We start from the raw sequence: 144,179 nt of genomic DNA, 5'->3' as shown, positions 1-144,179 counted from the left end.
CAACCAATTAAGTAGAGCTCTTACCTGTTCCCAGTGCGTGCTTCCAGGGACCCGAAGAGCTGCTGTCTCCTTCATCCAGGGTTGTAAGGGAAGGAGGAGGTGCACAATAGCCAAACTGCTAGGGTGGAGATCGACACAGGAACCAACAACAAACAGACCAAACCGCTAGGTGGGACAGAAATTTCTTTCAATCTCCCAGCCCCTAAACTCATCTGTTGATCGCTCCTGTTTCACGGGGCTGGAGCACACAACCCTCTGAATGGCCGGGGCCGAGTGAGCTTTGTCACCGGGGGATTTCTAGCCGCTAGACCCTAATCAAGTGTTCATTCCCCCATGGTGTTTATCAGGAGGCCTTGTTTACCCACAGTATTCTGTCTGTTATGCCATCTTGCCCAGACTTTGCGAGACAACTCTAGTTTTACCTCTAAAAGCTGTGCCATGGACCTGGCATAATTTAAACCAACAGAAATCCTCTGAGTTTCAGAGGTAGAGTTTAGTGATTCATCTGGTGCATGTAACACCTAGGCCTCATTACATCAAGTGCCCTCCTTAACGCCCATCACCTGGTTACCCATCTCCCCACCTACCTGGGTTGCCAAATTTGTAACGGAACCAACCTGAGTTGGTGAGTCACGGAGATGGCACCAGGTGAGATGTCACACAAAGAAAACTTTATTTGGAAGCTGTGACTCCTTATTTGCTGCCGTTTCTGTGACTCACCAAGGAGCGAACTGGCGTTGGTTTGCTTATAGTTTTAATTACTTTTCTTGTTCATCTTCAATACTTCAACCCTCTCTTACTTACCTCCAGCCGCATTGCTGAACGGCAGGCTATTGTGTGATTATTATGCAAGTTATTTTATACATTTTCCGGTGGATAGACACTTAAATTGCTTCCCCCTTTTTTTTTCTTTCTCATTTCAGTATTTCCAAAAAACCTGCTAAGGATGTTCTTGTGTATGTCTACAACTGCATATAAGTAAGAATCTTTAGGGTCTATTTCCCAGGTGGAATTCCTGAGGTTACCCACTACACATGTTCAACTTTACAAGATAATATCAAATTGTTTTTTAAAGCCATGTGATAGAGTAGGCGCTTAGTTAGGTTCTAACAGGATACCTGGAGGCCAGCAAGGTGGAAGTCAAGGCCAGCTATCAGAAACAGCCTCCGGCAGTGCTCCACAAGAAGCCAGATCTAAGGAGCTAGGCCCAAGATGGCGGATGCCATGACAGGAACCCCGGCACCAAATTAGGAAGAAAAAGTGAAACCCTACTTCCCACCCCAAGTAATAAACATTCCACCCCCTGCTTAACAACTACCCCAGGGCTATCCCTCTTACTGTCTTTCTGTCCTTCTGTCTCTCTTTGTCTGTCTCTTGCTTGCCGGCTCTCATATCTCGGGAGTATACTTTTTGCTTTAATAAACTTTCCTACGTGTGTCACTCACCTGTTGTGCTGCATGTCTGTCCTTGAATTCATTCTCTTGACGACCAAGAATCATCAATGACTCCTTCTGTCAGTGTTGAGGCCCCAGGGCCTGGAAGTCTCCCCAGTTCACCCCGCAACAATTATATGTTTATATTCTCATCATCATTAATAGCCAATAAATAACTAATATCTACTGAGCATTATCATATGCCAGGTAGTCACTCACTGATTGCTTAATGTTGCCCTGTTTTTGCAGTCTTAGGATAAACACTACTTGGTCATGATGTTTCTTATTTGTAATATACTGTTGGGCTCAGTTGGTTAATAGTCTATTCAGAATTTTGCATCCATGCTCAGAAGTGAAAAGGGCTCATAATTTCTTTTTCTTGTCCTGACACGGTTCTGGATTTGAAATAAAAGTTATAGCAGTCTCAGGAAATGAGGTTATCCCTCTTTTTCTATTTTCTGGAATGATTTGTATAAATAGTTATTTTCTGTTTTCTTAAAAACTGTCTAAACTCAACGGTAAAATCATTAGGAGCAAGGCCTTTTTTGGGGGGCAAGTTTGGGGATATCCTTGATAATCATGTCAATTTCTTTAACTATTAGTCTTTCCATGTTTCTTTTCCCTCTTGTATCAATTTTGGCATTTTACATTGTTGTTTTTTTCAGAATGTATCTCTTATCCAGGTTGCCAAATAGTTACTCATTTTATTTTTTATTATTATTTTAAACTCTGTTATGTTTGTGGTTATTTTTTATTTTATTTTATTTATTTGAGAGAGAGAGAGAGCATGAGCAGGGGGAGGGGCAGAGGGAGAAGCAGACTCCCCACTGAGCAGGGAGCCCAATGTGGGGTGGGGATGGGGGTCTAGATCCCAGGACTCAGGGATCATGACCTGAGTTGAACGCAGAAACTTAACTGACTGAGCCACCCAGGCACCCCTCTGTAATTGTTTCTTGTCTGGTGTTTTCTTTCTCAGTTTTTCCAGTTCTTTTTTGAAAACTGCTTTTAGCTTCATTGATATTCTCTACTGTGTAATTTGTTGATGTTCTCTCCTTAGCATTTATTTTTATTGTTTTCTTCTGGTTTCCTTGGTTATGACCTGTTGCTTGTTTTCTGATTTCTTAGGCTCATTTGCTTTTAGTATTTTGGTTTTTGCTTGTTGGGTTGTTTTCTTTTTTTTTTTTTTCTTGTTTGGAATAATCTTCCCTCAGCTCCACAAAGCTACCTCCCTTCTTCCAACCATCCTTTAAATGGTGCCTTCTCAGCCCGGCCTTCCCTACTCACTCTATTGAAACATGTAGCTCCTCCTTCCTCTCCATTCCCTTTCCCTGCTTTGGTTTCCTCTAAGCATTTATTACCATCAAACATATCCTTTATTATTCTTTATTATTTATTGTCTATTTCCCACATTAGGATGTGAGTTCTTTTAATTTTAGTAAACTTATGGAATTGTTCACTCATCATCATATCTAGAATATTTTATTATTTATTTATATTTTAAGTAGTCTCCATGCCCAGCACGGAGCCAAACGCAGGACTAGAACACATGACCCTGAGATCAAGACCCCAGCCAAGACCGAGTTGGATGCCCATCAGACTGAGCCACCTTAGGTGCCCCTAGAATATTTTCTTCTTTATTATCTATTATTATTCTGCCCATTTTAAAATTGTTTGGTTTTTTTCCTATTGAGTTGTATCACTTTCTTACCTGAATTAGATCTTTATCTTCTCCCCACAAAAGACAAGTATAATAGTATATCCTTACTGTCCTTGGGTTGGTGTCCAGCCAGCCCTGCTTCCCCTCCCCAGCACGCTAGGTATCATCTTGCTTTAGTTCTAGATTGCAATCACCGGAAGAAAGAAAAGAGCCCTCCCGAGGTCTGCCCCCAGCCTCCCATCGTGATCCCTTTCTCTCTCCAAACGAGATGAGGGAAAGTGTTCTCTCCCATAGTCTGTGTCGTTTCCAGGCCCATGCACTTTATAGCATTTTTACCATTAAACATTCTCTATATTTTACTTATTTCTTATTTATTATCTGTCTCTCCCTATTAGCATGAAAGGTTTTACGTTTTAGCAAATTTGCGGAATCGTTCAGTCCCGATCGTGATGCCGGCTGTATCAGAGCAGGCAGGGCTGGGGAGGGGAGGGAGCCAGCCGCTTCTGCTAGTTCGCTACTTGAGAAGTCCGTCTTTTTGTGTAGGCCTGCGTGGGTTTGTTCTTATTTGCAGCCACAGAGTCCTAAAACAACATGTTAACAATTGAATATGAGAATTAAGCTGTATATTTTACAGGGTAAACTACATTTTTAAAAAAATCCTCTTTAGGAATATGTAAAATACTAAAATGGCGATGCAATAACCAAAATCTATAATGTGGGAAAACTTTTTAGGATAAATTGTCCAGGGGCGCCCGGGTGGCTCAGTCGGTTCATGTCTGCCTTCGGCTTAGGTTTTATGATCCCAGGGTCCTGGGATCAAGCCGCATCGGGGCTCCCTGCTCAGCGGGGAGTCTGCTTCTCCCTCTCCCTCTGGCCCTCCCTCCTAATTTGTGTTCTCTCACTAGCTCTGTTCTCTCTCTCAAATAAATAAATAAATAATATTTTTTTTAAGAAAAAGGATCAATTGGTCAGTTTTTTCAAAAGATAAATTGCATGGAGAAATAAGGAGAAGGAGAGGGAACTTTTTTTTATGGCGTTAACTAGACTTTATTTATCTGAAGGTTAAATGAAATGAAAGTCGATTAATCTTTATTTTAGGGAGAATATGATTCTTCCAAAGGCAGTGCAAGGATTACATGATATAATTTATCCTCTTACCATCCTGATTCATTCCTTGGTTTTTATTATACCTCTGATCCAGTCAATATAATATGTATGAAATGGCCTCAACATTTTAATAGAAAGGTATTGGATTTTTTTTTTTTTATTTTACTTACTTAACATATAGTGCAATATTGGTTTCTGGAGTAGAATTCAGTGATTCATCACTTACATACAATACCCAGTGCTCATGACAAGTGCCCTCTTTAATACCCATAACCCATCTAGCCCATCCCCCCCACCTCCTTCCATCAGCCCTCAGTTTGCTCTCTATAGTTAAGAGCCTCTTGTGGTTTGTTTCCCTCTCTCCTTTTCCGCCTACCCCTTCCCATATGTTCATCTGTTTTCTTTCTTAAATTCCATATATGAGTGAGATCATATGGTATTCGTCTTTCTCTGTGACTTATTCCACTCAGCATAATACACTCTAGCTCTATCCACATCCTTGCAAATGGCAAGATTTCATTTTTTGATGGCTAATATTCCATTGCACATACATACCATATCTTCTTTATCCACTCATCAGTCAATGGACATTTGGGCTCTCTCCACAGCTTGGCTATTGTGGGTAGTGCTGCTATAGTCATCAGGGTGCATGTACACATTGAATCTGTGTTTTTGTATTTGTTGGGTAAATACCTAGTATTGCAATTGCTGGATCGGAGGGTAGCACCATTTTTAACTTTTTGAGGAATCTTCATACTGTTCTCCAGAGTGGCTGCACCAGCTGGCATTCCCACCAACAGTGCAAGACTTCCCCTTTCTCTGCATCCTTGTCAACACCTGTTGTTAATTTTAGCTGTTTTGACAAGTGCGAGATGGTATCTCATTGATTTGTGTTTCCCTGATGATGAGTGATGTTGAGCATCTTTTCATGTGTCTGTTGGCCACCTGGATGTCTTCTTTGGAAAATTGTCTATTCATGTCTTCTGCCCATTTCTTAACTGTATTATTTGTTTTTTGGGGGGTGTTGAGTTTGATAAGTTCCTTATAGATTTTGGATATTAGCCCTTTATCAGATATGTCATTGCAAATATATTCTCCCGTTCCGTAGGATGTCTTTTAGTTTTATTGATTGTTTCCTTCACTGTGCAGAAGTTTTCATATCTTGATGCGGTCCCATTAGTTCATTTTTGCTTTTGTTTCCCTTTGCCTCTGGCGATGAGTCTAGTAAGAAGTTGCTCCAGCCGAGGTCAAAAAGGTTTCTGCCTGTGTTCTCCTCCAGGATTTTGATGGTTTTCTGTCTCACATTTAGGTCTTTCATTCATTTTGAATTTATTTTTGTATATTGTGTAAGAAAGTGGTCCAGTTTCATTTTTCTGTATGTGGCTGTCCAGTTTTCCCAGCACCATTTTTTGAAGAGACTGTCTTTTTTCCGTTGGGTATTCTTCCCTGCTTTGTTGAAAATTAGTTGACCATGGAGTTATGGATCTGGTTCTGGGTTCTTCATTCTGTTCCATTGATCTATGTGTCTGTTTTTGTGCCAGTCCCATACTGGCTTGATGATTACAGCTTTGTAATAGAGCCTGAAGTCTGGAATTGTGGTGCCTCCAGCTTTGGTTTTCTGTTTTAAGGTTGCTTTGGTTATTTGGGGGTCTTTTGTGGTTCCACACAAATTTTAGGATTGTTTGTTCTAACTCTGTGAAAAGTGCTGGTGGCATTTTGATAGGGATTGGTTGCTTTGGGTAGTATAGACATTTTTTAAATGTTTGTTCTTCTAATCCATGAGCCTGGAATGCTTTTTCATTTCTTATGTCCTCTTCAATTTCTTTCATTAAGTGTTCTGTAGTTTTCAGAGCACAGGTCTTTTACCTCTTTAGTTAGGTTTATTCCTAAGTATCTTATTGTTTTTGATGCAATTGCTAATAAGGCTGATTCCTTAATTTCTTTTTCCGCTGCTTCGTTATTGGTGTATAGAAATGCAACAGATTTTAGCACATTTATTTTATATCCTGCAACTTTGCTAAATTGGTGTATTAGTTCTAGCAATTTTTTGGTGGAGTCCTTTGGGTTTTCTACATAGAGTATCAGGGAGAGAGAACTTCTTTATTAAGAAGAGACTTAAAAGCTGTATCAACCAATTGCAGTGATTTAAAAAAAAAAGTACACACATTTTTATGAGCCAAATGAGGAAATTTGAACATTGACTTGGTATTTGATGATGTTAAGAACTTGTTAACTTTTAAATATACATAATAATAACATGTGGTTATGTTTTTTTTAAAAGAGAATTAACTTTTAGAAACATACACTAAAACATTTTAGCTAGGGGCGCCTGGGTGGTTCAGTCAGTTAAATGTGTGCCTTAGGCTCGGGTCATGATCCCAGCATCCTGGGATTGAGCCCCAAATCAGGCTCCCCGCTCAGTGGAGAGTCCGCTTCTCCCTCTCCTTCTCCCTGCCACTCCCCCTGCTGTGAGCTCTCTCTCTCTCTCTCTGTCAAATAAATACGATCTCAAAAAAAATTTTTTTATGTGAACTATGATGTCTCTGACATGCTTCAAAAGAATCATGGGAGAGGAGGGGCGCTTGGGTGACTCAACTGATTAAGTGTCTGACTTGATTTTGGCTCAGGTCATGATTTTCGGGTCTTGAGATCAAGCCCCACATTGGGCTCTGAGCTCAGCAGGAGTCTGCTTGAGATTCTTTCCCTCTGCCCCTCCCTATCTACCCCCTACCCCACCACCCCCACTGGCAAAAACACATGCATACTCTCTCTCTCTCAAATAAAGAAATACATCTTTAAAAAAGAGAGAGAGAGAATCAGAGTAGGGGAGGGGGTGGGACCATGAATGAAGAAAGAACGGTTATGAATGGATAATTGTTGAATCTGCACGATGAAGAGGGTCATTTTACTATTCCCTATACCTCTGTATATATTTAAAATTTTCTATTATAAAAGATTTTTTAAAAATTCCTCTTTATAATTACTGACTTGGAGGTCTAAAAACATAAGTAAGAGAAGAAAACTACAAAACTGTTATGTAAAGATTATACTAATTACTGTCATGGTCTAGTAGGGGAGATAAGCAAGTAAACATGCAATTATGATACAATGCAATTAACTTCTATAATAGAAGTACCACAGGGTAGTATGAGTGTAGGCGAGGGTCACTCCACCTAGTCTGGCGTAGCGGGGAAGAGAAAGATTTGGAGAATAGTACTCTGCCCAGGGTTGAAATGCAACATAGCTCTGTTTGGCTTCTATGATGACAGACCCAAGTATACCTCCACCTGCTATTACCACCGGCCTCTGTTTTAATCATTCTCTTTATGAGCTCTGAGGCATCTATTTGAAAATACAGTCTCGGCCTCTACCCTCTGTACCTTCTTGTCTTAACAGAATCCTGACTCTCCCTGTGGACCTTCCAGATAGAGGCCATTTATCTTCCCATGGCGTGGTCCCTGTGGCTGAGGGCAGGCATGGCACTGACTTCCTCCTTCTGGATAACATCCCATCTCCTGACACCCCCTGTTCTTCTCTCTCCTCTTATGTCCTCAACCTCTCATCTCCATTGGTCCCTTATTGTTCAACTGTGGTCAAGTTTTTGCATCTTAGGGCGCCTGGCTGGCTCAGTCAGTAGAGTATGTGACTCTTGAGCTCTGGGTCGTGAGTTCAAGTCCCACATTGGGCGTGGAGCCTGCTTTAAAAAAAAAAAGGAAAAAGAAAGTCTCTGTATCCTGAAAACAGAACCAGGAAAAAAAGAAAAGAGAAAAGAGGAGAAAAGAAAAGAAAAGAAAAAAGAAAAGAAAAGAAAAGAAACCTTAACCACACCCTCACTAGTAACCACATCTCTCTCTTTCCCTTCATAGCCAGCCAGACTTCTTCAAAGAATAGTCTGGGCACAGCTGCCCTTCCTCACTGCCCAGGGACCCCTCAGGCTTTTAGCCTCACTGCTAGTTCTTCTTGAGTCTTTGATAGTTTCTGTGTTTCTAGGAATTTGTCCATCTCTTCTAAGTTATCTAATTTGTTGACATATAGCCACTCATAGTATTCTCCTCCAATCCTTTCATCTTTTTCTTCTTCTTTTTTTAAATTTTAAACATGTCAATCTTTATTTTTATTTATTTATTTTAAGTAAATTCTACACCCAACGTGGGGCTTGAACTCACAATCCCGAGATCAAGAGGCACATGTTCTACAGACTGAGCCAGCCAGGCACTCCATAATATCCCCCTTTCATTTCCAATTCTAGTACTTTGAATCTCTTTTCTTGTCCCTTGGCCACCCTCGCTAAAGATTTGAAACTATGTTGATCTTTGCAAAGAACCAATTTTTGAGTTCATTGGTTTTCTCTATTGTTTTTTTCTTCTCTATTTAATTAATTTTTGTTCTACTTCTGATTACTTCCTTTCTCTGCTTGTGTTGGGTTTAATTTGCCTTTCTTTTTCCAATGTTATAAGGTGAAAGCTTAGCTTAATAAGTTTCTTAATAAGGTTTCTTCTTTCTGAAAGGCGTTTAGAGCTATTAATTTCCCTCGCAGCAAATATGCAAGCTCGAATTTGTTTTCCTTTTCATTCATCTCAAAGTAGTTTCTAATTTCCTTGTGATTTCTTCTTACTGAAAGTAGTGCTGCAATTCAAACGCAATGGACACATTAGGTGTACTGAGCGCAGCATCAGACACTGTCATTGCTCCCTCTTAAAATTCTCTCTTTTTCCAAAGTTAAACAAAAAAAAATTTTTTACTACTTTTCCTCTACCTGTTTATTTCTAGTCAGGTACTATCACGGACTCCACTTCTTCCACTAAACCACTAAATATTAACGTTCTTTGTCATTTCTCAGCAGGACAAAAGTAGACCTGCGTCCCCAAGAATCGGAATGAAACCGAAGATGTCCACCTTGCTTCCATCTGTTGCACTTTCTATGGGTTTAGACAAAGGTATAATGACATATATCTATCATTATAAGACACAGGGCAGAGTAGTTTAATTGCCATAAAAATCCCCTCTGCTGTGTATGTTCCTCACTCCCCTCGCTCTCGACTCTGGCAACCACTGAGCTTTTTACTGTCTCCACAATGTTGCCTTTTCCAGAGTGTCGTATGGCTGGGATCCTACAGTCTGCAGCCTTTTCAGATTGCCTTCTTTCACTGAGTGGTATGTATTTAAGGTTCCTCCATGTCTTTTCATGGCTTGATAGCCCAGGTATTTTTAGGGCTGACCAGTATTCCATTATCTGGACGCACCACAATTTATTTGCCCGTTCACCTACCGAAGGACGTCTTGGTTGCTTCTCAGTCTTGGCAATATAAATAAAGTTGTTATAAATATCCATGCACAAGTTTTCGTGTGGACATAAGTTTTCAACTGCTTTGGGTAGATACCAGGAAATGCAATTTCTGGATTTGTATGGTGACATATGTTTAGTTCTGTAAGAAGCCTCCAAACTGTCTTCCAAAGTGGCTGTACCATTTTGTGTTTCCTCCAGCAGTGAACGAGAGTTCTTGTGGCTGCAAATCCTTGCCAGCGCTTGGTGTTGTCCGTGTTCCAGATTTTGGCCATTCGACCAGGTGTGTACATTTCATTTACTTTTCTCAATATCCCTAGATGTTATCTAATTTATGGAATATCAAACAACTTAGAAGAGGTGAAATCATGATTTAAATCTGGTTACTTAGATTTCAAAACCTGAGCTCTTTACTATGCAATAATGCAGACTCTTGCAGAATCTTCCACATTATCTGCACATACAATAGTTTTTTAAAAAAAGATTTTATTTATTTATTTATTTGAGAGAGAGAAAGAGAGTGAGTGAGTGTGTGAACGAGGGCGAGGGGCAGAGAGTGAGGGAGAGAGCATCCCAAGCCGACTCCAAGCTCCCTAGCTGGGCGTAGAGCCGACACGGGGCTTGATATCACGATCCTGATATTGTGAGGTCATGACCTGAGCTGAAACCAAGAGCTGGACACTCAGCTGAATGTGCCACCCAGGCGCCCTTTATCTGCACATAGAGCATCTTGACGTGGAGACAGATGTGGCTCCACATGGGATTCAGCAGCATTTCTGGCATGAAAACCTTCTTGTGTTATTATTAGTCCCTTTAAATGCACGTAGTAGGGCGCCTGGGTGGCTCAGTCAGTTAAGTGTCTGCCTTGGGCTCAGGTCATGATCCCGGGGTTCTGGGATCAAGTCCTGCATCAGGCTCCCTGCTCAGTGGGGAGTCTGCTTCTCCCTCTCCTTCTGCCCCTCCCCCCACTCATGCTCTCTCTCTCTCTCTTTCAAATAAATAAATAAATAAATAAAATCTTTTAAAAAATTAAATAAAAAGAATTAAAAAAACAAATGCATGTAGTAGTTTTCTTATTGCTGTGTAACAAATTACCACAAACTTAGCAACTTAAAACAAACTTCATTTATGAGCTTAGAGTTCTATGCTTTTAAAAAAGAATATTTGTTAAGTTAAATTACTGTTTGCTAGATTTTCCCCTGATACGGTCCAGAGAACACTCATCTTGAAAGACAGTTTGTGAAATAAGGGTTCTACAATTTAAGTTGTGAGAGAAACCTCATACTCATTTCCCCTCTGAAGTACTATATTCGGAGTGTTGCATAGCAAATTGTAGGCTCTGAGAAATCCTGCAGTACGGAAACCTGCTGACCTTTTTTTTTTTTTTTTTTTTAGATTTTATTTATTTATTGGAGAGAGAGTGCAGAGAGAGAGAGAGAGAGAGAGCAGGAGCTCAAGGGAAGGGGAGAGAGAGGAGAAGCAGACTCCCCCCTGAGCAGGGAGCCCAGTGTGGGGGCTTGATCACAAGACCCCGAGATCATGACCTGAGCTGAAGGCAGACGCTTAACTGACTGAGCCACCCAGGTGCCCTGAAACCTGCTTACCTTTAACTCAGTTATTTATCAAACGTATTTGACTGCACAACCATTCCGTGAGGAAACATATGTTATCATCTAGGAGAACAATTTCTGGGGAGTTTACTTTAAAAAACACAGAGACAATTCGCTCATTTCTCCAACGAACACGGGGTGGCCACTGGGCAGCAGACACTGTGTCAGGCACTCATAGGAAGAGTCGGGATCGTAGTTTTTTCTTTCTTTTTTTAAAATTTGTGCATCTTTTTATTTTTAGAAGTAATTTTCTTTTTCTTTTTTTAAAATATTTTATTTATTTGAGAGAAAGAGAGAGAATGAGAAGGCACAGGGGCAGAGGGAGAGGGAACAAGCAGACTCCCTGCTGGAAGCCAGATGCCGGGCTCCATCACAGGACCCTGGGATCGTGACCTGAGACAAAGGCAGATGCTTAACCGACTGAGCCACCCAGGCGCCTCTAGAAGAAATTTTCTTATTACAAAATGATCATTATTGTCAAAATTTTATAAACTGTGCACCCTAAAAAAGAGATTAAAGTCATCCTCAGTCCCAATACATCAAGATTATTAATGATATGCGTGTCCTTGTGGACATTTTTCTATGCATATATTGATTACTAAAAATTAGGATGGCACGGGGCACCTGGGTGGCACAGCGGTTAAGCGTCTGCCTTCGGCTCAGGGCGTGATCCCGGTGTTATGGGATCGAGCCCCACATCAGGCTCTTCCGCTATGAGCCTGCTTCCTCCTCTCCCACTCCCCCTGCTTGTGTTCCCTCTCTCGCTGGCTGTCTCTATCTCTGTTGAATAAATAAAATCTTAAAAAAAAAATAAAATAAAATAAAAATTAGGATGGCATTCTATTTTTTTTTTAAAGATTTTATTTATTTATTTGACAGAGATAGAGACAGCCAGTGAGAGAGGGAACACAAGCAGGGGGAGTGGGAGAGGGAGAAGCAGGCTCATAGCAGAGGAGCCTGATGTGGGGCTCGATCCCAGAACGCCAGGATCACGCCCTGAGCCGAAGGCAGACGCTTAACCGCTGTGCCACCCAGGCGCCCCGGCATTCTATTTTTTTGAATGACTTACTTAATGTACCATGAACTATAACAACGTACTATATTTGTGTTTGTGATTACATGCCTATGCCATCATTTACTTAACCGCTATCTTATTGAAGGAGATAGGCCTCTTTTTCCTTTAAGATTTTCGGTCCCCTTTAGCTCTCTGAATTCGCCCCCACATCCCCACATTTCATGTTTGTAAACCTTGGCCACCGTTCTGCTAGCCTTCGTGGGAGAGCAGAGGCTGTGGACCTGAGAGTTCTCGTCCCCGGCAGCAGGAGCAGCTGCAGAAGGACAGAGATGCCCACAGTCCTGTGCTGTCTGTGGCTGCACGGACTGTAGTTTCTTGACACCTTCACACTAGCTAGGGAGCCAGACAGGACACCAGCCATCATCAAACATGAATAAAAACTGTGATACGCACTATCAAGAAGTGTAGGGCACAGGAGAGAATATCATTTAGACTGGGAAAGGGTCAGGGAAGACTTCTTGGACACGGTGACATTTGAGCTGAAGTCTGAAGGATTGAGTAGGAGCCAATCCGGGATTGAGTAGGGAGAAGCTTTCTAGGCGAGGAGGACAGCAGGTGTAAATGCCTCCCAGAGTCCGCAAGATATTGGGTGGGTGGGTGGATATTGACAATATTTATTAATTTGGGGAGAAAGTAAGAATCTTCAGTTTTGGGCTGGCTCAGTTGGTAGAATGTGTGACTTTTGATCTTAGGGTCGTGAATGCAAGCCCCATGTTGGGCATGGAGACTACGTAAAAACATAATAACAATAACAGAAAAAAAGAATCTTCAGTTTTGGACATGATTACTTTGAGATGTTGTGACATAAAAAGAAATATGTGTTTGGCGTCTGCTCCCATTTCCTGGGACAGAGCTTCTAAAACCCTTGTAACTTCCTGAGTGATAGGGTACAAGGAGGTTATTATTCATAAGAAGCCCCTTTCAACCACACCTGATTTTATGCTGATGAGGTAACTCTTAGAGGATGGAGGCTGGTTGCCAGAGGGTTGGAACTTTTAAGTCTCCCTTTACCCCAAGAAGAAGGAGAAGGGCTGGAGATTGACTTAATCCCCAATGGCCAATGAATTCATCAGTCATGCCGATGTAACGAAGGCTCCATAAAAACCTAACAACAGGATTTGGAGAACTTCTGAGTTGGCGAATACACGGAGATGCTGAGGGGGTGGCATTCCCAGAGAGGACACGGAAACTCTCACACACCCACTCCTGCCCCAATCTGTGTCCTATGCCTCTCTTCCGGGTGGCTGTTCCTGAGTGTATCCCTCCATAACGAACCAGTACTGGGGAGTAACATGTTTCCCAGTCCTGTGAGTCATTCTAGCAAGTCATCGAGCCAGAGAAGAGGGTCATGAGAATCTCCCCATCAGAAATACAGGTGGCATGGGGCTCCTGGGTGGCACAGTCAGTTGAGCATCTGACTTTTAGTTTCACCTCAGGTCATGATCTCAGGGTCCTAGGATCGAGCCCTGCATCAGGCTCTGTGCTCAGTGGGGAGTCTGCTTCAGGATTCTCTCTGGCTCTGCCCCTTCCCCTGCTCTCTCGCTCTCTCTCTAAAATAAATAAATAAATAAATCTTTTTAAAAAATTTCTTGGTGTGGGGGGCGCCTGGGTGGCACAGCGGTTAAGCGCCTGCCTTCGGTTCAGGGCGTGATCCCGGCGTTATGGGATCGAGCCCCACATCAGGCTCCTCCGCTATGAGCCTGCTTCTTCCTCTCCCACTCCCCCTGCTTGTGTTCCCTCTCTCACTGGCTGTCTCTATCTCTGTCAAATAAATAAATAAAATCTTAAAAAAAAAAAAAAAATTTCTTGGTGTGGAAAAAACCCCACACATTTGGTGTCAGAATCCTGAGTCGAGATGAAATTTTTTTTTCCTTTTAGATGCCCATGAGATATTTAAGGGGAGATGTAGTAAATAATTGGATATGAGTTTGGAGCTAGAAAATAGATTTAGACTAAATAGTTCAATCATAATTTGCCTATATTTCAATAGAAATTTACTGAAATTATAGTAACTGGAAAAAAATTGCTGGTGAATATATGAGAAATTAGTCACCAAATTTTGTGCCTTTTCTAACCAGGGGGAAAATATCTGAGTGTGCCTTTCATTTAGTCTTAAAAGAACAAAGCTTTCGCATGGTGATTAACGCTCTTAAAGCCTCCGGGAGTCCCAGCTGGCAGCCATAGTAGCTGTTTCAAATCCAAGGAGGAAACGTGTTTGTGTCTGCTTAAAAATGGAGTAATTAATGCTGTGGGAAGAAATTTTTCCTTTATTTGTTTCTCAACACGATGGCTTTGTATGATAAGGGATAGAATGTTAGGGTTGAATATGAATACTGCTAGGGAAAACGCACGTGAGCTGATTATGTCTGTGTTACATGAAGAATGCTCAGATGTTCGGAAGATAAGCTGCAAAGATCAAGATGGCATCTTAAAATGTCTAGAGAATTCTAAATATAAAACTCCTAGAAAACGATAACATCCACATGGAGTTTTGGACACCGCAGCAATATTTTTTTTAAAAAAGACTTTCTTATTTACTTATTTGAGAGAGAGTGAGGGAGAGGGAGCAAGAAGGAGCAGGGGGAGGTGCAGAGGGAGAGGGAGAAGCAGGATCCCCACTGAGCAGGGAGCCTGATATGGAACTCGATCTCAGGACCCCGGGATCATGACCTGAGCCGAAGGCAGACGCCTAACCTACTGAACCACCCAGGCATCCCTTTTTTTTTTTTTAATTTTAAAGATTTTTATTTATTTTGGTTAATATTTTTAAAATAGTAGTTCAAACACATATTTACTCTGTCTGGGAATGCATAGTGAAAGTTATGTGGGAGAAATAATTTGCCAGTCTTTACCAGCTTCAACAGTGTTAAAAGAAAAGAAAATAAAAAGTTTAAAAATATCCAAAGGTGGAGGCAGCCCAGCGTCCACTAATGACTAGGTAAACACAGTATGGTCTGCACATATGATAAGCCTTAAAAAGAAAGGAAATTCTGTCACCTTCTCCAACATGGATGAACCTTGACAACACTATGATAAGGGAAAGAAGCCAGTCATGAAAAGACATACTGTATGATCCACTTACATGACTGTCGTCCAATACATAGAGACAAAAAGCAGATTGGTGGTTGCCAGGGGCTGGGGGAGAATGGGGAGTTCGTGGTTAATGGGTACAGAGTTACAGTTTTGCAAGATGGAAAGAGTTATGGAGATGGAAGGTGTTGATGGTTGCACACCCATGTGGGTGTACTTACTGCCACTGAACTGTACACTTGAAAATGTTTAAATCTGCGTTCATTGGATATAGGCAACTTTAATAAGACACACAACATAGTGGCTTAACTAATTTTTATGTTCTATATATTTGATCACAATAAAAATATTATCCGGGGGGTGGCACCTGGCTGGTCCAGTTGGAAGAGCATGTGACTCTTGATCTTGGGGTTGTGAGTTTGAGCCCTACGCTGGGTGTAGAGATTACTTAAATGAATAAATAAAAACTTAAAAAAATATTATGCAAACGCATATGTAATTAATTGTTTAATACCTTTCTCTTTAGCTAGAAGAGAAGCTCTGTAAGAGTGGGATCTTGTCCATCTTATTCACTGCTCTATGCCCATCATTCAGCACAGTGCCTAGCATGTAGCAGTAATTCCATAAATATTTGTCGAATAAATAAATCGTCCTGGGAGTGGGATTTGGGGGACAAGGTATGCCTCAGGAAAGCAATACCACATATAATGAATATCCTAAGAAACACTGGCAGGATATTGCATAATTTGCTACTGATAATATTTAGTTGCCATAGTGCTTGGGCATTTGTGAACATGTATCTTGATTAAATATAGAAAGAGGAAAAATAAGTATCACATTACATACCTTTAGCTACACTCTTTTTTTTTTTTTTAACTTTTAAAAGCCCCATTTATTTGAGAGAGAGAGAAAGCATGAGCAGGGGGACGGGCAGAGAGTGAGGGACAAGCAGACTTTCCACTGAGCAGGGAGCCCTATGTGGGGCTTGATTCCAGGACCTTAGATCATGACCTGAGATGAAGTCAGATCCTTAACTGGCTAAGCCACCCAGGTGCTTTTTTAAAAAAAAGATTTTATTTATGTATTTGAGAGAGAGACAGAGACAGAGACAGAGAGAGAGGACGTGTTGGGGGAGGAGCAGAGGGAGAGTATAAGCACTTTCTTAATCACTTAGTCCCTTGCCGAAGAGGGCTTCTTCCTGTTGAGATTTTTAATATGATGATGATTCTTAAAATAATATTTATTGTATTTTCATAGATTAGCACAAATAGCTTACATCTTAGCCTATTAGATTAGACCTAAAATAAACATGCCAACTTTCTAATTACGGAAAATAAAAGACAGGGAGGATATAACGGGGAAGTGGGGAAAGAGGAGAACTGTAGGGAGTGGAGGAGGAAAAAGACTGGCTCGAGGGAAGCAAGCAATTGAAACTGAAAATAATATTTATTAAAATTAAAAATTCGTCTATCTTTTGAAAGCCTGTACCTGGGAATATCCCGCAGAGACAAAACCACTCGTTCAAGAAGACACATGTGCATGGATGCCATTGCAACATTACTTGTTGTGACAAAAAGCTGGAAAGAGAGCCCATGGCTGAATAATTTATAGTACACAACACCATAAGTTATTACTCAGGCATTAAAGAGACTGAATTAAATCTAAACCAGTTGAGTTGGAGAGATTTCCATGAGGTACTGTTGAGTGAGAAGAGAAAGATGCAGAAAACGTATATAATGTGATCCCACTTTTGTAAAGCAAAAAAAGAGACAAAAAGCCCTCCAAATCTCTATACCCAAGTTTGTGAGCACGGAGGAGAAAATCTGGAGAATGCACAGTTGGTAGGTGATCCGGCTTGTGTGTGGGTTGGTGGGGGAATGTCTGGTGTCGGAGGGGAGGACGAAGAAGAGGAAAGGAAGAGGAAATCAAGTAGAAAAGAAAAAGCATTGCACCAAAATAATAAAAGCACATACGATTTGCATTTATGTAAAATTATACGTGGCATGGAAAAAAATTAAGTTAAAAATTATGTAGAAAAAGCTAAATCGTTTCCTTTTCAGGTAAGGGTTCAGAGCCGTTCTGCAGCTCTGAGCCATCATCTCTGAAAGGCTTGGTTAATGGCAGGACAAGATGGCTCTGTGGTGATGGACACTCAAGTTCTTTTCATCCCTTCATCCCTGCAAAGGCGAAGGCCATTCACCATTGTATTTGCCTTCCAGCCTGCTAGAGGAAGAAAAAGGAAACAGGAGGGTGTGCTCCTTTCCTTCAAAAGGCTACACTCAGAAGGTGAACTCTTCCCATTGACTAACTGCTAGTCCTATAGCCACACCTAGCTGCAAGGGACGCTGGGAAATATGGGTCTGGCTGGTTTGTGTCCCGCTAAAACTTTCATTACTCAGGGAGATAGGGAGATAAGACATTAACTCCAAAATTTCAGAACTGTATCCTAATAAACTGTGATAAAAGGGTAGAGTGACCTCTGAAAGTATAAAGAGGGGTCCTGATCCTGTCTGGGGGAGTCAGAGAATTGACTTTTTCCTGAGGCAATGATTTTGAACAGAGGTCCAAGGGAGTTCACTAGATGAAACAAGGAAGAGAGTTCTAGGAGGAGGGAACTGTGTGCACTGAGGCCCTGAAATGGGAGGGACGAGCATGTTCAAGGAATTGAAAGAAGGTTTAATTTAAGCAAATACATAAATCAGTTCTCCTCCCGAGGGCCCGAGGCTGGCTAGTGAAATATATTCTAGCATGCACATCAGCTCTCAGAGACACCATTTATTTTCCGTGGCTTGGAACCATCCCACTGTGATCCAGCTGGCAGCCCTGAGAAAGCTGACATTGGTTTGAGAAAGTCTAGCTATTCCTTATGTAAGACCTGAGCAAATGAGTAAAGTCTTTGTGTGTGTTTCCTTAGAAGAGTTCAACAAAGTGTGCCTTGTTTGTGTTATTTACGATTTTAAGTAACTTTACAAAATAGTCCTATAATTTTCTATAATACATTGAAATGGGGTGGCTTTGAAAATCATTTGCCTTTTCACATCAAAGGAACACATTGGCAGTTGGGTAATGGGTCCACCTTGCCACGTGGGAGGTGAGAGCTACAGTAATCGTTGACTCAGAGACTCATTTCCATACACAGCACATGAAAATCCGTTTCATTACTTTATAGTTTCACCCCAATTAAAGCCCTGTTAAGTGTGAGTCATAGTAAACTCGAGGTCCTAGAATTCGAGAGAGCCCAGTATAAAAAATTCATGAAATCTTTCTGCTCTGCTTACTCTACTTTTCCTCGTTGCCACTGGGTAATTGTTTTTAGAATATTAATGTGCTTCTCTCCTTCGCTTTCCCAAGGACATAATCTTCCCCTTAGTTGGTTCTAGGCATCTATCTGATTTGGAGGAGATGAAATCCTGTTATGGGAGGAAAGCAAAGAGGAAGACTGGGTAATTTCCAATTTGGGGCATTTAGAGCCAGAATTCGGCAGTGAGGCTCTTGTCTTGAATATGGATTTTGCATGTGAGTATCTTTAGTGAGTCCAGGACCCAGGCCCTGGTATAGTGTAGGAAAGTGTGGTGTCATATAGAAAAGATAGCCCTAAGGAGGGTTGCTAGATAAAATGCGGGATGCCCTGTTACGTTTGAATTGTAGATAAATGATGAAAACTTTTTAAATATAAGTATGTTTGGTAGAAATACAAGTATGTTCCCAATATTGCATGGGACATACTTACACTAAGAAATTATTTGCTGTTTATCCGAAATTCAAATTTATCTGGGCATCTTTTTAGTTGCTAAGCCTGGCCTAACCCTATCCCTAATTTCCAGGACAGCCAGGCAAATAATACCACGTAGCAGGAAAATAAGACGTGAGGGGAAGTCTAGAGCATGCTAGTCAGACTGACCATACCAGCTTTGAAGCCCTTTTCTCTATTTGAGCAGAGCCTATGCTTACTATAGAACTAGAAAATACCAGGAGCGCCTGGGTGGCTCAGTCAGTTAAGCGTCTGCCTTCAACTTAGGCCATGACCCCAGGGTCCTGGGATCATCAGGGTCGTCGGGCTCCTTGCTCACGGGGAGCCTGCTTCTCCCTCTCCTCCCTGCTCGTGCTCTCCCTCTCTCTCAAAAAAAAAAAAAAAAAAAAAAAAGAATAAAAAAAATACCAGATACTTGCTGTCCTAGCTTCCCTTGAAAATAAGCGAGGTACAAGCCAGTCAGATACATCTACCCTGACTTTGATTTGAAAGCTGGTATTTGGAAGAAGCAGGTGTAGCCCAGAACCTATTCTGGTGTTGGTTGATGACAGTGACCTTGGCTGTGCCCAGTGTCCAGTGTTGTCAGTGGAGGAACTTGTGGGGTCCAGTGTCCATAGCAACAACAGTGTTTCTAAGGCCTTATTGTGAGCAGTGTTCCTGGCTGCAGAGCCTCGGTGCCTGGTTCTGGCCCTCCTGGGGCTCCTGCAGGGTATCCGTTGCCTTTTCATGAGCTCCTTTGTCCCTTGGCTGTGCCAGAGTCGGTTCCATTCCTTGCACCTAAAATCTATGAGTGGTGGGAGCCTGGGTGGCTCAGTTGGTTAAGCATCTGCCTTCAGGTCAGGTTATGATCTCAGGGTCCTGGAATCAAGTCCCACATCAGGCTCCTTGCTCAGCGGGGAGCCTGCTTCTCCCTCTGCCTGCTGCTCCCCTCACTTGTGTGCGCGCTCTCTCTCTCTCTGTGTCAAATAAGTAAGTAAGTAAATAAATAAGTAAATAAGTAAGTAAGTAAATAAATAAATAAATAAATAAATAAATAAATAAATAAATAAAATCTATGAGTGGTAAATGAAATAAAAGCCTTCTTAGGCATGAGAAGTTGTGGAGAGAAGAACAGAGGAGCAAGAGATAGGAGAACACAGTGGGCGATTATGTGCTTGGACAGGGGACAGAATGTAGGTAAGTTGGGGGGACGGAGGCCTTCTTCGTGGGTGCTCCTGTGCCAGTCTGCACTACTCGAGCCATTCTGGGGGTTCGCAGCCTGTTCTGGTTGTCTGACCGGGTTCGTAAGGACCAGGGTCCATGTGGATGGTGCTATGCTTATGTTCTACGGGCTTTTAAAATATTTTGGGTTTATTTATTTTTTGTTTTTTTAAAATTGTGGTTAAAAAAACCCCATGTAACATAAATTGAGCATCTTAACATTTTTAAGTGCAGTTCAGTATTATGTACTCACATTGTTGTAAGGCAGATCTCCAGAACTTGCTAGTCCTGCAAATCTGAAACTCCCTATTTATTTAACGAAACTCCTCCTTTCCTCCCTCCCTGTAGCCCCTTTCTAGTTCTATGATTCTGACTACTCTAGATTCCTCATATAAGTAGAATCATATAGTATTTGTGCTTTTGCACTTGGCTTGTTTCACTCAGCGTGATACCCTAAAGGTTCATTCATTTTGAAGCACGTGGCAGGATTTCCTTCCTTTTAAAGGCTGAATAACATGCCATTGTATGTATAGGTTACATTTTCTTTTTTCATTCATCCAGCCATGGACGCTTGGGTCACTTCCACGTCTTGGCTAGAGTGAAAAATGCCGCTATGAACAAGGGTGTGCTGGTATCTCTTCGAGGGCTTTTAAATATTTCGAATTGCTCCTGGGAGCAACCATCTCATCTCGGTTAGGCAGAGGGAGTCTCTGAGGTGTCATGGCCAGACGCGTCCTTGATTCCAGGATGGCGCAGGTAAAATGGAGGGTTCCGCTGAGGGACTCAAGATGTGGTGAAGGTGTTCTACTATAAAGTCCTGTGCAGGGAAGAGTGCCCAAGCGAGGGGCGACAGGGAGTCGCGGACCTCAGCGTGTGGCGGGCCCCATGAGGGCTCGGGGTCCAGAAGTGCTGCTGGCTGTCTGGGTCCAGCGAAGTTAGCCCCAAGTAACCACGGACGTTCAGCCTCCAATGCCAGGTTAGTAGACAGCACCCCAGGGGAAGCGGGTGCTGTCATAGCTTCTTAGCGCCCCTCCTCTTTCTGGACATCATGAGGTTGTAAAACCCATAACCCTCAGCACTCTCTGGAAGAGAAGCAGAGGGCAAGGTGAGCTCTCCGAGACACACGTGTGACCTACACGGATTGTGAAACGACTGTATTCACTGTCTAGTTACTTCTGTTCTTGGCAAAGGTGTGGGTAGGGCAGAGAAGGAACACTTGATCAGTGATAGATTACATTAAAAATTATTTTTCCTTCTGCATATCCGAGAAATGTGTGTTAGCTTTTTGTGACCGTGCTGTATTTCCCCACTTCCCAACCAGCACCGTGTGCCCCAGCCACCCCGGACTACATGTCACTGCGCTCGGGCCCCGGAGGAGCCTGTGCAGCTCCGAGCAAGTGGCTCGGCGGCGGCTGTGCGCGTCTGGCGAAAATCAATGGTTTCCAAGGTGCCTCCGCTGCGAACTCGGTGTGCTTCTTCTGTTCGTTCTGTTCTCTCGCTGTGGAACTCTCCCTTCCCCACTTGAAAAAAAATCATTAGCCCTTCAAGAGCCATACCAAATGCCACGACTGGGAAATTTATTGAGGTCTGCGCTCCGTCCTGTGTTCTCCCCACAGGCAGAATTGATCACAGCATTTCCCCTCCTGCCTTTTGCATTTGATGGTTGTCTGTCTGTCTGCCTCGCCAGGCCATGACACACTAAGGACAGTGAGTGCATGGTTTCATGGTTATGCCCCAGCGCCTGACGCAGAGCTGGGCCCTAACAAGGGTTAGCTGAACCAATTGAATGAGCTCTCTCCTTTGTCTTTCCCGATTTAACCACCCCAATCTCACATCCAAATGGCTTTTAATTATATTTATCTTTGATCTAAATACTGGTATCTATTCTTACCCATTTATTATAGCATTGAGTGAACTAGCTTGCACATAATAGGCACTCAGATGGCGGTTGGTTTGAGTGGATGTCTTGGTTTCATGCCTTTGCTCACAGAATGTCAGTATTTGAGGAGACCCTACAAACCACCTAGAACAGCCCGTCACGTGGTGTTGGTGATGTCTGCGTGCCGCTGCGTTTATGTCATATGTGTGGGTATCTGTACTAATACATCCCCGTGGCTCTATGCTGCCGGCTGGTCAACTCTTTTTGTTCAGTTATTGGTAGCATTTGGTATGTGTTTTCTGATGTCGATGGTGGTGATGAACAAGTTGAGACAGCAGTTCTAGAAAGAAGGGATGGAATGTGCCAAGCTAAGGAAGTGTGCACGAAATGCTTGGGGCCATTATCACATTTGGAGTTCGGTATTGTAGCCGTGGAGCTAGAGAGGCAGTGGTTAGGGAGGTAGAGAGGCAGCTGAGGAGGCCAGAGAGAGGCCAGGGTCAGGTGGTGAAGGGCCCCTCTTGTTATTCAAAGGAATTTGTTTTCTTTAGTTGGCATTGAGGATCTTTGAGCACTTTTGAGCGGTGGATTGGTATGTATTTTAGAAAGACCTTGCTGATAGAGGTTGAGGCATAAAGTAAGGAGGTGATTTTAATATTGCAGGAAAGGACGAGGATGAGGGCCTGGCCCAAGGCAGTGGTGCAAGGGATGGGATGAGGAGCAGGAAGAAGAGATATTTAAGATATACATGTAAGGGGTCCCGGTGAGCTGGGTGAGAGGCAAAGACTGGAGGATGACTTCCGGTTTGGTGATGGGCTTCTGGGTGGAGGGCGGTGGTGAGCTGATGGGGAGGAGGAGTCTGCGGACCCTCTAGGTCATAACAGTTAATTTTCATTTTCATCTACTGCTCTGACCCGCAGGAGAAAGTTGTGACTAAACATACAGACACGACACTGACTGTCCCTAGAGAGAGGAGACCCAGGTTAAGGACCTCCAGGGACACGCAGATGTAAGGAACAGGCAGCGAGGGAGGGGCCAGCGGAGGACACGGAGGAGGAAAAGCCAGAGAGCGGGAGACCAGGCGGTCAGGCTAAGGTGAACGTAGTAAAGGGGAGAGTGTGATCAGTGGAGTTAAATGCTACAAAGAGGGGCAGGACCGGTACCTTAACAAGGCCTTTAATTTAATTTAATTTTATTTTATTATTTATTTATTTAGGGACAGATGGGGAGACAAGGAAGAAGGAGTGGAGATGGGAGGAGAAGTTGAGAGAGGGAGAGAGAGAGGGAGAATGAGTAAGAGGGAAAGAGAGAGGAGGAGGAGGAAGAGGAGGAGGGGGAGGAGAAAGGTATTGGGAGGGAGGGAGGGAGGAAGGAAGGAAGGAAGGAAGGACGGATAGAAGAGAGGAAGGCACGAGGTCATTTATTTTAGAATTTGGAGGGGCCATGGGGACAACAGTTGAAGTAGAGCGTTGAGTCAGGAAGCCTAAAGGTAGAGGTGGAAAATTCTCTAGGAGTCTGGCTGTGAAAAGAAGAGAGCGGATGACAAGCAGAGAGTCCCCCCCCCCTTTTTTTTAATAAAATAGGAGAGACTTGTACCTACTGACGTGCTGAGAGGAAAGTCCAAATGAGAGGAAGGACTGAAGATCAGAAAAAAGGGAAGAGTTGGGGGAGCAAGGAACCTGACATGGGGGTGGGGGGAGGATTGGAGGAAAGTTGATCCTTTCCTCAGAAACCCCGAGGAAGGCTTCGGGGCAGGTGCCGAGCAAGGTGTTGGTTAGTGTGGCAAGTGCAGGGGTTGAACAGGAGCCATTTGAGGGGGTCCGGGCCCGTGGACTCTCTTCCCAGGGAGCCGGGACAGGACACAGTTGTTCGAGGGAGGCCGACTGCCGCATGATGGCCGACAGGCCAGACCCGGAAGGCGCGGCTGGGGCTCACTTTCTCTTCCTGCCCTTCCCTAGCTTATGACCCTGAGAAATTCACCCCAGCCCCATGTGCCTCAGTTTCCTCATCGGTACAACGGAGAGGATGAGAATCCGCCATGGATTGTGGTAAGAATGAGATGAGTTACAGGACGGGGAGGGCTCGGAGCAGTGCCCGGCTTACCGCAGGCCGCGTGGAACACCTGTCCTCGCTGGTGTCCTCTCCACCGTCACTCTCCGCTGCGCCGATCGGTCTCCGGTGCGCGATTGGAGGTTGTAAAGATTTGGACCAGCTGTTGAGTAAAAGAGAAGGGACTGAAGAACAGGAAAGTTTGAGAGTTTGCTGAGTGTTGGGGGGGTGCTGCAGGTAAGAGCAGGAGACGAAACTGGAGCAGCGTGGATGTGCCCGGCCTGTGTGAAGTGAGCCGCAAATAACCTAAAGGGTTAGGCTTTGTTTCCCTTTTACACAGGAGGAAACTTGAGCTTTCGAGAATGCCAGGGACTTGCTAGGGGCTCATGCTGGTCACAGCAGGAACAAGTGATTCGACTCCGTCGCTCCATCTTTCAACCACAACGGGGTACAAACACCCCCGGAAGCAGCTCACAACCCAGACTGTCACCCGGCTTTTGAAGTCGTGGTTGCGGGGCAGTGATGGGGTTACAGCGCGAGCAGGGAAAAGAACAAAACCCGTGGATAAACAACAATCTGGCTCTGTGAAGCGCTTCTAGGACATCGACTAGGGGAAGTTTCCTTCAAAATGACAAAAGACTAGTTCACATCTCGCTTACTGGAAACACAAAGCCAAATTCTGATGAATTCTGGTAAAGAAGCCTTTTGATAAATAGCCCTTTTATTCGAGGACTTGGCTCAGCATTAAAGCTAATGGAACAGATAATGTATATTATCTGGAAAACATGTATGGTGGGATCCAGCAGAGTGCCCAGCACACTACAGTGATTAGCATGTGTTTACCGAATGAATGTCTGATTAAGTGAGGCTCTGCAGGTGTGATAAGAGGGTGGGGAAGAGATTTGGAGGATCCTTTAGAAATTAGTCTAACAGAGGAAGTCCTTTTAAAAGGCTTTTTCTTTAACATTTTCAAGTGTTAGCGGTACCTAGAAATTGCTTAAAATGGCTGTAAAATTCTCACCTAAACAATTGAAATCACTCGACCTTATTAACTATCCTAACAGCCAAGCCCCGTAAGCTTCTAGGCGGTAAAGGCCCAGCTGGTTTAAATGGGTCTCCATGGTTACAGGCATGCTCTGGTTTCCATGGTTACATTTCCCAGTCCCTCGCAGGAGTTAGATATATGTATTTGAAATTTCAAAGGATTTTCGTCCTCTCTTTCCAGCCTACACAGAAATCCAGGGTTCGAAGGTCTGAGGTGAAAGTTTCAGTGACCTTTTGGGAAGGGAAGGGGGAGGTGGTAATAATATTCATGACAATTGTCATCGATCTTTGAATGAGGAAGAAAGGATTCCGTGGGGACCTACTGTGGCAGTGGAAAGATCTCCCCATATTACGAGCCTCGGTGTTTTGCTTAATTAGCAGAGGAGGAAAACGGGTCGGGGAGCAATATATGGTCTGGATCTCGTTCCCAGGGGCAGGGGGGATGTCGTCCCGAGGTGGGGGGAATTCTTCCATGTTCCATGTTAGTCCCTTTAGGGGGACCATCTATCTCTTTGCCATAGCGGCGCTGTAGCCTCCTTGTGTTAATTCCCCCCACAGTCCTCGTTTCGAATCATGTCTCTTGGCCCTTTTGGCTCCACCAGGCGTCTGTGACAAGGCACCAGCCCAGGTGAAGACATTTTCCTTGGATCTGGCTTTTCTTGGCAGAGGGAGCCCAGGTGGAATTCTAGTGCCTCCTTGTGGCATCTCCTACATTTCCAGCTCTACCTCACCCTCCAGGAAAACAAACCCCACACCGAGGTTTTCCTGCTAGAATTTGGAAGCAAAACTAGTCTTTCTTCATGGATTAATGTATCCATCCTTCTTTCCTGCCCTCCCACAAACTGTACTGGGGTATCCATCACATTTCAGTGAGGCTCTAGAAATAGTACTCATAAAGAAGAGGGTATTGCCTTCACAGAGTTCACGGTCCGGGTGTGGGGAAGGGACGAAACAAGTGCTAATAGTCATAGGAGCCAATGGGACGATGACAGAGGGTGGGACCCACCCGCCGGGGAAGCCGTGTAAGCTTTGAAAGGAGAAGGCTTTTTTGAGCTGGATGTTCAAAGAACCAGTCCCTCAAAGTTGAAAGATGAAATCAAGACAATTATTTCATCAAGCAGGGGATTCCGTTACAACAAAACCAGAGTATACTACTCAGGAATACCCATCTTTACCTGGGTCCGTCTGCTTGCTTCTCTGCATCAGAAGCAGGAACAGAGACGGTGCTGGTGGGAACACCTGAGAAGAGGGTGTCAGTGGCAGACTGAATCCAACACAGCCCAGCTGGCTGACATTTATGGGCACAGATGGTAGGCACCTCTCGGAAGGACCAGGTTGCTCACGGGGCAGAAGGTGGGGTGCGCGTGTGAGCCGAGAGGTACACACAGAGGCTGGGAGGGAGGCACCCCCCCGCCCCCCGCCGCTGCAGCAGGCAAGGCTTTGGAGCGAGTCAGAAGAGAAGGCCCTTTAATCTGAACGCCATGGAGTCATTGAAAGATGTTAAGGAGGGAAGCAACACAATCAAATGTACGGATTACAAGGATTGTTATTATGCCGTTGTGTTCACAACTAAGTTCGAGAATGACTCTGGTGCTCTGGATCGGGTGACTTCGCTGACGGTGGGCCTGCTCACAGAAAGAGGCAGTCTAGGAGCGGTCAGAGCCCAGCAGCCACACCCACAGGTCTCGCGTTTTCTCCCACGGACAGTCTTTGCTTCTACAGGCATATTTCGATTTAAAGCCAATAATGCATGCTGCTTGGTCCTGTGTTTGAAGGGCCTACGGAGCATCAAGCGGAGGTGTCCAGCAAGCAGAGGCTTTGGAATTAAAAAAAGCAGTCTGCCTGGGGATGTAAACTTTTTTTTTGGAAAGAACTTAAAAAAAAAAAAGATTTATTGATTTATTTATTTTAGAGAGAGAGTGCGCGTGCCTGCACATGCACGAGGCCGAGGGACGGAGGGAGAAGGAGAGGGAGAGAAGCAGACGCCCCGCTGAGCATGGGGCTCTACATGCGGCTCCACGGAGTGGGGGGAGCCTCCACCCGGGGCTCAATCTCAAGACCCTGAGATCATGACCTGAGCAGAAATCAAGAGTCAGACGCTTAACTGACTGAGCCCCCCAGGTGCCCCCTTCACTTAATGTGTCTTGAGGATGGTCCCATGTCAGGGTATATACCACTGACTCATTCTTTTAAATAGCAGTGTTGCCATTTCCTCATAACCAGTCCCCTAAGATGGGCATTAATCTCTTGCTATGACAATGCTCAATTTTAAATGACATGTCATTTCATACTTGTGCGAGTATACTTGTAAGCTAAATTCTTAGCAGTGAAATTTGTTGTATGGAATTTTTATGAATATTCATAAATCACCAAAAAGGCCACACCAGTTAATAGTCCTACCAATGTGAAGAACACATTTCCTACCACCCTTGCCAACAGTGTTTTAACATTTGTTACTTTTCCTAACCTATTAATTGATTTCTTATTGTAGTTTTAATTTGCATGTTCTTTTTATGAGCAAGGTTGAGTTTCTTTTTCTTTTCTTTTCTTTTTTTTTTAAAGATTTTACTTATTTGACAGAGAGAGACAGCGAGAGAGGGAACACAAGTAGGGGGAGCTAGGGAGAGGGGGAAGCAGGCTCCCCGCTGAGCAGGGAGCCCGCCCTGGGGCTCGATTTCAGGCTGCCCGGATCATGACCTGAGCTGAAGGCAGGCACTTAACAACTGAGCTACCCAGGTGCCCCTGAATTTCTCTTCATATATTTACTCTTTTTTCTTTTTTTAAAGATTTTATTTATTTATTCGACAGAGATAGAGACAGCCAGCGAGAGAGGGAACACAAGCAGGGGGAGTGGGAGAGGAAGAAGCAGGCTCATAGCGGAGGGGCCTGATGTGGGGCTCGATCCCATAATGCCGGGATCACGCCCTGAGCCGAAGGCAGACGCTTAACCGCTGTGCCACCCAGGCGCCCCCATATATTTACTCTTATACTATTTTGCTTCTATGAATTGTGCTCATACTCTTTGCCCATTTATCTGTTGGGTTGTTGATTTTTTTGTTCTTGAATTTTTTTTTTTTTTTTTAAGTGGGCTCCATACGCCACATAGAGCCCAACTCGGGCTTGAACTCACAAACCTGAGATCAAGATCTGAGCTGAGATCAAGAATCGGGTGCTTAACCAACTGAGCCACCCAGGTACCCCTTGTTGTTGAATTTCTTATTGACTTTTATCAGTTATTCAAATGCTAAGGAAATTACACTTTTGCCTATGATGTGAGTTGCAAATATTCATTTGTTTTTTGATGGCTTTCTATGCAGAATATTTTTTAATATCATCCAGTTTTTCAATGCTTTATTTTAGGACTTCTAGATGTTACATTATCTTTTGGCAATCCTTGCCCGTTCTGAGATTATGAAATAAAGTTCTCTCACATTTTCTTCCAGTACGTTTATGGTTTCATTTTATTACATTTATTTATTTTTTAAGATTTTGTTTAGTTGTCAGAAAGAGAGAGAGCCCACGCACAAGCAGGGGGAGCGACACGCAGAGGGAAAAAGCAGGCTCCCTGCTGAGCAAGGAGCCTGATGTAGGACTCATCCCAGGACCCTGAGATCATGATCTGAGCCAAAGGCAGATGCTTAACCAACTGAGCCACCCAGGCACCCCTCCTGTTATGTCTTTTCTTGAGGTATAGAAATTAATACAAGAAACAGTTTTCTAGGTAGACACATCATAGGCTTGTCCAAACGTAGCACCACTTTTTTCCCCTTGTATTTCTTTTCTCTCTAATGTAATAATCTATTAGCTTTATAAAGATTATTATTATTATTATTATTTGGCTATAGCTACACACTGCGTTGGTCTGAATGACTCCTGAACCCTTTTTTTGCATTATAACTAAGAATTCAAAGCTCATGCTCTAGTAAGTATAATTTGTATTATTAATGCCTAAATTAATGTGATTACTGCTCACATGGAAGTGCAATTGCTTGGGGCAGCACAAACAAAGCTCATTAAAAAAGTTACCTATGTAAGAAAAAAAACGCACCTTATTTTTTTTTTTTAGGATTTTAGTTTTTGGAGAGAGAGAGTGCAGAGAGAAAGAGAGAGCATAAGTGGGGGGGAGGGGCAGAGGGAGAAACAGACTCCCCACTGAGCAGGGGCCTGAAGTGGGGCTCAATCCTAGGATCCCGGGATCGTGACCTGAGCCAAAGGCAGACGCTTGACCGACTGAACCACCCAGGCGCCCCTAAAGCCCTCGCCTTACTATCTTTAGGAAGACACATTCACAAATTGTCTAATTGCAGTGTATAGAAGGCCGGTGGCACTATGGGAACATATTTGATGGCTAATTTTAAAGAACCATTTATTAAAGAACTCCTTCCACTTGGCAACACTTCAAAACATCCATTTCTCACTACTTCCTGTCAGGCTTTTTACCGACAGTAGTGTTCATTTTCAAGTTTTTACCTGCCAAGAATATATTCCTTTCTTGAGGCAAAAATACCTCGTTTCTTTGAGAGAAACATTATGGCACAGGCACTAGGAACCAGCAGAGTACCTGACGAATCTAGTGGCCCATCAGTGCCCTAAGTCAATGCCAATGGCCAGCTAGAAGTAGCTAACACGAGGCCTCCATCTTGGGCTTGAAAAAGCGAAGGTGAATATAGTTGCTCTCTTGGTATTAGTTTCTGAGGGCTGCTGCAAAAAAACCGCCACAACTTGGCAACTTAAAACAACAGAATTTATCTTTCACAGCTGTGGAGGTCACAAGTCCAAAATCAAGGTGTCAGCAGAGCCATGCTTCCTCTGAAGGCTCCAGGGGGAGAATCGTCCCTCCCCTCTTCCAGCTTCTGGTAGCTTATGGCAAATAGAACTTTCTCTATTAAGGGTACCAGTTGTTGGATGTAAGGCCCACCCTCAATCCAGGATGATCTCCTCTTGAGATCCTGAGTTTAGTTACATCTGCAAAGACCCTTACTCCAAACAAGTTACATTGTGATGCTCTGGGTGGACACGGCTTTGAGGGCTACTATGCAGCCTACTGCCCTTGGCACTTCTCCAGACCTAGACCTCCAGGTGCTCAGGACAGAATTTGAGACTCTCCCAACTCTCTTCTTGCTGCCACCTAGTTTTACGACCTGGGGTTTGTGGCTCCCTCTGGCTCTCCCCTCTCAAGAGCTGCCTCAGACATCGAACACCTGCTATCCAAGACACATGATTAATTGGCAAGGTCAGGCAAGCTTCCTTGCTATTGATTGGATTGAAGCTGGCAATTTTTTATCATTTGTCATTTCCCTTTCCTTTTTCTTGTCTTGTTTGTAAAAAGAAAGGCTAAATAAATCATTTTGAATTGTATTGTGATTCATACATTGCAGCAGATTGTATTGTGATTTGAACGTTGCAGCAGAATGTGCTGAATACACTGTGATGGCTTCATTTCTCATCTGCTTTGTGCTCAGCATGCTTCTTGATGTCGAAGATTTGATGGAAGCCAAGAAGGAGGAGACAAGCAGGACTGTCTTACTGGGAGGATCCTGACCCGGCTCGGGTATCTGTAAAGCACTTCAGTGTATGCACGTTCCCTCCCTACACCTCCCCACATGCAGACTCGTCTTCCCGAGACCTGGACCAGAAGGTACCTAAGGGAAAGGAGACTCACAGTGCCCAGGTAGTAATAGTGATAACCTGGGGAGAACTGACAGGCAGGTGGGTGATATCCCATTTTGGTAAACAGAATACTGGTATTCTCATTAGAAAATTGGTGAGAATGAAAACTGGGGTGGGGGCTAACGCAAGCATCAGCTGTTTTTGCCTTTGTAGCATGTTACTTTGTTTCCAGGTACAGCACTTTCATTTTCTTTTAGGAAACTACCCTCCCAACTTTGAAGTCCATGTGGTTGGGTAGGGTTTAGCTCCACAGGAAGGGGATGTGAACCAGCCTGGGTTACCAGGTGCTGTGTCTCCTGACCATGATGGATTCAGGGATGAACAGATGACCAAAACTTGTCCTTGGAGTTAATTAGCATTTGCCCTTGGGTTTTGGCTGGATTTAATGGGAAGAAGCTTTCTTTTCATTGGGTTGCTAAGGGGGTAGGATGTCGCTTTAGAGGGGCTGCTATCCACACTTGTCACCAACTAGGAAGCCCACCTAACCATGAAGTCCAGACAAAGGACAGCAGACTGAGGGACAGGGACAGAATCCTGATGGCATAGTTGGGGCATTCAGATCCAGCTGTACCTAAAACCAGAGCTACCTTCTGGACTTTTCATTACATGAGGGGATAAATTTTATTTTTTTTTGCTTAAGCCAGTTTGAGTTAGGTTTCTATCACTTGCTGCCCAGAGCCCTCACAAATATAGAACTACTCTGAGATTATAAGAAATGAGTGGACATGTCTACAAAAGTCTGAATGGGCTTATCATCCAGGGGTCTACAATGATAACAATTTATTGTTGATTTTGTGCTAATTGTTTACATGTGTCATCTCTGTAATCCTCGTAACGGCCCGTGAGGTATTACTGGTCTCATTTTAAGACAAATTATGGGTGAAATAGATTAAGGAAATTTCTCAAGTCTACGTGGCTAGTGGCAGGGCCTGGATTCCATTCCAGCCTGCTCCTTCCAATGTGTATACTCTTAATTAGCATAGTGTAACTAACTCCTCTATGTTAGTGAGGGCTATTGTGCCAAGGGATAAGAGGAGCACACCTGTTTTTATCTCAGAGCATTGACTATATGAAGAGAAAACTTTAGGACTAAATACTTTATCATATGGCCTGTTTGGCCAATATCACCCCATCCTAAGGAAACCAAATGGAAGGGTTGGACAGCAGAAAGATGGTTATCAGAGAGACTTGGAATGAGCTTTGCAGTTCTTTTTAATATTTTAGCATAGGTCTTGAATTTTTTTAAATTTTTCAGCCTTAACACAATCATGCCCGTTTGTTTCTTTTTGACATTCTTTTATCTGTTGTCATCTTTCTTTCATTAGCAAATGCAGAAAATGATATCTAAAAGTAAACTCACTTGCTTTCAAAGTTCTTTAGTTAAAATAATTAGCTGTCAAGGCACAGTTAAGACCTCAAAGCATTTTGGTAACACTGATGAATTTTGCTAAGGGAAAGTCATAAGGCAGAGACCACCTCTGGAGCTCATCATTAGTGTTCATTGCGCCCCTGGCCCTTTCAGTGTTCTGCATTTCCAGGGTATTCAGTGATCTCATGGAACCCACCAGCCAGGGACAAGGATCTTATAACCTAACTACTCCTCCTAAAGACTCTTCCACTTTATTTTTTTAAAAGATTTTATTTATTTATTCATCAGAGAGAGCGAGCGAGCGCACAAGCATGGGGAGTGAAAGGCAGAGGGAGAAGCAGCCTCCCTGCTAAGCAAGGAGCCCGACGTGGGACTCGATTCCAGGACCCAGGGATCATGACCTGAGCTTAACCGACTGAGCCACCCAGGCATCCCAAGACTCTTCTATTTTAAAAGGAGCCTGAGAGAAGACAGTCTAATGAAAGCAAATTATCATTGACAGTAGAATCTTGAGCCCTGTAGTAGCTGGCTGGTAAGAATGTCTGAAGAATAAAGCCTTTTAGGCATCAATTCACTCAAGAGAAATGACAATCTACTCTTCATAATGCAAGTTATTGCTGGCACTGGTGATTGTGGCTAGACAACATCAGATCATCGGATACTAAGTGCAGTGATTCTCAAACTTGAGTTTACAAAGAATGACCTGGGAAATTGTTAAAAACAGAGATTCCTTGACTCTCACTTCAAAGATTCCCATTCAAGAGGGGTGGGCCTGGAAATCTGCATTTAATCAATCTCAGGTGATTCTGATGGTGGTTTAAAGATCACGAATTAAGAAAAAGATAGATGAAAATATTCTTCCATATCCTGGAATTCTAAAGATTAATTACTTCAATTGATATCTGTTGCATTCATCTGGTGCTATTTAGCTCTTAAAAATAATGTATATAATCTTTAATAATTAGGCCTATGAGGAGGAAATGAACAATATAACAAATTTTGAAAAATAGGAAAACGACCCCAGCTCTACTTAAAATAATTAGTTTTGGTGACAGGTACGGGCAGAAGTTCAATTTTCTGCTGATGACATTAGTGGAGTACATGCTGTATTCACAGCAAGGGCCTAAAGGGTGAATTCAGACATGGTTGGGAAATTCTAGAAGGCTAGTGGGGTAGATCTTTGGTAGTAGGACCCATCTAGCTAACTCCTGTGTGACGTTTATGACTTGGCTAAAGTATACTCTCCTCTGAGAGGCTTCCTTTCACCTTCTAAAACTGGATCAGATGCCCTTATATGGGGTTCCTAGCATCAGGAACAAGGACCAACCCTGAGCCCCCATATTTCTTATAAACCACTCACACTGGTGCAGCTCTTCAAACACTTCAGAACTAATGCTTCAAGGCCTTTGCATGTGTGGTCAGTCACTGTTCACACCGCTAACATCTTTTTCATTTTTTTAGGTTTCAGCTTAAATGACATCTCTTCAAAAGACTTTCCTTATCATTTTACCTAAAAAGTTTCTCATCCTCAACTAACCGTATATAATAAAAAATTAGGACTTTATTAAAAGGGGGGATAACCTCCCCACATCAAATTATAAAAGAATACATGATTTCTGAAAGAATTTGGGAAGTAGAGAAAGGAAAAAAAAAAGCTGATAATCAAACACCCCTGAAAACACCCACCAACTGTTATAAAACCTTATGATACGTAGAACAATGGAATCTTGGTTATAAACCAGTTCTAGCCTCTCCTGGGCCATGGTGCTCTTAATAGCATTTCCAATTTGTCTTGCGTATCTAAAGAAGCAGTTACTGTTTGTAGTTATATTGGGATAATGAAAACCGGGCAAGTGAGTTTTCTTCCTAAAATAATCCGGTTGGCTAGAATATATTTTAGTAGAATATTCTCTTTGCCAATATTGCCTGCTTCAGAGGAGTTAATTATATTAAAACAGAAGAAAAATAAAAGACCACAACTTCTCAGATAGAGATGAAACTTTATTTACACATAAAAAATTATACATCAGGAATTCTTTTCTAAAAACAGTCTTTTCCTGTAAAGTTCAAAATGAAAAGTTTTAAAGGGGCAGTGTATAGCTCTTCATAATATTTTACAAACTAGAGTCACAGTTAAACAATTTTTTAAGCTGCAAAAAAATATACCTCTCCTATAATAGGAAATGTATGACCTCTGTAACTGCAGACTTAAATCTCATGAGAGCATCAAAAGCCAAAGTAAAATGAATTAATATCATGAAATAGAAAGAATTGGCACTGATGTTACATAGGCACTATCTCTAACCACTTCCCTCCATGTTAATTCTTCCTCTTAGGTACATAACTCAACAGAGAATTGTTTTTTCTAACAATACTTATCACTACCATGGAAGAAGTACAAAAGAGACATGACAGGGCTCTTGTAGAGAGTTTAACAACCTATCTCCCATGATCATATGTTTCTGAGTAATAATATTAACATTATCCACCCTATATAAGAAATAAATGTGCCACTATGTTTGGGGACCAAATAATTTATAGAATAACTATTCATCTATTCTGGAGCATGTAAGCTTTGGTACCACGTCAATCTCAACCTCACTTCTAAAAAAAGTCATTAATTCGAAGAACTATTTTAAAAGCTCAAGCGATAAATTAAATGTCACATGGTTGCTATATCCAAATACGATTAAAAGCTCTTAGTAAGACCATGGCTTTTTTTTTTTTTTTCTTTTTAAGAGCAGGGCTTAATTTACAATATTTTGCCCAACATAAAAAGGCTTTAATTTATCTGATAATGAATGGGTGAAGCCATCATCTCTCACCTCTGTCCCCACTCCCAATTCCCTTACTTGCAAAAACCACCATTTTTTTTTTTATCAGTAATGTGGTTACTTGTGGAAGTAACTCGATCAATCTGAGATGACAATTTATAGAGGTGGGAAAAGTCATGTAATTTCAGGTACAACGAACTTAGATGTCACCTTCGATAGAAAAGAAAGTTAAAGTACTGGCTGCACCTTTTGAACTGAGTGTTGCTCTGTTTTCTTCATTTTTAAGTTTCGAAGGAGGTCACAGTTCTATAAAACTTAGCCAAGAAGTATAGGAAGTTACAAAGTTCTTATTAGAAAATGTCAACGATGCCAATTTTCTGCCAGATGGATGGAGACCTGATTTAAGTAGGTTTTTTACCATTTTGGAAAAGGGGAGGGGCTGACATTAGCACCTTTCCATTCTGTGGAAACAGCAGCTCTGTTCTTTTATTATCAATGGTGTTATATTGGGCGTAGTCTCTCTGGGGAGAATAAAAACTTCTGGTCTGGCCTGACATTTGATTAACACTGGCCTGGGGTGGCATGAAGCGGTAAGGTGGTAACTCATGGAAAGCAGAAAGAAGAGGTGTTTCTCGCTTTTGCTGGGACAAAGACGTTTCAAGGCGAGGGAAAACACAGTAAATACGTGATACGGAAGTATCCTATCCCCTTAAGATGAAGAAAACAAAGAAAAATAAGTAACCAAAGGTGACATTTTTACTTCAAAAAAAATCAAGTTTCCCAAAAATATATGTTAGGAATTTATGCAAGGATGATTTTTCACTGGGGAAAAATTACAACAAAATTAAATAAGAGCAATGGATGCTTTTGCACAAAGTTTTGTGTACAGAAAATATTACTCACTAAAAATGACATCTTAGGCAAACGGCAGCTCTGTTCAATTCTGCTTAGACAAGCTTTTTCAGTTTGCTTAGAAGAATTCATCTTTTTAAGAGCTACGCTCCTTGACTAGGCTACTGTTTATGCTGATCTCATAAAAGCAAAGAATAATTTGTGCCATAATCTGAACAGTTCACTCAATTGTCATAAAGCCTAAATGAAGTAGGAATCAGAATGTTTTTCCATTAAAAGCTCACACTTCCCGCCTAGTCTCTCATTTTGTGTTCTTTTTTTCCCACAGAAAACAAAAAACAAAACCTCTCATGCTTTGTCGAAACTAGAACACAGAAGTAGTGAACAATTAGGATGGCTCTGTAAGAAAACATAACTTAGAGAATTTGAATTTAGGCTTTAACTATTTAGAATATTCTATTTAACATCTTAACAGATGGTGCTTCAAGCGTTACAAACTTACATACTCTCATTAGGGTGGTTATGATTAGAGTTTCCATTTAGATTTTTGTACTCAGGGATTATGAACTTGATTTTTTAAAAAGGCGTTTCATGATTGATGTAAAGGATCAGTCCCCAATAACTTAGCTAAAATCTATTAAATATAAATGGGTAAGATAAGATCATCGCAAAGCCAAGTTTAAAGACTTAGAAAGCTTAGGTGGGACCATGGAGACCAAGTCTTAGACTTCACACTGCCAATGCTTAATGGCAGATTTTGTCCCTCAGATTGCCTCCCCTAGAAATCCTTATGAAAGTTGGAAAAATCAAAATAGTTTTTCCTTAGCACATGAGATAATGCAGAGGCCCTTCTTTCTGATTTAAAAACCAACCACCAACCCTTAAAAATCAAAAACAAAAGCCCAAACAACAAATAAAAAGCCCCAATTGCCCAAACAAGCAAAATGTGAACAAAACAGACGAAACCTCCGAGCCCCCTCTTTGTAAATGTGTATTCACGGGCTGCAGTTTGGAGGGAAAACCCAAACAATTTCAAATCCGTGGATTTACTGCAAGGACCCGACTCGCTTACTGCAGGGCAGGTGAGTAACATTTGATGAGGAGGTCTAAGCTCTGGTGGAGACTCGGTGGCTAGTCCTGACCAGATCTTTCAGGATGCTTGTGAGACACCACAAAAATTAGGGAATAGATAGGAGATCCTCAAAATAATTATCTGAAGAAAAGCCCACACTTCCTCAGAAGCCAAAGACACATAAAATTCTATTCCACATAAGAAATACTGACTTCAGGTTTCCACAGGACTTACAGGACATACAGCACAAGGTAAGTTTGTATGGTTTTTAACACTAAAGTCATCTCTAATCTTAAGAAACTCAAAACAAAGGGATAAAGGTGGACAGACAGATAAAAGAGTATTCTTCAACTTTTCTTCATTGCACAGGGTAATCCCCCTGAGGAATAAGAAAGTTCAGTAAGTTGGAAAATATTTGACTTTAACTATATTTTCCTTTATTTTTTTATTTTTAATTATTTTAGATTTTATTTTTAAGTAATCTCTACACCCCAACGTGGGGCTCGAACTCACAACCCCGAGAACAAAAGTCGCATGCTCCAATGACTGAGCCAGCCAGGCACCCCTGTATTTTCCTTTAAAGCCACATTTTAATATTGATGTAGGTTTCACACAATTAAAAATGATAAAGATTTTAAGAAGCAACCTCATCTTTTACGTAATTCCTTACTCACCTTTAGGAACCCTTGTCAGACTGGGCTGTGGATGAAGGATATAATGATTCTGAACCTTAACTTACAGAGAAGCTTTCAAAGCAAAGGACGTCTTCTAACTGTGATCTTGTTTAACACAGAGATTATAAACACATCTCCTTTCTCCATTCTTTTCAAAAAAGCACGCATATTTAACCAAGCTTCAAACCACTCTTCCCTCTGCCATTTCTTATAAACTAAACTTTAACTTTAGTGTCTTTAATAGGAAATGCCTGAAGACAAGGCTACTTTTCCAGTAAACTACATTTTTTATCCCACAGGGCTGAATATTCAAAAAATCATGACTGACTTATCAAAAAAGATTTTCAGGTTTATAATCTACTTTATTATAAAAACAAAGAGGTTTTTACACACAATTATTTATGGATAACAGAGTACTTAGAGAAGTTCAAATTTATCAGTTTGAAAATATACCTCACTGAAATACTTACTTATAAAAACATACTGCCTTTGCCGTGGGAAAATCTGGTGTTTAGTTCTCTAGACTTCTTTATCAGAGCTTTTTTCTGAGCTTCGTCAAACCGATTAACCTTGAGATCTTTATCACGGTCAAATGGTATTCTTTCTTGGGGCTTATTTTTCTCCTCAGCAGCCTTATTCTTTAATTTTTTATGATGAATGTCCATAAGAGATTCCGATCTTTTTGATTCCTGGGGGAGAGCAAGAGAGTAGAAATGAAAATCTTTGTTTGTACAGATTATGGACAGAATATGATCATGAAGCAAAATGATTAAGTGGTAATGATCAACATTAAGGAAATGATGAACACTTTACAAACCCTATCAGGTTTTGCCAAATCCAAGACACGATCTATGAAGAAAATGTATACTGGAGGCAAACTCAATGAAACCAAAATGAAGATATCTATAACTACCATTACATAATAGTAATGAAAAGAAAGCAAGACAGAGAGGAAATAAATTTTGAAATAACCATGTGCGGTGTGTCACAATTAGAGTCCAAGCCAAGAACATGAGTGAGAAAGGAAGAGCAATTATATCGTCACTGAGAAGCCTGGGTAAAGTGTCATGGCTGCGCTAGTCTGTGAAGCCTGAATGGGTGGAGAGGAAGGGAAGGGCACGGCCAGGCTGAAGCAGAAACAAGCGCAAACCCGAAAAATAATGGCACAGGAGTGACAAAATTCAAGGCCCGTTCAGGATATACTGGCATATTCCATTTGCTGAGAGATTCTTGTTCCTTTCAGTTTTCTATTCTTTCTCCTACATCCCTCATTTTCTTTCTTAGCTGGGACACGTGCTCACAGTTTCAAATATACCTAGTAGGATGAGGTCTGAGCAAAGGCCATTGGTTTCATCAACTAGAGATTCATTCTAGACCTTTCAGTATTGATTGAAGTATAAGAAAGAATGGCCCTGGACTGAAGAAACAGGGAGTGGAATGCTGCAGTCGTTGCAGGCAAGACAGACCGGCAGCCTTCAAAAGGGGGCAGATGTGGGCCTGCGGGCTACGGAGAGTGGGGTCCATGTGGTATGAAGGCATGGATAATTTTAAGGTTATCCACCCACAAGGCTCAACTTCTTTACGTACCCTCACTTAAAACTGGTTTGCTCCATAACGCATCTTGTTATCTTGATCTCTCGCTTTTTATTATAGCCCTTTGCCACATAACAAAGGAGAGGCCTCTCAGAATCTTACTGTAAGAATATCGGCTAGGAGAGCAAGTCTCCATGGTTTGAAACAAAAAATGTGGAATACTGGGATGAGGAAACTTCCTCTAACTGAGGTACTGTAAACCTAGGAAGGCTTTGTGTTCTTCTGTGTCTTTTTTTTTGGGGGGGGTGGGAAGACTTTTATTTATTTATTTAGAGAGTAGGAGTGGGAGGGCAAGGGGGAGGATATTTTTTAAAAAAATATTTATTTGAGAGAGAAAGAGAGAGCGAGTGAGAGCAGGGGGAGGGGTAGAGGGAGAGAATCTCAAGCAGACTCCCCACCTACTGGGGAGCCTGAAGTGGGGCTCGATCTCATGACCCAGAGATTGTGAACTCAGTGAAAATCAAGAGTCGGATGCTTAATGGACTGAAGCACCCAGGCGCCCTCTTCTTCTGTGTCTTAAACATATTTCTTGTAAGTGTGTGGGGTGTCCCTCAGAAATTGGTGTTTTGGTTTTTGTTCGAATGTTCTGTGCTCAGACAGACTGGCAGTGGAAGAAGGGGTAATTTTTGCTTAGCAACCACCTCTCTTGAAGGCCCTACCCTGTTAAAGAATGTGTTTGCAAGCAAAGAAGTAGAGCTTAGTGAAAGTGACGTAACAAGGCACTGGTAAGAAACGCTGAAAATGGGAGCATCCTCTTTCATCCAGGAGACGAACTACCATGCCTACCTATCTGCGTTAGAATTCAGAACTGTCACTGGAATAATTATTAACACATCTACTTGAATGGAAAAATGAAGCGAGATTTTCTGACAGAAAGTAAGTCTTACTTGGTGGATCTGACTTTATCAATTAGGTTATGTGGTAGTTACTCCCCATCAACTGAATAAGCTCAATCTGGAGCTCCATGTTTTAGCAGAAGGTACAAAAGATATTATGTTAAGTATTTATTTGAATTGCCATTATTTCCATTTTCCAAATCCCTCTCACTCATTTCATAAATCTTGGTAAAATCTTTTAGAAACAAATTGATTTGCAAGTCAAGAGCTTTCCAATTCTTTTTTTTTTTTTTTTTTAAGATTTACTTATTTATTTGAGAGAGAGAGAGAGAGAGCAAGAGTGCACGCGAGGGGGGCGCCTAGGCGGCTTAGCCATTAAGCATCTGCCTTCGGCTCAGGTCATGATCCCAGGGTTCTGGGATCGAGCCCCGCATCGGGCTTCCTGCTCAGCGGGAAGCCTGCTTCTCCCTCTCCCACCCCCCCTGCTTGTGTTCCCTCTTTCGATGTCTCTCTCTGTCAAATAAATAAATAAAATCTTAAAAAAAAAAGAGTGAGTGTGAGGTGGGGAAGGGCAGAGGGAGAGACACTTGTCAATATAATCGTAAAAGATTTTCAAGTGTAAAAGAGACTTCTATTATGATAAAATTCTGTGGCAGAAGAGAGATAAAATTATGAATTCAAGGAGACAATGGGATGAAATAAAATTTCCAAATGTTAAGGAAGTGCTTGTTTAGGTATATTTTTTAATGGATAATAACTGATACTGAATTGCTAGGGCACTTGGATTCCATTTGAAACATTTAACAGAGTAATACCCTATAAAATACATTTTTGATAACTACTGAAACTTACGATAAAATTTTTAGATGTCAAGGATAAAGGTTTCTTTTATGGGATACCAAACAAAAACACTGAAAGACTGCTGGTCTCCACTCCTGACGGACTGACAAGAAATACAGACTCCTGAGCCCCATCGTAGATTTCGTGAATCCAAATTGCCAACTGTGAGTCTCAGAAACCTGTGCTTTTAAAAATCACCCACCAGCTGTGGAACCTGCTATGGAGATGATGCTTTCCGGTGACTGGGTATTAGCAGAGAGGAGAGAGAAGGCGGCACAAAGGACATGAGGAGCAGGGGTAACTGCAGGGTGAGGAGCTATAATGTGACAGAATTATGTATGAATGTATAAATGTAAGAACGCCATACTAGAAAACCTTAATCTTTCAGCATCATTTCTCTACAGTTTCCCTCCCTTTCTCATGAATGAGGAAATACCTCACTAATGGGGTCATAAGGATGAAGGCAGACAGGCTATCAAGAGTTGGAAGGGGGAAGTCCTGAAGATCTAAGGAGGCGCTGGAGAAAACAGAGCACAAGGTTTGGAGGAGATGCGTGGAGAGGTGAGAAAGAAGAAGCCGCTGAGGAACAGGACTGATACAGATGATCAAAACTGCGCAAAAGGATGGGCGCCTGGGTGGCTCAGTGGCTAAGTGTCTGACTCTTCATTTCGGCTCAGGTCATGATCTCAGGGTCATGAGACTGAGCACCGTGTCAACTTGCTCTTTCTCTCCCTCTGTTCCCCCATCTCTCTCTTTGAAAAAAATCCAAAAAACAAAAAAACCGCACAAAAGGTAACAAAAGCAAACAATAATGGAGAAATAAAGATGGCAGGTTTCAATTTACTGATCCCCTATATTAGTGAATTAAACATCAGTAAAGAGAGGAATACATCAAACCACTGCACTACTACAAGCAATTCAAATGATTCAAGAGCTCAAATCTGTTATGATAAATGAACTGTTTTATCTGCGGCTTCAGGGATACTGTCTGTCTCCGCATAACTTGCACATTGTGGCACCCATGAGCAAACCAATGCTGCAGCTATAAAAAAAAAGAAAAATGAAAACAACCAGAAACAGTTCACTAAAAATCACCCTGAGGACAATTCATGTACAGAGCAATTTGCTAAATGACCAATTTGTTGATTTACCAAATTTAATCATTTAACAAAATTTTGTTTTGTAACAATTTATAAAAGCCAGTGCAATTTATTTTGAATGAAGTAATTTTTTGGCTGCTTTTGAAAATTCATGCTAAGGATCTAGTTCTTTGGTTTTTATTTTGTCTTCATGGTAATACTTTAAAGAGTGTTTGATTTTATCAAAACCAAGAGTTAGAGGGTGGTCTTAAGACTATTACTATTTTGAAAAGTATATATTGTGAATAACTAAAATTTCAGCTTAAGATTACAACCCTAGGGGTGCCTGGGTGGTGCAGTTGTTAAGCGTCTGCCTTTGGCTCAGGGCTTGATCCCAGCATTCTGGGATCGAGCCCCACATCAGGCTCCTCCGCTAGGGGCCTGCTTCTCCCTCTTCCACTCCCCCTGCTTGTGTTCCCTCTCTCGCTGGCTGTCTCTGTCAAATAAATAAATATAATCTTAAAAAAAAAATTATAACCCTAATCTTTTTGGTACATTTTTAAATTTTATTTTTTTTTATTTGAGAGAGAGAGAGAGAGAGCGTGCAAGGGGAGCTGGGGGAGGGGCACAGAGAGAATCTTAAGCAGGCTCCATGCCGAGCATGGAACCCAACTTGGGGCTTCATCTCAGGACCTTGAGATCACGACCTGAGCCGAAATCAAGAGTTGGATGCTTACCCAACTGCGCCACCCAGATGCCCTTTGATGCATTAAAGTAAACGCAGACGTCATTACACATATCCCTAAAGCACTTCAGCATTCACTTCATTAGCTAGAATTCAATATTTACCCACAATTTTTTCCTTTAAGGTAAATTCACATACAATGAAATGTACAAATCTTAAGTGTACATTCACTGAGTTTTCCAGTCCAAAATCTTATCAAAATGTGGAACATTTCTGGGGCGCCTGAGTGGCACAGCGGTTAAGCGTCTGCCTTCGGCTCAGGGCGTGATCCCGGCGTTGTGGGATCCAGCCCCACATCAGGCTCCTCCACTATGAGCCTGCTTCTTCCTCTCCCACTTCCCCTGCTTGTGTTCCCTCTCTCGCTGGCTGTCTCTACCTCTGTCGGATAAATAAATAAAATCTTTAAAAAAAAAAAAAAAGTGGAACATTTCTATCACCGAGAACACTTTGCCCCTTCCTAGTCAATGCCCATGCCCCACTTCAACAACCAGTATTCTGATTTTTTTCAACCACAGATTCATTCTGCTTAATGTAGAGCATCACATAAACGGAATGTGCAGTATGTACTTCCTTGTACTCAGCGTAATGACTTCGAGACTCATCCAAGTTGTTCCACTGATTTGTAATTTGTTCCTTTCTATTGCTGAGTAGTATTTCACTGTATAGTTTTTCTTTCTCTTATTGATGAACACCTGAGCTGTCCACAGAATGTTGCTATTATGAATAAAGCTTCTATGACCATGCTTGTAGAAGTCTTTTTTTCTATGTGCAAACCATTTCTTAAATTTAAATTCAATTAATTAACATATAGTGTATTACTAGTTTCAGAGGTAGAGTTTCTTGTAGAAGTCTTTCTGAGGACATTAAGAATAAAGCATATTCAAGTCTTTGTGTCGAGAGGTTTTCATTTGCCGTAAGTAGATGCCCCAGGGTGAAACTGTAGGGTCACGGGGTAGGTGTATGTTTACTACAGCAAATGCCTATTTGGAAAGAGGCCCAGCTTATTGATGTTCAGCTAGTCTTCTTTCGAACAGAACTCGCTATGGCTGTAATTTTGCCTGTAAGTACCGCCTGATAGTGTACTGCCCACATTTTTGATATGTCATATTTTTGTGTTATTCACATCTTTTTTTTTTTTTTTTTTTTTTTTTAAGATTTTATTTATTTATTTGACAGAGATAGAGACAGCCAGCAAGAGAGGGAACACAAGCAGGGGGAGTGGGAGAGGAAGAAGCAGGCTCATAGCGGAGGAGCCTGATGTGGGGCTCGATCCCATAATGCCAGGATCACGCCCTGAGCTGAAGGCAGACGCTTAACCGCTGTGCCACCCAGGCGCCCCTATATTTTTGTGTTATTCACATCTTATCATGTTGTCCTTCATGTAAAATTTAAATTCTGAATTTTTCTCATTTCCAGTTATACGAGGCTTTTAAATTATTCTGAATTCAACTTAAATTCCTTGAGGTCAGAGAATATGGTTTTAATGATAGTAATTCTTTCAATTTTGTTGAGATTTGACTCTTAAGCTGCTCAGTTTTCATGAATGTTCCATGTGGGTTGAGTTTTTGATCAGTTTCCAAAAATGTTTCCTGTATGCTTCACTGTTTGTGTACTGGTCTACATATGTTCAATTATCATGCTAACTATATTTTTAATGTTTACAGAACTTTTCATTAACTAATACATTGGGAACAGAGGTAATTTTCCTTAAACACCTGAACACTGCAGGGGTCAAAGGGTTTAATGATTTACATTTAGCTGGACCACTCACCAGTTTGTTTTTTGTTTTCAAAGTAAGAGAATATAATGAAATAACAAAATGTCAAATGAGTACTGTTTAAGTTTATAAATTTAGATTGAACTGTATCTTAAAAACCATGTTTTCTCCCATATTTAAATCTTCACATCGAACATTCCAAATCTGCTTATAATTTAAAATATAAACTGAGGATCTCTAGGAGTTAGTAGGGCTCTTGCTTTCTTTTGCTGTTGTTTAGTTTTTATGTCATAATCATAAACTTAACTCTGCAATCCAGCTGGACTTGGGAGGGGAGCCAGGAAAATATGGAACCCACGGCACTGCAGCGAGAGCACAAAGATTATCGGATGTTTTGAGCAGATGGGGTGAAGGGGTGCTCTCCTGAGCTACAGAAGGACTGGTCTGGTAGTTAAGGTAAAATACAAGTCAAATTTATTAGCTTTGTCTACAGTCAGCAATGATGATCTTGCTGGTCTTGCCACTCCTGGACCCAAACTGCTCCATAGCTTGCACAATATTCCTGCCCTCTCTCACCTTGCCACAGACTACCTGCCTGCCATCCAACCACTCAGTCTTGGAGGTGCCCATGAAAACTTGGGAAGCGTCTGTGCTGGGTCCAGCATTTGCCATGGGCAAGATGGCAAGACCCAGGTACTTCAGAATGAAATTCTCATCAGCAAATTTCTCCTCATGGATGGACTTGCTGCCAGTGCCAGTACGACATGTGAAGTCCCCACCCTGGCACTTGTGCCAGAATGATCCTGTAAATGAGGGAACCTTTATCACCAAATTCTTTCTTCCCAGGGCTCAGAGCATGAAAGTTCTCTGCTGTCTTTGGAACCTGGTCTGCAAACAGTTCCAAGGTAATGCGGCCCGAGGGCTCCCAGTCCATGGTGACATCAAAGAAGGAGGTATGACTGACCATGGCTGGGTGGTGCAGGTGGCTCTGGGTGGGTGGGGGAGGGCAGGGGCTGCAAGGTCAGAGGCCAGGGCTCTTGCTTTCTGTTCATCTGTTACTAAGCTCTACAAATTAAATTTCTGATATATGACTTAAGTAAAACACAAATTGAAAATATTACAGGGATACATTAAAAAATCCTATAAAAAGGAAATTTACGTAAATATATATAACACAACAGAGTGGAGTATTTCTCAGGGCAGATGTACAGAAAAGGACCGAGGTAAAAAGGAAGACATACAAAAAGAAAGAGAAACAAGAAAGGAAAAAATATGAGAAGAACATTGAAGGATTAAAAAAAAAAAGATTAGGGTGCCTGGGTGGCACAGTCGGTTAAACGTCTGACTCTTGGTTTCAGCTCAGGTTGTGATCTCAGAGTCGTAGGATGGAGCCCCAAGTCAGGTTCGGTGCTCAGTGGGGGGTCTGCTTGGGATTTTCTCTCTCCCTCTCTTTCTGCCCCTCCCCCACTCATGCATGCTCTCTGTCTCTCAAATAAATAAATCTTTAAAAAACAACAACAAAACTTATGACCATTCTGTTTAAAAAAAAAAAAAGAAAAAAGAAAAGCTTATATATTTTATTCTTACTTACATTGTATGAGGATACCTGCTCAGCCAATCTCTTTTCCCTTCCTGACAATACATGTTCTTCCTCCTTCTTACTGAACGACTTTCTTGCTTCTTGTGTTTCCTGAAGAATGAACACAGGTACACATTACTGAACCATTAGTTAAGAAATACTGAAAAAGAGATACTATTATTTTGACTCAGATTGAGTAATAAGAGACTAAACTAAGATTGTTGAATCTTTTCCCACTAGGATTATACATAGAATTGATAAGGGATCAGTTCGTGTTCTACTCTATGATTTTCTTGAGAACAAGGAAAAACCTATCCAATCAACTAACTGGAAGAAATCACTTATTTATCAAACTCCTTTTTTTATCAAACTCACAAAGGAGTTTGACAAACGATGAGATGTAGGAGAGAAAATTAGGCTTTAAAAGAAATCCTACAGGGGTGGCTGGCTGGCTCAGTTGGTAAAGCATGCGACTCTTGATCTCGGGGTTGTAAGTTCGAGCCCCGCATTGGGTATAGAGAATACGTAAAAATAAAATCTTAAAAAAAAAAAAAAGAAATTCTAAATTATTTGTTTTTAAAACCAGTAAGATCAATCTTGAGAGAAAAAAAATTAAGACACAGAAAAGGTTTAAAATGTTTGACAAAGAAATAATAAAGCTATCTTTATTCACAGATGGCATGATTGTTTATATAGAAAATTCCAAAGCATCTACAAAAATACTCCTGGAACTAATAAGCAAGTACACTACAGCAAAGCCGCAGGATACAAGGTTAACACACAAAATATACTGACGACGGAATTTGAACTTAAAAAAAAAAATTAACAATAGTGCGTACACAAGATGAAGTACTGAGGTAAATTTCCAATAAATTTTAATTAGAAAAAAAAAAAGATTCTAGAGAACATAGTTCCAACCAGGAATGATGAAATCCCACATAAAGACGATCAAAAACCACTGTTCTCAAAGCATATTTTTATATTGTTGTTGTTATCTGCTTAAGAAAACCAAGGAGGTCATCTACAATTTTTATCTTAATAATGTACAAAACAGGGGCGCCTGGCTGGCTCAGTCGGCAGAGCATGTGACTCTCAATCTTAGGGCTGTGAGTTCAAGCCCCACACTGGGCGTGCAGCCTACTTAAAAAAAATTGTACAAAACTCTGTATTTAATAAAGTACTGTTAAAAACATAGGAATAGCTCAGCTTATTTTCTCATAAAAATCTTCCTAGAAAACAGAAGCTTCATTTATAAGTATTAGGGGAAAAATGATGTGATGGTAAGAGAGAGATAAAAGCATGAGCATTTCATACGAAGAGTTAATAGATCTAGCGAAGACTGGGAGGCGAGGACATAACAGATGTCAGTCAATTTGTACTGACCACTTGCTCCTTCCAAAGAGCAATCTTACTTATTTCAGGCCATGTTGGCTAAGTGAATGTGAGAACTTAGTAGCATGGGAGATTGTGCTGGGAAATCAAATATTAAAAAAGAAAGATGAGTAGAAGAAATAAAAAATACACAGAAACAAATGAAAATGAAAACACAATGGTCCCAAACCTTTGGAATGCAGCAAAAGCAGTCCTCATAGGGAAGTGTATGGCAATACAGGTCTTCCTTAAGAAGCAAGAAAAGTCTCAAATAAACCACCTAATCTTACACCTAAAGGAGCTAGAAAAAGAACAAAAAGTGAAGCCTAAAGCCAGCAGGAATAGTGAAGATTAGAGCAGAAATTAATGATAGAAACTAAAAAACAGTAGAACAGATCAATGAAACCAGGAGCTGGTTCTTCAAAAAAAAAAAAAAAATTAATAAACCTCTAGCCACACTTATCAAAAAGAAAACAGAAAGGACCTAAATAAATAAAATCATGAGAGAGGAGAAATAACAACCAACACCCCAGAAATACAAACAATCATAAGAGAATATTATGAAATGGATAAACTCCTAGAAACATATAAATTACTAAAACTGAAACAGGAAGAAATAGAAAAGTTGAACAGACTGATAACCAGCAAAGAAATTCGATCAGTAATCAGAAACTCCCAACAAACAAAAGTTCAGGACCAGATGGCTTCACAGAGAATTCTTTTTTTTTTTTAAGATTTTATTTATTTATTTGACAGAGAGAGAGAGAGAGCCAGCGAGAGAGGGAACACAAGCAGGGGGAGTGTGAGAGGAAGAAGCAGGCTCATAGCGGAGGAGCCTGATGTGGGGCTTGATCCCACAACGCCGGGACCACACCCTGAGCCGAAGGCAGATGCTTAACGACTGCGCCACCCAGGTGCCCTGGCTTCACAGAGAATTCTACCAAACATTTAAAGAAGAGTTAATACCTATTCTCAAAAAATAGAAAAGGAAACTTCCAAATTCATTCTACGAGGCCAGCATTACCCTGATACTAAAACCAGTTAAAGATACCACTAAAAAAGAGAACTACAGGGGCGCCTGGGTGGCTCAGTCAGTAAAGCAACGGACTCTTGATCTCAGCTCAGGTCTTATCTCAGGGTCATGAGTTCAAGCCCTGTGCTGGACTCTGCGCTGGGCATGAAGCCCACTTAAAATAAAAAATAAAAAAAGAGAAACTACAGGCCAATATCCCTGGTGAACAAAGATGCAGAAATTCTCAATAAAATACTTGCAAACTGAATCCAACAATACATTAAAAAAATCATTCACTATGATCAAGTGGGATTTATTCTTGGGGTGCAAGGGTGGTTCAACATTCGCAAATCAATCAATGTGAGACATCACAGTAATAAAAGAAAGGATAAGAACCATATGATCATTTCAGTAGATGTGGAAAAAGCATTTGACAAAGTACAACATCCATTCATGATAAAAATCCTCAGCAAAGGAGGTTTAGAGGGAACATACCTCAACATAATAAAGGCCATATATGAAAAGACCACTGCTAAGATCATCCTAAATGGGGAAAAACTGACAGCTTTCCCCCTAAGGTCAGGAACACCACAGGGACATCCGCTGTCACCACTTTTATTTAACATAGTACTGGAAGTCCCAGCCGCGGCAACCAGACAACAAAAAGAAATAAAAGGCATCCGAATCAGCAAGGAAGGAGTAAAACTTTCACTACTTGCAGATGACATGATCCTCTATACAGAAAACCCAAAAGACTCCACCAAAAAACTGCTCAACTGATAAACGACTTCAGTAAAGTCACAAAGAACAAAATCTACGTGCAGGAATCTGCTGCATTTGTACGCAACAGCAACAATGAAGCACGAGAAAGAGAAGTTAAGGAATTGATCCCATTTACAAACGTACCCAAAACAGTAAGATACCTGGTAATAAACCTAACTAAAGAGGTGAAAGACCTGTACTCTGGAAACTGTAAAACACTGATGAAAGAAACTCAAGATGACACAAAGAAATGGAAGGACATTCCAGGCTCATGGACTGGCAGAACAAATATTGTTAAAATGTCTATACTACCCAAAGGAATCTATACATTTAATGCAATCCTATCAAAATACCAACAGCATTTTTCACACACCTACTACAAGCAATTCTAAAATTTGTATGGAAGGACAAAAGACCCCAAATAGCCAAAGCAACCTTAAAACAGAAAAACAAAGCTGGAGGCATCACAATTCCGGACTTCAAGCTCTATTACAAAGCTGCAGTTATCAAAATAGGATGGTTCTGGCACAAAAATAGACACATAGGTCAATGGAATAGAATAGAAAGCCCAGAAGTGAACCCACAAGTATATGGTCAATTAATCTTCGACAAAGCAGGAAAGAATATCCGATGGGAAAAAGAATGTTTCTTCAACAAATGGTGCTGGGAAAACTGGAGAGCAACATGCAAAAGAATGAAACTGGACCACTTTCTCACACCACACACAAAAGTAAATTCAAAATGGATTCAAGACCTAAATGTGAGACCTGAAACCATAAAAATCCTAGAAGAGAACACAAGCAGTCACTTCTTTGACATCGGCCCTAGCAACTTCTTCTAAATATGTCTCCCAAGGCAAGGGACACAAAATAAAAAATAAACTACTGGGATTACCTCAAAAATGAATAGCTCTCCGATACTGATACTATATAGTTTATGCCATAAATAGAAGTCTGTAGTACTATATGTTTAATATAGTTTAGCATACAATTTAAGGAGTATTAATAATCCCTTTATGAGTTCCCTGTAAAACTGAGTAAAACACTTTCAGTACCTAAAAGAAAAGGATTTAAAGAACTCAATCACAGGGCCTAAAATCACTGTGTTGTCTAATTTCCATTTGCTCCCTGTTCTGTGATACTGTTCTCTGAAGAAGACTCCCTGCATATCTGGCTCTAGGCTAGACAGCTATTCACCTATAATGAGGAACGAAAGGACAGAGAAAAGCACAACTAAATGTCGGCATGAATAAATCCATGTAAACAAGGGAATGTCTTTTTCTGAAATAATCTTAAAGGCTAAATTATAAAAATGCCAACATATTATTTTTATAAAACACCAGTTAAGAAAGAGCAGACAGGCACTCCAACACTAGTCATTCAAAGTGTGCGGCTCACTTCCACACCACCTCTTTTGTTGCCTCTCCTGCTGTTACAGAAAGGTCTAGAACAGAATTACTGTTCATTACTACCAGCCCTCTAATTCCAGAAAAGCTGACCTCATAAAAGTTCGTTTCTCTTGCTATCAAATGAAGTCAATAAGTCCGTATCTCCAGGTTTTCTTGGGATTTAAATGAGACAGTTCACTGGGACATAGTAAGCAATTGGTGTCACTTTCCTTACTTTCGTTCAGGGGGAACTCTATTATTTTCCCTTTGGAATCATAATTTTAAAAATAGTACCCTGAAATAATTATGCCTTATAACTTTTCAAAATAAGAGCGAATGTGGGCAGAAATACATGAACAAACAAACCCTCTCACCTTGGCTTTCTTCTCCCTGTCCGCTGGAGTGTCTGTCCAGACTGATCGATCTCCAGATTTGTCATCGGCTCTTCTCTTAAAAGTTCTGGGCCCAAGACCAAAGTCTTTCATTTCTGGAGGCAGCTCAGTCATCCATGATTCTCTTGTCATTGGTTTAGATGAATCCTTTAAGAGAAATAAAAAGTCCAAAAAAAAAAAAAAGGGTAGCCTGGACAGTGTGTGTGTGTAAAATACTCTAGAAGTGGCCATGTTTTTCAATTGAGGCTTTAAGGTTAAAAAACACACTTTAAGAGAAAGAATTTAATATAAAGGATTGATATTTTGTCATATATGTTACAAATACCTCCATCTAATTTATTATTTTTTTGACTTTGTTATCTTTTGCCATACAGAAACTTTTAGATAGGCAAATTTGCCTGTCTTTTCCTTTTCCAGCTTCTGGGTTAACTTGCTCCTAAATTTTCTTTATATACATATGTGCATGTATTTTCTTTCATGTCTATTTTTAAAATTTAGATTTTTAATCCATTTAGCCTATCTCCCAGAGTACAGTCTCTTTAAAAACTTACATTGTCTCCTTTGGTCAGTTTTTCTTTCATTCGCTGGGCCCTTTTTTCAAACTCGGTTGTGACGCTATAGTTAACTGGTCCTTTTGCAGGCATTGGTCCAACAATGTCCTCATCTTCACTGCTATCTGTTTCCTTTTGAAATAAGACATTACCTTTAAACCAGCAACAGAGCCACAGGTTATAGAAAATGATCCTAAATTACTTAAAATTTCACCAAAACGGATTACCTAGAGACACTAAAACAAAAATGCAAACAATGCATTGCTAGCTAATCACTGAGCAATGAGGATTTTCCCCCGCCTTCCTAAAGTCCAGAGATGACACATACACAGAATATGGATTGTCCCACCCTCCCATGCCCATGGCAGACCTCATTAAATTATTTCAGCTTTCTTCCTGACGGACACAGAGGTGGCCTCACAATTCCTCTCAAAGTAATAGTCCAGCTAATTATTACTAGTTGGTCAGAGATGACACAAGCTGAAACTATTTTCATTCCTGGTACAGAAAAAGCTTTTCAGAATAAGGCAAACACAAGTAAGACGTTCTTGGACACTGTACGAGCCTTTGTGACCCAGCACAGTGCACAGAAATACAAATGCTGTGCAACAGTCCACAAATACTGGCCCAAGCGAATTAACTTCGTTCCCAAAGCACCCCCTTTACCCTAAAGACATAACAGTATCGTAATAAGTGAATTCAATTTGTTCTCCATAAATCATTTGAATAAAGGGTTTGTATGTAAGACTCTATGTTAAAGGTTACATACTCTAGGGCTTCAAGCAGTCCTTGTCCTCCAGGAGGAGACAGGTTAAGATGAACAACGGTAAGACCTTTGTCCTCCAGCTCTGACGGGGGCAGCTTCTTGCTCATATTTTTTCAAACTTTCAGGATCAAGTTCATTTGTGTTGTTTACCTTGGCCCCACTAGCTACTCAGTGGTAACTATCTATTTGCAGTTTCTTCTCTGCACCCTTAGAACAATTGCTATTGGCACAAATCATTAGTTACATATTATCTCTCGGCTTACGCCAAATCACTCACACACACACACATACACTCATTTTCTCTAACTATGGACTTTGGTATATGATGCATCAATAACGAAACCATGAAAAGGCATTATTATTCCAGTTCTCTCTTCTTACCTAGGAAAACTAGGTTTGGAGAAGTAGATTTAGGAAGGTTAAACAACTTGCTCCAGGTTATAAAACTGGTATTTAAGATGAAAATATTCTAAGATCAAGGCCAGTATGTTTTCTGCTTACACGAGAGAATCCCCTCTATTTTTTTTTTTTAAATTTCAACTGCTAATGTTTAACCTTAGAGTGTTTATAGCTCATCTCTATAAGGTAAGCTCTTTGACGTCAAAGATATTATCTTAAACATACTTATAGCCCTTACAAAATAATACTTGGTGACACAAAATGAGGAAATATAAAAGATACAATGAACTTTAGCTTTTCTGTCTGGGCTGCCGACATGCCAACCAGACTGAGGGAGACCCGGAAACTTCGGGGCCACGTGAGCCACAGCCACGGCCGCACCGACAAGCAGCGGGGAAGCACTCAGGAGGCCGGGTAATTTATTCTTGTTTTTAGCAACCCTGCTAGAAGGATTCCTTGTACTGAGACTAAACTTCTCAAAGATACTCTCGTGGCATCAGTAGTGAAGATGGTAAGAATAATGACAATGATGAGAGCTATTATAAGTTGAATACCTATTGTTCTGACTTAATCCTTGCAACAGCCCTCTAAAATAAGGATAACAACCCGCAGGATACCGACAAGAAACTAAGCTCACCCAGGATTCGAAGCTCGAGCAGCTCCTGCCTTCTCTCTCCCTGTCTCTCCGCTCCAACTACACTGGAATTCTTAAACCCTATCTCTCCCTCCCCACACTCTTTTGCCTTCAAAGAAGCTATCTGTACTTTCTGGAACAATCTTTCCTGACATCTTTGCTGAGATATCTCCAACTCATCAATCTTTAGACATTTTCTGAGACAAAGACTTTTTCTCATTTCTTCAGATTAGCTTAGAATCGTCTGTCATGGTTCCACTATATTTTGTTTCACCTTCTGAATCACTCATAATGTCAGATGTTTGTTTAATGTCTGTGTTCCCCACGACACCGCAGGTGTGATTAGCTGGGACTATGTCTAACTTATTCATTCATTCAACAAATACTTCTGAATGTCCACTAGAGAGGAGACAAAAATCTCTGTCCTCAACGGACTCACATTCTAGTGGGGACAGGTCAACAATAAACAAAAAGAAGCAGTAAAAGAAATGGAATCTGAGGTGGTGATAGATGCTCTGGAGAAAATTAAAGGAGAAAATTTTGAATTAGGAGGTCGAAACGACCTCATTAAGGTGATATTCTAGCCAAACCCGAAGTTCTGGGAGGCAAGCCACATAGACAGCTAGGGGAAGACCATCCTGGAGAGACTTACAGGTATCAATACTCAGGGGTAGGAGCCTGGCCGGCATATGTGAGAAGGTACAGCAAGGAGCACAGTGTGGTCAGATTAAAGTAAGAGAGAAAAATCAGGCAGCTAAAGGAGACCGGAGTGTAGAAGGGCTTTGATCTTCTATTTTTTTTATTTTCCATTTTTTTAAAAAGTAATCTCTACACCCAAGGTGGGGCTCAAACCTACGGCCCTGAGATCAAGAGCTGCGTGTTCTACTGACTGAGCCAGCCCGGCACCCCCGGCTTGGGCTTTTACGCAGAGAACAGGAGGAGCAATCTGATAGTTTTGAGTGTGGGTGACACGATCTGACTTCATTTTATCTGGGCCACTCTAGCCACTGTATTGAGAAGAGGTAGCAGAAAAACAAGGACTAAAGTATTAAGACCAATAAAACGGGTGAAATATGATGTTGACTTAGACCAGGGTGAAGCAGAAACGGTTGAGATCATGGGTATCTTCTGAAGGGAGGAACAACAGGACTTGTTGACAGACTCATTTCTGTGACTATTCTGATCCATTGTAGGCGCTCTATAAACATCTGCTGAAGGAATGAGTACACGACTCTGAAGTTCATGGTCTTACACGACTCTGAAGTTCATGGTCTTAACCACTGCACTGTATTTTCCTTAGTAACCACCTCAGTGTAACTGCTGACTTCTCGGGACAGAGGAACGTACAGGAAGCTACCGTAGACCAACAGACCGAACAGGTGATCCAAAGTCTTACGAACTGGGTTTAAGGGGTGCCTGGCTGGTTCAGTCGGTACAGCAAGTGCCTCTTAATTTGGGGGTTGTGGATTCAAGCCTGAGTTGAGTGTAGAGATTATTTAAAAAAATAAATCTTAAAAAAAAAAAAAAAAAAAAAGAACTGGGTTTAAGCCGTGGCTTTGATAAGTACAAACCGTGATCTTGGGTAAATTACCTAATTTCTTTGGTTTTTAGCATCTATAAGATGGCAGATCACATTTATTTCATACGGTCGCAGGGAAGATAAAAATAATAGCCATCCATAAATGGGGAAAAAGCATTACAAGTTATAAAGTACTCTACAAATCTCAGCTATTGTTAAGGACCAGGCCACTAACAAGGAAACAGCTTTCATACTTGACTCTAAAATCATTTGACCTATCTTCTCATAACATCACTTAACTTCCAGCTTCGTTATATACGGGCAGCAGAGCCTAGTACAGGCAAGAGCTGATTTCGAGGCAAAGATCATAGTCAACAAATTCCTCGGCTTTCTCTTTTTCAGGTCAAATCACAACGATTCCTTAAACTTTTCATCATTAAAGCTTCCCTTCAAAGATGAGAAACATGAATAGGTAACATCCTTGTCATCATGTAACTGCCTTGTTATTTTTGTAACATCTCAGTTCTGGAACAAGCTTTTGATTTCATCTATCCACCTTACCAACCTAGGTTAATGCGAATAGGACTGCATAGTGGTTACATTTGAGCCAAAGGATTACAGTTATTACTTGGTAAAGTCTTGAGTTTGCTACATCTAAATCTTTTTTTTTTTTTAAAGATTTTATTTATTCATCCAACAGAGACAGCCAGCGAGAGAGGGAACACAAGCAGGGGGAGTGGGAGAGGAAGAAGCAGGCTCATAGCGGAGGAGCCTGATATGGGGCTCGATCCCAGAACGCCAGGATCACGCCCTGAGCCGAAGGCAGACGCTTAACAACTGAGCCACCCAGGTGCCCCGCTACATCTAAATCTTTAATTAAAAAGTTTCCAAACCTCAGAGTTGAAATAGGATGATACTTGTTGTCCTGGATCATCTCTGCCTTTGTCACTTTTTTGTGTAGATTTAATAAACCCAGGAGGTAGTGCAGGACCTATTATAGGCCTGAAAGATAAAATGTACCTTTAACATTCTCCCTGACTTTAAAAAGCAGTTTTGTGAATAAAAGTTCACAAATATAATAAAAAGGCAAATAATAACAAATGTTGAAAATGAGAATTTTAATATATATTTTTATTTCATAACAGTATTTTTCCACTTAGTAGTATCTTCAAAAAAAAATCTAATTTTCTCATCTTTACTTTCTATTTGTTAGTCAATGCTAAGATACTAAACCAGTAATTCTCAAATCTTTGTGGCAGTGGTGTATACCCACTTCCTCAAAGAACTACATTAAATAAAAATAACAATTTTTTAAAAGTCCTTACTAAGAATTAAAGCCTGTGAATATCTTTTTCTATTTTGTGCCTTGGCTTTCACTTTTGATAGTTACTGTTCACCGACACGTTCTTTAGGGGCAATCTAATTATAGTCAGAACTCCTTAAGCAGAAATTGAGTTCTAAGAACGTAAACAGCACGTGCATACAACAGATGTTGGCAATTTATGGTTATGCGTGCCACGGTAGCATAAAAATTGAAACACTGTCCTCACTAATGATCCAATAATGATATGGAGGTCTACGAGAATGAACATAAGTCATGTGAGATCTGCAGACAAGGGAAAAGGTGCTGTGCTAACCACGTGTCAACCAGAGAACCTGTTTCCTTCAAACAACCCTGGCTGGTATAAGTCACTCCATTTTCCAGGTGAGCAGACTCACGCCCGAGGACATCAGAAACTAGTAAGTGGCCAAGCTAGAGTTTGAACCTTGGTCTCCTTGATGCCAAAGTTCATTTTCTTTCAAGCTGCCCCACTGCCACATTTCTGAGAGAACGGACATCAGTCCAAATGGGCGAAGTGCCTAAAATCTGGGTCTTAAGAGGAGAAAGCCTTACGTCAGGGGAAAAAAATAACAGAGACAAGATATTTTCTCCTCTCTTTCGTGCTCTCAGGTTCCTTTATCCTTTTTTTCATACCAATGTTTTCCCCAGAGGTGTTGCTGTGCCAGGATTACCAACCACCAAAGTCCTAAGCTGAATTTTCTAGGTTGCATTGTGTTCAACTACAGCCTCACAGACAAGCTTCCTGGCAGAGGGAAAACACTATCGAGAGTCGGCTGGTCTCGGTTCTGAGCCTGGCCATTCAATCACCAAAACATAACTCTCAACGAAGAAATTGCTGCACATCTAATAATGTGTTTTCTTGAAAGGAATGTTCTGTCCCAGTGGTCAGCAAATTTTCTCTAAAATGCCAGATAGGACATTTTAGGCTTTGAAGGCCATCTATGGGGCTCTTAGGCATGCCCGTCTTTGTTTTTTAAATGACCCCTTACAGATTATCCTTGACTTAGGGGCCATACAAAATCAGTAGAGAGTCTATCCCTGTTAATTCTAAAAGGATCAAAGTAATATGAAAATTGGAGCTGATGAATGTGATTACAAAGTTTGAATGTAAAATGTACAGTAGCCTTTTCTAGTTGCTCTTGCGTATTAGTGATAGTGTTCTGAAGTATAAACAATTTGGTGCACAATTTTATATTCAGCATTTAAAAATTTTACAATTCTGAGAAGAAGACAGGAACCAATACTTACTATATACTTACTTGGGGCCAGGCATCACGTAAGAGACATACACACACACGTGTATATGTACGTAAATATGAAATTACAATCATCACAACAATTTTGAAAGGCACTTGTTATTATTTTATTTTTCAGATGGGAAATTTGAGGTACAGAGAAGTTAGTCAAATTGTTTAACGTGGCATACAGGAATTGTTTCTTCTATCACCCAATGACTAAGAAAGCATCAAATACCAGGATTCCAGCCCCAGGCCAGACAGGATACTCACTACGTATGCAATCTTATCTATTTAAAAAAAGGGGGGAAGAAGGATAATGTTCCAGTCAATCTACTACAAAACACTCTCGTGAGCATCAACGAAGAGATGTGGAAGTTTTTTTATAAACTACAAAAGTATTTATACGCAATTAAATAATTTTTGTTATAGGAAACAACGATTTTTCCCTATGCATTTCAAATGTTAGATAAATCTGTAAGTTAAACAACATTCGAACAACTCTTCAGTGAATTAACTAACACTAATGGAAATATTGAGAAAAGACAGGCTTGAACTATCACACATTATCACCTTGGAGGAGAATCATCCTGCTTTTTAAATCCAGGAGGAAGAGCTGGTCCAAAAAACCCTTCATCATCATCATCGTCATCTTGATTTCTCCTCTGTTTTCTAAAAACACAGTAGCGCAACTTTATGCAATTTTTTTTCACAGAGAAATTTAAAGTTTTAAAAGAAGCACTAACTCCAACTAGCTGTAGAACTACTGAAACAATCAATTAATCTTGCCCAATAAGAACAAATGGATATCACAGATCTTACACTAACCTTTCCTTGGAATTTATTTTTGGCCTAGACTAGAGATTGGTTAATTCTCTATGGCAGGAATACTTAATCAGTTTCCTAAATTTTCTCCAGTGTTAATTAAAGATTCCATTTGCTGAGGTTTTGAACAGTCTACATGCTGAATATTTTTGAGCAAAAAGCATGACTCTCGATATTAATCTCATTCAGGCAGGGTTCTAAGTAGCTACTTCTGTCTCAGAATCTTTAAAATGTATCAAAAAAACCTTGCTACCCCATACTAAACAAAGATTCCACTTCTTTTTTACATGCACCTATGGTAAGTAAGATAGAGGGAAATCATTCATTTACTTAAGCAAAAACCATCCACTGCATAAATAATTTTTCAAAGAAATGCTATGGCTTATTTAGAAATAGTCACTTCAGTAATACCTTCAGGAAAAATCCTTTCTATAAGAATTTAATTGAAATCCTAGGTACCTGCACAGCTATCTGCTACTAGGATAAGTTTCTTTCTCAAAGGTATAGTTCATAAGGCAATAGCGTGTGAAAGGCTTTCTTCTTGTGCTGTAAAAATACAGGTATGGTGTCCCCTGACTAGCTGCATGTTCCAGCCAACGTATACTAGGTGTGAAGCTTGGTTTATCATTTAATGTAAGTGACTGACCTTGCTGCTGGACCGGTGTCATCTTCTTCAGATTCTTGATTTTCTTCTTCATACAACGAACTGCTGTCCTCATCGCTGTCTGAGGACTCTGAGCTACTGCTTTTATAATTAGGAGGCAGAGCTGGTCCTGCAACTAAAGAAAATGTCTTGCGTAAGTCCTCACTAGCCCCAACTGTTTCAATGAATCGCCTCGCTGACATTTTATATTTTCTTTTCGAAATTCACAGCACTCGCTGGCTATCACTTATTACGAACTTTAATCTCACTTGTTCCTGTTTTGTGTGCAGTGGTCTTGTCTTTCTAACTCCAGAAAGGCAGAAATCGTGTCTTTTGTAGTATGAGATTCACAAAAAAATTAACACCCAAACTTGTAACTCTAACAATGGCATGTAACTTCCCTGACATCTTACAATTTCTGCACTGGTTGCAATTTTGGTTGGTGCAACTGCCAAGATAGTTTCATGAATTTCTGTTCTTACAGACAGCATTTGGTCGACAATATTCATGCCACGGTGCTAACCAAGCAACGAATTTGCCATTCCATACTCTAACATATCAATAATCAAAACTATCCATTCTGGTTTCTGATGAAGAACCACCACTTTAAAAAGTATCTTTACTGACATCATCGTACTTCTCCGTTTTCTTTTTGAGATGATTTTTCAAGCAGAAACAAAAATTAGAGTCACACTCTAAGCTTCACTGCTTACTATAGAGACACAGAGAAGAGAATGAGGCTGTACCAGGACAGGGATGCCAGGGCGGTGGGTGGGAGTCTTCTGGACCCACTCACCACAATGACTTGCTGTCCCTTTACAACTTAGCAAAATTACAAATTACTGCATAATGCCCCTGCATAATGTCACGGTGTCACACCTGTCTACGCTGAACCTGAGCGGTGATGCCAAACTCTATTGCCACAGCTCCCAAGCCCGGGTGTTTATCACAACTGCCAAAATACGTTTTAAAAGAGATTCCTGGGCCTTTTTGACAGAGATTCTGATTCAGCTGGCCTGGAGTAGGGCCTGAAAATATGATTTTCCAAAGAGCTTCCCTGGTATGCGATTCATTCAATATTAATAACAGCAATAACCTGAAAATAACAAATAAAAGAGAAATAACATGTCTTGAGTTCTGATAACGCTATGCATGTTTTTAAAAAAGTAAGCTCTACACCCAACGTAGGGCTTGAACCCACAACCCTGAAATCAAGAGTTGTACGTTACACTGACTCAGTCAGCCAGGCACCCCTTCTATGCCCTGTTTTAAGAGATTCACATGCAGGGGCACTTGGGTTGCTCAGCTGGTTAAGTTTCTGATTCTTTTTTTTTTTCAAGATTTTATTTATTTGTTTGTCAAAGAAAGAGAGAGAGAGAGCACAAACGGGGAACAGCAGAGGGAGAAGCAGGCTCCCTGCTAAGCAAGGAGCCTGATGCAGGACTTGATTCCAGGACCCTGGGATTATGACCTGAGCTGAAGGCAGACGCTTAACTGACTGAGCCACCCAGGCGCCCTGAAACCTGATTTTTTTTTTTTTATGTTATGTTAGTCACCATATAGTATATCATTATTAAGTGTCTGATTCTTGATCTCAGCTCTGGTCTTGATCTCAGGGTCGGGAGTTAAAAAAAAAAAAGATTCACATGCATTAACCATAAACTTTTAAATTCTAACAACAATTCTATTAGGGAAGTATTATTACTTTTATCTTTCAGATGAGGAAACTGAAGCAGAAAGCAACTTGCCCAACTTCACACAATTAAACAGGGGAGTTGGGATATGAGCCCAGGAGTCTGATTTCAGAGCCTATACCCTTAATCACTATACTAGACAACATTCAACAAAGACTCAACATCTACCCATCCAACAAATACTAAGTAAATACTTCTACAAAAACAAACTTAAAAAGGAAGCAAAGGGTGACTGTGAATATGTGGAAAAGTAATTTTAAAGACAGAGGTTAGGGAAGGCCTCTCAGAGAAAACAACTTTAAATGGAGACTTCAATGATGAGATGACAGTAGCCACCCAAAAATCTGAGGAAAGAACATTCTAGATGGAGAAATAGCGAGTGCAAAAGTCCTATGGAGGAAACAAGCTTGATATGCTTGAAGGACAAAAAGACTTGCCTAGCTAAAGCCAAGTTAGCAAAATGACAAGATGAAGTTGGGATAGTTTAAAGGGGCCAGACTGTATGCTTTGGAGTCAGACCCTGGCTTTGCATTCCAGCTTAGCTGCTAACTAGCTGTGTGATCTGGGTGTTATTTATTTATTACAGATTTATTTATTTATTTGAGAGAGACAGAAAAAGAGAGAGAGAGCGAGCACGCACATGCAACTGGGGGGAGGGGAGAGGGAGAATCTCAAGCAGACAGTCCCTGCCCCTCATTGAGTGGCAGTCTAACACGGGGCTTGATCTCACAACCCTGAGATCATGACCTGAGCTGAAACCAAGAGCTGGCCGCTCAACTGACTGAGCCACCCAGGCGCCCCTCGATGTTATTTAACCATCCCGTGTTATACTCTTGATCTGTAAAATGAGGTTAATAATATTTCCAATCTCACGAGGCTGTTGTGAAGATTACGTCAGTTAACACATGCACAGCATCTAACATAGTAATTGGCATACAGTAAGCACTTAAAACATACTAATATGAGATCTGGTAAGGAGTTTGGATTTTAATAATAGGCAGTCACTGAGAGGTTTTAAATCTGGAGAGACATCATCTGAATTATTATTATTATTTTTTTAAATACCTGTCTGCTTATGGACAATAGACTGGGGGATCGGGAGTAAGGTAGAGGAGTTAGAAAGCTGGCAAGAAATGGTTTGATTTCCAACATAATTTGAAGGAAGAGCAAAGAGAACTTGTTAATGGTCTGGATGAAGGAAGTGAGGAAAAAAACAAAGAAAAAAAAAAAAGGACTTAAGGATGTCTTAGGATTCTGGCCTGACTGGCTAGCCAGGAGGACAGTAATGCTATTCTCTAATATGGGGAAGCCTAAGAGGGAAGCAGATTTGGGGGAAGAGTCAAGAGTTTGTTTTCCACATCTTTTTTTTAAAAATTTTTTTTAAAGTTTATTTATTTAAGTAACCTCTGCACACAACATGGGATTTGAACTCATGACTCCAACATCGAGAGCTGCAAGCTCTTCTCGCTGAGCCAGCCAGGTGCCCCAAGAGTTTGCTTTTCACATTTTAAGTTTAACATGACCACTAAACATGTCAGTGGCACTACCAGCGGTACTTGGGTACACGGGTATAAAGCTGAGGGGAAAACATTAGGGCCAGTTTTGGAACATTTGGTCTATTTCTGAACATTTTTTCCTATCCCCTCTTGATGTATTTTTATAGAACAAATAGTATACAATAAGTTGACTTAAAAATCCAAATTTTTATCTTAAAAAATTTGATGCATTTTTTTCAATATTCTTCTACATGTCATTAAATAAAGGTAGGAATTTTAGAACATGCTCAACTAGTAATACAGTATGCCTAGAAAAGAACAATCAAGAAGCAAAAAGAAGAAAACATTAAGAATTAAGGGATAGGATCCATATCTCCAACTCCTGTTCAAGAATGACTGAAGTTAGGGACGCCTGGGGGGCGCAGTCGTTAAGCGTCTGCCTTCCGCTCAGGGCGTGATCCCAGCGTTCTGGGATCCAGCCCCACATCAGGCTCTTCCGCTGGGAGCCTGCTTCTTCCTCTCCCACGCCCCCTGCTTGTGTTCCCTCTCTCACTGGCTGTCTCTATCTCTGTCGAATAAATAAATAAAATCTTTAACAACAACAACAAAAGAATGACTGAAGTTAGTATGTGAGTTTCCCCAACTATATGTGGAGATCATATCTGATTTGTAGCCTTAATGAATAATGTCTTTACTAATTTCTAATTATCTCTTTATGTATATTAATTCCTAGAGAAAACACCTTTTAGACTACAGCAAGAAGGGGAGGATACCACCTTCCATAAATACCCCCTTCTTCAAAATTCTAGAGGTCATCATGAAGACTGGAGGATGAGCTTTACCATGAAGAAGACTGGAGGATTACACTTCCCTTTCATAATGATTGGCTCTTACATCTTCCTCTTCATTCTACATATTAAAGAGGAGACTTTCTTCTCTTTCGCTTCCAACTTTTCTTATATGAGAGTACTACCAATGTAATTTGTCAATTTGACATTAACTGGCTAATTTTGGATTGGTTTGGATCAAGAAGGGATTTTACGGGGTGCCTGGCTGACTCAGTCCATTGAGCTTGTGTTTCTTGATCTCAGGGTTGTAGGTTCAAGCCCCCAGTTGGGTGTAGAGATTACTTAAAAAATAAAATCTTAAAAGAAAAAAAGAAGAGATTTTACTATTCTTCTATACAGTTCAAATGATTAAAAGACTAAACGGTCTAAATACGTGTTGTCCTTGGTATTATAACCAACAGATAAATTTGCCTTAAATTTTTAAAGAAACAAGTGAGGTATTATATAAAAAAGAGAATAGTTAAACAGATGAAGATAAAACTCATCTGAAAAGAATGCAAAGCCTTATTTTTAAAAAATGATCACAGGAAAAATAATGTAATAAGAGTGAGATCCCACTTGGGTTGTATCAAAAGTAATAACTATTATATAACAAAGTAACAGAATACTAAGAGACAGTGACCTAAAAAGGAGAAAGAATTCTGAAAATACAAGTTGGAATAAGCCACACTATAGACTTTCTAATAAAATTAAGGACACATCTGGCTTCACTTTTTTTTATCGGTACCCTTCTTTAGAACAGTATAAACTGCCTCAAAATTATTTTAGGCACTTGTAATGAACTAGTTCATCTCTGTCCTAAAACAGTAATGCTATACTATAATTATTAAGGCAGCTCTCCCACTGCAATGGTAATTTTACAAACAGATAATACATTCAATGAGAATAGGGGTTATGCCTTATATTTCATTATTTTTCCCTTGTAATTTCTATAACACAAAATTATGCACAGAAAAATAATGTACTCAGGACAGTATATAAAACCTCATTACAGGGGCACCTGGGTGGCTCATTTGATTAAACATCTGACTCTTGATTTCTGCTTGGGTCATGATTGCAGGATTATGAGACTAAGCCCTGCATCGGGCCCACACTGGGCTTGGAGCCTGCTAGGGATTCTCTCTCTCCCTCTCCCTCTGCCTACCCCTCCAACCCCACGTACACATGACCTCTCTCTCTCTCTCTCAAAAAACAACCCTCATTACAGATCAGTAATGGACTCTGATGGTAGGGAACACTAACCTAGAACCCCAATTAAACAAAACATTATTCCCACCAAAAGCAATCCCATTCTTCTCATTAGTAGACTTATATACTACAATAAAATTGTACTCCTTTATGTTCTGAATTTCAACAAAAATTTATGAAAATTTGTTTTCTCTTATTGTATACATACTTCACAGTAATCTTGATTTTGCCTGTTAACCTGCAAAGCCCAAAATGTTTACTATTTGGTCCTTTATAGGAAAAGACGGCTGATTCTGTGACAAGATTAGGCATGGAAATATCAGTAAGGAGAACCCAACTCAGTCTTTTTTAGGGAATAGACAGTTATGTCAGAGAATGTTTCCTAGAGAACGTGATGGTTGGGGTGGGGCTGAAGGATTCAAGTGACTTGGCTGGACAAAAGGGGTGAGGATTGGAAGGAGGGCAGTCCAGGCAGAGGCAAAAACATCTCCAAAGAACTGGAAGCGTAAGGGCCTACCACATTTAGGAAAACTAAAATGTGATCAGGGGGCTGGAACCAAGAATGTAAAGAAAGGAGGGATCTATGGGGTTAAATGTTGCTGTGAGGTCAAACAAGGTCAGGATTAAAAAGAGTGCCTTGATTTAGCAAAATGTGCTGAAGAACAATTGGTGGGTGGTCTTCATCTATTTTCACAGTGGAATTAGTGACAGCATTCTCAGTTGACTGCCCAGAACAGAAGCCAGAATGTAGTGGGTTATGAAGCTACAACACAGTGGGTAAGGAGAAAATGGAGAGGATCCAGAGAGAAAGAATACTAGCTACAGGGGGATGTAGAGCAGAGTTTTCATAAAGATGGGAAAAACTGGAATGCTTTGGTCAAATGTTACGGGCAGGGAGCCCTGAGAACAAATAAGGGAAGGGATTCAGAGTAAAAATGGCAGGACTAGCCTTAGAAGAAGGTAGTGTACCTTTTCTACTATAATAAAAGGGAAGACAAAAATGCAGGGCATAAATTCAGGAAAGTCTTAGGCATAGTGACAGAAAATTGAGGAAGTTCTTTTAAGATGGCATTTATTCCTTCAGCAAAGTAGAGGGAGATAGTTTCAGAAAGAAAAAGAGGCTTTTAAAAAAACCATGGTTGATAATGGGGAAAGAGAGCTGCATGAGGAAGCCTCTGAGGATTGTTGGGCAGAGCTGAGAACCCAACTGGGGAGGAGCCTGTGATTTTTGGTAACATGAGCCTTTGGAAGTCTGAGGTTTTTTTCTAGCAGCACTGGGAAGGCTGGACGTAGGCTCATGAGAGGTCAACATTTGGATTCATCCAGAGCTGGGTTTTTGCCGGTTGCCGGATGGGTTTAACAGAATCCCGAATGGGTAAGGCAGTTGAAAATTCTTCAAGAGAGTGAATGATGGATCGTGAAGTCTAAGCAGGGGCAGAAGTGATTAAAAGAAGGAGGCCAAAAAGGACAGAGGGCAGAGACTGCATAGTTTAATGAGGTTATAAAACAAATTAAAAAAACAAGTATAACGGGAATAACTGAGTGAGAATGATGGCTGAATAAGGGGCTCTTGCTCTGAATGAAATATGAATTTAAGTTTTCAGAGACGGAAGAGTCCAGTGTGTGATTACAAATACAGCTAAAATTAGTGGAGGTGAAGGTCATTGCACATGAGTCGTCTGGAGTTGAAGTCAAAATAGTCAAGGCTCCACTTAGCTTCCACAAAGCAGCATCTGCAGTATATGGGCTGGTCTTGAGAAAACATGTCCACCTCAAGTTTTTCTAATGACATGATCTGAGGAGACATTTCCCAGCATTCGATATTCTAGAGTATTTGAACAAAGTTGATTTGTTCCATCCCAGAACTGTGTGCCCACTCCCTCCTCCGAATTCTGTCAGTGATCTTTTCAGGGAGGTAGCTGAGTATGAGGAACAAAGGAGAGATACCCGACTGGGTTTAAGAATTCCCACCTGTGGGAAATTCTGGCACATGCTACGACACTGATGAACCCTGAAGACATTATGGTAGGTGAAATAAGCCAGTCACAAAAAGATAGATACTGTATGATTCCACTTATTTTTTTAAAGATATTTATTTATTTATTTATTTATTTATTTATTTATTTATCTATCTGAGAGAGAGCACGCATGCGCCAGTGAGAAGGGGCAGAAGGAGAAGCAGGAGCCTGAGACAGGGCTCAATACCAGGACCCAGGATCATGACCTGAGCCAAAGCGGACTTTTAATTAACTGGGCCACCCAGGCGCCCCTGTATGATTCCACTTATATGAGAGACCTAGAGTAGTTAAATTCATGGAGACAGAAAGTAGAATGGTGATTGCCAGGGGCTGGGGGATGTGGGAATGGGGACTCACTGTTTAATGGGTACAGAGTTTCAGTTTTGCAAGAGGAAAAGTGTTCTGGAAATGGATAGTGGTGATGGTTGCACAATGTGAATGTACTTAATGATGAATGATACACTTAAAAATGGTTAGCATGGTAAATGTTATGTATATTTTATCAGAATGAAAAAGAAAAAACTAGGTGCACATATACTGTCACATGATTTATAAAGAAGGTGATATTACAGTATGGTGGAGAAGGGAGGGTGATGGATCAACTGGATATCAGTGAGGAAAAAAATAAATCTTCACCCCTACCTCACACCATACACAAATATCAATTCCTGATAAACCGCAAATATAAATGTGAAAGTTAAAACAGTAACGCTTGTAGGATAAAATGAAGGAGAACAACTCTATCACCTTAGAGGAGGCAAAGACTACTCAAATAGGTTACAAAAAGCTATAACCATAAAAGAAAAAAAAATCTAAAAATCAGACTATGTTAAAACTAAAAACCTCTGTTCCTCAAAACATACTAATGAGAGAGTGAAAAGACAAGCCAGAGAATTAGAGAAGATATTTCCAACACATATAACTGAAAAATGACTTGTCAAAACTATATAAAGAACTCAATAGGTCAGTAAGGAAAGGCAGACAGATCAGTGGAAAAATGAACAAAAGACTGACACTCATCCGCATTTCAAAAAAAAAAAAAAAACAACTGAAAAGGTAGTGAACTTCATCTGTTATCAGAGAACTACAAATTAAAACTACCATGAGATACTGCTACAAACCATCAGATTAAAAAGACAGAAACAACTAAATGAGAATATGGAATCATGAGAATTCTCATCCAGGCTGGTGGGAGTGTAAATTGTTACTACTTTGGAAACTGTTTGGCAGTATCCACTAAAGCTGAATAGATGCATATCCAGTGATCCAAAAATTTCAAAAGGAATGCAACATGTGTTCACTAAAAGACATGTACTATAAGGCATAGCGGGACTTTATTAACAGCCAAAAAGGTAAATGACTCAAAAGTCCATCAAGAGTAAAATGGGTAAGGAAGCTGCAGAACATTCACACAATAGACTGCTAGACAGCCGTGACAATAAACAATCTGGAGTAACACCCACAATAGTTCATCAACATTATGAATCTCACAAAATAATGTTATGCCAAAATATGAAGCCAGTTACAAAAGAGTTCATAATGTATTTTTCCATTTACATAAAGCACACAAAACCAATCTATGATAAGTCAAGACAGTAGTTACCCTTTGGTTGAAAGAGGGATGGGGAGGCAGGTAGCAACTGGAAGATGGCACCAAGGGAACTTCTATGGTGAGACCAAGTGTATTTCAAGGGTACTGGTACTGATAAACTCCTTAAGAAACCAGACAGAAGAATAATGAGATAAAAAATATCTCAAGACTTTTTTTTGGCAACAGTTTTAGGATCACCCATCTAGGAGGTTACGAAGGGAATGGAATTATAGTAGGGGGGATTTTATGTGTTAAAAATGATATGCTGTGTGCAAGAGATTGTGCTTGGTGAAGAAGTGGCCAAAAAATAGCTACCAAAGATCTTTCTTGTGCCAGGCAGGGGGAAAACTTGGTCAAGATAGAGGGGGGTACATACACACACAGTGTTAAGTGCTGAGGGTGGGGGTGAGAAGAGAAGGAATACACAAAATAAACAAACATTAGAGAGTGGATGGAGAAAGGAGTACCTGAAATAAATCTGCAGAATGATGGAAGCCAATCATAATAAAAGTACCTATTTGGGAGACAGTGGTTATTTACCTGCAAATCCGGCTTTGGTTTAAAATCAGGGAAAATGGTGAACCAAAAACAACATACATGTAGAAACCCAACTAAAAACCTGGTTAACCCCACTTTTCCTCAACTTTAGTTGAACGGATCCTTCCTTGCTAAAAATAAAAACATGACTTGTTAGCCGTTATAACAGAAAGGAGATCTGGAAGAAAATCTCTAGGTTGAAGACATGGCTCTGCCGCTGCCACCGCCAACCTGGTTTAGTCAAAGAATGAAAATTAGATTAAGAAATCAGAAGGGTAGAGGCGCCTGGGTGGCTCAGTGCCTTAAGCGGCTGCCTTCCCATTGATCGGGTCATGATCTCAGGGTCCTGGGATCCTGGGATGGAGCTCTGCTCAGCGGGGAGTCTGATTCTCCCTCTCCCCCCAGCTTATGCTCTCTCTCCCTCTCACTCACTCTCTACTCTTTCTCAAATAAATAAAATCTTTTAAGAAAGAAAGAAAGAAAGAAAGAAAGAAAGAAAGAAAGAAAAGAAATGAGAGGGTTAGTTTTCCAGCTTTACTCTTTTCCAACTTTGGTGTCAATCCCAGTCTACAAATTAGAGCAAACATTAACGGAGATAGATAGGAAGCATTTATTTGGTAAATACGAAGTGCCCACTCTGCGTTAAATCGCGAAGATCATACTGCAATGGTGAGGCGGATATGTCACAGGTTATTTTTAAAAAGTGTATTAAATATGCTACGTAATTACGTAGAAGAAAACCCCGTGGGGGAAAAAGGAAGGCGGGACAATTCTTGGGAGAAACTGGAAATGCTTCACTGAAGCCTTCACTGCCATTGAAGTTGGGCCTGGAGAATGGGGCAGGAGTTTGTAGGGTATGTCAAGAAGTGGAGTGAGGCCAAAAAGAGCCCAGAGAATTGAGGAACGGCGCAGAAACCCGGACTGGTGTCAGCACTGGGCTGTGTGTGTGTTAGATACAACGACAGAAAGAGAGGCTAGGAAGGCAGGTCGGGGGCTAGGGAGCAAAGCATCTTCTGCAAGAGCCAAGGGCGTTGTACGTCAGAAGGCAATGTGGCACAGAGGTTAGGAGCACTGGCTGTGTTCTAAATCGGGCTCCACCGTTTACCCGCTCTGTGATCTGGGCAACAGCCTGGGCCTCAGTGTTCGTGTTTGTAACATGCAAATAAGAACCTTTACCTTATACAGTTGCAAGGAGGATTAAATGACTCATTGTGTATCGATCGTTTAGCCCATTCAGCGCTAAATGAGACTACATTATCGTTGTAATGATGACCAGCCCCCTCCCCTGCCCGCTACGGCTAAAAAAGCAAAGTTAGCTCGGGTCGCCCGCGCCCACTTGCCACCGCTCCGCCTTTTCAGGCCTTGGACCTCTATTCAAAGAGTGGGGCCGGGCCAGAGAAGGGGCAGGCGGGCCTGGCGGCCAGCGTACACGCAGCCGCTTACCAGGGCTGGGGTCTCGCTCCTCGTCTTCCGCTGTCTCGCGGGCCTTGAAGCCGGGCGGCAGAGCCGGCCCGATCAGATCCCTCGCCATCCGAGGTAGCGGACACTGATCAGGCGTACAACTCTAACCACGCAGAGACAGGTCTACCCTAAGGCAGCCCGGGATCCGTCGCAAATGCAGGAAGCTTTCCCGGCGCCTACCAATGACGTAGCAGCCCGTGGTTGGCAGAGTCGTGTAATTCGCGAGAACGGAAGTGACGCCTAAGGCTTGTTCCACATTCGCATGCTGGGTTCCCTACCTGGCGGGAGGCATGGCTGAGCCGGCTAGTGATTTCGTGACTTCTGCGGGGTGGTTTCCACCATCTGAGCTGACCCCCACGTTGGGGCCTCTGAGCGACACTGCTTCGCTGCGGGACAACTGGATGCTCTGGGCAATGCTGCCGCCGCCGCCGCCGCCACCTTCATCGTCGCCTCCCGTAGCAGGGTCGCAGCCTTCCTCGGAGGAGCAGCCCCCCCAGGAGGCCCAGGCTCTCCCTGAGGCACCTCCTCCCTTCGACACCCAGATTCTTCCCGGGTCGCAGCCTCCCTTCGACGCCCAGTCCCCCCTTGATTCTCAGCCTCACCTCAACGGCCAGCCTTCTTGGAATTTCCAGGCTTCGACATCATGGTACTGGAGACAGTCTCCTGGTGTCTTTCCTGGGCATCAGAACGCTCCAGGTAGGCTATTACTCCTCTCTTTACCACCCCTTTACTTTTCTTCTCCCCTTCTTCCCTCTCCCACTTTCCCCTTTTTCCTCTCTCTCCTTCTGATTCTGCCTTGCACTCTTGGAGTCTGTTCAGTAATGTCTCACAGTTTGTCGGACAGTAATGTTCCCCCCCCCCGTCTGTTCAGTCAGTTCAGCAGTTATTTATTGATTCCAACGATGCACGAGAAACTAGGAATATAGCAGTGAACGAAACATACAAAAATCCCTATCTTTGTGGAGCTTTACATTTATTTGCTGGTGGAGGAAGACAGAATAAAGCAGCGTGTATTACAAGGCAATGAGTTTTATGGAGAGAGATAAAGCAAAGAAGAATGATAGATAGTGCAGTTTTAAATGTCAGTGTCATAAAGAAAGTGACATTCTGGCAAAGACCTCAGGGAGGTGAGGGATCAGAGCTGTGGATATATCTGGGGAAATAGGGATGCAAGCAGAATCAACTGCAAGTGCAAAGACCTTGAGGCAGGAGCTATAGATCAGAACCCGAGCCAGTGTGGCTAGAGAGGGTGGAGTCTGGGGTAGAATTGTAGAAGACTGGGGAAGAGGGCAGACCTGCTGGGGCCTTGTAGATGATGGAACTTTGACTTTTTACTCCTGTGATAAGGGTAATGCAGAGGAGTGACATGATTTGATTTATATTTTAGAAGGATTAATGTGGCTACTGATGTGAGTTGATTTAAAGGGAAACGAATTAAGAAGCTATTGCAGTTATCCAAGCGAGAGATATTGGGGACTTCCACCAGGGTGGAGCCCAGGACATAATGAGAGGTGTTGGATTTTAGATCTATTTAGAAGGTAGGGTAGGGCCAACCTGATTTGCTGAACAATCGGGTATAAGGTGTGAGGTAAAGCTGAGACAAGAATAACTTAAAGTTTTTTGCCAAACAAGCAGAAAGATGGGAGTGGAACAGATTTGGAAGGAAGACGAGGAGTAGAGTTTGGAATATGTTTATGTAAAATAGAGATACTGAATAGGCTGTTAGTTCGTACTCTCCAGGGGAGATTTGTGGCTGGAGCTGTGAATTTGGGTGTCATCAGTATGTAGATCATATTTAAAGCCACGAGATTGTTCACTTGAAACCATTCTCCAACTCTGCATAAGATTTAATTTACATCAACTTGAATTCAAATCAGTGTTTACTGTGTAACAAATGCTGGGAATAGGAATGTGCCTAAGACAGTTCTAAGTCAGATGAGACGGGTTCATAAATGTCAATCAGCACAGCATAACTGGTGATGGAAGCATATGAAAGGTGGTTTCAGAGTGTAGAGGAAGTTGGGGAAAGCTTTTGGAAGAAGTGTTTTGGGAGATGTTTAGGATTTAAGAAGAAATACCATTTAGGTAGGGGCAAAGTGGTGTGAATACAAGGTAAGTTCTGAGAATTGTGCTGTTCTCGTATGACTGAAGCAAAGTAAGTGGAGGGCACGGGGGGGAAGAGTAGGATGAGAAAATAAACTGAGATCTCATTGAAGGACTCTGTGAAGCCATTCGTAGATTTTTCCAGCAGGATTGTGACCAGTGGAGGATTATTTTTGTGGTGTCAATATGCAGGGTCTGTTGAAAGAGAGGGCTCAGGAACTGGAAGACAATGGGGGAGGCTGTCATAGTAATCTAGGTGAAAGATAAGGGTTTCAGAGTGGGGTCATGGCACTAAGAAAGGAAAGAATTTGAGAGAAAATATAGATCACAAGGTTCTGTGTAAAATTGATGCTGAAAGCACTATATTGGGATTTCACTGTTTACATTTCTAATGTTTGAAAAAACTACAAGAAATTTCATCAGGTTAAAGTGGCTGTTCCTTTTTTTACTTTGACACCTAAAGCATGTATGGACATTTAATCTTACCAATTATGAATTCATTTGAAAAATATTTATTTGGTAGACTAGTCTTAATCTTTGTTAATTTGTTTGAACTACTTTTCTTCTTAGAAGAGGTAGTTTTTACTCAAGTATTTTTGACATGTTAGGGCAAATAAAAATTTAAAAATTGTGTAGTTGCAAATATTTATGGATTTCTTTTTGTTTTTTAGTTAAACATCCTTATTTTCCACGAAAATATGATCGAAAGTTCACTGATGTCAACTTCCCTCCCAGTAGGAAACAGAAAAAAAAGGTATTTTTAAAGATATTCTTGAATGTGACACTTGGGTCCCTGTGTCACTGTGTCATGCCTTGTGTTTCTATCATAACGGTCTCGATGTTTTGCATCCATTATTGACACAGGCCTTGCGATAATAGGATCTTTAAGGATCTTAGCTTTAAGTAAAAACTTTAAGCGAAATCTTTTTGAGAAATAAACGGAGAAATTGTAGAAAAAGAAAACATTCAGGGGCACCTGGGTGGCTCAGTTGGTTAAGCGACTACCTTTGGCGCATGTCGTGATCCCAGAGTCCTGGGATCAAGCCCCGCGTTGGGCTCCCTGCTCAGCAGGGGAGCCTGCTTCTCCCTCTGCCTGCTGCTCCCCCTGCTTGTGCTCTCTCTTTCACTCACTCTCTTTCAAATAAATTAAAAAAAAAAAAGAAAAGAAAACATTCAATCCATTTCAGTATATTTTCATGAATAAATATGATTGAGAATTACGATTACTAGTAAATGTAAATGTTATTAAACCTTGGTGAACTAAAAAAATATGTATATGTATATATGTGTACATGTACATTAGTAAGTTGAGACAGGAAGGATGGAATATAGGGAGAAGAACAGAAGTCCAAACTTTTTCTCTTGTAAAATTGAAAGCATGGAGTTAAGAACAAATTACAGTGACTCAAACCTTTTATTTTTTATGTACTTTTTCTTTTTGACACGGATCTTTTAGGAACAAATATTTCTGTGATGAAAAAAAGCATTTGCAGCAGTTTTTCTTGTGTCAAATTCAAGTAAAATTTAATGTTAATTTAAAATAGTTTATAATTAGTTTATCTGCTGTGCCTGAAGTAATGTCTGAAATTGTTCAGACAGGGTTTTTTTTTGTGTGTTATTATTGTTATTTATTATTTGTTTATCTTAATTCATTGTAATGCTTCAGTTCTCTTCAGTAGTGGATATTTATCATTTTTATGAAAAAAGTTATTTTTTTAAATCAGGGTCAACTCTTGATTATGCTTCAGAGACCAAATCTTAAAATAGGCTTCCTTTATTCCTTTTTTTTTTTTAAGATTTATTTATTTATTTTAGAAAGTAGGGGGGAGAGAGAGAGAGCTCATGCACATATGTGCACAGGGGGAAGGGGCAGAGGAAGAGAAAATCTCAAGCCGACTCCCCACTGAGCACTGAACAGACTGGGGCTCTGTCTCAAGACCCTGAGATCATAACCTGAGCCGAAATCAAGAGTCCTGGTTGCTTAACCAACTGAACCACCCAGGTCCCAGGCTTCTTTTATTCTGATGAATCTTATAAATCTGGCCTGTTTTAAGGTGTATAAATATCAGGGTGCCTGGGTGGCTCAGTTGGTAGAGCATGTGACTCTTGATCTTGGGGTTGTAAGTTTGAGCCCCACATTGGGTGTAGAGATTACTTAAAATCTTTAAAAAAAGTAATGTCATTATTTTAGAATGAGTTGCATAAAGTCTGCAGCATGAAATTTAGTATCCTTCATTTTGGCATGGAAACTGTAGCTAATACTAAGAAAATATTGTGTATGTATAATGTATTTATTAACATAATCCCAACATTAAACAATGGGATAGCATTTCCTATATAGTCTTATCATTGTAGTAATCTTTTTTGTTTTATGTTTAAGCGTAAAAATAGCAAATTTGGAGCAAATAACAGACCTTTACTAAATGATTCTTTTTTTCCTTTTTGGGGTTTAAAAAAATTTGATATAGTTTTTTTCCCTAAAAGTTGAAATGCTGTTTTTACCATCAATATTGATTATTAGATCATTTTGACATATGCTATACTCTTAATTAGGTTACCAATTTGAAATCTACTCACAGATTATATTAGCTCTTTTCAGATTTGAAATTTCTCTATCATGCCTGCTTTTCCTAATGTATTTTTTAAAAATAAAATAAGGGATAACAGAATTATCTCTTCATTAGAAATGTATTCAGAAGTTTCTCCCACATACAGGGGTTATATGAAAAATCAAAGTATATAACACTGGACGGATAGTTATATTTTTATTATTGATTAAACATTTTTTATCAAAAGCCTAATGCCTCTCTGTTTTTGTTTGCAGAAAAGAAAAGAACCAGTTTTTCATTGTTTTTGTGATACCTGTGATCGTGGTTTTAAAAATCAAGAAAAGTATGATAAACACATGTCCGAACATACTAAAGTAGGTTTTTCTTGGTTGCCCTGAAATTTATTTAACAAAATGGGTATATTTGGTAGAAATTCTGAGCTTTTTTGCTTAAATTTATGGTTTGGGGGTGGGGAGCCCACTGCTTCAGGAAGAGGCAAGATGGCAGCAAAGAAGGGAGGTCTGACAGCTGTGTGTGTGCACCTCTTGCTTTGTAAGAGTGCTGGGCCTCACCTCCAGTTCCTCTATGCACCTTTTTGTGTTTTTTCCTCTTTAAGGCTGCCCTTGACCGATTAATCACACTGTAATTTGCCATGGCCCATCACTCTCTAAGGGTGGTCTGGACCGCATTAAGTACTTTTAAAAAATATTTAATCAGAATGTTCTTAATTTGGAAAGGTTCTTTTCAGTTATTAGGAACGCCCCTTCAACTTTAGGAATTAAGAAAATTTGATAGCATTGCCGATGTCATGCATTTACTAAGTAGAGAAGTAAGTGATATATATTACTGTTCAATATGCTTTGAGAATGTCATTCCTCTTTAAATACAATCCTGTTTTGGAGTGCTGTTTGTTTCGCTATTGACACAAGTATGGAATGATGACACCACATAAATGGGATAACTATGAAATTCAACCAGATTATGTCTGAATATGTAGTGGTAGGGTAAATTTAATATGGAAAACATTGAATGGTCTTTTTTTTCTAAACTTTTGCAGTGTCCTGAAGTAGATTGTTCTTTTAGTGCACATGAGAAGATTGTCCAGTTTCATTGGAGAAATGTAAGTTCTTGGGTGGGGTTTTTTTTTTTTAATTTATGCTTTTTTTATTTCATCGATTTGTTATCTCACAGCTCTTCATTTACCTAGACTAATAATAAGTAACATTCATGGAGTACTTTGTATTATTCAATTTTATCCTCACAAACCACTATGTGAAGTAGATAAATACTGGCCACAGTTAATAGATGAAAAAAAAATGACTTGCCCAGGACCTTAGAACTGATTCTTGCACTTGAGTTTCTTGACCATAAATTCTATACTTGTTTTACTCCACTGTGCTGCTTCAAATCATTCTGTGTATTCAGTATTTCTTTAGCTGCCTTAATCAGTTTTGCTTGGGAGGTCATTCATTTGGGTATTTGATGTCAGTTGAGAAATGGTCACATACCTACTTTGTAATCAAAATTATGTTACTCCTTTTTTCTTTATCAGTAGCACTAATCTAAGCACACAAAAATCACTCCTTTTCCTTTAAGGGAGAAGTCATAATAACGGATAGGTAAAACCCGCTTACTTTGTTTTAAAATTGTCTCTGCTAATAAATTTAATGTCGAGTACAGAGTCTCCATTATCCTCCATGATACTGGCAATTTAGTCAGAAACATACAATATGAGGGCGCCTGGCTGGTTCAGTCGGAATAGCATGTGACTCTTGATCTCAGGGTTGTGAGTTCAAGCCCCATGTGGACATGGAGCCTACTTTAAAAAACAAAAAGTTAAAAAAAAAACAAAAACCAACACATACGATATGCTTCCTGATGTTCAGCAGGCTTTTTCTCCCTAGATGCATGCTCCTGGTATGAAGAAGATCAAGTTAGACACTCCAGAGGAGATTGCAAGATGGAGGGAAGAAAGAAGGAAGTGAGTCAAGAGTTCAGAACTAGTGAAATGACTTTCTTGTACTGTGGCAAGGCTGAGTACTTCCAAATAATGCCCATCCTGGCCCTACTGAGTAATTTGAAAAAGGAAATATGGCGTTTTTTAACATTGCAAATATTCCTCTGAAAATGACTAGTCCTAATTTTGCTGTTCTTCAGAGTTGGTGTGTAGTGAATTTGAGATTGTTACTTGATGGTTTAAAAATAAGCTGACAATTTTTATTAGGGTAGTTTCGATTCGTTGAATTCCACTATAATGTTGGTACTAGGGAATGGGGCTGTGAGCTATATTATACGAGGTGGTTATTGAATAAGTTTTGAGAAGACCTAATAGGAACTCTTTGTAAATAATGTCATAATGGGACCGTACTCTACTCTTTGAGGGAAGCTAGTACATGCCACCTATGTTAGATGTTCAGTGCTCAGACAGTAATGAGTGGGTGCTCCTATTAAAAAAATACTTTACTGTGTTTTTCTTTTGATTTTTTTTTCCCCCAACAAAAATCTGTTGAATGACTGTAATATGCTAGTTAGAGGAAGTAGAGCAATGATACATGGGTTTATCCTTAATTAAAAAAAGACCAGGAATTCTTTCCTGTGAGTAGTGTCTAAGAAATTTGAGCCTTGCCATGTGACTTGTGTCTTTATGCTTATTAGGGAAGAAAGTTTAATAGATGTCTAGCTAGAATATACTCATGAAAAATCCCGGTAGGACACTTCTACTGTCTTCTCAGAGGAAATATGACAGCTCATCCAGCAGCCGAAACTAGGCAGAACTATGAGAATGATCAGATGCATTTTTAAGTCGGATGGTGTTTTTGTGGAATTAAAAATGAGGAGAGCCTGAGATGAAAAAGGGGACAGTTATCTTCTGAGGTCAAGAAAGATACTTAAAACTCTTTTGACGGGCAGGTCAAATTTTTGCTTTGTTCAACTTAATTTTTTAGTTTATTTCTAAATTCAACATTTTTATGTGTAACGAATAATTTGAGACCGCACTGACTTTATAGAAAGAGGATGTTAGTAAAATTATGGGTATTTATTACCACCATCATCATCCTCGAAGTCTTGGATATGTGAGTGAGATAAGCTTGATCAGATGCCTAAGAAACAATAAAACATGACATGGCATGTTTTATTAGTTTGTTAATATGTGCCATGGGCACAATGTGAGGTTGTGAGTAAATGTACCAATGAAATACACCTTAGGGTATCTTAATGCTTTTATTTAGCACTCACTGTCTCACTTTTAAACCTCTTAAAATACGTGTTTTTGTTTTTTTTAATATTTGAGTATAGTTGGCACACAATGTCATATTGGTTTCGGGTATGCAGTGTAGTAATTCAGTAAGTATATACGTTATGCTGTGCTCATCCCAAGTGTAGCTGCCTTCTGTCACAACACTATTATAATACCATTGACTGTATTCCTATGCTGTACCTTTTATCCCAGTGACTTAGTCATTCCATAACTGGAAGCCTGTGTCTCCCACTCCCCTTCACCCATTTTCCCATCCCTCCACCCACCTCCCCTCTAGCAACCATGAGTTTGTTCTCTGTGTCTATAGGTTTGACTCTGCTTTTCGTTTATTATTTAATTTGTTTTATTTTTCAGATTCCACATATAAGTGAGATCATATGGTATTCATCTTTCTCTTTTTGGCTTACTCCACTTACCATAATTCCCTCTAGGTCCATCTATGGTATCTTAAGTTTTTAGTTTAAATCTGCTTACATGTGTAGTGTTGTGGCAGATGTTATACTGTTAGGTGAAAAAGTTAGTGACTGCCCTTGAAAGCTATGGAGGTAATTCTATAACAAAAAGATTTAGAACCAGCTGAGAACACACAGAATTTAGTCAATGTGCATGTAAGTATCAGTTATGAACACTGTGTGCAGAGATGGATGAGGGTGAAGGCACAATCAGAAGAATTTAGTTTTTAGGCAAGTAGAGTCTAGCCAGTCAGCGTGGACTTGGTGGATTTAATAGATTTCAGTCACATCTAAGGCTAACAAATGAAGGAGTTTGGGCCACCCGGAGTAGAGTATACTAGAATGCCTTTTTCTCTTTATCTCCTTGGCAGAATCTTTTTTTATTTTTTTATTTTTTTTATTTGACAGAGATAGAGACAGCCAGCGAGAGAGGGAACACAAGCAGGGGGAGTGGGAGAGGAAGAAGCAGGCTCATAGTGGAGGAGCCTGACGTGGGGCTCGATCCCGTAACGCCGGGATCACGCCCTGAGCCGAAGGCAGACGCTCAACCGCTGTGCCACCCAGGCGCCCCTCCTTGGCAGAATCTTATGATCTTGGAAGATCTGTCTCAAATGTCACCTGGTTTATCACTCTTCTTCATTTTCATTTTCTTTAGCTCAGTGCTGCCAGAGTGCTAGTCTGTGATGAGATAAGGAACTTGTATCAGAATGTCAATTGATACATTACTTTTTTTATTGAGAGAAAATCTTGGTAGGAAAAAGATGTCAGCTGATCTAAACATTTTCCTTAGTTACAGAGTTGTTGTATCAGCCGGTGGACTGGCTGCCAATCCAGGGACCGCCTCCGCTAAGGCACTATTGACTCCCTCATTTGGGACAATGTAGCTTGTGAGCACACCGCAGTAGCGTCTGTTACATTATAGCATAGTTATCCCGAGTCTGGCACATCTTTGGTTCTGCTGCACTTTGCACTGTGCCTGGAATTTAGCATGCGGAGATTTGTTGATTGAATTTCTGTGAAGTGGCACAGGGTAGGAACACCCAGTCTCAGCACAAAGGGAGCTTCTCCAGTTGCATGGTCAAACTTCGAGTAGTTAGGACCATGACGTGGTTTGACTTAGGGAAGAATTCTGAAGCATGGCCTATCGAAGCACCTTGCTCCCTTTAGCTGGCTTCTTTATAGATACAATTTTTTCTCCTCACAGCTCCCTAAGTATATGGTTATTTTGTTTTGTTTTTGCTTTGCTTCTTTGTTTTTATCAATAGGTTATATCTTTTTATTATTTTACACAGAGGAATATTAAAACAAGAAGAGTTAACTCCATTTCCTGTCTGATAGTGTTCGAAGAGCGGATGCTGACAGGGTCGAAGATTGTATCCTGCTAGATGGGATGGAAGTGACGTAACTGCTAAAACACTAGCCTGTTCCCCTTGCTACTTAGCCCTGACTTTGATCAGTTGGAAGTTAGTGCAGCTCATTGGTGCCAGGCCCTTTTATAAGTGTTTAATTCTTTTGAGGAGGATGACAATGGCTGCAAGACAGCATAGATTATAAAGCAGCTAGGAAGTTGACTAAACTTAGTTGTTGAATCTTACAAGTTTTGAGTTCACTTAAGTCAGTAGGAAACGTCTGAGATGAGTTTCTGATTTGCCAGCCTTGGTTCTCTTATCTCTAGTGGCTGTATAAATTGAATCATGAGCTCTGGGAAAATTAGACACTATTAATAATGGTCACCATTTTCAATGACTCTGTTCTACAAGTCTAGCTATTTCACTCTCTCACAGTCCTTCCCTCCTTCTCAGCATGTAGTCTGGAGGAGTGCAGTGTTCCTTGGCAAAGGGAGGTTGAGCTGAACTCAGATCTAACTAGGAAAAGATGAGGGGAGGCAGGGAGTAGTATCCAGATGGATTGGCATGTTCAAGGAACTTGAGTATAGGTAAGAGATGATAGAAGTTTTTAATAGATGGCAGTGATACGGACAGAAAGAACTAGGTGGATATAAAACATTTGGGAGGTAAATGGGCACTATTTGGGGATTGAATGAAAAGAGGTTGAAGAGGAAAGAGGTTTTGCGGAGACTTTCGGGTTCCTGATATGAGCCCCTGTGAACAGTAAATCCTGGAAGAGGGTTTGGATGTATTGATTTTGGACATTGTTGAGCATGAGGACATTCTGAGATATTTATTTGAAGATGTTGCATAGACATTGGGTCTTGGACCAGACTGGGCTGGAGATATATATTTTTAAATCATGAAGTTACAAATGTAAACACATTCCCCCCAGAGAGAGAGGATAGAGTAAAAGGAGAAGACGGCCTAACAGAGTAAAAACCAGTAAGACTGCCAAGTGAGAGCTGGAGAGGTAGAAGAAAACTTAGGAATATGAGATGTCATGGAAGCCATTAGAGGGCAGGATTTCAAGAAGGAAGATGTGGTTAGTAGTAATAGTGTAGTTTGTTGTGGAAAGGTGAAGTAAAACAAGAACAAAAAGTGACTATTTGATTTTATGACATGTAGGGCCTTCTTGATGTGGACGCAGATGATTGCTCCTTCACCCTTCTTTGAATTTCCTGCCATCTGTCTACACAGCTGTCTGCAGTTCTAACACCCTCCCCAGTGATTCGTAACAAGATGGGTTGTAGTGGATTGCAGTTGCCTTTGCCACCTGCCATTGGCATATCAGATGCTCCCACAGCAGGGTGTATACTTTGAATTCCCCTGACTTTTTGAGACTCATAGCTTATATTCAGATTTCTGGTGTCCTTCACATGCAATTTTAGCCACTCCCTTTCCTGATCACAGTCTGGATCTTATATTCTGGACTTTTTGCCTGGAAATCTTAAAGCTGGGCATACTCATCTTTCTATAAGTTTTTTTTAGTTTTTGTTTTTGTTTTAATTTTTAAGTCATCTCTACACCCAGTGTGGGGCTTGAACTCAAAACCTTGATCAAGAGTCACATGCTCTACCGACTGAGCCAGCCAGGTGCCCTTGGGCATACTCCTCTTTATTATAACCTCCATTCTATCCAGCTCTCACTGTCACCTCTGCCTGGTATGGCACTAGTTGAGACCTCCCATCCCATACTCCCTTTACCTTCTTCTGTTATCCCTTTCTGTCCTCACCTCCCTACCCAGTTTGTTTATTCATTTATTTATTTAAAAGATTTTATTTATTTATTTGTCAGAGAGAGGGAGTGCCAGCGCACACAGGCAGGGGGAGCATCAGGCAGAGGGAGAAGCAGGCTTCCTGCTGAGCATGGAGCCCAATGCGGGACTCCTGGGATCATCAACTGAGCCGAGGGCAGATGCTTAACCGACTGAGCCACCCAGGCATCTCACCTGTTTTTTTTTTTTTTTTTTTAGAGAAATTGGGTAAAAGTGTGTTGATCTGGCTAATAATTGTGGTTGGAAATCAGTAATAATAGCTAATGGTACTTAAACTGCTGTGGTTTTGAACATTAAATTCTTACCACATAGGACAGACCATCACTGGACAAACCAAATTGATCTGTGTTTGAATGCATTACTTTCTAGAGTAGCTTTCCCTATGTGAATATGAACTATGCCCTCTTGTGGTTTTGTGTAAAAAGTGCTTTAAAGGAAAAAATTTCCACTGGCTAGAGAAACTTAAGGTATATTAACATTTGAAGACAAAAACCCGCTTAGGTAGCAAGTGTAAAGGCTCTGGTAGAAGGCTAGTTTGATTTTCTAATGTTAGCGAGAAATCTTAGTAGCCTTTGAATTTATATTATGTTAATGTAAATTATGATATGTTTGTTATGATACCTTATGTTAATATACATTATGATACCTTTGGCTAACTTCTTGACAATCGTTTAGCTTAAAAATTAGAGGTAAACATTTGGTATTTGAAAAGGCAAGGGTTTTATTATATATGGCTGAGGTCACCAAAAACATATAGGAGTAGACACGAGTGTCTACTCGTCTTGCCTTTAAGACTCTTACCCTAATATGAGATATAAGATAAATATATGTGAGATGGCCATGAGACCACAGACAACTGAAGGTTTAATTTTAGCCATGCAGGTATAATAATGTCTGGTCGGGGGTACTTGGAATCTTTGGAAGGCAGGGCTTCCAAATTTGTTTTGCAAGACCTCTTGTAGGAGGTATAGTGCCCATCCACCCATCCTCCCCATTTATTTTAAGGTATGTTGTACATACAGTGAAATTCATCCTTTTTAATATGTAGTTTCAACAGATGTATATTGTCATGTAATCGCTGCCACAATCAAGGTATAGGACTGTTCATTAAACCCCCAAAATTCCCTCATGCCCTTTGTGGTCAACTTCTACCCCCAGCTCTAATCCCTGACAACCAATGATCTTTTTCCTGCTCCTATATTCCTATCTTTGCAGAACATGATGTAACTGGAATCATTCAGTGTGTGGCTTTTTGAGTCTGACTCTTTGACTTAGCGTAGTGCATTCGAGATTCATTTATGTAGCAGTAGTTTGTTCCTTTCTGTTGCTATTCTGTTCCATTATATGGATGTACCACAGTTTGTTCATTTATTTCCCAATTGAGGGACGTTTGGGATGTTACCCATATTTGGCGAGTATGAGTGAAGTCTTTGTAAACATTGATGATACAGGTTTTTGTTTTGTTTATATTCTTTTTTTTTTTTTATTTGGGTAAATACCTGGAAGTGGGATTGTTTTGTCATATAATAAGTATAACTTTATAAGAAGCATATGGTTAATTTTATAAGAAACTGCTTTTAGGAGGCAAGTTTTTAAATCAAGATGTGCCTAGTAGGGCTTGGACAGCACTCAGCTGAAAGAGGATGGCTAGAGTACAGTGGTGCTTACATCGGTTAGGATCCTGTTTCAGCCAATGGAACAGCGACCTTACTACCCTAGCTTAGCACAAAGAGGGCTATTTTTCCTGGGTAGAAAAAAAGTCCAGGGCTACTGTTGCCACTTAGCGGTACCATCAGGCACATTTTCTTGCTTGTTGCTTCTTAGTAGGTAGCTTTCATCTTCATGTCCACTAGAAGGTTCCTGCATATCCATGTATTATGCCTTCATTCCAGGTAGGATGATGAGAAAAAGGCAAAAGGCACACAAAGCTGAATTTTCCTCTTTTCACTGGGACAACAATAGCTTTATTTTTTAGATCCAACTAGGAGACTTCTACGTAGCTCTCCTTGGCTACAAGTGGGTTGCTTGACCACCTTGGTGACAACAGAGTCGGTAGAACATCCACAGATGAAATTGTTAAGGAAGAGGAGAGAACAGGCAGGTAGTAGTGTTTGCGTCAGTGGTTGGTGGCGAAGTTTAAAGCTCATTGTATTTCAAAACTTGTAAGTGGTTTTTGGAAGCAGGTCTATCTTGAATAAAGGATAAAATTGAACAAGTGTTTAATATGCTAACTGATGATTTTTATGTAAGATAGGTGAGGGCACAGGGAATAGGATAGAGTGTAGTTCTAGTTTCTAGAATGTAGACTGAAGGTATACTATGATAGTGGACAGAAATGTCTTGGAAGAGGAATGGGCAAAACCTTTGAAGTGAATAAATGAAATTACAGATTTGTGAAATTTAGAGATGTTTAAAGAGAATGAGGAAATTGGGTGAGGATGACAATTTGGGATGAAGTTCATTCGTACCCGTGATGTGGCCTTGTTAATACAGTGTTCTGAAATTATCGCTTGGCACTTGCTAATTCATCTGAGGTTATTCCATATCTTGTTTCTGAAGTTCTTTTGCTATAACATGCTCATACATTATTTCTATAAATGTACTTTATTAATAAAAAGTATGGGAAACATTTCTCTTTTGGCACATTTGATAGATTTCTCAAGAATACATTAACATTTTCTCCACTAGCAGTTTTTAAAAAACTTATTATAAAAATATATTTACTTTCTAAATTTCTATCATTCTCAATTTTTAAAAAATGTCATTTGAAGGCCTGAAAAGAATAAATTTCATGTTGATGTGGCAGGATAGTCCTTCTGTCTTGAATTTTCTTTTGAGGGCCACATTCTCTCTGAGGAAGGCACTGTATTCTTTAACATGCAGGAAAGATAAGATCTTTATGTAATTGCTGTGTTAGAAAACCTTGTAAAAGACTTTCATATAGCAAGAATTTTAGAGTTGGAAGAAAATGCTAAAGATTTGCTTGGTATGTTGTTCTTTGTCTTTAAAGGAGGCACATCTTTGCTCTTATTCCTTTATCTATCCAAATCCAGGGATGCCCACTGTGTTTAATTAAAAACTTTAAGTCTTTCTACTAACAGCTTTCAACCCGCCCCTTACCCCACCTCACCCCGCCAGAAGTGATTCTTTCTTAATTCCTGACCTGTGAGGTACAAATGCTGTGTGATTGGGCATTATAGAAAACAGCAGAAGTTGGCTAGAAACACTGAAACATAGTTTACAGTAGATTGTGGGTCCACTAGGTGGAGTAGTTTTGTGATCTTCGTTTCAGTAGTTACTGTGGTGCTGAGGGGATCCTTTTAAACTGTATCTCCATTTCTTTCAGAATTCCAACAGAGGGGGGTCGGCTTCTAAAACATGCTATGTCTTTTTGAAGTTCAGAAAGACTTTGAAATAAAAATACAGTGGTATGGCTTGTGTTGAAACAGTTGTGGGTCAATGCCAATAAAGAGGGATTGTGTTATTATAGAGAATAGGTTTAGGGGAAAAGTCGGTAAGTGGGTGGTGATTTGAGCGGCAAAGAGTCAGAGTATAATGTAACCAAAATGATGGTTCTAGGATCACAGGTGGCACAGTTTTGCCCATTTTATCGATTGCAGTGCTTAAGGATTGTCACTGCATACTTAAGGCTTAGGCAAGGGGAGGGCAAAGGGTAGGGAAGACATGAAAGGAGGGGAAAGAGAAAGGACATATGGTTTCAGGGCCATTTCCTCGTGGAGTATTGGGGAAAGGTGGAAGTATAGTGAAAAAGTGATTTTAGCCGGTAAAAGCAGAGAAACCAACTCTGAAAATAGCACTTGTCATATGCTTTGTAAGTTCATCATACCCGGGTATTCTCTAACAGGAGACACCAGACTAAGTTTTGTCTGTATTTTGTAATTGTGTAACCTCAGACAGTATATGTTTTTTTTCTTAACAGTCTTTGGATTTATTTCAAGTGTACTTTAGGAATCTTAACTGTGTTTTGGTTTTTCATGTATCAAAGCTCCAGACTTCTCCTTATTCTTGTATTTCAGTATTATGTTGCTGGAGGGGGCTTTCTGATTTTTTTTTTTTTTGTATGTGTAACATGGTTTTGTGTTTCTGGTTTCCTTTTTTTTTTTTTTTTGGATCATTTGCTTTCTAGTGCCTTTGTTTTTCCTAGTTTTTAGTCTCTAGGTTCTGTGTAAATAAGAATGGTATACATTTTGGAAGAGGGTTTTACTTTAAGCACTGAAAAGTGGCATCTTCTAGCTTTGCAAGGGCTATTGAAAGATCCCGTAACTTTCAGGAAGTGATACTTTGATCTGCCAGAAAGAGAAAGTGAGCTGTTTTAAAAGACTTCCACCAAAGGAGTTTGCACAGCATCCTTAATATCTTGTTTAAGGAATTCTTTCTTAGATCTCACGAAAAATCCACTTGCCATAACAAACGTTTACATTTTTTCCATTGGGAAGCACTTAGGTAGCATCTGCTCGCTTGTACACGGTACACTGTAGTACGAAATCTTTATTGTTCAGCATATGGCTCAATACGTTAAGGGTCTGCAATACTCAGAAGAAAAATGTTGAAGAGACCCTAGTAGTAAGAATAAGTGCGTTTCGGAGACGTGAAGGGTGTTGAGTAGCTGTGAGTTATATGCCTAGACAGCGTGGGGCCTGTGAAAGTCATCACTGTTTTTCTCACCATTTCTGCTTCTGCATATTTCTGTCTTCAGATTGAGACCAGCTGGCTACCATCCTTTCTGTAAGAGCATTTATTGTCACTTCTCTTCCTCTTTTAGAGGCTGCAAATAGTTCCAGTTCCTTTCATCTTTCCTCAGAGGTTTTAGTTTTCAGCCTGTTAATCATCTTTGAGTCTCTTCTGAATCCCATCCAAGTTTTATTTTTCCTTAACATTCCTTTTCAGTTTAGAAGCACAAAGCTGGACACAGTGCCCTGAGAGTTTCTGACCACTTTTGAGTTCTACGAGAGGAAGATTTCACACTTGTACATGTGCCAGACTCCATTTCACATAACCTTAGATGATGTTTGCTTTCCAGAAGTCCAGTCATATGGTGCTGACTGGCTGTCAGATTTTTATCTCCTATGACCTTGATCTTTCCCTCTTATGTTTATTTATAGCTTGTACATTCATCATCTTTTATTTATGGAGTTTACTTTTCTTGGCTGGATAGATCTTGGCTGGAATGCTTGGCACTGTCCTCATTGAAATTCATTGCCTTTTTTTCTAATTATTTCACCACTTACTCAATGTCATTGCCATGCTTATCTTCCAATGTGGCCAACCTAAAGGTTTCATATTGTCTATGCCATTCAAGTCAGTGATGCAGATGTTAAAAAAAAGAAAAAAAAAAAGAAGCGGGGGACAATGTCCTAGAAACAATGGCAGAATGCAATTTGTTGGTATTTCTTAAAATTTACTCTGATGACTAGCCAAGCTGAGTGGTAGCGGGCTGTCTATGTTTCCCCTCCCTTCGTACTTTCTTATACTCCTAGGATCCGTTCCCTTCACCACCAGAGTTTGGTGCTCGCATCTCCGCACAACTGGGCCGAAGAAGAAAGAAAGCTTTGTCAGAGCAATTCACCTTGCATGCTGTCGTCAGATTTAATCTTAATCACTGCCTTGTACATATCTCTCCCTGTTCTTAATTTTCAGTGGCTCCCCATTGCCACTGAATTAAATATAAAATTTCTAATCTGGTATTCAAGGCACATTATTTAATGGCCGTGGCCTCCCTTGCTTGTAACCATACATAACGAACCACTTGCCATTCCCTGGATATCTTGACACCTTCTGAGGCCTTGGCTTGTTTGCATTGTTTGCTCTACTTAGAACACTGAAGCTTTTCCACCTAATTTCTATTTATCAACACCATGTAAGACCAGCTTCTTTCATCTTTCTGGATTTCTGGATTTCTCCAGCTAGATATGATCTTTTCCTCCCACCTCGTGTTTTTACTCTTTGGGGTATTTTTATTATGTTTTGACCTTTGTTTTAGTTATTTGTGTGCTTTTTCTCATCCTTCTACCAGACTACCTTTTTTGAGACCTTTTTCTTCCTCATTTTGGTAGCTTTGGGTGTACCTAGTATGTATTTGCATAAGTAGTTGCATAGACTTACTTTTTTAAAATAGCATTTATGGGTACATGGCAAGTAAATGAACTGTATCAGTTTGAGCACATTTTATGATATTTAATTCAGTTTCTAGTGTAAGCTCCTTAACCTGCACATAGACTGGTAGCAAAGTTTGTAGACTGACAGCTGGTTTACATTTTGAGTAGCATTGGCATAGGCTACTTATTTCCCTTAAAAAAAATTCTAGAAAGAATTAAAGATTTAAAATGATTTATTGTATTGGTCATTAATTAAACAAAAATTGCTAAATGCAATAATTGCTTGATTGCATAATTAAATTTGTACTCTAAAAGCCCTTTTATAATTGACTTTTATTGTTTCTTAGAAACTACCCAACTCTGGCCAATATCGAAAGAAAGAAAAAGTTAAAACTTGAAAAGGAAAAGAGAGGAGCAGTTTTGACAACAACACAGTATGGGTAAGTTCCTTAAAATTGCTTGCATTCTCCATGCTTATTTCAAACAAGTATACTTACAAATAATAAACAAGAGCATGTAGCAAAATCTTAAAATTTCTACACTCTTAATTCTGAAATCTTTTCTTTTATAACTTTTTTACTTCAGAATTTCTTTAAATTATATTTTTAAATAAGTAGTACCCTATATTCATGTGGTTTTCAAAAAGATTTGTTATTTATATTATTTATTAACGATAAGTCTTTTGTCTTTGTCTCCTAACTAAATGGTTCTCCTTCCCAGAGACAACCCATTTTATCCTTCCAGAAATACTTCATTTGTATATAGCACGTGAGATAATAGTCTTTTCTTTTTTTCCTTTTTGACACTATTCTACACTTTGCTTTTTTTAGCCAAATGATATACTTGGAGATATTAATGCATAACTAGCTTCCTCATTCTTCAAGGATGTGTAGAATCCTTAGGTGTCCCACAGGGTTTTTTTTTTTTTTTTAAAGCCAATTTCCTATTGTCAGATACTTAAGTTCTTACCAGTCTTTTACTAATAAAAATTTGCCATTATTGCCCTGTACATATGTTTTACACATATGCAGGTATTCCTGAGGATGGATTTCTAGAAGTGGATTTGCTGAGTCAGAAGATAATATGTGTATTTGTTTTTGTTTTTTATTTTTTGTTGTTTTTTAAGATTTATTTATTAGAGAGAGCAATGGAGAGAGAGCATGGCAGAGAGGGGCAGAGGGAGGGGGAGAGGAAGAGAATCCCGAGCAGACTTCCTGTTGACACAGAGCCTGATTTGAGGCTCAATCCCATGACCCTGAGACCATGACCTGAGGTTCAGTCAAGAGTCGGAAGCTTAACTGACTGAGCCTCCTGGGCGCCCCAGATACATGTGTATTTGTAGTATTAATGGCTGACTGCCAAGTATCTATCATAGTTAACTCTCCCACCAGCAATGTATGAGACACCCTATTTTCCCCAACCCCTCACCTTCATAGAATTTTTTTCAGAATTTTTTCCATTTTATTTTTTAACTGAAGTTTATTTTTAATATAAATAAAAGACACAAATCTCAAATGTATGACTCAAATTTATACACATACACACACCTACACACCCATGTAACCTCCACACAGATTAATAATATTCAGAACATCTTCACCTCATAAATTTTCCTTAAGCTTTCCCTAGTTCATTGTCTCCCCACAATGATAACCTCTTTTCTGATTTCTGTAATCATAGAGTTATTTTACGTGCTCTTGGAACCTTATATAAATAGAATCATATGATGTATATTCTTTGGTGTGTGATTTCTGTGGTGTGGAATTGTTTTGTAGTATTAACCCATATTGTGTGTAGCTCTAAACTGTTCATTCTTATTGTTGTGTATTACTCATTTGTGAGAATATCCATTCTACTTTTGGATATTTGGGTTGTTTCCAGTTTGGGTTATTATGAATATAGGCTGCAGTGAACATTCTTTTACATGTCTTTTGGGGACCTAAGTTCTCATTTTCACTGGTCATATATATATGCTGAATCATTGGGCACCTGTATGTTTAGTTTTAATAGATAAAGCCAAACAATTTTCCGTAATGGTTGTACCAGTTTACATTCCTGCTCGTGCATCTGATTGCTCTGTCTTTGGTTCATGCTTGGTTACACCTTTTCCTCATGTCCCCCCATTTCCCTCTTGACTAATGATGTTGGAAAACTTTTTATATGCTTATCAGCCATTTTGGTATTTCCTCGTCAAGTTTTTGACCAGTTTTTAATTGGGTTGCTTCTCTTGATTGGTAGGAGTTATTTACTTAGACACAAATCCTTTCTTGAGTAGAGTAGATATATTGCAAGTACACCCTCACAATTTGTGATTTGCCTTTTTACTGTCTTAATGGGTGTCCTTTTTCCCCCGATATAGTAGTAAGTATTAATTGTTCAAACAACCGGGGTCATTTGGAGTTCAGTTAGACATACCTGCTGATCTTGACAAGGCTCAGTCACAGCTGGGCGTTGGTTAGCTGATGGCTAATCTAGCCTGGCTAAAGGCTGCGATACCTACATAGTTAACCATTTCTGGTACACTTCTGTGTTTTGCCTAGATTTTTGGTTGTTTGAAGTGGGAGAATAAATCTAGTCCTTGTTACTTTATTTTGGCCATAAACAGAAGTCCCTAATGGTGTCTTTTGATAATAAAAGTTCTTGATTTTCATGAAGTCCAGTTCATGACCAGTGTTGTTTGTGTTCCACTTAAGAAATCTTTTCTTACAGCAAGGTCATGAAGCTATTCTTCTATGTTTTCTTTTGGATTTATTTCTTTACTATTCATGTTTGTATCTTGAATTAATTTTTATACATAGCATAAGGATTGGGATTCTTTTCTACTCCCCTCATATGAATTGTGGTTGATCCAGCACCAATTTTGCTATACTATGCAAACACCAACCAAAAGTAACCTGATAACAATAGTATTATTATCAGACAAAGTAGGTGTTAAAGAAAGAAGTGTACTAGAGATATGTATGGATATTTTATAATATTAAAAGGAACAGGAAGCAACAGGAAGACAGAATAATCCATAAATCTATATGTGACTAGTAACATAACTTTAAAAAACATAAAGCAAAAATTATTGACTGCCTCAAAGGAGAACTAGATGAATTCACAGACTTGAAGATTTTTTTTTTTTTAAAGATTTTCTTTTTTTCTTTTTTTTTTTTTTAAAGATTTTATTTATTTATTTATTTGACAGAGACAGAGACAGCCAGCGAGAGAGGGAACACAAGCAGGGGGAGTGGGAGAGGAAGAAGCAGGCTCATAGCGGAGGAGCCTGATGTGGGGCTCGATCCCAGAACGCCGGGATCACGCCCTGAGCCGAAGGCAGACGCCTAACCGCTGTGCCACCCAGGCGCCCCAGACTTGAAGATTTTTAACACACCTTTCCCTGTATTTATTAGAAAATGAGCTGTAGGATTTAGAAGATTTGAATACAACTAGTCTAATCTAGAATATTTATATTCCCAACAACTTTTTGTTTATGCAAAGAATATACATTGTATCAAACAGATCATAGAACAAATATGAATAATTTCCAAAGGATTGAAACAATTCAAAAGTTTTATTTTGACCAACGTAAGATAAGCTAAAAATCAATAACGAAAAGATAGCTAAAAAAACTCCAGTGCTTAGAAATTAAGCATTTATTTACTTATTTATTTATTTTAAGCAGTACATTTAAAATGTAAATTTTTAAGACTGACTCAAAAAAAACAGAATAATTTTGTATTTGTTAGCAAAATGAAATCCATAATTAAAAACCTTTTTACAAAAAATTCCAAACATTTATAGAATAAATACCAGTCTTACAAAAATTTTTCCAGCAAATTAAAAATAAGGGAACACTTTCCAACTCATTTAAAAAAAATTTTTTTTTTGAGAGAAAGAGCAAGAGTGGGGGATGGGGACAGCGGGAGAGAGAGAACCTCAAGCAGGCTGAACACCCAATGCAGAGCCTGACAGGGGGCTTGATTTCACAACCCCAAGATCATGACCTGAGGTGAAATCAAGATTTGGAAGCTTAATTTTACTGAGCCACCCAGGTGTCCTTCCAACTCATTTTAAGAGTCCAGTATAGTCTTGATAACAAAACTTGACATTATAATAAAGGAAAATCAGAAGCAAATATCTGTTGAGCAGAGACACAAAAGTCTTAAACAAAATGTTAGCAAATCAATCTGGAAGTAGGAAAAAATGATATACATCATTACTAAGTGGGATTTATTTCAGGAGCAAGGTTAGTTTGGTATTTGAAAATCAAATGTTATTCATCACATGAACAAAATAGAATAAAATGATACGATTATCTTAATAAATAACAAAAAATTTTTGATAAAACTCAATATCTGGTTATGAAAAAAACTTTTGATAAACTAGGAATAAAAGTAATTCCCTCAATCTAATAAAGGATATCTACAAACAACCTATAGCCAGATTATACTTAGTAGTGAAATATCGATTTTTTTTTCCCCCGAGATTGAGAACAAGACAGAGATGGCCACTATTACCACTTTTATTCAACATCATAGTGGAGGTCTTGGACAGTATAATAAAGCAAAAAAAAAAAAAAAAGGACATACAAAATTTGAAAAGGAAGAAGTAACTGTCATTTGTTAAAAGTTGATGTGATTGGGGGCGCCTGGGTGGCACAGCAGTTAAGCGTCTGCCTTCGGCTCAGGGCGTGATCCCGGCGTTGTGGGATTGAGCCCCACATCAGGCTCCTCCGCTATGAGCCTGCTTCTTCCTCTCCCACTCCCCCTGCTTGTGTTCCCTCTCTCGCTGGCTGTCTCTATCTCTGTCGAATAAATAAATAAAATCTTAAAAAAAAAAAAGTTGATGTGATTGTGTCTGTAAAAAAAATCCAAACAAATCTATAATTACAGTTAATAGTGAATTTAGCAAGTGTGCTGAATACATATAAAATCAGTATTTTAAAAAAGCAGTTATATGTCTACATGCTAACAATAATTAGAAAATGAAAATTAGAAGATACTATTTGTGATAGCATCAAAATATTAAATACCTAGGAATACGTCTAACAAAAGTCTTGTAAGACCTCTATACTAAAAACTAAAATGTTGCTTAAAAATAAAGCCCTAAATAAATGGAGGAATATACATAATGTTCATGGATTTAGAAGACTCTATATGATTTTCTCTCCAAATTTATCCCAATCAAAATCCCAGCAAATTTTGTTTTGTTTTGTAGGGTGGTGGAAGGGGGAGTTAGTATTGACAAGCTTTAAAATTTATATGAAAATCCGAAGGATCTAGACAGCTAAGAAAGAGATGGAGGTAGTGTGGTGTTGTCCAAAGATAGGTAAATAGGACAGATCCTCTGGCAAACAGTCACCTGACCTATGGCTGATGGCAATTTGGTGCAGTAGGGAAAGGATAGTGTTTTCAACCCTTTCCTTTTAAACTTTTGTATCTGTATACTTAAAAGTGTATTTCTTAGAGAATATATAATTTGGTCTTATTTTTTATTATCTCGGCCAACAGTCTGTATCTTTTAATTACATTTAAAGTAATTACTAATATAGTTGGGTTTTAGTCTACCATTGTTCTATTTGTTCTTTTTTAATATGACCTGTTTTTTTCTTTATTTCCTTCCTTGCCTTCTTTTGTTTGTTTGTTTTTTGTTGTTGTTGTTTTAAGTAGGCTCCACACCCAGCCCCAACAAGGGGCTTGAACTCATGACTCTGGGATCAATAAGACCCTGAGATCAAGACCTGAGTGGAGATCAAGAGTTGAACACTTAACCGACTGAGCCAGTCAGGCGCCCCCCTTGCCTTCTTTTGAATTAATTAAATAATTTTTTAATGTTTTACTTCTTTTCTATTAGCTTTTTAGTTATAATTATTCCTTAATCTCTACTTCATGTGTATCTACATCTTTACTTACATTATCTTTGTGTATAAGTATTTTTGAGTGTTGACTAAATAAACTTTTCCTTTTAAATTATTGTCAATCAACGGTGTAAAGGAACTACTCCCTCAAAGGTGGGGGTAGTGCAAATGCCAGATGTACCACTTTCAGTGAAGTCCTATTGGTCTGATCAGGTAAAGGTCATTCCAGAGGCACCTGGCTGGCTTAGTTGGTAGAGCATGAGACTTGATCTTGGGGTTGTATCTAGCCTCATGTTGAGTGTGGAGATAACTTTAAAAAAAAAACAAAATCTTAGGGCCCCTGGGTGGCTCAGTCGGTTAAGTGTCAGCCTTTGGCTCAGGTCATGATTCCAGGGTCCTGGGATCGAGTCCCACATCAGACTCCCTGCTCAGCAGGGAGCCTGCTTCTGCTTCTTCCTCTCCCTCTGCCCCTCTCCCCCATTTGTTCTGTCTCTCTCTTTCTCTCTCTTTCTCTTTCCCTCTCTCTCTCAAATAAATAAATAAAATCTTTTAAAAAAATCTTACAAAAAACAAGTCATTCTAACTCATTCACTAATGTGAATACCTTAAAATGATCATTTAGAAGCCATCTGTAGTCAGGTGCTATAGGAGCAGGATACAGGGAAGGCACCTGTGAATCAGAGCCTAAGGAAAGTAGCATCTCTTCATTATTCTCATGGGGCCCTTGGGCCTGAGACCAAAACTACCTGTTTTACCTGTGATGATACTGTTGAGGCCTGACTTCAGTGGTTGCACATTGGAAATTGGCCCATGGTTTTCTGCAAAATTTGGAGTATATATATGATTTTTTGGAATGAGACTCGGTAAGGATTATGGTGACCCTAAAAGGATTAAGAACTTTTGGATTGCAGAAATATTAACCAAATATGTTGGTTTAGAAAATTATTTAGAAATTGTTATGATAATAACTACCATTTATTAAGGGCTCAATGTGGCACTTTATATTAATTCTATGTCTCTGCGATTCCCTTTCAACAAATGAGGGAGTAAACAGACACAGGGATATCAATATTGTCCAAGAGGCACAGCTAGGAAGTGCCAAAATTGGAATTTGAACCCAGATTCCTAATTTCTGTATTCCTAACTGCAGCCTCCATTATTAATGAAAAAAAAAAAAAAAAAGAATTCTGCCAACAAATGACAAATTAGAAAAAACATGTATTTTTGTGAAAACTCAGCCCTACCAAAGGATACCTTGTATTGTTGTCTTTTGAGAATGTATAATGAACCTTTTTTGGAAAATTTTTTCCTACACGGTTTACCTTAGAATATGCTCAAACAAGCATTTGTTTTCCTTCAAAGAGAAGTAATTATAGTTGTTGAGAGGGCACTTGATTTGAGGTAGCTGTGAAATTGTGCTCAGTTTCTGATCTTTAAGTTTATCCTGTAAAGTGAAGAGAATAATGCCTGTCTAATCTACTTTCAAAGAGTTGTCATGAAGGTCAAACAAGGCAGCATACTTGTAAATGCGTCAGAAACTTTCAAGACTCCTGGAAAATGAATAGACAAGAGTTAACACACTTTAAAATCTAAAAAACACTTTTATTTTATGTACAATCGGAATGAAAGAATTCTGCCTATTGACCACTGTTGATCATACTACATAGGCCATTTGCGGAGGGGTTAAAATATGGGAGGAAATATGCACCTCAGAATTAATAAAGTGTAGTATACCGTGGTATGTTATTCTTTTCAAGATCTACCATAAAGTTCCCTGTCTTTGGAAGCCATTGAGTTTATTTATTTGGATTTCTTTAGTGTCCCGGGCTCCACATGACTGATAGGGCAGCTGTTTCTTTTGCATTCAGTACTCTCCTTTAGATTTTTCTTGAGAGATCAGCGCCTTTTATATATAGAATTGCATTTTTCTCACTGCAGCAAGATGAAGGGGATGTCCAGACATTCACAGATGGCAAAGATCAGAAGCCCGGGCAGGCATCACAAATGGAAAAATGACCGTGTTGGACACCAAGCAGCCTGTGATTCGAAGCCTGAAGGTGCACCTGAAGCAAATGCAGACCCTCTGGGTGTTCTGGCAAACACTGACTCTGGTAAGCTGAACAGGGAAGTGGTGCGTTTGTAAGCCTATCGACCATGATGCTGGAGTTGATTCTTCACAGCGTCGTTTGTGGAGAATTTAATGGCAAATATGTATAAAAAAAAAAAATAGAACGATGCTTTTGTTTTTATTTGTAGTAGGAGTGTTTTGTCAAAACCCTAATTCTGGACATCTTTTCTGAATCTTGGGGAGTGGGTGCATGAGGCAGGCAGGATGTGAAAGAAAGATGATATCTATTGGATAATTTTCATAGTATGGTGTGATCTTGGAAATGTTCTTAAGATTGGTCTGTATGGGGGCACCTGGGTGACTCAGTAGGATAAGTGTCCGACTTTTGATTTTTGGCTCAGGTCATGATCTCAGGGTTATGAGAAGGAGCTCCACATTGGGCTCTGCTCTCAGAGGAGAGTCTGCTTGGGATTCTCTCTGTCTCTCTCCCTCTGCCACCTCCTTTCCCCCTGCGCTCTGACTCTCTCTCTAAAATAAATAAATCTTAAAAAAAAAAAAAGATTATTTTGAATGTATTAATGCTGTAGATTCAAATTTGCTCAATTTTGTTTGTTTCTCCCCACTTATGAGGTGCGTAATTTCAGTGGAAGCCAGTATTATTTATGCTGCTGAGCATGAATATGCTCTCTTTGGGTAAATAATATTATTTCATTGTATTTGATACTGTTCTCCCTCAGCGCATAGAATATATTGCTATTAGCTTTGAATTCCCTTACTCTTGCTTAATAAGTTGAAAAATTAAAGGACCAGAATGCTGCTAACCACACAGAGATATCATCCAGCCTCTGAGGCTCCATTTCCCCTTCTGAAAAGTGAAAATGTAGATGTAAATATTTCTACCCCCTCCCTTCCAATAACATCATGACGCTTTATCTTATTGTATGTGTTTTCTCTTCCGCAAAGGAGTGGTATTAGTGAGTGGGCTGATGCTAGCACGCTCTGTTTAGCTTAGAAGACAGTGGCTTCTATGATAAGCACATGGCAAATTATTAAACTTACGGATGGCAAGAAATTGGGATAACTAACTGAATTAGGTTGGAAAGGATTGTGGCATAAGGGAGTGTTGGGCTAAGATTAATAAGATATCATTTAGTTAGAATAATAGTAATTATTTTAACACCCACTAACACTTACTGAGTAAGGTACCTAGGGTGCTCTACCTGCTTTCTACATGCGAACTCTTTTCCTCATCCCAGACCTCTTTCAGAGAGCATGTGCTGCTACTTGCATGTTAGAACTGAGGAGCACAGGGTACGTAATTTACCTCAGCCCCGCTGTTAGTTGGCAGCGGTGCCAGACTTTGAATTTAAGAGTCTGTTCTACTAGACACTACGCTTCTTCTAAATGTGAAGTCTGAATTTATCTAAAAAAATATTGTATGAGCCTAGGATAGTTGGAGATGTGGGAGAGAGTTTAGGAAAGGCATCTTTTTATCCTTGCCGTTAGCAAGGAAAAGGCAGATAACATTTGGGGCCAGCTCTGAGTTCACTCTTGGGCACTGATTTTTTTCCTTCAAAAGTTGTAAGAGCCCACACAGTTCTTCAGATTTACAGTGAGTGACCTTGATGATAAAAACCCTCTGTATCCAAATAAAAACTTTCATGTCATTAAAATACTTGAAACACAAATACAAAAACTACTGTTATAATTAGTAAATTACTAATCTGAAAATTATGTAATTCTTCACTTCATGCAGTTCTCTAAATGAACATTCAAGGGACTCTAATGTTGAATAGTCTTCATTCTGTTAGCTTTGGTAGATTAATTCTGTTTTCTTTCTCTCTCGCTCTTTTTTTTTTTTTTAAGTAATCTCTACACCCAACGTGGGGCTTGAACTCAAGACCCTGAGATTGAGAGTTGCATGCTCTATGGACTGAGCCAGCCAGGCCGCCCTCTGTTTTCTCATTTTTATTTTTTATTTTTTTTAAAGATTTTATTTATTTATATAAGAGAGAGGGGGGAGAGCACAGAGGGAGAGTGAGAGGGAGAAGCAGACTCCCTGCTGAGTAGAGAGCCTGAAGTGGGGCTTGATCCCAGGATCCCGAGATCATGACCTGAGCCAAAGGCTGACGTTTAACTGACTGAGCCACCCAGGGGCCCCTGTTTTCTCATTTTTAAAGAAATATTTCAGTGTGTGGTAATCTGGTGAAATACCAACAAAAAGATGCTTATGTATTTTGCTCTATTTAAGCCTGCATCTAGGTCTTCAGCAGATGCTTTAGATGAGAGAAACAGTAGTATCTTTCATCCTCATGGTAGAAGGTGTTTAGTCAGATTCCTAAGAGCAATTGTATGAAAGGCCTCAAGTAATTTTGTTTGGTATAAATGTGGAAACCTTTACTTATGCTGAGGGTCAAAGATGATTATGTAAGATTTGAATATAAAAATCTTACAATTAAGTTATACATTTATAATATTATTCTTTAAGGAAAAACCAATGATCAAGTTAGGGTAACTTAATTTTGTAGGAAAGATTTCGTTTAAATATATGTTATCCTTTACCTGGGATTTCTTCTGGACGTTTACATTTTCCAAATCGATGTTTAGACCGTTGGTTCTTCAGCTTTTCACTGCAAGTATAGTTACAGAAAATGACATGTGCCATTTTTTCACATGCCCGGATAGTCCCAGCATGTCTGCTTTCTGATCTGTCAGTGTGACACTTGTTTGGAAGCAGCTTGCTTCTCTCTGGGCCTCTCTTGCTTCTCTCTTCTCTCTTGCTTCTCTCAACCTTAAGATCAGTTGTTGTGCCCATTATTCAGGTTGTTGTTGGCAGGGCAGGATTGCAGTGATGTGGCCCTATTCATGCTCTCAGGTGGCAGTTAATACTTTTCATCACTAATTTCACTTTTATTTTTATTTATTTTTTTTTTTTAAAGATTTTATTTATTTATGTGACAGAGAGACAGCCAGAGAGAGGGAACACAAGCAGGGGGAGAGGGAGAGGAAGAAGCAGGCTCCCAGCGGAGGAGCCCGATGTGGGACTCGATCCCGGAATGCCGGGATCACGCCCTGAGCCGAAGGCAGACGCTTAACGACTGCGCTACCCAGGCGCCCCTAATTTCACTTTTAAAATGAAGATGTCCTGATGCCTTGTATTTTTTTTTTCCTTTTTTTGGCTCAGAACCTTATCTGGATAGCAGCATTCACATTTTAAACAACAGTTCTTAAGGATCTTCACAGATCTGTTTCATATCATGCTTAGAAAATCAGTATTTTTTGTGATAATTGGTAGTATGTGAACTTTCATTCATTGTGCAGGTGCTTTAAACTGGGGATTGATATTGTTTCAAAGGGAAAGCCTGTAATTTGAGTCTGCAAATTAATCAGTTTTGAATATGGCCTGTTTTCACTAGATGTCCTTAATGGTGCCGTTTTTTATTTATTTATTTTTTAGTTCCTTGTATGTTCTGCTAACTAGTGTCCTCTAGGTGTTGTTGTTGTTTTAAATCTTTTTTTGATATTTCATCAGTTAGGACCACATTTATTTTGTGGCTTTTGTTTAAATGTATATACAACATGTTTTATGACTTTCCTGACCTGTGGTTTTAATAAGTGTTGTCTGAGCTAGAAAGCGAAGAGCTGGTCAGTAAGGTGCATCAACCATCAGTGACTGAAGTGCCTTCGCATTCACAAAATGAAAAAGATCCAATTTGGTATTCATTCATTATAGTTTAAATATCGCTATTGTCATAGAACATGGGGGGACATCAGTGTATGCACTGACATTAAGCTTGGTGGGCTTCTGGTGTTTAAATGTAGATGTTAAAATAAGAATATAAGCTAGCCCATCAGCTGTCAGGAATGCTCATTGTTAATGTTTGTTTTTGAGAGTTGGAAACCATAAAGCAAGGTTTCCATTTTTTAGGGTGACTTTTTCAACATATTGCGTTTTCTTTAGGGTACTTAATCTATAGGTCTTCTTGGGGCTAGAGTATGTAATTGTGTTTCACTTCATAAAGGCAATAAGAAATAGTAAGGGGATGAAGGGGGGAGAGACAAGTAAAGAAATAAGCTGTAGAAAGAATCCAGACAGGAAGCTTTTACAACTAGTGTTTATACTTACACAAGATTTACAAAGGGCGTTTTTTGTTTTTTTTGGGTTTTTTTTTCTTCTCATTTCAGCAGGGATTTACTTGAGGTCCTACATTCTGCTTGTCCACCATTGTAATTCAGAGAAGTTTCTCTGAAACTTCAAGAAATTCATAGTCCAGTGATAAATTTTAGATTAATATATATATATATATATATTTGGTCAGAGGGCACATGATGGGTATGTATGAGATAGAGAGGAGAGATTTACTCTAAGAGAAGTATTGCTAGGGTTTTAGCAGTAAGAGTAATTATTTGAGCTGGTATTTTGTAATCATTTTAAAGTTTGATTTTATCATCTTCATTACTCCTGTCTTTATACTGGCATTTTTAGTTTAGAGAGGTGTTTTGTCTGTTTTTGTTAAAAAGTGAGTGAATTTTCTTCAGTATTATTTTGCCAGCCAGTAAGTGCCTTCAACGTAATCTTTCCAACTGCTGAAAATGCCTATATTCAAACTGCTGGTAGATCCAAGGGACTTTGGGAACAGCCCCCCCTTTTTTTAGATGAAGAGTCACTATAGAGGATGTTTTGATAGGGCCAAAAGGACGGTACCTCTTTTCAAAGTGTTATTATGTGTCATGGATTCCTGAAACATAACTGAGGGAGGACGACCTGAGGGGGCAATTGTTCATTTGTGTGAACTCCTAACTCCTACCCATGGGGAGACATTCCAGTATAGTGAACTTTGTGACAGTCCTGGTAATGAGTATGCCAGGCATCCAGATTGTGGTTCTCCAGTTGAAGAAACCAGGGCCTTTTGGAGAAATGATTGATTGTAGAGCTGGGACAGAGAAAATAACAAAGTGAACGTAGAGCATCTTAACAGCGCCAGAAGGTTAGAAAGTGCTCAAAAATCCGTCAGGATTGTGGGCATGTCAGAAGGATATAGGGACCAACTGGAAAATGCTCCAGATAGCCAAAGTTGGAACAATTCAAGCCACAAAATAAATAATAATAGATTATAACCCAAAGAATAAAATAAATACCCATGAGTCCATACTGATACAAATAAGAAATGGGGAGGGAGGGACAGATCTTTCAGAAAAATTCTAATTAATAAATGTAGAAGAAATGAAGGAAACAAAAAGTCATCATTAAAACACCACAGTAATAATTGTTTCAGGCAAGACCTACTGACGAATGGTAAAATTAGTGGCAAAACTTTAAAACAGGGTATTTATGTAGTTTCAAAATATCTCCCCTTAAATATTACTTACTATGGTGGTTTTAACATGTCTAAATTTCTTTGATATTCCTTACTCTAAGAGGGGAGGGGGGAGCTTAATTCCCTTCCCCTTGAATATGGGCTAGCCTTAATGAATCCTTAAAAAAAAAAAAAAAAAGAATAATGAAAGAGAAAAATCATAACTTTATAGCAAAGAAACCAGGCAGACCACCAAGAGCTCAAGGTTACCACCACTAGTAATAAGTCATGTTGATGTCATGGACTCCTGGTATGATGCGACGAGAAGGGCACTACCTAAAATCCATAGCCTCTGTGTAATCATCATAAAACATCAGATAGACCTTAGCTAAGGGCCATTCTACAGTAACTGACCAGTAGTCTTCAAAAGTGTCAAGTTCATTAAAGACAAGGAAATACTGACAGATTGTCACAGATTTGGAGAAGACACACATAAGAAGTCATGATGACTAAATGTATAATGTGATATGATGGCTTAGATCCTGAAGCAAGAAAAGGGTATTAGTGGTAAAACTAGTGAAATCACAATATAGTCTGTAGTTTCGGTAGTATTACACCGGTGTTAAATTGGTTGCTATGCTGTGCCATGCTTATGTAAGGGCGAAGCTAGATGGCAGGGTATATGGAAGTTCTCTGTACTACCTTTGCAACATTTGTGTAAATCTAAGATTGTTTCAAATACAAGGTTTTAAAAAAGGGGAAGGCGGGAAAAGAGGCGATATGTAGGCCTATTCAAGCCTTGCCCTCCACTTCTTGAATTGAATTGTAAGGAAACACTTTCCTCCAGGGTTTATTTCCCTATGTTTTTCTGTTATATTCTGATTATAAAAACAGAAGAAACTGAAGAGCATTTTAAAAAACCTCCACTTACAGAGACAGCCACTGCTCACATTTGTTGTATATCCTTTTAATATTTTTCTTATTACATGTATGTGATTTTTAAAAATAAAAATGGAGTCACGTTATTAAAGGAAAGAAAGAAAGAAAGAAAGAAAGAAAGAAAGAAAGAAAGAAAGAAAGAAAGAAAGAAAAGAAAGAAAGAAAGAAAGAAGAAAGAAAGAAAGATGAGCTCTGAATCCAGTCAGAACTAGGTTTCTGTTATGGCTCTAGCTCTTCATAGCCCTATCGTCTTGTACCAGTTAGCCTTTTCTGAACTCGTCTTTACTCATTCATGCAACAGTTTGTTCTTCAAATATTTGTTCAGTACTTACGTACTGTTCTAGGCTCTTAGGATACAGTACTGAACAAAGTCAAGCCCTTTCCCTCCTGTCGCTTGTACTTGTTCACATCAAAGTGCATCAGATAGTTGTTTAGAGTTTTGCTCTAACAGGGAACAGAGAAATGGAACCATAGCTGGAGGAAGACACTTAATAGCATTATTATTGACCATAGAGACAGTTTGGTAGGATGGCTTCATGTTAATAAAAGGACTTTATGTATCTGTAGGAGAGATTCTAGCCCATTAGTTAAGACTTGGGATTTGGAGTCAGGTAGCCCAGATTTAACTTTGAGCCAACTGTTGTCTACTTTTGTTACCTGAAGGAAAAGTTACTCAGATTCTCTGAATTTTGGTTTCATCATCTGTAATTAATAGTGAAAATGATACCTCCTAAGAATTAAACAAGCTCATACTTTTAAAGAGCATTACAGTCAACTGTACTGTGCTTTTCAGTACCTCTCTTTGGGTCTTAGAAGGAAATAATAGTTTGGCTTGTCATCATTCAAACAGTGAGATGAACAGTCTCCATATTAATATTGTCGTAGACTTCTGTTTAGTCCACTAGTAATTTGTATGTAGAACTGCATTATTTTTCTTTCCCCTTATTAATTCATGAGAAAAGATAATAAGTTAGCTTAAAATTGATAAGGAGCAGTTTTCAGAGGGTGTGGTGCTGGGTAGCGTGGATGGGTGGAGGAGAGGGTATTTAACTTCATCCACCAGCAGATGGTAGTTCCATATTCATACGGAAGTATACCCCCATTCCTACTGGCATGTTTTGTTTTCCCCTGGACTGACTTGGTGAACGTTAAATGCTGTCTTGAAACGTTTCATATTGCTTGTGGATTGAGCTGGTACATTACATAGACAGGTTACTTCCTGTCTTCATTCTTCAGTGAGGCTTTATTTTTTATTGGTTGTTTAGACTAGATTTAATACATTTTTAGAGCTGCCAAAACCAATGTAACAGGTGGTGTCCTGAGGCTACAATTAGGCTCACTGGGCTCTGATCAAACACTACCTTTGGCAGGCTCTTTGGTATTGGCCAAATTCTCTGGCTTGGCTTGTTTACTTAAGTTCTTAGAAGTTCTAAATATTAAAAACTTTAGGTGAATTCATTTCAGCATTAGTCTTTGACTATGCCTTTATATATAGAATGGTTTAACTATTATTTGTGCCCTCGAAACCAGTCTTAAAAACAAAAAGGGTAGGGCGCCTGGGTGGCTCAGTTGGTTAAGCGTCTGCCTTCGGCTCAGGTCATGATCCCAGATGGAGTCCCACGTCGGTTCCCTGCTCTGCAGGAAGTCTGCTTCTCCCTCTGCCCCTCCTCCCATTTGGTCTCTCAATCTCTCTCTCTCAAATAAATAAAATAAAATAAAAAACAAAAAAAGTAGATATTTTTATATTATTCCTAAATCTAATTTTTATAGTCAATTATCCTAATCCAGTGAAGTTAAATGAATTTCTGGCCTTGGCCTTCCTTCTACCTTAATAAAATTAATTAATAGCACAATAGCCTAAATAAAGTAAAATAAATTAGTAGCGAAGACTGTATAATTAATTTAGAGAAGGCCCAAATTCCATAACCTGTGGAGCATGGTAAGTAATTGAGCTGTGCTACAGCTTCCATTGGCCTTCTGTCTTCTCTCTGGGGCAAGTAGATTCTCCGACCATGAAGGTTTAAACCAAGGGAAAATGTTCGGGTTTCCTGAATTCTGTTTTGGGGGCAGATTAAGCAAATGATCAGAAATGACTTTCTTTTTACTAGCATGTGAAGGGGGGGGCTGTCAGCTTTCCTTTTTATGCTGGTGGATGTGTTTGGTATACGGTTTTACTTCTTTCCCGCTCTGTTTCAGAGTCTGATAAAGAGGAGAAACCACAAGGGACTGTCATACCCAAGGAAGTGACGCCAGCCCTGTGCTCACTCATGAGCAGCTATGGCAGTCTGTCGGGGTCAGAGAGCGAGCCGGAAGGTAAGTCATGGCCTCCTTTGTTACAGGCGGGTGGGTTTCGTTCGGTTGCTGTTGGAATTTGATGTGCACTGTGCATCAGTAGCGTCCCTTCATGTGTGTCTTTCTGAGGACGAGATGTGTCAGGCACATCTTTATTTAATCTTCACATTTTTCGTTTGATGTTAGCATGGGATAAAGGAAAACTTGAGAAACGAGTAAATGTGTTGCTAGTCTGGGAGAAAAAGGCCAAAATAACATAATGACAGAATAGGAAGAGCAGGAGAGAATATTCCATTAATGGAATCAAAGAAAATTCTAAAAGACAGAGCAAAGAAAGTGCAAAGAAAGTTAATTTCTTTTTTCTACTCTCAAGAGCCCTTGTGGTAACATGTTTACAGCACCTTTGTTAGGTGAAGAGAGGTCCTTGTGACAACGGGGATGACAATTCCTTACATGTATATAGAGCATTGTTTTTTATGGGGCGCATTTACATAAATTACCTCATTTGGAGAACACAGTAACCCTATACTTGTGTCGAATTAGCCTGTGTGTTTTAAAGACTGGATGAAATGGAATTCTTTCAGGGTTCTTTCTGAGAAATCAGTGATGTACAGGATACATGTCTAACCTTTAAAGATGACAACAAACCAGCTTAATCTAGCATATTTTTGGGGGGTCACCTGAAAGTTGTGAGTATGTTACTGACCTGTTGTAGCGTGGCAATTCTAAACCTAAGGTTCATATAAATAATTAGCATATGTTGAGTGAATAAGTCTGTGCCTTTCTGTTGTGGAAACCTGGCTCTGCATGGTAAATTTATTTGGGCTTTACCAACCGTGAGAGAATTCATGTGTCTGTGTCTCTGGACAAGATGTGTAATCACGGTAGGAGCTGAACTGAAGATAAGAGTACAGGGTCTACAAGTGAGTGTGTAGAAAGAAGGGAAGATATGAGTGTAATTGGATGAAGATAGCGGCACTTTTAATGTTTAAGCTAGAGATAATCACTGTATAGTTGGAAGACGTTGAAGGATAAAGAGTTGGGATTTAATATGAAGGATAACGTTTAGATGTATCTGTAACATAGGGTTTTTTTTCTTCTTTTTTAATGAACCATGGTTTACTATGGTAGCTGGTTAAAAGCTACTTGAATTTTGAAATATAAACTACTTTGGTTTTATCAGAGTATTTCTTAACAGATGGTTACCTCTTCTTGTTTTTATTTTGATTTTAAGAAAAACAGTATTTATTTCTTTACTCTTGTTTCCAGTACACTGATATGAAGATGGAGTTATTCTTTAAACACATATTACATTTCCTGCTTATCGCTTGTATTTATGACAGGTGATAGCAATGAAAGCTATTACCAGATTACTGAATGTTATAAAAACAAGCTGCACTAGTGCTCTCTTCTCTTCTCTCTCTCTCTCTGTTAAGATAAAGCATTTAATACTTTCATTCTCATGTCTTTATTTGCACACACACAAGCAGGGGGAGAGGCAGGCAGAGGGAGACGCAGGCTCCCTGCTGAGCAAGGAGCGCATGTGGGACTCGATGCCAGGACCCTGGGATCATGACCTGAGCCGAAGGCAGATGTTTAACCAACTGAGCCACCCAGGCGCCCCTCAGGTCTTCATTTTGAGGCTGCCACCATTTTTAAATTAGAAGGAAGAAAGGAAACCGGGAGGGATCTATGAGGTCCCACTCCTTCATTTGTAGAACCTTAAGCTTAAAGAAGACAAGTTTACAAAGCTAGTATGTGGGAGAGCTGATGTAAAGCCTAGGTTTAGGGACTTAAAAATCTAAAAAAAGCCAACTGTATTGCCTTTCATTACAGTCGTTCTCTGTGTTACATTTTCTGTCTTCCTGCACAGAAATGCATAGCCTTTTCTTATAGATATTATCTTTTAAAAGATAAATTTTATCTTATATGAATTTATTTTTGCTAATTGTCTAAAATCCCCTGCCTAAAGGAAAAAGCCCTTGCTTTACATTCCTAATGCTTAAGAATTATTGTATGTATTTTGAATTCAGCTTTATTAAGCCATCCAGGTCACTAGCAAGTTTCCAACTTCCATTGTAAATTCTGGGCTATAGGATAGGGTATTGACACATAGGGACTTTGGAAAAAATAAACCAAAGAAATAAAGCGGGCTTTCTCTGAACCATGAAGTAGCTTCTAGAAGGCTGCTTATTTAAGTGGATTCTAAATGGAGAGGAGCAGTTTGATGCCTCACAGATTTTAACACTTGTGTTATCATAGTTACAATCTTTCTCAACTTAGGAATTAATACAAAGGTGTATCGAGGATCTAAACATGGCTAGTGCTTTTCCAGGAAGAGTTTTAAACAAGGAAGGGGCCCCTCAAGAAAGACTGAAGCAAAACAAGAGGCTCTGCTTGGCTCTGGGGACGTCAAAATCATTAAGATACACATAGGAAGGAAAATTTCAGTGAGTAATACTTCCAGATGGGTTAGTTTGATATCTGTTCCAGATTTTGCATGTTCGTTTTTTGTTTTTTGTTTTGCCATGTTAGAAGTTAAGCGCAGTTTTGTAGCTCTCCAAAACTGTTTTTTTTCAAACTGGTTTGGGCTATGACTGGGGGTCCTCCAAGTTGAAAACTCAGTTTTAAAGGCCACAAATCAAGAAGTGTGATTTATAGGTTTGAAAAAATTCAGTGGTTATATTTTAAATTCATTTGGGTTGGTAAATATTGCATTAAAATAGGATACTAAGCTGGGAAATATTGTGAGCCTCAAGAAAAATATAAATGGCCCCAGTTCCTTATTCCTTAGTAGAAAATTGACAATGGAAGCTCTGATTCATTTGACTTTTGTATTCCTGGATTGGAAGATCAATACTTTTTTTTTTTTTTTAAGATTTTATTTATCTGAGAGAAAGAGAGAAACCATGAGTAGGGGGAGGGGCAGAGGGAGAAGCAGACTCCCCACTGAGTAGGGAGACTGTCTCAGGGCTTGATCCAGGACTCCAGGATCATGACCTGAGTGGAAGGTAGAGGCTTAACTGACTGAGCCACTCAGGTGCCCAGAAGATCAATACTTGAAGGGGAAGGAAATAACAAAAAGTAGTACCTTGGTTTTTCTTTTTGTCTTTTGTTATTATTCCCATAGTTTTGAACTCTACAAACCACTTTGAATTCTTTGCTCCATTCTTTTATGGTTCCATTTCTCTAATTGTTTTTCTTTTTTCCATCTCTTTGAGGGCACATCAAACCGCTGCCATCCTAGCAATTTTTTTTTTTTAAGATAGCATGCATGCGCATGTGCACTCAGGTGGGGTGGAGGGGGAGAGAGGATCTCAAGCAGGCTCCATGCTCAGCGCAGAGCCTGGCATGGGGACTCAATCTCACAACCCCGAGATCATGACCTGAGCTAAAATCAAGAGTTGGGTGCTTAACCAACTGAGCCACCCAGGTGCCCCATCATAGCAAATTCTTGTATAGTGCTTATTCTGTGTCAGGCCGTTTTATGTGCTTTACTCATTTAATTATTGCAATAACCTCATGAAGCAGGTGCCATTATTTATGGGGATATTTAGGCAGAGATAAGTAGCTTGCCTCAAGATCACAAGTAGTATGTGATGGAACTAGAGCTTGAACAGTTTGGGACCAGGGTTTGTGCTTCTAACACTTACCCTTTACTTCCCTTCAAACATAATTAACACATTTGGTGCTAAGTAACAGTTGGGTGTACAGGTTTTGAGGGATATGATTAGACTCCTACACTCTCGTCCAGGCAGTTGAACCCAGTCTCCCAGCTTCTAGAATTGAAGTCTTTATATCACATCAGCTTGTCAAAATATACAGAATAACCATTTTAGGGATGAGAGGAGGGGATCCTTAAAACTTGTGAGTTTTCAACTAATCATATGGTTTTTCTTCTTCATTCTGTTAATGTGGTGAAATACATAGATTGATTATCAAGTATCAAACCAATCTTATATTCTTGGAATAAAATCTACTTAGTCATGGTGTATTACCTTTTTAATACATTGCTGGATTTGATTTGCTAATAATTTATTAAAGATTTTTACCTCCATGTTCACGAAGGATTATTGGTTTGTCTTTTTCTTTTCCTGTAATGGATTACTTTTCTCTGGATTTGGTATGAGTTGGGATCTGTTTCTTCCTCCTCTTTTTTAAGGGTTTGTGTAGGATTGCTGCCATTTTTTCTTGTTTGTAGAATTCAATAGTGGAGTCATCTCTACCTGGCATTTTAGGGGGGTAGATTTTAGATTATGAATTAAACTTCCTTAATAGATATAGGACTGTTCAGGTTTTCTATTTTTTCTTGTTCAGCTTTGGTAATTTGTGTTTTTCAAAAAAATTTGTTTCATCTAATTTGTCAAATTTATTGGCATAAGGTTGCTCACAACATTTTCTTGTGATATCTGTAAGATCTATAGTGATGTCCTCTTTTTGATTCTTCATATTATTAAATGGTATTTTTTCCTTTTTTCTTGATCACTCTTGCTAGCAGTTTATTAATTTTATTACTCTCTTTAGAGTGAACCAACTTCTGGGTTTATTGCTTTTTCTCTATTAGCTATTTCTAATTCATTGATTTTCACTCTGTTATTTCTTCCCTTCTCACTCTCTATCTCATATAGTGGAAGTTCAGATAATTGATTTTAGACTCTTTTTCATTTTTTTTTTTTTAATAATGATTTTTTATTATATTATGTTGGTCACCATACAGTACATCCCCGGTTTCCGATGTAAGGCTCGATGATTCATTAGTTGTGTATAACACCCAGTGCCCTCCTTACTACCCATCACCGGCCTATCCCATTCCCCCACCCCCCTCCCCTCTGTAGCCCTCAGTTTGTTTCTCATAGTCCATAGTCTCTCATGTTTCATTCCCCCTTCTGATTACCCCCCCTTTCTTTATCCCTTTCTTCCCCTACTGATCATTCTAGTTCTTATGTTCCATAGATGAGAGAAATCATATGATAGTTGTCTTTCTCTGCTTGACTTATTTCACTTAGCATTATCTCCTCCAGTGCCATCCATGTTGTAGCAAATGTTGAGAACTCGTTCTTTCTGATAGCTGAGTAATATTCCATTGTATATATGGACCACAACTTCTTAATCCAGTCATCTGTTGAAGGGCATCTCGGCTCCTTCCACGATTTAGCTATTGTGGACATTGCTGCTATGAACATTGGTGTGCATATGGCCCTTCTCTTTACTACGTCTGTATCTTTGGGGTAAACACCCAGTAGTGCAATGGCTGGATCATAGGGTAGGTCAATTTGTAACTTTTTAAGGGACCTCCACACTGTTTTCCAGAGTGGCTGTACCAACTTGCATTCCCACCAACAATGTAGGAGGGATCCCCTTTCTCCACATCCTCTCCAACAATTGTTGTTTCTTGCCTTGTCTATTTTTGCCATTCTAACTGGCGTAAGGTGGTATCTCAGTGTGGTTTTGATTTGAATTTCCTTGATGGCTAATGATTTTGAACATTTTTTCATGTGTCTGTTAGCCATTTGTATGTCTTCATTGGAAAAGTGTCTGTTCATATCTTCTGCCCATTTTTTGATTTGTTTGTTTCTCGTGTATTGAGTTTGAGAAGTTCTTTGTAGATCTTGGATACCAGTCCTTTATCTGTAGTGTCATTTGCAAATATCCTCTCCCATTCCGTGGGCTGCCTCTTAGTTTTTCTGACTGTTTCCTTGGCTGTGCGGAAACTTTTAATCTTGATGAAGTCCCATAAATTCATTTTATCTTTTGTTTCTCTTGCCTTTGGGGATGTATCATGAAAAAGGTTGGTTTGGCCGATGTCGTAGAGGTTGCTGCCTATGTTCTCCTCTAGAATTTTGATGGATTCCTGTCTCACATCGAGGTCTTTCATCCATTTGGAGTTTATTTTTGTGTATGGTGTGAGATAGTGGTCAAGTTTCATTCTTTTGCATGTAGCTGTCCAATTTTCCCAGCACCATTTATTGAAGAGACTGTCTTTTTCCCACCGGATGTTTTTTCCTGCTTTATCAAATATTAGTTGCCCAAAGAGCTGAGGTTCCATTTCTGGGCTCTCTATTCTGTTCCATTGGTCTATGTGTCTGTTTTTGTGCCAGTACCATGCTGTCTTTGTGATCACAGCTTTGTAGTACAGCTCGAAATCCGGCATTGTGATGCCCCCAGCTTTGTTTTTCCTTTTCAACGGTTCCTTGGAGATTCGGGGTCTTTTCTGGTTCCATACAAATTTAAGGACTATTTGTTCCAGTTCTTTGAAAAATGTCCTCGGTATTTTGATCGGGATAGCATTGAAAGTGTAGATTGCTCTGGGTAGCATGGACATTTTAACTATGTTAATTCTTCCGATCCATGAGCATGGAATATCTTTCCATCTTTTTATGTCTTCCTCAATGTCATTTCTTTTTTTTATTTTAATTTTTTTCTCTTTTTTCCTTCATTTCTAATAAAAGCAATCAAAGCTATTAATTTGCCTCCATGCATTGCTTTAGCTGCATCCTACAAATTTATGTTTTCGTTTTTATTATTTTAAAAATATTTTCTAATGTCTCTTGTGATTTGTTCTTTAATACATGGGTTATTTAGATATATGTTGTTTAGTTTCCAGAGATTTTGAGGTTTTCTAGATAGTTTTCTGTTAATGACTTAACTTTAATTCTGTTACGGTCAGAGAACATACTTTGTACACTTTCAGAGTGTTTTTGTTTTTCCAGTTTATTGAGACTTGTTTTCTAGCCTAACCAAGTGAATGCTCATGTGAACTTGACAAAATGTATATTGGGTTCAGTGTTTGTCAATTTGAGTTGTTAGTGGTACTTAGGTCTTCTATATCCCTGCTCATTTTCTGTTTAATTGTTCTTCAGTTACTGAGAGCGGAGTGTTAAGTTTCCAACCTTGTTAATAGACTTGTCTATTTCTTGTTTCAGCTCTGTGAGCTTTTGCTACTTGTATAGTGAAACTCTGTTATTAGGTGTTATTGTTTTGCCTTCTTGCTGAATTGATTTCTTTACCATTATGAACTGTCCTTTGTCCCTGATTATAGTCCCTGTTCTGAAGTCTCCTTTGTCTGATACTGATATAGCCAGTCCAACTTTTTTTATGATTGGTGTATGCATGGTCTTTTCTTTCCCCTTTTACTTTTAACCTGTGACTGGTCACAGGCAGTCCTTGCTTTGTACTTCCTGGGTAACTGAGATTTAATTTCAGTTCTGTTTGTGAAAGCAAGAACTGCCTATAATTTAAAGTTGGTTTCTTGTAGACATTATGTAGTTGGTCTTGTTGTTCCCCACCACCCTGCCCCAGTCTGACTACTCACCCTTTTAAGTGGGATGTTTAAACTATTTATATATATTGTAATTATTGATATGGCTTGTTTCTTTTTATCTCACCATTTGTTCTGTTTTCCTTCCTTTGGATTTATGCTGCCTTATTAGGGCAGTGCAAATATGGGTTTATTCATTGAACCTCTTTGTTTTACTTTTTAGGAGTTGGTCTATCTAGAGTATATAGTATGCAGCTTCAACTTATCACAGTATACTTTCAGTAATATTATCTCACTTCATATAGGATTTAAGAATTTTATAGCAATATACTTACACTCTCCTCTTCCCCTCCTCTGTGCTGTTGTTACTAGGTTTTCTACAGATGTTATAAATTCCACATACATTATTACTATTTTTGCGTTGAATAGTCAGTTATCTTTAAAACCTATTTTAAATTAAAAAAAATATCTTTTGTATTTATCCACATATTGACATTTCTGACACTCTTTATTCCTTTGTGTGGATCCAAGTTTCTATCTGGTATTGTTTCCTTCATAGAGATCGCTTTCTTTAACTCTTTATGGTAATCTCTTCAGATCTTGGCAGTTATATTTCCGATTTGAAAAATACCGTACTACATTGAAAATGCCTAGTTTTTATTAGTAAGTGGCCAATATTATGGCTGCTGGGGGGAAGTATTATGGCTCTTTTGGTTATTTTGGAAGTTTACCTGGTTTTTGTTGTTATCTTTGTATTTGTTTTTCATTACACGTAGAAGCTCCCATTAAGACTGAAGCAGACATTCTGGTGGCAGATGAGGTTCTTCCGAGCAATACTCCGAGGAGACCAAGTCCGAGTGTTAAAGTGACTGTTAGAAAGTACGAGAGCCGAAAGAAGAGTTTTAAAAAGACAAACCCTAAGAGGAAAAAAGATTATCACAACTATCAATCGTTATTTGAACCAAGGACACGCCATCCATATCTCCTGGAAATGGTAAATGATTTTTCTTTACATTCTAATCTGTGTTCTTCTCAGATGATGAAGGTAGAGCCACTGGGTTTCTGCATGGGTTCATGCGTGTGTGTTTTTAAAGTTTACCAAAGACATTTGCTCCTTGAAGACTCATTTGTGTATCTTAATTTTGAAGCTGCATTTGGAATACAGCTGCTGTTCAGCAAACGTGGAGTAGTTACACTTTTCAAAACTGCTTAAAATAAAAGAATCTATAGATTTAACTAATTGATAAGGAAATATGTATTGAGGTGTAGTGACATTTTTAAAGTTTCCATTGAAATCACAACTAAATACAAAGGCAGACCGAAGGGAGAAAGGTTGTTATGTGTTTATTTTGTGCATTATTGACTTTATTCTTAGAATGATGTGCTGAAAAATCTATTCAGATTTTAAAAGAGAAAGTAGCACATCTTTTGATTCTAAGTCATGGACATGAAGCTGTTCAAAGATGCCAGTTCTTTCATGCTAAAAGTATTAGAAAATATTCTGAAATTTTTACTAGAATTGTAGAACTATTGACAACGTGTGGAAGTTGTTTTTGCCCTGTCACCTAAGTGTTTATGCTATAGCTCAATTGTTCTGTGGCTACACTCTTTGAGGTGTTACATGTAGACACAGTTACTTCTTGTTTAAATTGATCGGAAATGGGACTCTCTCTTTTGTAAATTTCAGTGCTTATATAAAGTAAGTTGAATTTTCAGAATACCTTGTAAGTGGTAAATTAAGTCATCTCTTCACTGAATATTCATTCCTTTGTGATGTTTCTAAACTACACTAATGACATCAGAAAATAAATCGAGTGATCTTGTCCTTTTTGGCAAATCACATATGATTCCTTGGTTATGGATTTCTTCTAAATACCAGGGATTTTTAGATTTCCTTCAATTACAATAAGCACAAAAATGAAAAGTTGCGAAAATCCAGGAATGTTGGGATTTTTTACTGCTGGTTTCATCATTACTGTATTTACTCTATCTGCTTATCAGTTTCTGTACTGTTTGTAAGTTTGGGTTTAGGAGGGTCCTCCTTGACATGATTTGTAGATTAAAGAATTGCAGACTTTTAAACCTGTATTCCTGTCCTTTGTTAGATACTCCTAAAGAGGACCCCAGATGTGAACATTTGTGCTATTTAAAAAACTAGATAGTCTTGGTATAAGTTAAAAGGAAATGTTCTTGTATTATTTTTTGACAAAATAATTTATATATATATTTAAATATGTATTTATAATATGTATTATAAATATATTATAAATTATAATAAGTATAAATATATATCTTTATTGTTCTGTGTTCTTTATATGGGGAAGACACATATAATATTTTAGATTGTGTTTCTTGGATATATTTTATTTACCAGCTAATCATTTTATTTATTATTTTTTAGCTTTTAGCTCCGGACATTCGACATGAAAGAAATGTGATTTTGCAGTGTGTTCGATACATCATCAAAAAGGACTTTTTTGGGCTTAATACTAATTCTGCAAAAACTAAAGATGTATAGGTATCTGATGTTTCAGCATCATGTGACATAGTCCCATCCTAAAGTTAGGGGAGGAAAACCTTAAAAAAAAAAACAAAACTGGATTTGTAATTAAATCGTAGACCTCATGGGATATTATGTTGGATTTTTAATTCTTTCCTTTGAATCTATGCAAATAAATACATAACTGATTTTTAAGACTGTGTCTGTATTGTTGGGGTTGTGCATAATATTTGCTGGCAGAATTCTGTTTTTTATTTATATTTATTTGTATGTATTGCTGTCAGGTAAGGAAGTCTGCTCTGGGGATAGTTAAGAATCGAAGATACTGGTTTAGTAGTAAAGAAAAAAGCTTTAAAAATGTTTAATTCAGCTAAGCAAAACGGTAGGTCAGGGAGAGAAGTATAGTCATTTTGTTTTTAATGCAGGAGAGGAAGAATCATTCTTTAACTGTAGCAAGGGGGATTATTTAAAAAATAAAACATATTAAATTAATACACTCAGAAAGTCTTAAAATTTAAGATTTCCGTGTTTAGTTCAAAGGGCATTTTGAAATTCATCTATTGTTTTTTTTTTTTTTTTATTCGACAGAGATAGAGACAGCCAGCAAGAGAGGGAACACAGCAGGGGGAGTGGGAGAGAAAGAAGCAGGCTCATAGCAGAAGAGCCTGATGTGGGGCTTGATCCCATAACGCCGGGATCACGCCCTGAGCCAAAGGCAGACGCTTAACCGCTGTGCCACCCAGGCGCCCCTTGAAATTCATCTATTGGCACTACTTAAGTAGTTCAGATACTGTATTTGGAATATTAATATAGATAAGGCCTCTGTGTGTGTTTAGATTCACTGAGAGTGCTTCTTTTGAGTATGGATCAGAATTGGACCTTTTTAATTTCTCTGTTGAAAACTATGTAAAGCATGGTACTTGATGAAGTCCATCTAATTCATAGCCAAAACAGTAGTTTGTGAAATAATGTAAAACCTTAAAACCAGTTTTAAGATGTAATTAAAATTCATCGTATGAGCCTATTAATTGAACCCTTTAAAAAATGTTTTAAATAATCTGTTCGGGTCCTTTAATACCAGAGATTTTGATATTACATTCTAGTCACTTGTGCTAGCTAGAGCTGGAGCCCTCCGCTTTTGACGGGGTTTTTAAAAAAATTAGTCTGTTGTGGAAAAATTGACTTTATCTGACATTGTGATTATTGAAGTCCATGAATCTTGCCTGCAAGAAAAAGGCAAGAAAGCTGATGGTGGCCCTGAAGAAAAACTTCTTGCTCCTATATATTTGTAAGATCCTATCCAGAATCCTGGAATACCTGGCATGTAACACTGTGATATTACAGACCTGAGATCAAATTGATACTTAAGTCGGTGTTTCCCAACTTCGTAACCACCATATAGACTTATTCTGTTTCATTCTCCTCCTGCAGTGAATCCCATGTTTTAGAAAATTATCTGTCCAGCACATTACTTAATTCAGTTTATATAACACTGTTGAGTGCTTACGTACATGCCGGCAGTATGCATGAATTGAAAATATAAAAATGAATGAGGCCTTGCCTGACTTCAAGGAATTCACTTTAATTTTTGTATTATTCCTAATGATGACACTTAAGCCAATTCATCTCATCAGGATAAAGTAACCAGTGTTACAAACTGGGTTGATATTCTAAGGTATGATTTAGTCTGCAGTTTTATCACAGGTTGGCATACAAATTCCATTGGCTTTAAATACATAAATGAATTCAGACTCCTAGGCTGCTTTCACAGACCCTTATAACTCCAGGAATGTTCACAATCACTGCTTTAAAGTGTATTGTGCAAAAAGTTTTATTTTCAGTTTCTCTTGCTTTCTAATAAATATACTTAAGACTGAAAATGCTGTTCTGAGACCTGCCTTGGCTCTGTCTGGCAGTCTTGAGCTCTGTCACCGTCGCTGTTTATTTCTAGTGGGTAATTTCAGCTTCAGTTGCCTTTATATATTTAACCCAGGAATTCTTCAAGTGCGTTTAAAATTTTTAAGCACCTAGAATACAGCCCATGTGGTTTCCCCTTTGTGGAACACGCAGTCAATATTTGTAAATATTCTGTGAGTGTTTTCAGGGAGAGGGGTGCCTTTTCTTGGATATGAGGTTTTTTGGGTTTAGCTTGTTAATTGTTCATACAGTTTGCATTCCTGTCTTACTGTTCATGTAATGAATTGATTTCTGAATGTGAAAGAAAGCATCATATGATGACTCTTGGTTGAGTTGTGCCTTTTATAACTGGGAAGTACTCTTGTTTGTCCTCCGTACTCTCTGTCCTCAATACTCTCTGCATTGACCTATTTCCCCCAATTAATGTAGTCAAAACAGCTTTTTGGGCGTTCATCTAATAGTCTCTGGGGAATTTAATCCATTTATATTAATTGAAATTATTGAAATGTTTGGACCATCCCTGCCATTTTATTTTGTATCTTCAGCATTTCAGCGACATGATTGAGTATTGTTTTTTCTCTTAGTTTTTCTTTCCAGTGCTTTGGAAAGAATTAAACCTACTGCTCTTCCTTTAGTGGTGATTCTTCTCTCTGCGTTTGCAGATACAGTGGCTGTTATCTTCCACTCTTCTCCCTTAGGATTCTTGCTCTTCCCCACCCGGACCTCTTCTCCTGGTGTCGTCATGTGGGATTTGTTTCAGATTAATCTCTGTGATCCTGATGTGTGTGTTTGTGTGTGTTTTAACAGTATGCATAGTTATTTAGACAACTGTAAATTCTACTGGTTCCTTCTCACGGCTTTTTCTTTCATCCCAACGTTAGCTTTTTGGTTTCTTGCAGCAGATCATCAATTAATCCATCAGGTTGAATCCTTCACTTGAATTTTTTAAAAATTGAGTTTAGGGTGTTAGATTCGAAATCCTTTCCCTTCAGAATTTTGAAGCCCTAACATGATGGTTTGCTAGCGTCCAGTATTGTTGATTTAAAAACCAGATACCAATCTGATTCTTTCATCTTCTTTTTTTATTTATTGATAAAAACCTATTTTTTCTGTCATTGAAAAACTTTGAGGATTTTCCTTTTATGCTTTGAGTCCTAAAATTTTCACCATTATTGTCTAGGTATGTGGGACATTCGTCATACCCCATGGTCCTTTCACTCTGAAGAATTGTACTATTCTTGGATGAAGGGCAATTTCTAAAATGATTTCTTTAATGACTTTCCATTTTATTGGTTTCATTTTTCTGGAACTCTTATTGAGTGAATGTGGGACCTCTTGCGATCCTCTGTTGCTGGACATTTATATTTTGTCTTGGTCTTTTTGCTCCATTCTGGAAGACTTCTTCAGCTGTTATTGTCCAGATCACTGATTCCCTCTTCAGGCATGTCCATTACATTAGTATTTTAGCATTTCTATTTCATTTTAAGTTTAGTAATTTGTTTTTAAATATTCAAGATTGCTTTCTTGGTCTAACTGCTTTTTTCATAGATGTGGTACCCTTACATTTCTGGGGTATCAATTGGAATCTTCACATTATTTTCTATTCTTTCAATTACTTGTGTTCTCTATTGCCAACTGTTTTAATTTGTTCAATTTACTAATTATCTTTACCACTATGTGTTGTCTTTTAAAGGATCATTCTTACATATGAAAGAGATTCACTTGATTAATGTACTGGTAGGTGGGTGTGGATTTTCCCCACATTGGTATGAGCCTTCTTTTCTCCAGAAGACTTTACCTTGACTGAGAAAAGGGGGCTTGTTCACGCAGACTTTTTAGAATACGTGGATGGGGAGTGGGCGGGAGATTTAGGCTCTTGTCCCATCCTCAGCCCCATCACTGGACAGTCACTGTGCCTCTGTTTGCCAAAATACAGAGGGCTTTATTCTGAGGATAGAGCTCTTCTCTCCAGGGCAGAACTCTCCCACTCCCACCAACCACTTAGTTTTGGAAATGGGCAAGTTTAGGACTTGACAGTCGTGGCTGGAGACCCCCACTTTTCTGTCACTTGTTGACTCAGCTTAGGGTATCCTTGGGATTGCTTTTACCTTTTCGATTGTTGTCTCATGGGCTGGTTTGGACTGAGGCTCTCCACTCTTGTTTTTTTTTTTTTTTAAAGATTTTATTTATTTATTCGACAGAGATAGAGACAGCCAGCGAGAGAGGGAACACAAGCAGGGGGAGTGGGAGAGGAAGAAGCAGGCTCATAGCAGAAGAGCCTGATGTGGGGCTCGATCCCATAACGCCGGGATCACGCCCTGAGCCGAAGGCAGACGCTTAACCGCTGTGCCACCCAGGCGCCCCCATCCACTCTTGTTTTTTGTCATTCTGATCAGCTTTACAGTGGTTCCCCAACTTCAGCAGACATCAGAATCACCTGGAAGGCTTGTTAAATCCAGATTGTAGGGTCCTACCCCTAAAGATTATAATAAAGGAGGTTAGTATGTAGCCTGTGAATTTGCATTTCTAACAAGTTTACAGGTGATGCGGATGAGGTTTGTCTGGAGGACCACATTTTAAGAACCACTGTGAGGAACTTAAGAGTTTCTCAAAACCACTGGCACACCAATATTACCCTTTATTTTGTACTCCTTCCCTGTTGTAAATCTCCAGTTCTTAAAAAAAAAAATCATTTCAAGGAATTTGGAGCATAAGGAGAGGGGTAGTCCACTGTTTTAATCTAGACTTTTAATTTCTTCATTCATCATATTCCTCAGTTTTAGAGTAAGCCTCTTTAAAAAAATTTTCTCCTTTTTATGGCTTTTTTAAAAAAGATTTTATTAGAGAGAGAGCGTGCACCCATGAGAGTGAGTGAGAGAGAGAGCAGGAACAGGGGGAGTGGGAGAAGCAGACTCCCTGCTGAGCAGGGAGCCTGACCTGGGGCTCGATTCCAGGACCCTGGGATCTTGACCTGAGCTGAAGGCAGACGCTTAACTGACTGAGCCACCCAGGCGCCCCATCTCCTTTTTATGGTTTTTTTTAAAAAGCATTTCATTTTGGAAAATTTCAAACATATGTAAAAGTAGAGAGAGTAATGTAATGACACCCCTTTTCAAAACTGTCATGCAGCTTCAATACTTTGTGGCCAGTCTTATTTTCATCCACACCTCACCTGTCCCTCCCCACCCCATCCCACCTGAGATTATTTTGAAGCAAATGCCCAGGTGTCTTATTTTATTCCTATGTATTTCAGTGTGTATCTCTAGACGGTAAGAACTTAAAAAAAAATCCCCACCATATCTTTAAAATTAGGAATTCCTTAAGACCCTCAACTGTCCAATCAGACAAATGAAGTTTCTCTAACTCGTTAAGATAACACAGTTGAAATCCTTCTGTGTATTTCATTTTGTACCTTGTTTATATATCACAAGTGTCAGATTGGAGAAGTATATTTTGGACATATTTAAAATTTGCTCAACTTGTTTATTGTATTTACTACTATTGCCACCTTCCTCTTTTCCATGAAAAAGGAGACATTTACATTCCGAAATGGACTATGTATCTTCATTTAAATGCGAAAACGGCAGTGCCAAGCACAGTAGAGCTCACCGCTGCTACTGTTGTGAGGGGAGAAGAAGATAGGGAAGTCCTGCTGAAGGAAGAGGCCAGGGCGGGTGTGTGTGTGTGTGTGTGTGTGTGTGTGTGTGTGTGTGTGTGTCAGTCAGCATTTTTAACAAGCATTTAAGAGTTGCCCTATTGACTTCCTTTGTCCACTCACTATTTGCCTGATACACAAGGCTGAAATGGACCGAGTGGTCACTCCGGGAGAGGAGAAGCCACTTTGACTATGGTGGAAGCAAGAGCTTCAGATGGCAGACTTGTTCCAGAACAGTCTCCTCTTGGCGTAGCTGGGGGTTTCTTGGGAGCAGCATAGGAAACGATGGGAGCAGCATAGGAAACGATCATTTCAAAACTGGGAGAGGAGGTAAATGTGAGTACATGGAGTAGTAAAGAAGACAGATATTCAGAACATACCTGAATTGACATTTCCATTCTTGATCACTGTTGCCCTAGACTGTGCCCTGCCGTGCAGCGCACCCTGTGACACACCGTGGCTCCTGTTTGGAACACTTTCTGGGTCTTCTGTTGATCTTTTGTCCCAGTCGACTTGAATGTGTCTTTGTGCACCCCCAGGACAACCTACAATGTCTTCATTTAGGAACTTCTCATAGGTTGTGTGAGGGTTTCCATATTGTGGTTTGCGGCAGTCTTTATCCGGTTAGCGGAGGGCAGTACCACCGTTTCCTGGGTCAAGTCTTTGCAAGCATATAGCATCTGCATGTTTTTCTGGTTATTTTTATGTTTTTATTTAATTTGTAAAGCTAAAATAGAGGCTATATTTGGGCTTCTCCAGTCTTCCATCGTGTCCTTTTTGATGATTTGGTTCAGGATATCACTTTGCATTTAGCCACTGTGTCTCTCAGTTACCTTGTCTTTCATTTTGTTGTTGTTGTTTTATGACAAGAGTAATATGCTCATTGTAAAAATTCAAATAATCCAGTAGTGTATAAAATAAAAAGTGAGGTTTGGCCCTATACTCTTATCATATTACCCAGAGATACCACTGTTAAGTTTGATGCGTATTCCAGACTTTTAAGATACATATATTTACAAATATCTAAATATGCTTATATAAATTTTGTTTTTAAATAGAAAAATTGTCATAGATATTGCTTTGCAAATTTTTCACTTGACAGTATGTCATGAATATTTATGTATATATGTAAATATATGCATGTATGCATATATATGCTTTCACTTTTTAAATCATTCCCCTATGGGGAAATTTGTTTCCAGTTTTTCTCTAATGTTAATGAGACTACAGTGAACACTGCTGAATTTACAGTGATACACACTCTATGTGTGTTTTTATCTATGAATATTTCTGTAGGAGTCTTGAGCTCAAAGGTCAAATGGCCTTTAAAAGGCTGTATACCAAATTACATTCTTATTAAAAATATGTTTAGAAAACATACCAAACTTGAAATAAGAAAATAGATTCCTGTATGCCCTTTCAGTGTCACACAAGAGCAGTGGTTCTCGAAGTGTGGCCCAGGACCTTTCAGGGGGTCTGTGAAATTCAAACTATTTTCACAATTCTAGGACATTATTTGCCTTTTTCACTCTCATTCTTCTGTGAATGGATAGAGTTTTCCAAAAGCTGTATGATATATGATGCTGTCATCACTATGACAGCTAATGGGAAGCATCCTTGGTTATTCTTGTGTTGTCTAGAGTTTTCTAAATTGGTAGGCTGATGATAAACATACAGGAGTTTTTAGAGCTGAACTCAGGTTGTTCTCAGTATTTTTACTAGCTATCTTTGGTTATGCCTGTTACAGTCTTTGTAACCTTGTAATTATTGAATTAATGTCATCAATAAATTATTATTTTGAAATGCCGGTGATCTGGAAAGCTTTAAAATGATGCCGCTCCGCTCACTAATATTTTTTGTGTTAGAATATAGAGATTTAAAAAAAATGTTACTTATGTTAAAATGGTGTGTTGTTTTTAAGTGCATTAATATGCTTAAATTTTGTTTTAATTTCTAATGCTATGTATATGAATAAATATAACCCACATAAACAAAAGCTCTTGGAGATCTCAATAATTTTTAAGACTGCGAAGGAGTCCTAAGACCAAAATGTTTGGGAAGTCACAGTAGTAGAGCGCTATCTAACCAAACCCACCTAATGGCTAACTGACCCTTTTTGTTTGACAGATTGATTAGGGCCCAGATTCTATAAGGCCTGGTGTTAACTTGATAAGCTGCAAATGATTTTTATTTGGTGGAGTGACCTGTTCATTTTCTCTAGTAGAAAGGAGGTCATAGTTGTTTAGCCTTGTAGGACATTAATCATTTGACTTTGTAATGTTACTCCTGCATTCTCTTCCAGTATCGTCTTTTATCATCCTTTGGGATCCTTTGGTAATAAGTTAAAGAAATCTTTTGGCCTGTGTTTACTGTGTTGTTTCTAACTTTCGAAAATTATTCTTTGACAAGTTCACGAGAGTTTCTTTTTATCCATGCTCTGACCAATGTATCACAAATCTTTTTACTGGTTTTGCTGATGCAAGAGATGTGCCAGAATGTTGTAAGACTCAAGGACTTAAAAGTTAAAAAATTTTTTAAACATTTCCTCAGAGTTCAGTGTGTCTGCTTTCTGTTCAGGGGCCTGAAGAGGATGCGAGGCTCTAAGAGAAGGACTAGTGGTGCCCAGGCTTCCCCTTCCGTATCCCACGTGGCCTGGGTTGGGGAGGTGTGCCTTTCCTTTGAATACCCCTACCCTGGGAGTCGGTCCTGTCAACGGGGGCCAGTCCAGAACAGTAGGAGGTGCTCAGTGTTGGACCTTTCACATGGAACACACGTGATATTTAGACATCCTTTTCGAGGGATAAGAACATCCCAAAACAGCAAATATAGTGATTTTGTTATTCTGGCAGATGAGAGAATGGCATCTTTTTTTTTTTTTTCTTTTTTTTGCATTTTCCTGACACTAGCTGATATGGGAAATAAAGGCAAAAGAAAAACCATTAAATTTTCTTACTACCTACAGCCCATTGACAAGTCCTTGAAACAGGCAGAGTGACATTCCTCTAGGGACTCAACTGCCTCAATGTTAATCCTTTGCTAAGGGCAAAAGGCAGTCCTCACCCGACACGCCCCCCCCCCCAATCCTGTAAGTCTATTTTAACATATAAAAATTCCTTTAGAAATTTATCCTTTATCCCTAACCCCCCCCCCCCCAAGATACGTGTTCGCAATCGCCCCCCAAGCTATGGCTCACCGATACACATCTGAAGGGTCTCATGACTAAGGTATTATTAGTAATAAATGACCTTTTCCCAACAATAGCTAGCCCCCTCAAGGTCCTGGAAACCTTGCTTCCAAAATTCCTCAGAGACTTAACACTATCCCTAATCCACTCCCAACTTGAAAGTATATGATGGACCACTCCTCATGATCCCGTGCAGCTCTTTCTGCCCACGGGTCCTGTCCTTGCGCTTTAATAAAACCACCTTTTTGCACCAAAGACATCTCAAGAATTCTTTCTTGGCTGTCTGCTTTGAACCCTAATGTCTTTCCTACATCACTAGTGAAGCCAACCATTTTTCCTGTTTGGGTTTGGTTTTTTTTTGGCCATTACATTGTGAATTGTGTGTTCTAATTCTTTATTTTCCTGTTCGTTACTTGTTTTTTTCTTTCTGATTTGTACACATCCTTTGTTATGGATCTCAATCTTTTGTTAAATGTTGCAGTCTCTTGCTAGTATTTTTATTTGGGGGGAAGTTCATTCTATTACTTTTTCTTCGATGGCTTGCGGCTTTGTGTCATCCTAAAATATATATTTTTTTTCTTCTAATGCTTTTGTGATATTATATTTTGATCTTTATTTTGCATATAGCATGAGTTAGGGATCTGCTACTTTTTAAATTCCTTATTCTATAAAACTGTAGAAGAGGAACTTAAACTTTTTTGCTGTTCTAATCCCTTTATTTTTTATTTTTTTAAAGATTTTATTTATTTATTCGACAGAGAGAGAGACAGCCAGCGAGAGAGGGAACACAAGCGGGGAGAGTGGGAGAGGAAGAAGCAGGCTCCCAGCGGAGGAGCCCGATGTGGGGCTCGATCCCGGAATGCCGGGATCACGCCCTGAGCTGAAGGCAGACGCCCAACCGCTGTGCCACCCAGGCGCCCCTATTTTTACAGGGAAAATGGTTTACCTTCTTGATACTGCCTTCTAGGTTTTGTGCTCTGTAGAAGGGTTTCTGTTTTTCTTTTTTTTGAAGATGATACCATATAATAAGAAACAATCTGTTATTATTATGCAATTTCACAGCAGTTTCTTTTTAATATCCTATGGGGCAGTTGTTTAATCAAGGCTGCATTTTCTTCCCATGCTCTTTTCCATGTTTAAAAAACAACCAAAATTGTTTCCGTATCTTATTGGAGTGGTAGCAGTAGCCACTTCCCAAATTTTGATTTTACACAATCAAAGATTGCTGGCTCTAACCACTAAACTATCTGAAGATAACGAATGATTGGGGCTTTTTTTTTTTTTTTTTTTGTACTTTTTCACTGGACTGTGGCCTTCTTATATCTTGAGGGAAGAAAGTCATATATGATTACCTTGTCTGAGAACACGTAAAATTACCTACAGTAGATGGTCAGTATTATTTGGTGATGAGCTGCATAAATTCCAGAATATGGAAGAATTCTAAAATGGGAAAATTCTTGAAAATGTTATTGCTCAAAATGAATCTATGATAATATCAGTTCTTTCAGCTCTGAAAGTATTTTCTGGTTTTTGTTTTTAGACATAATACTGGCTCAATTCCCCCCATATTTATTTGTGTATATGTATTTAAAACAGTGCTGAATCATTGTGATAGAACATCTACTTCCTTGCAGAAGCAGGAAAAAGAAAAAGTTCTGAATTAGATGCATATTTGTATTCCAAGGCTGGGTGCTTTCCTTTGGATATTTTGAATCTTGGGGACATTTTCAAGAGCAGGTTTTTAGACCACAGCTAAAATCGCAAGGTTTGAATTTGGTAGGCACTTACTAGGTCTCATAGGGTGCTTGGTGGGTGTGATGCTAGGAAACTGAGAGACAGGAGACAGTCATCAAAAACCATCAAGGGGCACAGCCTTTAAGCGCCTGCCTTCGGCTCAGGGCGTGATCCCGGCGATCTGGGATCGAGCCCCACATCGGGCTCCTCCGCTATGAGCCTGCTTCTTCCTCTCCCACTCCCCCTGCTTGTGTTCCCTCTCTCGCTGGCTGTCTCTATCTCTGTCGAATAAATAAATAAAATCTTTAAAAAAAAACCATCAAAATAAGAAAGAAGGTATCCATCAAATTACGTACTGAGTCAGACTTACAGAGCCTGTGGTATTCATTACCCTTAATTACCTAGCAAGGAAAAATGGCATTTGAAAATTAATTGTTCACCATGTCAGTCACTATTAGTTGGTATCAGTCAGTGGCCCCCAAACCAGGCTGATCATCTGAATGTAAGTTCCTACCCTGAGAGTCTGGTTTGGTAGGTATTAGGATGTAGTCCAGGAATATTTTAACAAGTTCCCCGGGTGAGGTGATGAACGTGGTCTGACAGGTTTGGGAAGCACGGATGTAGACCATTGTGTGTGCAGGAGAAGCCCCCGCAGGGCGTCTTGCTGGTTAAAATACAGACTGCTGGGTCCCCCTCCTCCCAAGTTTCTGACTCATAGGTCTCTGGTTGGGCCTGAGAATTTGCAATTGTATTAAGTTCCCAGGAGATGCTGCTGCTACTTTTGCTGGTCTGGGGACCACACTTTTGAGTGCTACTGACATAGATCTTCCCCAGGACTTCCCAGTCCCAGACTGGTCGCACTGAACAAGGAAACAACAAACTGAATTGTGTGGCAAGGTCTCGGGTTTGTTTGGCTCAAGCCTTTGCTTTTCTTTTTCATGTTCTACTTGGTGATTTTCTTCCTTGGGAGTGAGCATTAATTGATGGACCTCTATCCCTAAGCAAAGTTTTGAGTGGAAAGAAGATGATGTTTGCTGGTTAGGGTGGCTTGGCAGGGGAACGAAAATAGCTGAGGAGTTGTGCAGATCTGGGCAGAAATCCCTGTGCCTTGACCCTGGTTTTATTGTGATCTTGGGCAGGTCCCCTAATCTGCTCTCTAGCCCTGGTGCTCCAGCCCTAGTGCCTTGCCATGCTTCCCTTCTGCCAGGAGGCTTTTTCTCTTCTCCATACCTGGAAAGCTCTTCCCTTTCCCCAATGTCTTGTTATTGCTTGCTTAAACCTAGATCTCTGCTCAGCGATCACTTCCTCAGAAAGCCTTTCCTGACCTCCCTAAGTAGGTCAGGTCCTTCTTTACACACTCAGCACCATGTACCTGCCCTTCCCAGCATCACCACAGTTGCATTTGTGTATTTATTTGTGTGACAACTTGGTTTGTCTCTGCTACACTGTAAGCCCTGGGACTTACGCTGTAAAAAGGTGGATCAGTTTGTGTTTCCTATTGTGGTCCAGCCACAAACACCATGCCTGGCACATAGCAGTTGTATGAATGAGGTCACATATACAAACAGCAGCAAGGGCAGGGTGGGCATGCCAAAATTGGCTGCATTCCTACCTGTGGGTTTCTAGAAGACACTCTGTTATTCTTTTATCAAAAACAGCAGAAAGCAATTTTATGCTCAAACTAGATCTCTAAGGTCATTTTGGGGATTGGGGTAGATGGTACCAAAGGAGAGTAAGGTAATTTTTAACAACTTGCAAACATGACTGCCCTCTCCATACAGCAGAATCTTACAATGGGTAACATCTGGAAAGTGTGTTCATTTTACAGAGATGAATGCTTTCGTTACTGGCCATCACAGAGTAGAGTATCACAGAAAAGAGGATAGAAATAACCAGCACAGGATTTTAATTTTTATTTATTTTTAAAAAGATTTATGTATTTGGGAGAGAGAGGTGGTGGGGAAGGGATAGAAGGAGAGAATATCCGAGGGGACTCCTGCTGAGCACGGAGCCTGAAGCAGCGGTTGATCCCAGAGCCTTGAGATCAGGACCTGAGCCAAATCCAAGAGTCCGATGCTTAACTGACTGAGCCGCCCAGGTACCCAGGCACAGGATTTTTAAAAGCCCGTTTGACTAGAGGTTAGAAAATGGGTGAAGGAAATAGTTTATTACCCAGGGGCAGTTGGGCAATTGCCTGAAGAGTCTCCAGCTGCTGTGGTTTTGGAATATAGGTGAGGTTCAGTGGGGTGGAGTCCGGAGCTGACGACCAAGAAAGAATTCTTGAGAGGTCTTTGGTGCAAAATGGTGGTTTATTAAAGCACGGGGACAGGACCCGTGGGCAGAAAGAGCTGCTGCACCGGGGTTGTGAGGGGTGGCTGATTACATAGCATGGGGTTGGGAGAGGTAGGGAAAAAGGGAGATTTCAAAAGAACTTTCTTTCATATGCTAAAGAGGACCTACAAGATACAGGCCTTGCCATTGTCAAGTTAAGGTTGTTTTCCCCTCCAGCAAGGCATTAACATTGAGACAGTTGGGAGATTCCTGGAAGAATGTCACACCTGTCCCACCCAGGAGTGGGGGGTGGGGTGGGGGGAGGTTGCAGGGTGTCCGCTTATGCTTTGTCCTCAGCTTGCCTTCTGTTCCCTCATCACAGCATGACCTTGAACTTCATACTTTCTTTAGATCAGGGAAGGGAGTGGTCATGGACAGCGACTTGGACATCCTGTATTATTGCTTGGTACCATGGGCAATTACCTGGCCCATTTTGTGGGGTATGCTGGATGGAGGCAGGAAGAAACATGTTCATAGGATCCAGAGAGATAGGCCCGCTGGCAACTTTATTAGATTGCATACAGTTTTATGAGCTTGTCGTAGAGCTGGTGCAAATTCCCATGTCTGCCCACACCCTGCTAATGACCGATACCTTTTTAAGAGAGAGAACGCCACAGATGTTTGATTATATTTCACCCATAATTTGTGGTCCACATGACTTCATTGTATATGAGCTGATTTATAAGCTGTAAAGCATAATGCAAACGAGAAGTTGTATTTATTATTTGTATTCTTTCTGGTCTTGGCTGAGTTCCAGGGAGGTTTCTGTATCCAAGGGAGGATTTCAGAGGAGACAAAGACAACAGAGAGCAAAGAACTTATATAATCAACAGAGCAGTTTTACAGTTTTAAGATTTGGCATTTATAAATAATGGCCCTCCTGACCACTCTTTTTGAAGTCAGAATTTGGACCCAGATAAATTGGACAAATATCTCAATAGAGGGCACTAGTCTATGTATTTTTGCTGTTTTAAAATGGCAGTGACTGGGGCGCCTGGGTGGCACAGCAGTTGAGCATCTGCCTTCGGCTCAGGGCGTGGTCCCAACGTTCTGGGATCGAGCCCCACATCAGGCTCCTCCGCTGGGAGCCTGCTTCTTCCTCTCCCACTCCCCCTGCTTGTGTTCCCTCTCTCGCTGGCTGCCTCTATCTCTGTCGAATAAATAAAATCTTTAAAATAAAATAAAATAAAATAAAACAATAAAATAAAATGGCAGTGACTGACTTATGTCAGTATCTGAAAGTTTAATAATAGGCATTTTTTTCAAACTCCGTTTTTTTTAATTAAATGGAATTCATTTAGAGTCTGGTACCAGAAACGGGACAAAAGCTCATGCCACGTCAGACTTCCATGGTGGCTAATGGTGAGGTCAGATGGTTCCAGACAGCCATCTGGATCTGGGTAATGGGCATTGTTGTAACAGGGTGCTGGCTATCAGCCCTTATTATACCTACCCAGTTTATTTTGTTGTTCAGATTATGAATGTGGAGAGGCCTATTTCGTTATAATTGTCTTATGACTTTTAGTTTAACAGTTATCAAAAGTGAGACTTGAATCAGTAGCTGGATAAGACACACACACACACACACACACACTAAAATGATTATTTCTCAAACAGAGCTGGGAAACTTTTTCCTCTACACAAAGAGGATGTACACACTTCTGAAATGCCTTTGCTCTGTTTCTAAATTTAACAAGGGCTTCAGGAGAGAAAGACTCCCCCTGCAGTTAAACAGGTTACCAGAAACTGCCCTGACTGGTGGACTGGAATTGCTCCCCACTTTCGTAAGGCAAAGGTCATCAACCATCAGAGCCATTCGTTTACCACACACCTCTCCGGGTGTGGCATTATCGCAGGCCATGGACAGTCTTGGAAAAAAGGACACAGTCACAGCTGTCTATGTTAACAACATGTAATAGGTACGAGTGCCGGTGAACAAGTAAATGACATGTGAACACTTCAGCAAGAAAGGGAACTGGAACCACCTGTCAGCAGGTGATTTCCAAGAGGTTTTGGGCGTAAAGGAGAGCTCTTGCTGATGCAAGGTAGGAGGGACGGTTCTGGCAGAACGGAGGGAAGAGTCCATGCTTCTGGGCCTTGGCGGAGTGGGGCGGGGGGGGGGGGGTCCAGTCTGCAAAGCAGAAGGAAGGAGTGAAGGAGGAGCAGCCGGATTATGTATCTTGGCTTGAAGAAGTGCTTTGAAACTGCTGGAGCTACTAAGCCTCTTGGAAATCAGAGACCTAGTGTACAGACCGATCGCTGACCCACACCATGCAGCAGCCCGCCGGGGAAAACCACGCACGCTCTGCAGTAAGACCCCCAGGCAGGCAGCCTGCCGCAGGTCAGGCTCGGAGGAAGTCCGACTGCTAGCTCTAGTAACAACCCAGGAAGCTAAACACTAACCTCCGTCACCATCAGCCCCAAGTGGCCAGGATTTGATTAATAACTGACAGCTTTCCTATTTCATCTCCACTTCCAGCTAAGGACCCATCAGAGAAAGCGAAATAGGCACCGCCCCACCCAGTCACACGGACCCGCTTCTAGGGAGCCTGACTCCAGCTTCCCCGCGCCAGCAGCCACCAACGAGGGCAGCCCTGCAGCCTTCCCTCTGCTTCACTGTACAACTTTCCCCATCCTCTGCCTGCCTTTGAATCTCTGTCAAAATGCAAGCGACGGAGGCTGAGCCTTTGCTTTTCTCATCGGGTCGGTCTGCCTCTATTTCCGCAGGAGGTCGGCTGCCGCTGGTTCGGACGCATGTGCTGCTTAGCTTCCCGCTTGGCGCTTCGGTTTCTACTTTCACCAGATCGTTCGTCCTTTGCGCGGCATTTTGCCCAGAGAAATAATAGAAACAGATAGATTAACAGCCACGCCGATGGGAGTCTGCGTTTTGAGGGTCACTGGGGAAGGCTGTTGAGTGTCTCCTCTTACGTAGTGCGGCAAGAATACGGGCTCTAACGGAACCGAATGGGAGGACGGTGCCGTTCTGATGTGGTCTGAGTAGCTTTTTAATTTTCAAGGACTGCTAAGGGGAAATTCAACTCCTCTTGGACCAGTAATCAGTAGTTGACTTACCCTGCACTTAGTAGCACATCCCAGTCCTCTTTATAAAAGTTTTACTATGCTAAGAGTGGCTCCAAAGAAAGATACTGTGGGTTCAACATGGCTAATAGTTGGGAACTGTCTATCTGCTGCGTGGGAGTTAATTATATGTTCTACTGAATGCCTTCCTCTGAAAATCACATTTGCTTCGAGATTTGGGGCAATACTTACTGAGCCTGCTTTCTAATTTGCTGAGTCTCAGCCATATATGCCTAATGGTAGTACAGGAAAATCATAATCTATCGACTGGAAGAAGAATTCCAGTTTGTTCTTGAGTTTTCTTTTTATAACTCTAATATGTGCATTGCTAAAACCCCTAGATGTTTGGGCTGGCGCTGCTTTTCTGACAGTCAGTTAATAGGTAACACAGGTTCCATGAAGAGTGCAATAAATAATGGCTATCTGAGAAGAAATCCTGACAGCCACGTTCCTTACGCCCTATCGTCACATCACGTATTTGACACGCCGTGGTTGCCGAGCCAACTACGATTGTGGTGTGGACAAATCAAGTGGGAAGTAAGGCGCCATGTGGAAGCCCTAGCTCCTTGGCTTGCATTCGAAGCTTCCTCAACCGCCTCAGCTTAACTTTTTGGCATTATCTTCCTGGGGAACGTCCGTTCCAGGCGCACCACCTGCGCGCAAGTATGTCTTGCGTGTATTTGCTTCCAGGGTTTTGCTCTTGTTACATTCTTCCCCACTGTACTCTCCCCACCACCTGCACCTGGCCAAAGGTTCCTTGTTTTTAAAAGCCCAGCTCAGGTACCACGTACTTTCTGACATTTCTGTGATTGCCCTTCCTTACAAGAAGTGATCTTTTCCCTTTTAATTGTCTTGGTGTTTCTTGTTGTCCGAACCACTCAGAGTGCCGTTCAGTGCACTCTTCTGTGTAACTGTCATCATTCGTTCATTTGCTCAATACGTTTTTACTGAATGCCCACTAAATTCTAAGTTTTACTCAAGGCAGGGGATCTATCAGTGCTCAAAACAGCAGAAGTGTTTGCACTCTGGTAGGAAAGGCAGACAATGAGCAAGATAAATAAACACATAAAATACATAGTATATCAAGTGTGAGTAGGTGCTCATGAGAAAATGTAAAGCAGGAAAAGGCAAGTTACTGAAATTCGTGATAGGGTGGACAGAGAAGATCTGAGAAGATAATTTCTAACAGATTTGAGGGGGTCAGGGAGTAAGTTATGAAGGTGTTCCCCTGCTACGGAAATCCCTTTCCTCCCCACACAAGTGCAAAGGTCCTGAGGTGGCAGCATATCTAGAGGATGTGAAGATGACAGGTGAGTAGTCGCTGGAGCCAAATGCACTTGGCCCAGGGGAGGCGTTAATTAACGGGAAGGGGTGGTTGCTACGTAGAGCCTTGTAGGTCATTGTTGGGATTTCGACTTCTACTCTGTGTGAGATGGGAAGCCACTGGAGGGTTGTAGAGAGAGAAGTGACATGATCTGATTTGTTTTAAAAGAAGCACTCAGGGTTGCCTGGGTGGCTCAGTCAGTTAAGCGTCTGACTCTTGATTTTTCAGGGTCATGATCTCAGGGTTGTGAGATCGAGCCCTGCATCAGGTTCTGTGCTCAATGGAGAGTGTGCTGGAGATCCCCTCCACCTCCATTGTGCTGTCTCTCTCTTAAATAAATCTTTAACAGAAGCCCTCAGGCTGCAGTGTTGACAGTAGGCTGCAGGGTTGGGGAGCCCGTGGGCTGAAGCAGGAGGGAGACTATTACAGAGCTCTAGGTGAGAGATGGTGGGGATTTGGGCCAGGGGAATGGGGAGTGGTGATCAGATTCCGGATGTATTTTCATGATAGAGCCAATAGGATTTCTCGAGGAATCGGATGGAGAAAAAGAGAGAAAGAGAGAACGTAATCAAGGGTGATTCCAGGATTTTTGGCTGGAGCAACTGCCATTAACGGAAACAGGGAAGATGGTAGAAGGTTGAGGGGATGGGGGGACGGATGCTCACGAGCTCAGTTTCAAACATGTTCAGTTTGAGGTGCTCCTTAGTCATCCACGTGCAGATGTCAAGTAGGTCATGGCTTCGGAAGGGCAGAATGTCTCATGCCTCATGAGTCTTTGTGTCTGGGTTGTTGATTGCGTGAATCAACGAATTAATCAACAATAATTCTGAATAGAGGTTAGGGGAAAAGTTATGAGATTTCTCATCCTGGACTGTGAATTTGTTTTTGGATAATTGTGAAGGTAGTGTGTCTGAAAATGGGAAGATGATGAGAGAGAAGGGACCAGGGGTGTTGTCTCTGTGCCAATGTCAGCATCTATGAAGCTTAGATCATGAAATGTTTATTTCCATTGGTTTAAGAAGAGCCCATAATATCTTTACTCTTCCCCGAAGATGCCGTCAGGCCTCAGGATGTGTTGTCATTGTTGCTGAAGCCACTGTCACCATTATTATTATTGCCAATGGCAGCCCCCTATTCCATGCACTATGTATAATTGAGAGTCAGTCTGATAATAAGAGTTCAGATTCTGGGGCGTGTGGGTGGCTCAGTTGGTTAAGTGTCTGCCTTCTGCTCAGGTCATGATCCTGGGGTCCTAGGATTGAGTTCCACACTGGGCTCCTTGCTCCACGGGGAGCCTGCTTCTTCCTCTGCCTCTCTCTCTCTCTCTCTCTCTCATGAATAAAAAAATAAAATCTTAAAAAAAAAAAGAGTTCAGATTCTGGAATTCTTGAATTCCTCTTCTACTGTTTATGAGTTGTAAAACTTTTAGCAAGTTACTTAACCTTCCCGTGTTTCAGTTTTCTAATCTGTAAAATGGAAGTAATATTAGTACCTATCTCAGCGAGTCGCTGTGAGAATTAAATTGTTAATATATTAAAGTGTTTAGAATGATCTGGCACATAGTGAATCCTACATGTGATAGCTATTATTTTTATATCAAGCACTGTCAGATATATACTGGGAGCCACGATGAACATTGAACTTGACATAATTCCTGGCTGTGGATCTACTGACGGTAATTGAGACAGATTATCTCACAGGGAAAGAAGAAAATGAGTTTAGAAAGCTCACTCAACTCAGAACTGCTGATGGGAAGTTCAGAGATGAACCAGAAATAGTTTTAACCTCCCATCCAACCTGATTTCCACCTAGCACTTAAGTGGCAAAGTAAACTAATGAAGGTCTCAGAGGGCCATAATTTCAATATTTGAGCAATTGCCACGCAGAACCGGAAACTACAATACTGGGCACGTTTTCTAGATGCCAGGCCAGGGAGTACCTGGACTCATTACCACTCTGGAGTGTGGTTCTCCAGAAAAATGAGAAAAGCTCGCTCTCTGCCCCAGGGCTAGTCCCTGGTAGGAGCACACGTACAGGTGAGTATGAGGACGGTCTGCCAAAGCTCTCCCCGTCTTCTGTGAGCAGCAGATGAAAGGAAGGTATTAGGAAAAAGAGAGTATCTGCGAGGTGGGGAAGGATATTAGCAGACGGCGATGTGGTTTCTCGTTCTACGCTGTAGTTGCTCAGATATTGAAATTATGGCCCCCTGAGACCCTTAGTTGCCTTGCCACTTAACGTGCTATGTGAAAAGCAGGACTCTTCCTCTGGGACTCATTGACTAACTGATTCCCGAATGAATAACTGAATCAAGTAAGCAACCACTCCAACACTGACTAAGTGCTGCTGATATGTCAGGAAAGATACCATGCCCTGCAGATTATTTTTACCTGACTGAAGAATAGTTTCTTCCTGTAATTTGTTGATTTAAGGAAAAAAGTAACCTTTATACGAGGGTCCCCAAAGAAACAAAGATATTTTAGGAGACTGATTCATTCAGTAAATGGTTGTGTGTGCCAAGCACTGTGCTAGAAGCTGGGAATACAACAGAATAAGCACCAGACTCTGCCATCAGGAGTTTGCAGACCACCACAGAGAGGGAAGCAGGGAGTTGGGCCAGCCTCCTGATTTCACGGGGTGTGTGCACAGAACAGTGCCGAACCCATTTTCAGGAGCTCGAGGGTATTTTCCCCGAGTCATAGGCTGAATAGGAGTTGCTTGATTTGGGGTAGAGGTGAAGGGCACAGTTACATAATCTAAACTAGCCCCGAGGAAACCCTGTCAGCCCAGTGGCCTCCTGAGCTCAGATCTAATTTTAGAACCTGAACCTAGCGTCCGCCATGAGGATGAACTTCCCCCAACTGGTCAGCAGGGGCAGGTGCTGTTACCCAAAAGAGCTTTGAGGTTAACTTGGTGCGGAGGGCTGGGTCTGTGCTGGCCAGAGCTCTCCCTGGGAGAAGGGAATTTAATTGGTGCTTATTTTCAGTGCCCTTAGAAAGGGTGACTCCTGGGCCCACTGAAATAGAAACCATCCTAACTCCTAAATGCCTGGCAGGCAGGGGCCTGAATCGCACCCAGCACTTTGGCTAATATGGATGCCCAGCAAGTACAATGTGTTTGGGGCTTTTTCCCAGTATCGAATGAGGCGGCCTTAGATGCATGGGAACAGGAGTGGCTGTTGCTTGTGTCAACAAGGAGGCTTTTCTTGTGTGTGTGCGCGGAACTAAAGAAATGCAGCTCACTTACTGGTCTGGCTAAACTTCAAAAATGTGTGTTTTTTTTCCTCCTCCTCCCAGGAACATTTTGTTCATGCTGGTGGTTAAAAGGGGGCAGCTTTCACATAGAAGTACAGCGGGAAGTATTTAAGTTGGTTAAAAGGAACGACTATTTGGTAGAATGATTGAGTGCAGGACTGGGTTCCCAGGGGGATTATGGAGGCCAATTTTTATTCACGGACTTTCCTATTAAATAACTCAAGTAATAAGGATGGCAAGGCATTTTAGCCTACGTTACCACTTTTTAAAGGCTTGCTCTTTGGGATTCAGAGGAAACGGGAGTGACTTGTGACCAGGAGGACCCAAGGCGGCTTCATGGGGGTGAGCTGGCCTTGGAGTTGGGGTCAGATGTGGAAGGAAGAGTGGAGAGGGCGGTACACAGGCAGGGATCAGGGCAGGAAAGCACGTGGGACCAGTGGGCTGGAGCACAGAGGGTGATTTGGAATGTGGTCTCTGAGGAGGGGCACTGGAGGATAATATGAAGCAGGGTATGGGGCGGCTGGATCATGGAAAGCGTGGAAGCCTTGGCCAGGGAATTTAGATTTTTACCTTTCATCCAAAAATTGTCAGGAGGCAATAATTAAGCAAGAGTGTTTCATTTGGGATCAAAGAATTGCAATTCAGGGTACACCGACTTGGGTAGCAACCCAAATCGTGTCTCACTAGGGAGCATAAGTTGGGGATTTTTAAAGCAAAAACGGAATGCTTGTATGTACTGTTTATAAAGAATTTTTGGTTGGTGCTGGTGGCAGGAAGCTAGTCTTTCTGAATATAATTGGTTGCTAAGTCTATCACTAAGCGAACTCCTTTATGGTAGCAAGTTTTGGGTGCTGGGGCTCAGTCATTCGACTATTTGCAGTTTGGCCCAGTTCAAAAGCGTGTGGTTCCACTAGTGAGGACATGCATCAGGCCCGTCTCCTCAATGGCCTCCTGGCTCCATTTTAAAACCCCTTGGCATAAGTGACCCCATTTCATTTCACCTTTCACATACTCAATAGGCAACTACAAGCCATTCGTTTTTCAGGTTTTTGAGGAGGAAAGGAAAGTGATGGACACTGTGCTTTAGGAATCATGGTCTTTTAGAGACTTACAGTTTTAGGGAACTTATAGTTATGTCATTCAGTGTTTCTCAAACTCCACCGGCATCAGAATCATCGCAGGGGCCAGTGCTTGTTAAAATTCAGTCTCCCAGGCCCCAGCTCCCAGAAGTTCTCATGTGGAAGTTCATGGTGGGGTTGGGAATCGGCAGTTAAACTCGGCCACTGGTGCTCCTGGTACCACTGGTGAAAGACCCACGCTGGGAGAACACGGCTGGCCTCCTGGTTGGGACACTGTCTAAGGACCCCCGGCATGGACGCCTCCGGTGAAGCCACAGAGAATGACTGAAAAAGAGGGTCAGCTTGAGAACACATTCAGACCCAGAAAGCAGCGAGCCAACTTTTGACAGTACCAGTCCAGTAGGAACTTCCACTTCCCCATTCTCTTGCCCTCCCTACACTCCAACCTTGGAGGGCCTTGGAGTCTCAAAAAGAAGGCCAAAGAAAGTGAAGTAAGAAGTGAATCACACCCTGTTCCCTTGACAGTAAACCTTGGCCCGGTGTTGTGTGGATAAATATTTAACCAGTGCACCACTGTTTTCTAAGCGGCACACCAGCTCCCGAGGTAAAAAGCCCTGCCTTGGAGGATTTGCCTATTTCTGTGGTGTAACCCTCCCAGCATGGCCATCTCAGGCTACAGGCTACCAGTGTGATGGCACCGAAGCAGCCCACGGTGGGATCCTGTGAGCTGACGGGAGCCCGAGCCAGCTCACACCAGCCTTCCTAGCCTGAAATCATGCTCAAGCTGGGATGGAGGGGCAGAACTATCTAGAAACGAAGATTGACTTGTTGAAAAGCATATTGTCCTGCACTGCGCTTTATTATTTGAAGTGCCCCTAGGGCTCTCCATTACTGCCCAAGCTTTCACCCAGTGGCAAGGGGAAAACTGAACAGATTTCAGTTTGGGACAGTAAGAGACAAAAATAAAATTGCATTTCGATTATATCCTAAAGACGGCGCTTGCTCAATGTATCGGTTACACTGGGAACTTTTATCTTAACAACTTGCAAGATACTTTTTAAAAAGATTATCATCAAATGGGAAAAACAGAACAGAAAGGGACATGAGAAATCATGGTCCTTAATTGAGAACCACAGGATGTAAGGTATTCTGTAATTGATGAGGTTTGTTTTGGAGACTTTTCTTCCAAAAGGAAGACCACTGTCTCACTGATTAAAAAACAAATCACTGAAACTGTCCAAAGATGCAAAGATAGTACAGGAAGAACGACCAAAGACTGGGATAAGACCTATCTCATAGGTATAATGCGAGGATTAAGTGAGCAGACATATTTGAATGTGTCTAATACCCATAGTAGGTTTGCAGTCAGTAGGTTCTAGTTTTTCCCTGGAGCTTCGTGAACTTTCAGCGATGTTGGGTTCTGTTCACTCCCTGTGAGGGAGCTTCATCTCTGTTAATAAACGCTAGGCCGAATAGTTTCTAGTTCGGGTCTCTTGTCGCTCCTCCCTCTCGCTGCTGAATGTCACAATTGAAGCCTTAGAGAGCCTCCGTTAGTTCGGGGGGCGGGGGGAGCCGGGACCTGCACCGTTCCTTTGGCAGGTGGGGAGTGGACTTTTCACTGGGCTCCAAAGTGTCCGCCGCTAGCAAAACAACTTCTGTGTAGCCTAAGCCACAACGAGGACAGCAGAACCATAGCTCTCCCACCCCGGCTATCCCGAATAACTGACTCTTTGTACTTGCTAATCCAAACAGTAGGTCGCTAACGCATAGACGGGTCCCAGTGAAATGCTCCTTCAACCCCAGGACGAGTTTGGAAACCACAAAGAATTTCCATCAACCAAGACTGCTTGCAGGAGGGGGCTTTCTCCAGGTTTATAAGCTACATTTACAAACCACCCTCGCCTACTTTGGGGGACACAAATCCTGCCGTTTGCCGTTGAATCAACAGAACCTGGAATGCTGCGGGCTTCCAGGCAGCCCCCGTTTCTGTTTCTGGAGAGGAAAAAGAAACTTGCCGGGGCCGGACGGGGGCCGGGCCCCCCGCGAGCAGCGAGGCGGGGCGGCCGGCGGCCACAGCCCGGCCTCAGGGGCGCCGGCGCGCAGCGAGTCCCGACGCGGAGGCCCCGTAGGGCGGAGACCCGGCGTGGCGGGCTCCGAGCGGCCGCCCCGCGGCTGGGACGCCCGCTCCTGTCTGGCCTTCCGCTGTGGCGGTGTGACGACTCCACTCGGCACCGCTTTCTCGTTCCCGAGTCTAACCCTCAAACACCAGTCCTTTGCACTCTGCGGGATTTCCTGTGCGGAATTAAGAACAATGACTCATCCAGTCGAGGGTCTACTCGGGTGTAGACGTGGTGTCTAGAACCAGGAGACTGGATGAGATCACAAAGGACGCGAGGGCGGAAAGACCGCGACCCTCGGCAAGGAGCGGAGCGGAGGCCGGAAGGGGTTAAGGGCGCCTCAGGATCTCCGCAGGCGCAGAAGCAAGTCTGACGCCAGAGGCCCGGGGAGGCGGGGAGGCGGGGGGGCGGGCGGAAGCCGCTGCGAACGACTCAATTTACCTAGGCTTGAAAGCACGCTCGTCGTCTCCCACATGGTCTAGCGGTTAGGATTCCTGGTTTTCACCCAGGCGGCCCGGGTTCGACTCCCGGTGTGGGAACGCCAAACCTTTTAGGAAAAAATAAACCCAATTTAGGCCCTTCTCAACCAGAAGAAGGCTGGTGTTTTTAGAAAAACCTATAACCCAATTTCAGAGCAGCAGGGAAGCTTGGGCCTGAAGGGAATGAGGGCCTCCCTCCCCAAACCCCGCGCCGCTGGCGGAAGCAGGAGAAGAGGCAGTATCTCCGACAGTGAGGACGTTAGCTTTTGAAAGAGGGGATTAAATCCGAGCGAAGAAGATGGGTCTGGTGCTAGAACACATATTCCAGCCAGTACTACTGATGTGGCTGCCCCCTGTTCTGCGGATATGGAGCAGACGACCAAAAAGTGCTCTTCTCTGAAAGAAAAATAAAGACGCATTTGGGGACATTATAAGGCTTTAAGTTGCTTAAAGCCATTCTATTGAGGACAGCAAGATTGCCAGAAAAGACGTGTTAGTAAGGGCAGAGTAGCTCAGCGTTCGCTCTGTGGCGGTAGCCGTCGGAAGAGCTCCCTGAACAGTTGTGTGGGGGGGAGGGGGGGGGAAACTTCGGTTATTTTAACTATGGATTGAGGAGCGAGGCAACGGCAAAAACACCACTTCCTTCTCCAGCCCTAACATTTATTTGACACATTCTGTTTTTAAAACTTCTAGAACTCATGATATGCTGAACTAGAATTAGGAATCTTAGCATCGATGTGGCACAAGACGGCTTCCAACTGTTAGCTACCCAAAGAAGTGTTTCCTCTGCTATAATCTTATCTCGCTTACCACGCTGAACATTTGCCATTAGGAAAATCCTCAAGGCGTTCAGAAGCCACACTCCTTTCCCACTGGTGTTGAATTTTTGGAAGCTTCCCCGGCTGTTCCCAGACTGCCACCAATACTGAGAAATGACTGTGAAAAAGACTTGGTGTCCATGTGACTTTGAAATTTGCTCTCCTTTAATAAAAAGTCCTTTGGGACTCTAAGGGACGTAAAACCAAATGTCATCCTTCATGAGAAAATTACTAGGCGAAAATATACATTTATTCAAAATTCCTAGGCTTGCTGTTAATCTGCATTTATGGACTCAAGTAGGACAGAACTGATAGGAAAATAAAGAGCCCAGTCATAATTATACTACGTAATATTTATTGAGCACTTGCTATGAACCAGGCTAAATGCTTTACGTACCTTTTTCAATTTAATCCTTGTTTTGTTATTAGATAATATTATTATGCCTCTACCAGCCAGGGGCCCAATAGGAAACTGATGACAAATTCTTAGCAGAGAATTTAATAAAGAATTTAATGCAGGTTTATTTAGAGTTTAGGGAAACAAAGGATAATGCAGTCAGTCCGGGGGCTTCTGGGTTGAAATGAGTAAGGGGAGGGAGTGTTGCTGATGGAGAGGGCTGCCAGTGAGGAGTTGTGTTTTTTTGTTTGTTTGGTTCAAAATTTGCTTTTATCTAGCAGGTGAGTTCTATTCTCATGAAGGCTGTCAGACGTACTCGGCCTATGAATAATTCATTTTCATGAAATAGATTTTGGGGTCACAGATTTGACAAAAGCTTTCTTTAGGTGCCTATGATACTTGAGACTCAGAGCATAGTAGATACTTCTAAAGACGTGCTTAATAAAATAAAGGAGTTTAACTTTGTGGGGAAATGGTTGAGTCATATTTGGCATGCTTATAGCCTTGCATTTTTGCAAAACATTTTGCCATAATTTTCATTAATCATTCTTATAATCAGTCTTTATATTCAATGACTATTTGAGCTGCAAAGGTTCTTAGCAGTTATTTAATTGGGCCCCTCATTTTAGTCATGCATCAATGGGTCTGGGATTTTATTCCTCTGATTCTTGGTATTAGAGTTTCGATTTATCCATAAAAAAATGGAGTCTCTGCACGGTGTCCTGGCCAGACACCACTCTCTCCAAATCCTGGCTTCAGGGAAAGGGGTTGGGGGCAGAAAAGATGAATTTTTAAATTTTGTTGTATCTGGCTTTTGGTCAGTGTTCACAGAATAGCTACATGGACATAGTCATAACAAATTTTGAGGGTTTTTTTTTGTACCCTATAAACATTTATAGACAGTGAGGATCTTTATTTGGGATATTTGAACTAGTCACAGGTTCTCAGTATGCTTCCATTTTTGCATATGGTCATAAAGTCTGAGGGAGTGTGCGTGAGGATCGCCGTATGCCTATCCACACGTGTATTTATAGTCCTAGAGATTTGTATGTATGTCCCCTCAGAGATATATGCTGCATGCAAAAAATACCTTGAATAATCACAACATTAAAACTTCATATTAATACAGGAAAGGGAAGGCAAGCACAAAATTTAACTCACCCACATGGTAAAGCTGAATAACTTGGAAAAACACTGAATACTTGGAAAATCACTGGAACAAATCATCAACAAATCAATTTGCAAACACCTCGAAGACCACAGGGTCCTGGGTAATCATCGCACATAGCTTTGTGAAAAACAAAGCTTATCGGGTAAATCTAATTTCCTTCTGTCACAGAGTCACAGGGACGATGGATGGGGGTGCGATCAAGATAATGTATCTCGGTTTAAGAAACTCTGGGATTTTGCCCTATGTTGTGTACTCATGAAGAAAACGTAGGCTGTTGCCGTCTAGCAAGAACCCATCAAACCAAAGTTCAAGGCCGGGCTTCCCCCAGATGGGCAACTTAAACTCAGTCTGTGCAAAAATGACCTCATCCCTTCCCAAGCCTCTGCTCAATTCCTTAAAGTGTCATTCAGGTGGCGTTGACGCAAATGACTTCATCCGTTCCTGAGTTTCCTGGATTCTAGAATGGGGGTAATAATAGGACCCGCCCCATGGCACTGTGAAGATGAGATCAGAACGTGCACGCAAAGGACTTGGCCCAGGGCGGGGCCAGTGGCTGCTGGTGCCCCCACCGTTAGCACGAACGTCCCCATTGTTACCACGTTTGGTTCCTCTTTCTCCTCTCCTTCCCATCACGACGTTAAATCTGATCATTTCCACCTTTTCAATGGTGCCCTCATATGTTGGCATCGATTTCCCCTGCTGCTGGGTCAGATCGTCTTGCTCCGTGGACTGTCGGAATAGGTGCAAAGCTGGTTTCTCTGTCCCCAACTCACCCATCGCTTCATCGCAGGTTCTTTTGCTTGTCATAGCTCACAGTTGAACGCACCGCAGCCCTGCGCCTACCCCCGCGGGGCTTCGCCTGCCGTGAGCTCCCAGTCCACCTTTGCAGTCGAAGTCCTCCTCTTCCCTCCGTGCATCCCGGATGCCTGTTACTTTCTCCCTGGGTCCTGCATCCGTCTTTACTCCATGCTTCCTTGGTGAAATGCTCTTGTGCCCTTTCTCTAAATATCTGCGTCCTACCCATCCTTTAAGGCTTACTTCAAATGTCAGGTCCTTTTCGGGGCTTCCCCTACCTTCCTTGCCACCGGGAACCTCTTCTGATTCCCCTTAGTGTCTGGTGTACCTGCCTTCTGATACTTATTCCTCTCTAACTTCGGGTCTTGACTTAGATGTCATTTCCTCCAAAGGTCTGCCTCGCCCCACTGACAGGTGACATGCTTGGCTCTGCGCGTTTCTCTCTCATTGCGCTCCCCACACCAGCCATGGTGTCCCTAGGTCATGTGCTCCAAGGCCAGTACCCTGCACACAGTAAATACTTAATAAACATGTGTGAGGGAAGGTGTGAGCCGGACAAGGACTGCATTGTCCTGAGGAACACCTTAGGCTCCAAGTTACAGAAAGCCACTGGAACTAGCTAGGGCCCAAGGGAATCATTGGCTTATGTAACCGAACTGTGGGAAGTGGGGTAGTGTGACTGACCTCAGGAACAACCAGAACCAGTGTTTTCTCTCTCTCTCTGTGAAAGATATATTCTCATCTCTTACAAGCCAGCTGCTTCCACATGGCAAGGGATCTGGGCCCTGCCAGCTCCATGTTCTTCCATGTTCATTCCGGACAGCTTCCCAACCGAGACGCAAGGCCTTTCTCAGTTTCCGTTGGAAAGTGCTGGGGAGGAATTCGGCCTCGCCTGGGCCCCATGCCCTCCTGATGGTTGATGCACGTGGGGTATTGTGGTTGGCAGCCTTCAGTAGAATCACATGGTGGAGAGGAAGGAGGAGTAGGGATTCAAAGTAAGCCAGATAAATTAAATAGCGGTGATGGTCGCACCATTTTGTGAATGTATGAAAACCTCTCAGTTGTGAAAGTTTTGAATTTTATGGTATGTGAGTTATATCTCACTAAAAAAAATAATGAAAAGACAAGCCAGAAATAAAATCTTGCTGGCAAAGTAAACATTTTTTATATTCCTTTTATTCGAGCCATTCATTTATTCAGCCAACATTTATAGTGTGCCTGTTATGTGCCAGCCCGGATGTAGATTGACAATTTAGTGGAATCACACGCACGCGCACACACACATACACACACACGCACACACACAGCAGGTATGAAGCTTGCGTTTCATTCTTAATGTGATGGGGAACCTCTGGACAGTTAAGCATGGAAAGAGTTCGACCCCAGGATGAGGCTCCTGGATTTGAGGGCCTTTGAGAATCTTCTGACCTGGTCCTCTGCTCATGGTCAGCACTAACCACACTTTCGTAAGAAGAGAAGAATGTTTTGACAGGTCTCTCTAGATAGCTTCATAACCTCATTTTCAGAATGTGGCAACTTCGTCATAAAATAAAGTTTCCCTTTGGGCTAACCTAGTCACATTATACTTTGCTTTCAGCCCATTTGCCCGGAGTTAGCCAAACTGCAAAGTTTGAGGACACAGTCCCCAAGACTGCCCTCACTTTGAACACCAACTGCAAGTTTGGGGGGCTTGCCAAAACCACCCTCAGGTTTGATGCTGTGTTAGAAGGACCCACAGAACTCACTGAAAGCTGTAGTACTCGTGGTTATGGTTAATTACAGGGTAAGGGTACAGAATGAAATTGTTCAAAGGAAGAGACACATCGGGCAGAGTCTGGGAGTATTCCAAATGCCAAACTTCCATTGCCTTCTCTCTCCATGGAATCAGGATGCATTACCTTCCCAGTATTGGTGTGTGACAATATGCACTGAATATTACCAACCAGAGAAGCTCAGCTTAGTTCTTATTGGGGCTTTATTATGTAAGCATGATTGATTGATCACCCACGTGGTTGAACTCAGTCTCTAGGTTGACTGATAACAAGTGACCCAGAGTCCTGACCCTAAGTCACATGGTCTTTCTGACATGGCCAGCTCCCCCCTAAAACTATCGGGTGTGTCCAACACCTATCCTAAGGAAAGATACTCCTATCAGGTATGACATAAACTATTTCCCAGAGGCTGAGGGTAAAGGGCAGACCTCTTCTCAGGCAAGTTCAAATTCTTTACTATGCATCATTTTTTTCCCTCTAATTTTCTCCTCACTAGATACAGAGGAGAGAGGATTGGTTATTGCCACAAACTGCCAAAACATGGTTAAGTGCTCAGGACAGCAGTTCAGGCTGGCTCTGGCCACCCTCCCAGCTTCTCTCCAGACTTCCCAAGCGGAAGTTCCAAAAAGAGGGGTTTGGAAGGGCTGTGGGGAATAGCAGATTTTCTCTGAGGCCCACGCTCTTTGGCTGGCTGCCTCATAGCCCCATGCTCTGATTTTAAAATGGAAACAGTGGGCCCTTGGGGTGTGTCTGATGCTTCATCAGAGCCCCAGGTTAGTTTGAGGACCATCACCTGCATTATCATGCCACTGGAAGCTCAAAAGCCAAAGTTGCAGAATTACATATGGAAAATGGAGGCCTTATAAAGAATGTGTCCAGATCTGGCAGCATTTGAAAGTGGACTCGGGGAGCTCGCCCAGCCCCGCACCCCCACCCCCAGTGGATCTTGGCTATGTTGGCCAACATCTGCAGGAGTCTGCGTGCATCCCCTTCTACCCTGACCTTCTCACTGTGTATAACCTTAGCGAATGTATTTGCCAAAGGCAGTGACCCCTGCCATTTATTTCTTGCCTCTGGGTGCTTCCTGGTCTAGTGCTGTTTTCCATTCAAAGCTCTAATAGAGACAACTGGAGGTGGGGGAGTGGAGAGGAAGGCAGGAGATTTTCTAAGTGTCAAATGTGTTCATTGAGTGGAGGTGGAAACGGGGAACCTGACAGTTATCAGAAGCTGGAGTAATTTTCCATAACCTGTGCCTGTTAATGTCCTGATTGGGGTTAATGGATTCAAGGGAGGCAGAGAGAGTGGCGCGCAGAGGGAAGGAGAGGAGGCATAATCAGAAGCTGGCAACAGCTCAGCGGTGGGGTGTGAAGGGAAGGAATGATTTGTTGACAACCCCAAGATGATAAGCATCCCCAGTGAGACAGAGAAGTGGGGCAGAGAGAATGAGATTTGTCTCCTCTGACAAATTTGAGGCACTGCTGGGACATCGAAATGGAGCAACCTGCGAGCGCAGGAAATTGCGGGTGTTCCAGACACCTAGCAGACACCTAGGGGGCAATTGTCATTTTTCAGGTGAATAGGAGACTGCGGGGTTTTCTCCCGGAACGGTGCCCAGCTGTTGCAGGCGGCGGGTGGTAGGAAGGGCGGACA

General features: G+C 40.6%; 2 protein-coding genes and 1 non-coding gene across 3 annotated transcripts; 2 read left to right on the top strand and 1 right to left on the bottom strand.

The window, feature by feature from the left end:
- Positions 1-34,132: 34,132 nt before the first annotated feature.
- GPALPP1 (GPALPP motifs containing 1) lies at positions 34,133-69,756 on the bottom strand. The gene is made up of 9 exons (XM_045796776.2): positions 69,570-69,756; positions 58,758-58,890; positions 57,860-57,958; positions 55,603-55,711; positions 51,392-51,523; positions 50,823-50,987; positions 45,929-46,027; positions 37,998-38,216; positions 34,133-37,232 (listed from the first exon to the last, which is right to left on the bottom strand). The coding sequence occupies exons 1-8, from the start codon at positions 69,655-69,657 to the stop codon at positions 37,998-38,000; spliced, it is 1,044 nt and encodes a 347-aa protein (XP_045652732.1). The 5' UTR covers positions 69,658-69,756; the 3' UTR covers positions 34,133-37,232.
- A 75-nt stretch (positions 69,757-69,831) lies between these two features.
- Positions 69,832-113,622, top strand: NUFIP1 (nuclear FMR1 interacting protein 1). The gene is made up of 10 exons (XM_045796775.2): positions 69,832-70,283; positions 72,362-72,444; positions 74,515-74,613; positions 75,297-75,359; positions 76,144-76,220; positions 87,579-87,671; positions 95,012-95,184; positions 103,574-103,690; positions 111,704-111,921; positions 113,329-113,622. The coding sequence occupies exons 1-10, from the start codon at positions 69,878-69,880 to the stop codon at positions 113,443-113,445; spliced, it is 1,446 nt and encodes a 481-aa protein (XP_045652731.1). The 5' UTR covers positions 69,832-69,877; the 3' UTR covers positions 113,446-113,622.
- Positions 113,623-137,564: 23,942 nt separating this feature from the next.
- Positions 137,565-137,636, top strand: TRNAE-UUC (transfer RNA glutamic acid (anticodon UUC)). The gene has a single exon. It is a non-coding gene; the product is annotated as a tRNA-Glu (tRNA).
- The last annotated feature ends 6,543 nt before the right edge of the window (positions 137,637-144,179 follow it).

The sequence above is a fragment of the Ursus americanus genome, chromosome 10 (assembly GCF_024610735.1).
Source record: "Ursus americanus isolate L20-20 chromosome 10, mUrsAme1.1.p, whole genome shotgun sequence".
Classification (NCBI taxonomy): Eukaryota; Metazoa; Chordata; class Mammalia; order Carnivora; family Ursidae; genus Ursus; species Ursus americanus.
The sequence above is the reverse complement of the archived record's forward strand: the minus strand, read 5'-3'. Positions and strand labels throughout refer to the sequence as shown.

Excerpts from the sequence above, each read along its gene's own strand:
- GPALPP1 (XM_045796776.2), bottom strand. The coding sequence starts at position 69,657 with ATGGCGAGGGATCTGATCGGGCCGGCTCTGCCGCCCGGCTTCAAGGCC. Across the intron at positions 51,524-55,602 it reads CATCCTATTTCAACTCTGAG|GAAACAGATAGCAGTGAAGA; the intron begins GTTTGGAAACTT and ends TTATTTCAAAAG. Across the intron at positions 50,988-51,391 it reads AACTGACCAAAGGAGACAAT|GATTCATCTAAACCAATGAC; the intron begins GTAAGTTTTTAA and ends TTTCTCTTAAAG.
- NUFIP1 (XM_045796775.2), top strand. The coding sequence starts at position 69,878 with ATGGCTGAGCCGGCTAGTGATTTCGTGACTTCTGCGGGGTGGTTTCCA. Across the intron at positions 72,445-74,514 it reads GTAGGAAACAGAAAAAAAAG|AAAAGAAAAGAACCAGTTTT; the intron begins GTATTTTTAAAG and ends TTTTGTTTGCAG. Across the intron at positions 87,672-95,011 it reads TTGACAACAACACAGTATGG|CAAGATGAAGGGGATGTCCA; the intron begins GTAAGTTCCTTA and ends TTCTCACTGCAG.